The sequence below is a fragment of the Gymnoscopelus braueri genome (genome assembly GCF_963280865.1).
Source record: "Gymnoscopelus braueri genome assembly, chromosome: 21".
Taxonomy (NCBI): domain Eukaryota; kingdom Metazoa; phylum Chordata; class Actinopteri; order Myctophiformes; family Myctophidae; genus Gymnoscopelus; species Gymnoscopelus braueri.
In genome coordinates, this window is record NC_137623.1 from 891620 (window position 1) to 1022708 (window position 131089).

General features: G+C 42.0%; 2 protein-coding genes and 1 pseudogene across 3 annotated transcripts in view; 2 read left to right on the forward strand and 1 right to left on the reverse strand.

Annotated features, from left to right (window-relative positions):
- The window catches only part of LOC308077555 (IQCJ-SCHIP1 readthrough transcript protein-like), an 8951-nt pseudogene extending 504 nt beyond the window's left edge, over positions 1-8447 (reverse strand). The window contains exons 1-3 of the transcript XR_013935027.1: positions 8332-8447; positions 5697-6480; positions 4987-5059 (exon numbers count right to left, since the gene is read on the reverse strand). The product of XR_013935027.1 is annotated as an IQCJ-SCHIP1 readthrough transcript protein-like (transcript). The remainder of the gene's footprint in view (positions 1-4986; positions 5060-5696; positions 6481-8331) is intronic.
- A 44623-nt stretch (positions 8448-53070) lies between these two features.
- On the forward strand, positions 53071-85830 carry LOC308077556 (NLR family CARD domain-containing protein 3-like; the record flags this gene model as incomplete). Its single annotated transcript, XM_080418304.1, has 10 exons — positions 53071-53168; positions 56065-56129; positions 60215-60283; positions 67802-68081; positions 68451-68531; positions 71312-71398; positions 80938-81178; positions 81794-81858; positions 82866-84717; positions 85779-85830. Exons 3-10 carry the CDS (start codon positions 60242-60244, stop codon positions 85828-85830), a joined length of 2700 nt encoding a protein of 899 aa, XP_080274430.1. The 5' UTR covers positions 53071-53168; positions 56065-56129; positions 60215-60241.
- Positions 85831-86554: 724 nt separating this feature from the next.
- LOC308077352 (tripartite motif-containing protein 16-like) lies at positions 86555-115749 on the forward strand. The gene is made up of 4 exons (XM_080418003.1): positions 86555-86644; positions 89258-89419; positions 94464-94513; positions 114702-115749. Exons 2-4 carry the CDS (start codon positions 89271-89273, stop codon positions 115250-115252), a joined length of 750 nt encoding a protein of 249 aa, XP_080274129.1. The 5' UTR covers positions 86555-86644; positions 89258-89270; the 3' UTR covers positions 115253-115749.
- The last annotated feature ends 15340 nt before the right edge of the window (positions 115750-131089 follow it).

The window sequence follows — 131089 nt, forward strand, 5'->3', positions numbered from 1 at the left end:
CGTGATTTTCAGAGATCTTTCTCCCCCTAAAACATAATCATCAGGTATTATGGTTATACTAGGAGGAAGATTTTTTTCAAAAAAGTGTACAGAAAGTGTTAAAATTATGTTTTTATGTGGACACGCCTCCAGTTCATTAAGTATACCTGGTTCTCACCTTAGCACCTCCTCCACCACCTTAGCACCACCCACCTGTCCTAGTCCCTCCTCCTCCCCATGCCCACACCTGTTGTGTTATGATAATGAGGGGGAGGGTATAATTTTACTATGTCACTAAAGGGCTGTTTTTCTATTGGCACGTTTGACCCTCAAGGTTTCAGCCTCCAGGTAGAAACTCAAAATAGTCAGAGAAGACATAAAACACCATAAAAACACCACCAGGGGGCTTAATGAAGTTCTATCAACCTCATAGACACATGAAAAACAGAAAAAGTGCAAAACCATGGCACCACCTCTTTAAGATTAATAAGTTCGCTTTTGTCATTTCTGGCCGAGGGAAGCGCAGTGGTGCTTCGCGGCGAGACAGTCTCTTCAGACGGTCTCCCCAGACAGCAGGCAGTGGTGGCGATGGTAGTGACCTGCAGACAGCTATTCAGGTTATTTAGTAGCTTATTTATAAACGTTCTATACATTTTTGATCCATAAATAGGTCATGTAGTAATAAATATAGACTTATTTGTCATCTACAGCTGCTATTTTAGAGCTTAGATTTCAAAATGTGCTCCCGTTCAAACGGCCCGCTTTGTCACGCCCAAACAGGCACGCCATGCTGAGACTTGAGTGACAGGTGGCACTCATAACCTTGGACACGCCCAATTATTGATAAGAAGCTGCTTCTACTGCACTTCTAGCTTCGCTTTATTGTTTAGCTTCCTTTGGTGTGTACGAGGCTCACACTTTACAGTGTACTAGTGCTAAAGGGAAAGTCTTTGTTTAATCGTGCAGTGCCAGCATTTGGTACAGGTGGCTGGACAACTATGCAAACCTGTACCCAAATCGCTCACTGAAAATAGCAGATCTACAAGCTCACAACAGGTAGACAAAATATAAACCAGGCATAAAGGATACTGTATGTACAGATGCTGCCTTTAGAAGCTGTGACAAGTGTGTGCATTGTGTGTGTTATGTGCATATCTGCAGTATAGTTTATGCCATGTAAGCGTAGGTGGAGTGCTTCAGTGCTCAGGGTTGATAACATACATATTTTGCACTGTTGATATGCATACCTATATAACATGTACTTCACAGCTGTCATGAGGCATTAGTCAAGCTATGCACCAACATAAATAACAGTGTGAGTGAATGGAGTTTCAAGTGGGCCCGCTCGAGCTGACGTGAAAGTATTAGGAGTCTCCTATTAAAACATAAACTTAAACATGAACTCCTATATCTCCTTTCCTGTGTGTGTGTGTGTGTGTGTGTGTGTGTGTGTGTGTGTGTGTGTGTGTGTGTGTGTGTGTGTGTGTGTGTGTGTGTGCGTGTGCGTTTGTGTGCGTGTGCGAGCGTGTTGCTGCAGGTCCAGCATATCCATATTACCAAGAGCACTGAGCTTGCCCACAGGCTGTTTATAAATGGTGTGAGTATGGGTTTGGGGTGTGTGCACGGCGTGATAAAGAAAGAAAAAGAGCAGCCTGCAGCCATGGATTTATATTCAGAATATGCTGCACGGTAGATCAAGTAGAGGTAAATTACTGGACAGGGGTGGCAATACACTGGGGCCTCTCTGCCTGACTTCTACCTGGAGGCCATCGGAGAAGAATAATATTATTGTTTATCTTTTCGGGGTGCATAGAGCTGACAGAAGGGCTGGGAGGATTGTTTTACCCCTTGGTTTACCGGAGGCCCCTGGGGGACCCTCTTCGGCACGTGCCTCCACAGTTAATTAGATCCTAATGATGAAGAGGTCAACACGGACGTCATCCTCAGAAATCCTCGTCGGCCCACGCGTCCCCCTACACCCCCCCCCCCCCATTCCAGAGGAAACCAAACCCCCCCCCCCACTCTTCCATAACCAAACATCCCAACTAATGGACGTGGTTACAATATCACTGTTTCAACAATACCATGAAACCACATGCTGACCTGCTAACAGTGAACACCATTATTTGTTGACTTGGAGGTAAAAAGCTCTGCAGGTCCGGATGTGAGCACAGGTAATGTTTCACTTTTTCTGTCCGTTTGTGTGCGTGCGTGCGTGCGTGCGTGCGTGCGTGCGTGCGTGCGTGCGTGCGTGCGTGCGTGCGTGCGTGCGTGCGTGCGTGCGTGCGTGCGTGCGTGCGTGCGTGCGTGCGTGCGTGCGTGCGTGTGCACGGCTGTGCATGTGTACGCGCACGGCTGTCTTGCCACAGACATCTAATTCCATACATTCATCACCACCACTGATTCTCCTCAGCATGACAGGGCCAAAGAGGCCGTTACCATGGTGATGTGAACAAGAGGACAGCCAATGAGCAGGATGAAGTCTCACCATTTGTGTCACTTTGTGTGAGTGTGAGTGTGTGTGTGTGTGTGTGTGTGTGTGTGTGTGTGTGTGTGTGTGTGCACTGTGCATGCTTGCGTGCATGCGTGCGTGCTTGCGTGCGTGTGGGGAGGGGAGTCCTGTCTAGGTATGAGTCTGGCGTGAAGCAGTTTTAGCTTATCTGTATACATTGCAGAAGTTACAAGCAAGCAGCTTGCCTCAGTGTGCACCCTGTACCCGATGGTGGCTCGCTAGTCGCTAGCCATACATCTATTGTCACACCAGTTAGTAGACGGGGCAGTCTAGCAGTAGTTGAGCCATGCTGTCCCCGGTGATTCTGAAAGCACACAGAATGTTTGTGGGTCTACTGAACCGTAACACTATCTCTCTCAAGAGGACCCCAGACACATCCCACATAATAGAACCCCCTTCACACACACATACGCACGCATGCATGCATGTGTGTGCATGCGCGCACGCACGCACGCACGCACGCACGCACGCACGCACGCACGCACGCACGCACGCACGCACGCACGCACGCACGCACGCACACACACACACACACACACACACACACACACACACACACACACACACACACACACACACACACACACACACACACACACACACACACACACACACACACACACGCAGTAGTGGCTGGTGGCTCCTGTCTGAGAGGAGGTCTAAATATTTAACAGCATTTTTAAAAGGCTCTTTCTTCCTCTCTCCTGGCAACTGTGAGGTAACTGTGAGGGTAAGCCTCGCCCCGAAGGGGCGGGACGTCACATTCTAATACAAACCGAATAGTGGCACACCTCGCTAATCATTGGACTACCGATCCACAAGCTCTGGGAGTCTGGGATCGACTCCCGCTTGGGACAATGTTTTTTCAAAAACCGCAGACTATTTTTTCCGCCGATAAAGTATAGTTTTGGACCATGACGGAGGCGCGCCGACTCAGCAGACCTTGAGGCCGAGGAGTCGCGCCCAAGCGCCTCCAGGCGCGAGTGCCCGCGACGACCGGCCGATGGTCTGCTAGTCGACTAAGCGCCGTCCGAGTTATGTACCGATAGGGACAGAATAGTAAATAATATTGGTGGGGACTGTGTTTGCCCCAACTGCCACTCACTGCACTAACTTAGCCCGCCAGCCCCGTCCCCTTGTGCCTTCAACGGCATGGTAGAGAGGGTTCGCAGCATGTACGTCTACTGTACTCTGGAATTGTCCAAGGTATATTATGGGCTTTTTGTCAAAACCGTCATACCTCACGTCTTTCCTCGTTATCTCTCCGGCTCCCAGCTCGGCTAATTCCGGCTACGCGGCTAATTCCCGTTTCTTATCTGCACAGGGCCATCGGAATTCCGGGGCCTGGTTTTCCTTTCAGTGGGAAGGAAGGAGAGGGAGGTGGTGGCTGCTTATCACCATGCATGCACACTTGTTCTCTTCTCTTTCTGCTATACCAACCAGACCCAGTCTGCCTTCGTAGCACATGTATGTCTGACAAGTGACAACAGCAATGAACGGCAATGTGTCAGCGCTGAAGATAGTCAGATTGCGTCGCGCATAGTGAGCTTGTATATCGGCTATTTTCACTACTTTTGCTTGACACTCTTGTATGAAGTAGGGTATTAAATGATGAAAAAACATTAAAAGTTGACATTTCGAGATACAAGGTTTGTGGCCGACAGCAACGATGTGAATTGTGCGTGAGTGTGAGTGTGAGTGTGCGCGTGCGTGTGTGTGTGCGTGCGTGCGTGTGCGTGTGTGTGTGTGTGTGTGTGCGCGTGCGCGTGGTTGTGCATGTGTGCTGTAGGAAGATAGTGACTGTATAGGATGGAGGTTCTTTCTTACTTAAGAAACCTCCCTCCTAAGAGACGTTTCGGTGCCAGGCAAGTCTTATCACACACCACTGCCTGGGGGGGGGAGGGGGGGGGGGTAATAGGTAGCAAGATGGACTGAGAAAGAGGGAGAGAGAGAGAGAGAGAGAGAGAGAGAGAGAGAGAGAGAGAGAGAGAGAGAGAGAGAGAGAGAGAGAGAGAGAGAGAGAGAGAGAGAGAGAGAGAGAGAGAGAGAGAGAGAGAGAGAGAGAGAGAGAGAGAGAGAGAGAGAGAGAGAGAGAGAGAGAGAGAGATATAGGGGAAGAAAGAGAGAGAGAAAGAGAGAGCGAGAGAGAGCCAGACTTGGCTCATATTAAAGCAGACCAGGAGGTGACCTTCCTCATTCAGAGGGAGAGCAGGTAATGCATATTGACACAAGTCTGACCCACGTGTGTTCCTACAGATAGCATCTTTAAGCATTCTGCTGCCCCTCTCATCCGCTCTGACCCCTCCCTCCACATTCCAGACATGCTGCAGGGAGATAGAGGGGGCTCTCTCTCTCTCTCTCTCTCTCTCTCTCTCTCTAACCACTTCAATAGCTATGGTCTTTTTTACCCACAGTTTAACAATAGAGCATAAAGGCATTAACAAGGATAAATGCTAAGGCATGTGATGTCATGAGAAAACTAGTGAATTGCACACCTTTCACACCAGGGCTTTGGAGGGAGACAGTGAACCTGCCACTGTGGCCTGAGCAACCATACAACACTGCCCTCTACTGGTGGACATACCACATGACCACAACAACACAGATTCTCTGAATGGTTACATGACTAGTAAAGGCTACTACTACCGAAGGTTATAAACATCTCTGTCTGTGCCATGGTTAATGTGTGTACACCATCAGATGTTATCTTGTATTAGGATGAGGTATAACTTTGACCAAAACAATACAATCTATTCATCAGGGGAGGGGACATATGAAATAATGCAGTCTCTTGTGTTTTGTAGAGTCCTTGTAGACTAGTCAGACACTTCACCAGCATAACCACACACCCCCCCCAAAGCCTCTGTTTCCCAGCTGCGTAGACAGACATCCATGTTTTCTGTCCAGTGTTGTTGTCTGCATGCACATAGTTGGACCACATAACTTAGCGCTACATTAGCCTGTTAATCCTCAATTCCCTGCCCTATTCCAGCTTTCCAACTCTCATATTCCAGCAGCCATCTGACATGGATAACCAGTGGATTACAGCCTAACCCTAACCCCCAGCAGGTCATGGGAAATATGACTGAGATACTATGCAGGATGACCTCTGACACGTAATAACAGATGAGTGTGTGTGTGTGTGTATACGCAAGGCACTCAGATAAACACAACGACACGCAAACAAAAACACACATCCACTCACCGAGGTGTAGTTGGTCTTGCTGTGGTTGTGGTTCTGGTTGAGATTCTGGTTCTCCTGCTCCCGGCCAGATGTCTCTCCAGGGCCGCCCAGTCCATGGTGGGCAGAGGTTCCTCCTCTACGCTCTCCACCTCCCTGTAACCCCCCATCCTCCCCCCAGTCCCTCCACTGCCTCCTCCTCCTCCTCCTCCTCCTCCTCCTCCTCCTTCTCCTCCCCCGATGGCACGGCTCCCCTTGCCCTGGTTGACACTGCAGTGACTGGCCTTGGGGGTCCCCGTGCCGCCCTGTGGCGCGCCCGGGGAGTGGAGCCGGTGGCCTCTGGGCGTGATCAGGTTGCCGTTCCGTTTCAGCTCGTCTGGGACGGCCGCGGCCGAGGTGGCGGTGCGTCCGCCCGGCGCGGGGAGCGGCGGGGTGGTCTTCACATCCTGGAACTCCTCGGCCAGACTGCGGCTGTTCACCGACTTACGGGTGCCTCCGCTGGGGACCCCGGTCCCCCGCGCCCCAACTCCTCCGCCCTCCTCCTGGCCAGGAGGCTGCTGGGAGGTGAAGTCCTCTCCATATTCACTCTCCCACACTCCTCTATCACCTTCTTCTTGTACTCCTGGTAGTCCTCGTCCTCCTCGTAGTCATCCAAGGTGACCAGGTCCAGGGAGGGGGAGGACTTGTACTCGTCCAGATTGGCCAGGTCAAGAGATGGGGAGCAGGGCGTCACCTTGTTGGAGTTGGACTCTGAGCTGGAGCGACTGGACACGTCACTGCCCAAGTCCATGCCATCCTCCCGGTAATCCTGCAGGTAGAACATAGACAGAAAGAGGTGGAGAGAATGACAGGGAGAGAGGGATAGCGAAAGAGAGATGGAGCAAGAGAGTGGAGGCATGTAGAGAGAGAGAGAGAGAGAATGCAGCCACGGCAATGTGGCACAAAGAATGAGAGCAAGAGAGAGCAAGGGAGCGAGGAGATGGGGGGGAAGAGGAAAGAACGAGAATTTAGGGAAGTGTGCAGACAGAGATTACTCACACCACTATTGTGGTTTGAGACCCGCAACCACAAAACACTTCCTGGCTGGCACACAGGAACTTCCTTTTGGGGCAGATTTTCTTGCAGCATTGTTTTGGTCCCTCCGTGATGCACCTTGTTCTTTACGTAGTCAGCCACTCTGGTGTATCTCCTCTCTTCTATTGTTCTGCCAACCGCCACATGTTAACCATTTTTTAATCCGCACTATACGATCGATTCCTCACTTCTCCTGCCAAGCCCTATATTATACCACATCCGTTTCTTGTCATTTTATTCTCCTCACCCGGTGCATGCAAATGCACAATGCGTACGTGTACGTATTCAATTCAATGCCTTTATTGTCATTGAGGGTGCAACGAAATGACCACACTATTGTGTATTTGTGTGAGCACATTCAGAGCCTTTGTGCCATGGACGTGCCAGGCTGATTTCATGTGTAGCGAGTCACTGACACAGCATCGGGCCACATCGTGGCTGAAGGTGAGTGACACGATCATATTCATTTTTGTTATGATACTGTGACAAATAATATTGAATAATAACATGTCATAAATACACATATTGCAAGGCGTGTGAGGTATGACCGTTACTTCACACCTGTGCAAACACGGGGCATTGCTGACGTCAAAGTGCGGTGCAGAATCTATCTATACAGTGTAATTCATTGTGACTCAACTCCTTGGAGAAGGGACAACTTGCTGATGCCGTGCAGAGATACAGGGCCACTCTGTCCTGAGAGATCTGTATTTGTCCATGGAACAAAAACAGGCCAGAGAGACACTGGCGTAGGAGAATATAGGATAGGATATAGCATTGTTGCCAGTGACAATGATGTCACTGGCAACAATGCTGCCACATGCCGTAACAACAATATTCAATCACACCAGTGAAAATGTGCTGATAAAAGGGTTCAGTTACATAATGCATGTTGCTTGGTCATTGATGGGAGGCCATGTCGATGACGTCGGTAGAGGGGGCACGCCACAAAGATGTGTGTACCCACTACCATCCTTTTTATATGTCATTTATATAGGCTATAGCAGGGGTCTTCAACGTTTTTTCAGGCCAAGGACCCCTTAGCTGAGAGAGAGATGAAGCAAGGACCCCCGTGACTCATTGACTGTCATCAGTGTTGTGTAAATCAATGTTTTTAGACATTTAACTATACATTTAAATATGCACTTAAACCCTCAACACTTGGTAAACTTGACCTTTAGCTCCTTAACGTGAGGCGTTGTGAGCTTGTAGATCTGCTATTTTCAGCCAATGTTCCCCTCAGAATAGGGATGCTAGGGTTCAAGTGGTTAATGAAAAGCAAAGATCCTATCACACAAAAATGTGGCGTCCGCCGGCCCCCCTGTAGTAACTCTGAGGACCCCCTAGTCAGGGGTTCCGTGCCCCTGGGCTATAAGGCTACATGGCCTATATGTTCCTCCCCAAGATTGGAGGTCAGCATGTCATTTAGCCAGAACTGAGGTGATACACTAGAGTCCAGCTTTTTAGGTGCGACTGTGAGCAATATAATAAATAGGCCTGTGCTACTGCATGACATATTAGCAATGTTTCAATTTATCAACAAGGGATTGCTACTGTCAATTGCTCTGCCAAGTGCCAACCTTACCGATGTGTTCATCTAAGGGACAGCCTGCCACAATGAGCTGGTCACTAGTCCCAGCTATTTGCAAAATGGTGTGTCATCCTAGCTCCAATCTGGGAACCCATTCGGTAAAAAAAAAAGAGAGAAAACGTTTTTTTCCCCTTTTGTTTTGCCTCTGGGGGCACCACCTCCTTTTTTGAATAAATGTAATAAATGTATTTTATTATATATAATATAATAAATATAAAATATTATTATTATAATTATTATATTTAAAATAATTAAGGGAATTATTATATAAATATATTGATTTAATAAAAAAATTTCAATAAAGAAGTGTTTTAATGCCGTCTGTGGCCGATTCTGTCAGAAGTTCCCAATGGGCGGTAGTGACGGGTAGTGACGGGTAGTGACGGGGCGCATCCGGTGAAACCCGGAATTACACTAAATGTAAACAGGAAGTAAACGAGGGCGAAAAAATGGTGTTCGGCCAAAGACGGCATTAAAACACTTCTTTATTGAAAGATATGGATTATTACATTAAACTACTACCCCGTAGAGCCAGTTAACATTTGGGGCTTGGGGGTAAGCACCTTTATTTTCACATTTGTACATGTTTGGAGTGTCTACGGGGCATAGTGCAGAAAGTCCATGTCTCCATGGGGCGTGAACCCTACAACTCTCGTAGATAGAAGACAGAATCATAAATACGTCTACGAGGGTTGTATACTACAGCTAGCACGCATGAATGATCACAAGCCTTACGCTTATATTTCCAAAGATAAGCCCTACAACATCGATCATTTAGTAGGCTATGCGGAACGCCGTTCATTCTTAGCATACTCTCTAATGATGTCCCAGGAGAAACCTGATATCCTCCCCGGCAACAGAACAGTGGTGCCAGAACCGCCCAACATCACAGGGCGGATGACAGCCACATAACAACGGCTGTCACCCCCTGAAGAACATTATACACTAGTAGTCCATGAGCCAGAGCCCCAAAATTGAGCAATGATTATCGAAAGAGTGGGCAAAACCAAACCTATATTAAATTGTTCATAGGGTCAATACGAGTAAATAAATATATGATAACCTTTCCACAGGAGCAGCTTTTTCATGGTTATCACACATTTTGTTATTTTCCCCATACGTACATGACAGGTGAAAAAATGACAAAGTTTAAAAAATAGCTATCATGATGAAACTTCCCCAGTTGATTACTTACATGAAGACAATGATTTATCGTATTACAAGTTTTCTGAAATTGTATATTTAGTCCATGAGCCAGAGCCCAAAAATTTAGCCAGATATTGAATATTCCCTCGTTAAAAACCTTTGACTCCAACATCTTAACAAAATTAAATAAGAATGTTGACTCTGGCTTTGTCCAATGTTCCAATGTTGATTCTGGAAAGTTATGCAAATTCGGGCGTACTTTCCTAATGCCCAATTTGCATATTAAATATAAAATTTCAGAAAACTTGTAATACGATAAATGATTGTCTTCATGTAAGTAATCAACTCAGGAAGTTTCATTATGATAACTCTTTTTCAAATGTTGTAATTTTTTCACCTGTCATGTACGTATGGGGAAAATAACAAAATGTGTGATAACCATGAAAAAGCTGCTCCTGTGGAAAGGTTATCATATATTTATTTACTCGTATTGACCCTATGAACAATTTAATATAGGTACGGTTTTGCCCACTTTTTCGATAATGAAATCTTGTCTGGCTCATGGACTATAGGCTACACACTGTTCAAATGCAAAGTCACACACCTTATGAATCATAATCTGCCCCCCAAAAAAAGTAGCCAGCAACATCACCACCGTTCAGATGAGGTAATAATACTCACTGTCATGTTTTCTGTAGGTTCTCCGCTGTCTCAAGACATCGTGAACTAAATCCCAGCTCTAGACAACGGCGAATGTTTTTTTTAAACAGCTTTATAACAATAAGGTCAGGTGGTGGTGGTGGTGGTGGACGGTGGGCTAGAGGAGCCTATACGCTGGTCAGGTCGCCGCTATACCCGGATAAATCCCATCAGAGAGCCGGAAACAGGTGACAAAGATTAAGACGAGACCAGATCAAGTTGAGACCGCGTCTACTGTTGTCCTAGTAACAGCAGATGTTGTCCACGGTGAAAGAACACGTAGCTGTCCTCGTCAATGCCTGTTGTTTTTTGTTTTCATATCACAATGTCAAAACATACCGATCTGATTCTTGTTTGGATGAAGAAACGTCAGACAGACGAACACTCACGTTGCGTTGGGCGCTGGCTCTCCGTTGGTTTTGTTGTTGTTGAGAAACAGGAAGACTCTTTCCTGTGTCAGTCTCTCTAACAATAGATTTAAACGTTTTATAAATGCTACTATTCGCCATTGGAGTCATTGTGTGTAAGGTACAATATCTATTCAGCCCATTTAAAGCGTGGAAATAAACGCATCAATGAATACATAAATAAATAAATAATTGTTTATCCCCTCGGGGATTCGAACCACTCCCAATGTCAGCATAAATTCACCAGACAGGTGCTTACACCAGTGAGCCATTCTTCTCACAACAATTGCGTACCGTTAACAACTCATACAGTATACAACCAGCCATTAAAAAAACAAAACAGACATGGTCGCCAGATCAACTTGAGACCTCAAGTCACCACACTGATTTTATTTTACTGGTCTCTAACACACGGCTGTTTAGTACAGATTTGTTTCTCAAATATCTCACCATGATCATCTATTATTCATTATGGCTACTTAGAAATAGTAAATATGACGCATGATAGGTTAGATAAACTGTTCGTTTATGATCAATGGTAGGCCTAATGATCAATGGTTATTTATATTGACCAGATCTGTAGAGGGCGCAGGTGAGTAATTTAATACTCACCTGCAATACATATTTTATTTTCTGCACAAAAAGTGTATTATACAGAGAAGGTGGTGTGCTGAGATGTAACCCACCGTGGAGAATAGTTTTTCAGCAACACAAAACAGCCTTTGTTTCGATGAGTAGCAAAATCGTTTTCTTTAGTTTTACTACAGTTGGAGACCTCGCACGGTAGTGGAATTTGCAGTCAATGGGAGGAGCACCGCTCCTAACGGAGACCAGAGCTCTAAATGGACATGCCTTGAAATGCCATTTTCTGTGCAGCGACTGCAACTGTATCTTAAACATACTATTTCCAGGTGATTAGATTACATAAACATTAGCTTCAATAATTTGTAGGACATTTAAAATTGACTGGTCAATAATCACGTCACTGTAATGTGGGGTTTCAGACACTTTTGGCCATATTTTCTCTATAATTGGTCATGTTATAAACAGTTTATCTAACCTATATCATGCGTCATATTTACTATTTCTAAGTAGCCTATAACATTAATGAATAATAGATGATCATGGTGAGATATTTTAGAAACAAATCTGTAGTAAACAGCCGTGTTGGAGACCAGTAAAATAAAATCAGTGTGGTGACTGAGGTCTCAAGTTAATCTGTGACCATGTATGTTTTGTTTTTTAATGGCTGGTTGTATACTCTATGATTTGTTTATGGTACCTATTTGTTGTGAAAAGAATGGCGCACCGGAGTAAGCGCCTCTCTGGTGTATTTATGCTGACATTGGGAAGAGTTCGAATCCCAGGAGGGAATGAACATTTATTTATATATTTATTAATTCATTGATGCGTTTATTTGCACGCTTTGAATGGGCTGAATAGTGATTGTACCTTACACATGTTGACTCCGACTCCAATGGCAAATAGTTGCATTTATAAAACGTGTAAATCTATTGTTAGAGAGACTGACACAGGAAGTGGTTGTCTTCCTTTTCCTCAACAACAACAACAAAACCAACGGAGAGCCGTCCACAACGCAACGTGAGTGTTCGTCTGTCTGGCGTTTCTTCACCCAAACAAGAATCAGATCGGTATGTTTTGACATTGTGATATGAAAAAAAAACGGCATTGACGAGGACAGCTACGTGTTTTTTTCACCGGGGACAACATCTGCTGTTACTAGGACGACAGTAGACGCGGTCTCAACTTGATCTGGTCTCCTTACAATTTGAAACACCGGCCCGGTAGGTAGATGATTCAGAGCGCCGGACCCGGTCAGTACAGTCATCGCTGCGTGTAGGCTGGCCGTGCGCCGTGGAGTCAGAGCTACGGTATAGCCTACAGCCACACCGGAGTCTGACCCACTTCAGTCAAACAAATCAATAGAAAAACAGGAGACTTCAGAATCAGATCCCCGCTTCAGGTCACTGTCTGTCTGACACCCTCTTTCTTCAACGGCACTGGTCAGAGTAACGGCTCAGCCTCAGCGTGACTGTCTGCAACCGCGCTCCTATACTGTAGCCCTACGTCGACTGGAAACAGCCAGTGGTGGAAAAAGTACTCAAATTCTTTACTTAAGTAAAAGTACCAATACTGCAATATAAAAATACTCTGTTAGGGCGCGCTCCCACCAAGAGTTGGCTGGCCGCTGTTAAACGCAGGTTGTGCGCGGCCACAGTTTTTTGCAGCCAGCGGATTCTAAAAAACGGGAGTGTCGCGCCTGTCACTCACTTTCAGGAGCCTCCCCGTAGTAGCCCGCACCGCCTGCGCCAGCTTTGGGAATGTGCTGCGTTTGTGTAGGGCTGGTTAAGTCCCGGGAAAGACGCACTGTGATTGGCCAGTAGTCACTTTGAGTGGCAGTTGGGGCACACCGCCTGCTGCCTTGAGCACCATGTTGCTTCCTGAGTCTTGAGACGGTCCGCCTTCGACTCACCCGATTGGACAGAGGGAGAAAATCAGCGCCTGCCTCCAGCAGTTTTATGCTTAGTCGCGGAGAGCAGATAAACGCAAGGTCTGCGTGACTAGCGGAAAAATCTGCTCTTGCGTGAATCCACGCATTTACATTGACAATGCATTGGCAGATTCTGCAAACAGCGGCCAGCCAACTCTTGGTGGGAGCGCGCCCTTACAAGTAAAAGTCCAGAATTAAAAATTTACTTTAGTAAAAGTACAAAAGTATTGGCATCAAAATGTACTTAAAGTACCAAAAGTAAAAGTACTAAATATTTGAAAATAGCCGATCTACAAGCTCACAACGCGTCGCGATGCGACGCGTTGTGAGCTTGTAGATCTGCTATTTTCAAATAGCCTAGGTTTAAAATAGGTTTAAAGTGGTTAATGTATATATCATAATTTATATCTGAAAAGTAACTAGTAACTAAAGTTTTCAAGTAAATGTAGTGGAGTAAAAGTACAATATTTGCCTCTGAGATGTAGTGGAGTAGAAGTAAAAGTATTGGAAATTGGAAATACTCAAGTAAAGTACAAATACCTCAGAATTGTACTTAAGTACAGTACTTAAGTAAATGTACTTAGTTACTTTCCAGCACTGGAAACAGCGTAGCCTACGCTCCTCCGAGGAGCCCCGAGTCCCGTGTGGGCGACGTGCGAGGGCTTTAAGAAGCGCACACACCTCCCTTATAGCTCTGCTATTACACAGCCTTCATAACTGTGGCTCTAGCAGTCTACACACCCTCAACTCTGTGTCGCAACCTGGCTGCAGTTCACTTCTGAGTGAGGAGAAAAGTGACGACGACAAAACACTGGCTGGCCCAACCTTCTGCACCCACTGACCACCTTGCCCAGGATGGCAGCTGAGAGAGAGAGAGAGAGAGAGAGAGAGAGAGAGAGAGAGAGAGAGAGAGAGAGAGAGAGAGAGAGAGAGAGAGAGAGAGAGAGAGAGAGAGAGAGAGAGAGAGAGAGAGAGAGAGAGAGAGAGAGAGAGAGAGAGAGAGAGAGAGAGAGAGAGAGAGAGAGAGAGAGAGGCTATCTAGGTGAATTATTTAACATAGCTGTGGTGTTCTGAATATTTCCAATGCTATTTTCTGTCACAATGTGAATGCATATAGAGCTACATCAACCTTGGGGAATCTCAAGGACCCTTCTGTTGTCATAAAAGCCTAATTTATAGCTACTTTGTTGCAGGACCATGTCACTGGTCAAATATAATAGATTTTCAACAGTTGAAAATCAGGTTATTTTGGGAGAGTGAAAGGGTAGAAAGGGTTCTCAAGTCATTTGGCGCAGATGTCAAAAGGATTTTGTTGCACGCAGGCAGACAGGCCACACACACACACACACACACACACACACACACACACACACACACACACACACACACACACACACACACACACACACACACACACACACACACACACACACACACACACACACACCAAAGCACCATGCAGATGGCAGGTGAAGTGTCAAACCAGAGGAGGCTTAAAGAAAACCTGGCAGGATATCTTCATGTTTCATTTCACTCCCTTATGTAGCAGCTGGTAATTTACATATTCAGACGTGGTAATCAAGCTAATGTCATTGATAAACTGCTCCAGTACACACACATATACTCCATAATCCTCTTTGGACCATGAACTAGAAAGTCACACAGCAACATCTTGAACAGACATTTGCACACAAAACGACCAACCGTCTTTTCTCTCTCTCTCTCTCTCTCTCTCTCTCTCTCTCTCTCTCTCTCTCTCTCTCTCTCTCTCTCCTCGAGCAGAGTGATTTACTGGCTGCAGGCAAACTTACTTTAAGGTCAGAGTGCCTTCATGATTTCATAAAGTTAGTCTTTTTGGTCTAAAACTATTGTATAGATTCATTGTAGTGCCAACTGATAATAACTATGATGTCAATCGCCATCATCTCCTGGAGCAAACTCAGTGTAACATTTCCTCTGTTTCAGTATAACCTCCAATACAGTGTTAGACATAATGTTATCTAATATGCACAGTAGATAAGAGTTTAGGGAGTTAAGGGAGTTTAGGGCACCTGGACGATGCAGGAAAATCAAGGCCGAGAGTGAGACTGTGAGACAGCCCTTGCCTGCTCGATCCCCTACGATGGATCAACAGCGACTCCTGTTGGTGATTTTTAAATGTTTTATAATAATCTATAGCATGTATATGTAAGGGCTTGTCAAAAGAGATATGACTCCATTACAAACTTCTAGATCAGCTTGAGAGGGATGTATCTCGGAGCTCCGATGTAATATATATCTGGTGTAGTATCACTTTTGTATATGATAATTCATTCTGATTGTTTAATAGGCTCATAAATAATTGTAAACTTATAGCAGATCTACAAGCTCACAACGCGTCGCGATGCGACGCGTTGTGAGCTTGTAGATCTGCTATTTTCAAATAGCCATGGTATAAAATAGGGCTGAAGTGGTTAATGTATGTTTTATAATGTAATATAATTATATCTGTAAAGTCACTAGTAACTAAAGTTTTCAAATAATTGTAGTGGAGTAAAAGTACAATATTTGCCTCTGAGATGTAGTGAGTAGAAGTAAAAGTATAGACAATTGGAAATACTCCGGTAAAGTAAAAGTACCTCAATATTGTACTTAATTAAGTACAGTACTTGAGTAAATGTACTTAGTTACTTTACACCACTGCACTTTACATAGATCCACGCTGTGTTTCATTATTATAACCGTCGCTGTCGGCCAGAAACCTCTTATCTCCATATATTCTAACTCTTTTGTGTTTTTTCGTAAATTAATGCCCTACTTGATCATACTACAGTGTCACCCAAAGGCATAAAGTAGCAGATCTACAAGCTGCTGGGTTTTGAGCTTGTAGATCTTGTTGAATTTGAATCCTGAAAAGTAAAGGTTTAGGGATATATGAGGTTTCCACCCGACAGAGACGATAACCATCCGTGCTCAGTGGTGTGAAGTAACTAAGTACATTTACTCAAGTACTGTACTTAAGTACAATTTTGAGGTATTTTTTACTTTACTGGAGTATTTCCAATTTTCATTACTTTTACTTCTACTCCACTACATCTCAGAGGAAAATATTGTACTTTTACTCCACTACAATTATTTGAAAACTTTAGTTACTAGTTACTTTGCAGATATACATTATTATATTATAAAACATACATTTACCACTTTAGCCCTATTTTATATATTAGCTATTTGAAAATAGCAGATCTATAAGCTCACAACGCGTCGCGATGCGACGCGTTGTGAGCTTGTAGATCTGCAATTTTCAAACATTTAGTACTTTTACTTTTGGTACTTTAAGTATATTTTGATGCCAATACTAGTTACTTGTTACTCAAGTTACATTTTGAACTCAGGCCTTTTACTTGTAACAGAGTATTTCTACATTGCAGTATTGATACTTTTACTTAAGTAGAAAATTTGAGTACTTTTTCCACCACTGTTTGCTGTTGCAAGGTGTAGTCACGCAGGTGTAGCCTAATTGCTTATAAGGTACTAGGTAGGGTAAGTGATGATAATAAGTGTTAAATTGATCTATATTCTGATAATACACATTGCTACAGAGAATGTGTTCAGTAAAGGAGTCTCCTTGTTCTCTCCAGCTCTTAGATAGAGAACACATTTTCAGGCCACGATACCAATACCAAGAACTCACACAGGATAAACAAGTGAATTTGGAAGTGATGACACAAAGAAATGAGCAGCCAAAATTGGAACTGTAACACTATAAAAATGTAAGCTGATAAATGGGTACTCTCTCCCTGATTGGCTGAAGATTTGCAACCCACCTGAAAATGTATTTTATTTTTATTAACACTCGCATGGACTGCGCCATTCCCCAGAGCTGGAGAGACGGGAGACCCCTGTCACTGAACAAACACTCAACACAGCAATGATTACCATCATGTAGTGCTTAAATCTTTTAACAAAAACGTTCTGTTTTCACCCCAAAATAACACTTACTTAATAATTGTCCCCCATCCTGATGAAAACACATATAATATAATATTGCTTGTATTTGACTGCACATGCTTGCGTGACAAATGTTGTTTGGTTTCAATTCTAGTCCTAATTTTATAATTCTATGGGGTTGCAAAATCAGGATGGTGGTAGTCCACGTTTTCTTTTTCTTTACATTACTTTAATTTTAATTTGTAAAAATGTTATCATGTTTTCTGCAATCTTTCATATTTTGTTGGTACTTATGTTGTTTGTTTCAGGGTGGTATAGTTTAGAAATAAATCAACTTAGAGTTGGTAGTTAGTATATCATTCCACTTATGTCACCATCCGCTGTGTTGTGGCTGCCCCCTACTGGTGATTGTAGGGTTGTGCAGCGCCCTGCATAATCATCCACACACACACACATTACTGGCAACCAGTAAAACCACAGTCTTGTAGGCTACTGTTAGCCACTGAGTAGCTCCATTGTTCATGGCTACCAGATATTGGTAGTCGTAGGTTGCTTATTTGAGCTTGCTTCGTAACATTGTCTAAAAAGGAACGTTAGACAATCGAGTTTGGCTGAGCTCCATAGTCTGCCATGCTGCAGGATTCATCCACAACCTAACCCCACATTACCGGACTTCTCGCAGGCAACAGATTAAAGGGGGTGCTCCTTCCATTCCGACATCTCACCACTCCGACTAGTGGCTTCCGCGTGCGGTTATGGTTAGGGTTAGGGTTAGGTATAGGGTTCGTCAACGTCGGAAAGGCGACATGTCGGAAAGGAGAAATGCACCCAGATTAAAGGCATGGATTGAGATGCTTTGCCACTGTGCAGATATTGTAAAATACAGGCACATCATGCAGACCTCATTCATAGACAAACATAAGCCAGCAAGATCATTGGAGACAAACAAATGAGAACATACAACCGTTCCTTAACCAAAAAGGACATTCAGGTTTATAATGATTCTACACACCCTCTCTTCACTCATCATTTGAGCTATTACCATCAGGCAGGAGGCTTAGGGTCCCATTAACAAACAAACAAAAAAGGTACAAGAATTCATTTGTGCCATTTGCTGTGGACATTTTAAATAAGTTTGTATACTGCATGGCCGAGTGCCAAAGGTAGCTTTACATTTTATGTTCATTTTAATGGACAAAAAATGTGTCTTTATCTTAAAAAAGAAAAGCAGCAGCGTTAAACGTAACATTCCCATATTGTATGTGGAGAGGTAGGTGTCACAAACACCCTGGATGGATGGTGGCTGGTGACACGCGTCAAAACATGCTGTAACATAACACAAACACATCACAATAATAATAATAGTATTAATAATACTTTAAAACAAATACTTAAAATCAATAACATACAAGCCTGTCAGATGTTTTGATGACGTGAATGCAAATCCAAGGTCAGCGAACTCACCTTATATATTAGCCTACATTACGCTATATATTACTTTACATTAAAGTAAGAAGATTAGATGGCTATGTTCCATTCGTCATGTTGACCAGCAGGGAGAGCTCTATAATATGCAAACTAGCTTCTTTCAGCAGTCTTGATTTAGTACACTCATCGCCCCTGCCACTTATCATGAAACTGGAGGCAGTCAAGAGTAGTAGCATTGGCCAAGGTACAACACCTATTCTCATACATGTTCCACGAAAGTCACGTGATTTGACTGATAAAACTGTACACCTAGTGAGAAATGGACTGGCCCTAACACTCAACACGCAACATTATATTTCACAGTAAATGTGAGGGTGGTCTGGGTGTTCCCAATTTTGAATGGGCATACATATATTGCTACGGGCCGAGGCTCCATTTGTTGAATATGTTGAACAGTGATGACCAGTATGTGCTTGATCTTCTCTATTCTTGGACCTAAAAAGACGCAAGATCCCACCCTGGCGTGTGGTTCTGATCCTAGCTTCCTAGGCTTCAAGAGGCCAGACTTAAATGATCTGTGCTGCTGGGCTGAAGTTACCTTGGGGTGCAGACCATCTCACAGCTAGGCTACAGATGTGAACTTTTTTTTTAAATCTTTGGCAGCCTAGGGCACGAGCACAAGTTGGTTGTGAGGGGCTTACAAATGGCCGGCCTCTCCAAAAGGAGGGCCTAGCAGTTAGCATTAAGGTACTGCTCTGTATCAGCTAAAGCCGCTCAATTTGGAGGAGGCATTGTTTCCTTTATCCATGATTAATGTCTGCTGTGTCTGACAAGTATGTCAACTATATTGTATCTAACAATATTCTGCCGTCTAGGCACTTTGTAACTGGCTGTTTTCCTATTGTCTGACTGCACTGGCAGTGTTTAGGTCCTTTGTAGGCATGCTTGTACTACGTTTATGTGCATATAAATATTTTGTGTGTGTGTGTGTGTGTGTGTGTGTGTGTGTGTGTGTGTGTGTGTGTGTGTGTGTGTGTGTGTGTGTGTGTGTGTGTGTGTGTGTGTGTGCGTGTGTGTGCGCGTGTGTGTGTGCGTGTGTGTGTGTGTGTGTGGGTGGGTGGGTGTGTGTGTGTAGGGGTCAGGTCATACATAAGAGGAAACAATTATTGGTTAGTTTCCATGGTAATCAGACGCCTCGGATGTGAGTTATCGTCCTACTGGTGACTCGGCATCATTAGTGTTAGGCTGCTGTGAATCAGCAGTTCCTGTATACTGCTTGCTTTCTAAAGCTGATTCATGTCCTTGTCGTAGATTAGGTTCAATTAAAATTGTATTATAGTGCCGAATCACAAGTTGTCTCATGCAGAACCCTTTACATAATAGAGCAAAGATTGGAAGTTGTCCCACCTGTCCTGAGCAAACCTTTTGTTCGTTTTCTTTTTTTGCGAAGGTGGTTACTGGCAATGGTGGAAAAAGTACTCAAATTCTTTACTTAAAGGGATACTTCACTTTCACATAAAATAAACATTAATTTTTTTATTTATTTTTTTTAAATGAAAGAAGTTATGGCAAAATAAAGGCCCCCTCACATATTAGTAGGACACTCTAATGCGTGAGGGGGCCATGAATTTTCCATTACTTTTTTCATTTATTTTTAATATATTTTTTAAATGTTTATTTTATGTGAAAGTATCCCTTTAAGTAAAAGTACCAATACTGCAAAATAAAAATACTCTGTTACAAGTAAAAGTCCAGAATTAAAAATGTACTTGAGTAAAAGTACAAAAGTATTGGCATCAAAATGTACTTAAAGTACCAAAAGTAAAAGTACTAAAATGTTTGAAAATAGCAGATCTACAAGCAGATCTACAAGCAGATCTACAAGCAGATCTACAAGCGACGCGTTGTGAGCTTGTAGATCTGCTATTTTCAAATAGCCTGGGTATAAAATAGGGCTAAAGTGGTTAATGTGTGTTTCATAATATCATAATTTATATCTGAAAAGTAACTAGTAACTAAAGTTCTCAAATAATTGTAGTGGAGTAAAAGTACAATATTTGCCTCTGAGATGTAGTGGAGTAGAAGTAAAAGTATTGGAAATTGGAAATACTCAAGTAAAGTACAAATACCTCAAAATTGTACTTAAGTACAGTACTTCAGTAAATGTACTTAGTTACTTTCCATCACTGAATACAAGGACACGGTTTTGTTGTGCTCAAAGCCTCAAGCCTGAGTGACTCGACGCTCAAGTTGTACAATCCCATAGTTTAGAATGGATCCTAAAGTCCGAAGGGACAGTTGTGGGTTTTATTGGTTGTTGTTGGTTGTCAGGGGAATTTCACAACCAATCGATGGACGGGCTCTGCATGAGCACGTCTGTTGCAGGATGCGGTGACAGCGTCATGTCAATGTAATATGAAAACTAAATCAATTGACCTAAACCCAAATCCTAAATGTAGAAGTGTACTACACTCCTTATCATTATGTATGAAAATGTTTTGAAAATAGCAGATCTACAAGCTCACAAAGCACTGCTTAGCAACATGTTGTGAGCTTGTAGATCTGCTATTTTCAAATAGCCAGTGGTGGAAAAAGTACTAAAATGTTTTACTTAAGTAAAAGTATCAATACTGTAAGAGCCATTTGAGCCATTTTGTTTCTAAATTGATGATGTCACCACAGGGCTTGGTCAAGGCCAAGGTTGCCAGGGTTACAGGGTATTTAACCCTGTCTGTAATCAAGGGCAGGTGTTGCTGATAGGAGGCAAACAGTTTAGTGTGTTTAGGAGGGCTGTTGATTTAGCCACTGTGCGTTTAACTGTTTATGCTTCTGTATTTATTATTTGTATACTGGAGTGATTGGCACGAAAGCTACTAAGAATAAATGTTTTTGTTATGAACTTTACGGACGGTTTGGACTTCAGTTATTCTAGCACACGTCGAAACAACCCTAGCTGTCGGCAACCAGTAGTGCCTAAAAGTATAGGACTTTAGACACTACAAATACTGCAATCTAGAAATACTCTGTTACGAGTAAAAGTCTGGAATTCAAAATGTACTTGAGTAAAAGTACAAAAGTATTGGCATCAAATTTCAATCAATTTCAAGTTCTCAAATGTATAAAAATCTTTTGAAAATAGCAGATCTACAAGCTTGAAGATCAGCTATTTTCAAATGGCCCTATATAGGGCTGAAGTGTTTAATGTATGTTTTGTAATAATCAAAATATTCAAAGTAACTAGTAAATAAAGTTTTCAAATACTTGTAGTGGAGTAAAAGTATAATATTTGCCTCTGAGATGTAGTGGAGTAGAAGTAAAAGTATTGGAAATTGGAAATACTCAAGTGAAGTACAAATACCTCAAAATTTTACTAAGTACAGTAATTTAGTAAATGTACTTAGTTACTTTCCACCACTGCAAATAGCCGAAGTTTAAAAAGGGCTGAAGACTTGTGGTTAATGCATGTTTAGTAATAATATTAACTAGAAAAAGTGCTCCTCGGAGCACAGGTCTCCGCCAGGTCAGATAGGTTATTGTGGCCTCCTGGTGGCGCTATAATAAGCCAATGTGAAAAGGGTGCCATTTCTTCTTAGGCCTTTCAATCGGACACTGCATTCATGATTTGAGGCATTTTGTTCAAATTCTGTCAGTGTTGGGTCATTTTTGAGGTCAGGTAAATGTTGCAAGTATGATCTGATATTCAGCATGGCGATAGTTAGGGTGGAGTCATTTGGAGCAAGTGGGATCTGTTGGGATACTTGTAGTTGTGTCTTGCGTAGTCGAGTCATTTCTTCGAGTACAGCAGGGTGAGTTTTGATTTGTTTGTCATGAAAGCTGAGGAGGTACAGGCCTTGTAGTGATGTTACTCTGCTGAGTGCAACATAGACCTGACCCGGGTTGAAGATGCCCTTTTTCTCTACGGTGACTACGATCTTGTCCAATGTTCTTCCTTGGACTTTATGAATTGTGCATGCCCATGCCAGAGTAAGTGGGAATTGTACTCGTATTGCTTCTACAGTGTTTTTGTAACCAATTGTGTGTGCATGTCAGCACCTATGATAGTTTGTATACCTGCTGTCTCAAGGGTGGTTGCTACAGCAAAAACAGTTTCCATCTTTAGGTACATCAAAGATGGTCAGTTCACTGCACTTAACATAATCTGTTAATTTCTTGTACAAATGTTCTATATTGGGTATAGATGAAGTTGCAGAGGTGGTTTCATTCTTGTTTGGGTATGGTCGTCATGGCTTCCGGCAATTCACTGTTTTCTCCAAGTGTTGTTTTGCTTGATTGCAGTTGGGTCTTTGTCCAGGAGACTTACAATATCTATCGTTCCTGTATACTTTCCAGGTTTTAACTCTGCCACTGATTCTCTGTAGAGCATTCGTTCACAGGAGACACAGACATAATTGGGTCCACTTTCTGACATCTTCTTTAAGAATGCGGCAGCAGCTTTATCAACTTCTTGTGATCTGTACCGTCTCTTTTTACTGGTGTTATGTGCTTGTTGATGTTGTCTTTCATTACTTGAATACTTTGACCAGTTCCTTTTTTTCCTTTCGATGTTCTCTACAGACTCTTGTACTTTTTCTTCCAGAGATTGTAGCAATCTTTGCTGTGTCATGTTGTCAGCATTTATGGCTAGTCTTCGTTTTTTGTAATTTAGGGATTATTTCTCTCTGATTAATTTCATTCTTTCTCTCTGTTTCTTAGCTCTGTTTAATTTCATTCTTTCTCTCTGTTTCTTAGCTTTGGCCTTCTGCGCCTTTGCGTCTTCATCAGGTTTCAGATTCTCATTTGCTGCTTCTTTAGTTTGCATAATGGGAGTTAGTTTCATTGTGTGATCTCAGCCTCTCCTATCTAAGTTATTTATATATTTATATCACAAATTGTGATGTCACGTAAAACTGACAATGTTAGGTGTTCTCAGAGGAACACACACACGCACGGACGGGTGATTTGAACTGGAAGGTACTGTTCCAATCCTGTTGGAATTGATCCTGTCTTACCTCACTTCAAATAACATAAATGGCTTTTTGAAGTGACACACCTATTTATAGGGTTTTATTTCGTCATACGTCCCTCTAGCCAATCAAAGGCATTGGTGTCAACATATTGACACGTGTCACGTGGAGCTTGACCAATGTTAGCTTGGCTAGGGGCCATGCTAACACACGGCGGGACGAAGCGAAAACATACTCTCCACCTACGGCGGAGACAATCATTAAAATCTACAAAGTGACTAGTAACTAAAGTTTTCAAATAATCGTATTCGTGTTTATTTGTAATAATGTGATTGCATTTTATTTAAATGTTCTCAATCTTGTATTCTTAACTTTAATGAAAAAACTAAGTTTATACGTTTTTGAAATTATTTTTTTATTATTTTATTTAATTACAAAATATCGGTCAAAAACATCGGCAATCGGTGGTCCAGGACTCTCAAAATCGGTATCGGCATCGGACCCAGAAATCTGGCATTGGTCGGGCTCTAATTAGGTGGCATAATAAACCGTAAACGAGCGGTTTCCCCCCCTTCCAAGACTGACCATGTACCAAAGCCTACCGTCCTCATTGTGGGATCGCTAAAGCGATCACACTAATGTTATCTTCACCCCATTTTCCCCCCATTTTTTGGCCCCTAACTAGTCCTTCATACTTTTAGCTACAAACTCTGTTCCAACTCTTCAACGTTCGGCCTACTCAGGACATGTCGGCTACCATTTGAATTTTTGAAATAATTTGCACTTTTAGAGATATTTCACTTTTTACTGCTAAAAAAATCCCATTCATTTCAATGGAGAAATTCATACTTTTAGCTCGAAACTCCGTTCCAACTCTATAACGTTCAGCCTACTTAGGACATATTGGCTACCATTTGAACTTTTGAAATAATTTGTACTTTTAGAGATATTTCACTTTTTACTGCTAAAAAAATCCCATTAATTTCAATGGGGAAATCCTATTTAGCTACAGTGGAGCCTAGCAACTGCTTCTTAGACTCTAGCAACATCATATTAGACCATAGCAACCACCGATTAGACCTTAGCAACCACCGTTTTACCCTAGCAACCACCTGTTTTACCATAGTAACCGCATATTAGACCATATAGCATATTAGACCTTAGCAACCCCCTATTGGACCCTAGCAACCGCTTATTAGACCCTAGCAACCACCTGTTTTACCCTAGCAACCACCAATTAGACCCTAGCAACCACCTATTAGAACCTAGCAACCGGCTATCAGACCCTAGCAACCACAGTTTTACCCTAGAAAACTACATTTTACACTATTCAACACCGACAACCTTTAGAACCCTAGACCTTTAAAACCTTTAGAACCTTTCAAACCTTTCAAACCTTTCAAACCTTTCAAACCTTTTGAACCTTTAGCACCTTTCAAACCTTTCAGACCTTTCAAACCTTTCAAACCTTTCAAACCTTTAGAACCTTTCAAACCTTTAACACTACTAACACTATCAATACTCAATACCATCAACATTCTTAGCGATCCCACACTGTTTCTTCAGGAACAGTACTTTGTAGTTATAATTATAATCATTCAATAATTGGAATGATTTTACTTTTATTCTCATTATACCCCTTCTGCCAATGCCAGACGTAGGCTACAACGTCACATTATTAAGCATGATTCATCAGGATCGCTTTGCAGATCCACAAGCTCACACTGCAGCGCAGATTGAATATATTCGGGGCGCAACACCGTTGTCAGTGGTGTAAAGTAACTAAGTACATGTACTCAAGTACTGTACTTAAGTAAAATTCTTAGGTATTTTTTACTTTAGGCCTACTGGAGTATTGCCAATTTTCAGTACTATTGTATTGCTTCTACTCCACTACACCCCAACGGCAATTATTTGAAAACTTTAGTTACTAGTTACTTTGCAATTATCAATTATTATATTATAAAACATACATTAACCACTTTAGCCCTATTTTATAGGCCTACATAGGCTATTTGAAAATAGCCGATCTACAAGCTCACAATGCATCGCATCACAACACATTGTGAGCTTGTAGATCTGCTATTTTCAAACATTAGTACTTTCACTTTTGGTACTTTAAGTACATTTTGATACTAATACTTTTGTGCTTTTACTCAAGTAAATTTTGAATTCCGGACTTTTATTTGTAACAGAGTATTTCTATATTGCAGTATTGATACTTTCACTTAGGTAAAATATCTGAGTACTTTTCCCACCATGCACTGACCGTTGTATGTCGAAGCATAAATTGGTCGTTACTGGATGGATTGCAGCTGCTACTTATGGAGAGAGACAGACTGCTTGAGATCGCTAAACATTAATCTGCTAGTTAACAAGAGAAACTAGAAAGTACTGTTCCTGAAGAAACAGTGTGGGATCGCTAAGAATGTTGATGGTATTGAGTATTGATAGTGTTAGTAGAGTTAAAGGTTTGAAAGGTCTAAAGGTTTGAAATGTTTGAAAGGTTTGAAAGGTTTGAAAGGTTCTAAAGGTTCTAAAGGTTTGAAAGATGTGAAATGTTTTAAAGGTTCTAAATGTTTGAAAGGTTTGAAAGGTTCTAAAGGTTCTAAAGGTTTGAAAGGTTTGAAAGGTTTGAAAGGTTTGAAAGGTTCTAAAGTTTCTAAAGATGTGAAAGATGTGAAAGGTTCTAAAGGTTCTAAAGGTTCTAAAGGTTCTAAAGGTTCTAAAGGTTTGAAAGGTTTGAAAGGTTTGAAAGGTTTAAGAAGTACAAATTATTTCAGGCCAAACGTTGTAGAGTTGGAACAGAGTTTGTAGCTAAAATAATGAAGGACTAGTTTGCCGTCGAAAAACGGGTGGAACGGGTGGAAAATCCCATTCATTTCAATGGGGAAATTCAAAGTGAAATATCTCTAAAAATTGAATTCAGATCAAAAATTCAAATGGTAGCCGACAGCGACATGTCCTAAGTAGGCCGAACGTTGTAGAGTTGGAACGGAGTTTGTAGCTAAAAGTATGAAGGACTAGTTAGAGGTCAAAAATCACACCCAGTGTGAAGTGGGCGGTGTGGTCATCACAGTGATGTTTTTTTTTAAAGTTTATAGTCCTATTTATAGGTTATTAATGTCATCATGTGTCTCGCTAGCCAATCACAGTGCTGAATAGAGTCAGCCAATAGAGTCAGCCAATCACAGTACAGCTAGGGGTGTACTAATGAGCCAATCACAGTACAGCAAAAGTGTACTAATGAGGTGTCCCAACCCCACTTATAGGGGCGGCTACACCGCCCAAAAAACGAAAATAATTGATTTTTAGGCAATTAAAAGTGAAATATCTCTAAAAGTACAAATTATTTCAAAAATTCAAATGGTAGCCAACATTCTAGTTGTCTAGGAATCTAGGGGAAAAAAGATGTTTATTCTAGGACCTACGGTTCAAGAGTTATAGGCCAAAACGTAAAGTGGGCTGTTATAGCGCCACCATGAGGCCGACTGGTGTAATGTTTTTTTTAAAAATAATTTCGGACTAAATCATGAACCTCCCCACCAAATCTGGTAACTATAGCTCTTACGGTTTCAGAGCAAAAAATACTTGAATTTGAGTTTTTTCACTTTTCCATTAAAGTGGAAGGGGACATTTAATGCACTAATAAATCAATATCAATAAAACTATGCAACCAATCTCTTAGCAAAATACAAGCGCACGATTCCCGGTGAGGCCGGTCATTTTGACATATGGCCCTAAATTGGGAAAAATAAACTGTGGGAGGAGATGCGGTTTGAAATATTGTTTATCTATAAATAAAGAAAGAAGGAATAAAGTTTATCTATAACAATAGTCTGGTTGCCCATTCGGGCAACCACACTAATAAAGTGTGAAGATTACTATAGTCTGGTTGCAACCACACTAATAATAAATAGTGGCAATAACATTAGTGTGATCGCTTTAGCGATCCCACAATGACACTATCCAAAAGTATAAAGAGTATAAAAGATATGTATAAAAGATATGTGACAGTGCTGAAAACAGGGCATTTAAAGATGAATATGGGCACATTGGACAGCAATGTGCGTTCGGAAATTGCGCACCAAAGCGCACTCGCCTATTAGTTTGTATTGGCCAGTGCGCGCCGTTCAGTGCTGTATTTCCGAACGCACTTCATGAGTTTCTTATACCTGGTGTCATCAATGCAAAGCCGTTGTGTTTCATCGGCTACACAAGTTTTGGCTGTTTGCAAGCCAAGGAATATAATTTTAGACAGCAAGATGAAGCATGGAATGGTCCCAGGCAAGTTATAAAGTTTAATTAGCATCTTTCAGGTGGGATATATATATTCTCTATGGACATTGGACTATGGACACTCCAGGTGGAGTTCATTCATTTTGGGTTATTTTAGAGTGAAGAATATTAGTACGTTTCTCCTTACTCCAAGGTTTTATAAGGTCATGTTTACCTGAATGTATGGACACATCTGACCGCTGTTCTAAACCAATCAAACTCTCACCTGAGAATGTGTTTCCTTTTATGGTCAGGTCCTGTATCAAGTCCTGTGAGAGCTATGAAGACATCTAGAGCACTAGGAAACGTCTTCTTAGACTGAACCTCAACAACACAGGTAAGACTTATGGAATAAAATCATAACTGGATTCATAATTATATTCAACATGGGTTGTGTGAATGTGGGCTTGTTGAGACACACACACACACACACACACACACACACACACACACACACACACACACACACACACACACACACACACACACACACACACACACACACACACACACACACACACACACACACACACACACACACTCATTGTCTGCTTTATTTGGACAGTGAGTAGAGAGACAGGAAAGACAGGAAACAGAGAGGACGACCTGCAACATGGATCTTCAGGAGGGATTCTAACCACGACCAGCTGTGGTACGTTCTCTACCAGGTGAGCTACCGGGGCACAGCCCTCACATTGACCCTGATTCATCAATTTGAACGTAGAAACCAGCTTCAATTCGAGCATCCGACCTAATAGATTGTTTTTAATACCTCACTTTTGAATGCTTGTAATTATGTCACCTGTTAACCCCTTAATTACAACTACCTATTTATGTTAGGGATACTTACGTAGCTACTTAAGGTTACATCATTTGAAGTGAACATTGTCTGCTGCATAATGTTTAAATGTCTGTCAGAATGCCAGACAATGCTTCACCACATGTCTATGATAAACCTAAACCTACACCTGAGACCAGACGTGAGATTTGAGCTTATCGTACGCTCAAGTCAAAGTCACAATAGATTAATAAATAACGACAATTGTGGTGATCTCAGCGTACGTCTGTTTGAAGCTGAATCAGAATCAACTTTATCTTCACATCACATGTTTACAGATGTAAAAGGTTTGCTCTACATAAGAGTTGCATTGTGACACATTGTGAGCTTGTAGATCCGATATTTTCTGCTAAAGTTCTAACCAGAACTGAGAGGTTCAAGGGGTTCAACTTAATTATCTCCAAGTTGGACCTGAGTACAAGTTAAAATGTCAACACACACCTGTGTTCATATCCGCTCTGTTTGTACTGTTGAAATGTATGGGTCCATTTGGTTCCTTTATATTCACATGTTTTGTATTATGATCATTGAGGTAGATATAATTGTTCAGTTTGACAGTAGACATGATGTGTTGTGAGCTTGTAGATCTGTTATTACTGTTCAGTTTAACAGTAGACATGATGCGTTGTGAGCTTGTAGATCTGTTGTTTTTGTTCGGTTTCACAGTAGACATTATGAGTTGTGAGCTTGTAGATCTGTTGTTTTTGTACAGTTTAACAGTAGACATGAAGGGTTGTGAGCTTGTAGATCTGTTGTTATTGTTCAGTTTGACAGTAGACATGCGTTGTGAGCTTGTAGATCTGTTATTGTTCAGTTTGACAGTAGACATGATAAGGATAAGGATAATTCCTTTTAACAGGTCGTTCATGAAAGTCCTTGCGGTCTTGTTTCCAATGAGAACCTGTGAGCAATTGGGGTTAAGAGTCTTGCTCAGGGACAAATTTCATATCATCGGCACATATGCTGGGATAGCCTGGAATCGAACCTGGGGCAACCAGGGCCTCTGGTTCCCTAGGCGGGCTCACTAACCACTCAGCTATGGCCGCCCCTATGATGCGTTGTGAGCTTGCAGATCTGTTATTATTGTTCAGTTTGACAGTAGACATTATATGTTGTGAGCTTGTAGATCTGTTGACAGCAGGCAGGCAGGCAGGCAGGCAGGCAGGCAGGCAGACAGACAGACAGACAGACAGACAGACAGACAGACAGACAGTGTTGTTAAGGTACAGGTATTGTGGTGACAGAGGGGCATTAGGACCTGTTGGAACAAGACTCTACCTGGTTGAAGTTATGTGAGATAAAAACACAGGAGTGTAGATCAAGTGCACGCACGCACGCACGCACGCACGCACGCACGCACGCACGCACGCACGCACGCACGCACGCACGCACGCACGCACGCACGCACGCACGCACGCACGCACGCACGCACGCACGCACGCACGCACGCACGCACGCACGCACGCACGCACGCACGCGTGTGTGTGCGTGCGTGCGTGCGTGCGTTCCCGGGCTGGGCTGTTCCCGGGCGAAGCGATGGGCTGAATCCAGGCGGTCTTGCAGCTTCCTGGCATACTCCGGCCCTGCAGGGACCGCCGGGGCATCAGGTGGGCGACCGAAGATCAGCTCGGCCGGGGTGCGCAGCTCTCTTCCCAGCATGAGGAGAGCCGGTGTGCACTCTGTGGATTCCTGCACCGCAGAACGACACGCCATGAGCACCAGGGGCAGGTGTTTGTCCCAGTCTCGCTGGTGCCGGGAGGTGACGATGGCCAGCTGATCTCCCATGTTCCGGTGGAACCTCTCCACTAACCCGTCACTTTGAGGGTGCAACGGGGTAGTGCGGGTCTTGTGTATGCCCAGGCGTTCGCACACGGCAGCGAACAACCGGGATGAAATAGTCAATAGCGGAGAGGACGTAGCAGTTGCCCCCGTCAGAGCGTGGGTACGGCCCCGTAATGTCAATCTCCACCCTCTCCATGGGGCACCCCACAGGGAACTGTTGGAGTGGTGCTTGTGAGCGCCCAGTGGGGCCTTTGCGAGCAACACAGAGGTCACAGCGGCGACAGAAGTCTGCAAGCCACCACCTCCCATGGTGGACGCTGCTGGGCCTCCACCCACTGCAAGACAGGCTGTAGATCTGGATCGCTCTCTTGCTCGTGTCGCCATTCAGCGTTTGTCACTGTCTGCAGCTCCCTGCAGACGACCTCTTCGACCCGTCTGACGGCCGAGCACTCCTCCCCCTCCGCACGCCGTTCCAGCTCCCGCGCCTCTCTCCGCTCGCAGTAGCGGCATCCCTTCGCCGCACACGGCCGACGCGAGAGGGCGTCTGCGTTGGAGTGGCGAGCCCCAGGCCGGTGCTCAATCTTGAACTCGTACTCCTGTAGCTCCTCCAGCCACCTGGCGACCTGCCCCTCTGGCTCCCGGAAAGTCATTAACCACTGGAGGGCTGAGTGGTCAGTCCTTGTAACGAAGGGGAGGCCGCACAGGTAGTGCTTGAAGTGTCTGATAGAAAGTACTACTGCCAGGAGCTCCCGGCGGGTGACACAGTAGTTCCGTTCAGCTTTATTAAGCTTCTGGCTGAAGTATGCCACCACTCTCTCTCCCTCCGGCCACGGTTGTGAGAGAACACCCCCCACCCCCACACCACTAGCGTCAGTGTCCAGTATGAAGGGCAGTGCGGGGTCGGGCGGGGCGAGGACCGGAGCATTGCACAAGGCTTGCTTCAGGCCGAGAAATGCCTCCTGGCACGCCTCGGACCACACATAGTCTCTGTCTTTCTCTAACAGCCGGTATAGGGGCGACGCTATGGTGGCAAAACCTCGCACGTGTCTCCTGTAGTACGAGGCCAGGCCGATGAAACTCTTCAACTGACCCTGATCACGGGGGGTGGGCCACTCCTCCACAGCCCGCACCTTTTCGTCCATGGGGCCGATACCCTCCGCGCCCAACTCGTGCCCCAAGAAAGTCACCTTCTTCCTCATGAAGTGACACTTCTCCGGGTGCAATGTCAGACCTGCCTCCCTCACTCTCTCCAGAACTTGCCTCAGGGACCTCAGGGCTGCCTCGAAGGAGCGGCCATGCACCAGGATGTCGTCCAGGTATACCAGGCACTCCTGGCGAGGGATACCAGCCAGCACTTTGTCCATTAGCCGGGCGAAAGTGGCGGGGGGCGTTACAAAGCCTGAAGCTGAGGACCTTGAACTGCCACAGACCCCGGCCATTGCAGAAAGCCGATTTGGGGCGGGATTCAGGGGAGATGGCCACCTGGTAGTATCCGCTTTTAAGATCCAATGTGGTGAACCACGAGGACCCCGTGACTAAGTCCAAGGATTCGTCGATGCGAGGGAGGGGGTACGAGTCCTTCGTGGTCACGTCGTTCAGCCGTCTGTAGTCCACACAGAATCGCCAGTCTCCGTTCTTCTTTGCCACCATGACCACAGGCGATGCCCAGGGGCTGTCGGACGGCTCAATGAAGTCTGCCTGCAGCAGGTCATCTAAGGCATTGTCACATGCCTGCTGACGAGCGAGAGGGACGCGGCGTGGGTGGCCCTTGATGGGGCGCTCATTTCCAGTGTCTATCACATGCTCTGCCATGTGAGTCCTCCCCACCTCACTCTCGCTCATTGCAAAACTGTCCTGGAACTCCACCAGCAGCTGTCTCAGCTGTTCTTGCTGTTGCTTCTCCAGGTCCCCGTACTCCTCTCTCCACAACCCTCCCCCCCGGGGCAGCTCTCCTCCACCGCCCCCCCGTAACAGCAGGGAAGGGGCTGGAACTCGTATGCTGTCCAGACCGGTGGGGGGGGCAGGAGTGACAGGGGACAGGTGAGGGGACAGGAGCGTTGGGCTATCGGGCAGGGCTATAGCTGCTGACTGGCACCGGGGGTCCCCGGTGGCCATCGGCGTCTCCTCCCCTACCTGGAGACCACACCGGGCAAGGGGGGGAGCTGGGGGGCATGGGGGGCGGGTGTAGGGGCAAACACAGGGGCCAGGGGGGACAGCTGTAGGCGGGGGGCGTTGGGCGGGGCCACGGGTGCTGCCGGGGGCTGACCCACCCCAGCAGTAAACATCACAGTCTCCCCCCTTGCTGGGGGAGGGGGGGGCGGGGTAGGAGGGGTAACCTGGCCACATGAACGGGGGTGTAGGGACGGGGAAGGCAAGGGGAAGGTTCACCGGGGCAGCGAACCGTGGGATATGAGCAAAAGCACGGGGGTCGGGGTAGGGGAAGGAGCCGGGGAGGGCGGGGAGGGCGGGGACGACGAGGGGCGCCTTCAGTGTCCGGACAGACCGGGCAGGGGGCAGAGGGCCAGTAGCTAGAGGGCCCATGGCAACTGTAGGACCCCCCGGAAAGTTAAGTGTACACTTCCCCATGTCCAACAGGCACCCCGTGTCCTGGAGGAAGTCCAGCCCCAGGATGCAGCAGTCCTGCACGTCCGCCACCCACACCAGATGGCGAAAGCGTCTGCCCCCCACACATAACCACAGCAGCCCCTTCCCCACCATGGGAGCCAGCTGGCCCGTGACTGTGCGGAGCTGCACCGCTGTAGGCTGCAGTGGTGTGCCGCTGGGCAGAACGTCCGGTCTCACCAGCGTCACCGATGACCCGGTGTCTACCAGGCCCACAGTAGGCACCCCCTGGACGGAGACAGCGACGTGGCAGGAGCCCCCACCACCGGAGCTCCCACGGACCCACCCCACCACGACAGGTGGAGTACCGCTGTCATCTGCTTCTGGCTGATGAAGATGAGAAGGCGGCATGATGCTGTCATCTGCTTCTGGCTGATGAAGATGAGGAGAAGGCATGATGCTGTCATCTACTTCTGGGGGGAATGGAGTCTCCCCCTCCCGGCTGTGCTGTCGGGCTCCCCCCGCTGGATGACGGGCCTGGACTGGCGACGTTGGGGCGGCGGTGAGAAGAGGTGTCCGCATATCCCCGTTTATGCGGACCCCGAGGTGTTTCCCTGAACCTGGCGAGCAGCAGGGCAGTTCCTGCGTATGTGCCCGGGCTGGCCGCACCCCCAGCAGACCTGTGGCCCGTGTGGCTGTCCGCGTGGTCCCTGCAGAGTCACCGCCCTCAGTAGCTCGGTCATCTCTGTCGCCCACGCTGGCGCCTCCTCCCTGGCGGGGCATCCCGACGCCGACCTCACCGCATGGGGGCTCACCTCGTGTGCACCGCTGGCAGGCTCTCCCTCTCTGTAGCTGCCTCCAACGCCTCGAGCAGTGACTTCGGGTGCTGAAGCTGCACCTGCATGCGCAGGTCGGGGGGAGAGATGGCCCCGACGAACAGGTCAGTAGCCAGCTCATTCCGTGCCTCGGCAGGCATGTGACCGTATGCCCGCCGCACCTGGCTCTCAATGTCATTAGCCAGCCCTCGGAGCGACTCACCAGGCTTCCTGCACTTCCCCCTCAGCTCATTTTTCAGGAGCGCTGGCTGAGACCACGTTCCAAACCGCCTCTTGAGCGCCCCCACCAGGGCGTCGTAGCATCGTCGCTGCTCAGGGTCCAGCAACAGGAGGCATGAAAGAGCATCTCCCTCCAGACACAAAGCCAACTGCAGTGCTTTGTCCCTCACTGTCCACCTTCTAGCATCTGCTAACAGTTCGAATTGGGCATGGAATGCTTCCCAATCTGAGCTCCCAGTGTATTTGGGCGTCTTCACCGAGCCAGCAGACGGTGGCGCGTCGGCGTTGCCATGGTAACCGCTGGACGCGGTAAAATTGGCGGGAGACATGCTACCCCTCCCGGCCCCAGCAGCGTGTCCTCCCCGGTGGTTATGGTCAATCATCCACGCTGGGGGGGCTTCCTCTAGTCGCGGCATGTCCATCCCTCCCGGTATCCCGTACGCAGCCACGTCCTGTGGTTCCACTTGTATCTTCACCCCAACGGAGCTATCCATGCTAACCGGCTTGCCTAGCTAACTCACTGACTGAAGCTAACTAGCTAGCACCCGACAAAACAGCGTCCTCTTACCGACAAAGTCTCTTTTTATTTTGTAGTTTTACTTCAGACACCAGTGTAACGATCCCAGGAAGTGGAGGCTGAGACGTAATCCACCGTTTAGGTTCTTTCTTTATTATCTCTCTCATACAGTATATCCAGGCTCACATAGCCACACGTTCTATTCAAGGCAGAGATACACACACAACAACAAGGTCACGTCACTTCCTGTACTAGTCCCGGAAGGACCCTATCATTGGCTGACAACCCTTAAAGTGCCATACACACACACACAGAGTCCGCAGCGGGCCGCTACAATACTAACAAGTTGGATAACATTTTAATTCCATAAACTAATTAAACTTACCTGTTATTTAGTAGAGTAGAAGCATGGAAGCAACCTGTTTGTAAATAAATGTTCGCTCAGCAGACGGACGTTAGTTTCTCCGCCTCCTTGGTCTGTTCAAACTAATAAGCTCCGCCTTGAGCTGCGTGACGTAATGTCGCACTGTCGGTTTGGACAGTGGTTCTCAACCTGTGGGTCGGGACCCCCAGGGGGATCCCCACATGATTGGTGGGGGTGGGGGGGGGGTCCCCAGATGACAGTGAAGTGACAATTTAAGTAACCTTTTTAATACCTAAAAATAAATAAATAATAATAATAATAAAAAAAAAAAAAATTACTGCATCAAAAGTAATCAACAAACTGTACTAAAAAACTGGTCAAACGTTGGCCAAATTGTCAAATAATATAAGAAAGAGGCAAAAATAGCCCATCAAGGCGTTGTGAGCTTGTTGATCGGCTATTTTCAAAATATTGATCTGTGGAACAGAGTCAAACTAAATGCCTCAACTCCTACATTACAAGTGCATATCAGGGTTGGGGGTCCCCAGTTCAAATATGATTATTTTGGGGGGTCGTGGCCTGAAAAGGTTGAGAGCCACTGCTGTAAGTAACAGTATAGGTGGGCACTGCATGGGATATCTGCACACCTCAATGTAAAATTGGCTATTTTGTCCAAAATGGAAAAAAAATTAAAAATAATTGAAAAAGTTTTTAAGTAAAATAAAGTATACATGATTAGAACATTCTTAAACATTCGACAATTAAGGTCTAATATTTCTATAATTGCTACAAATTGCTACAAAACCTGTATAGCAGTCATTTTGGGGCATAAACAAGAAGTTGAAGGATAAAACTACTAATGATGATAATAACTGATAATGATGATGATGTTCACATCATGTAAAACATTTTAAATTGTTGTGCCTCTAGTAGAAGGCAGTGGAAAACAGAAAGGTCTTTAGTTGTGTTTTAAAATAAATAAGAGTGGCAGCAGACCTAATTAAACAATATTGTCTTTATATTATATCTTCCACAATCCACAAACCACAATCTACATTGAATGGAAATACGTACAATAATGAATACATTTTCTTATATAACTTTGGACTGATATGCACACATTACCTTGCAAATAAAAAAGGGAGATAGGTGTATGAGCTATATATATAGGCATTATGTATGACATATATGCAAAAAGTCAAATAGTATTAGCTATATATGTAGGCATATATGTAGGTATTTGTGACATATATGCAAATATATTAACCTGATTGTGGCATATATGTGGACATATATAAGTTATATAAGTTATATATGAGACATATATTCCCTATATATCAATATATATGCACATATATGAACCTGAATATGACATATAAGTGGCATATATTCTGCATATACGTGCCATATATTGGCATATATGTTCATATATTTCCCTTCCGTGTGGGAAGACTTAAGAACTTTGTTTCCTCTGGTGATCCAGCCTAGGACATAGATTACCCACGGACTGGTTGTTGGAGGGTTTCGAACAACTTGGGATGCCCAAAGACGAGGTAGAAAGGCTGGCAAAGTATTGTGTATTGCCCTATATGGCAGTCTCTGCTGCCATATAGGGCGGAGCCGCCGCTACTTCTGCCTATGGAGTACTGAGTGACATGCATGTTGTATCATGAGGACATATCCATGAGGTTGTGAATGTAACCTTTACTGCAACTCAAATATTTGGGTCCCTGTATGCTATCCCTGTGTGTGGACATAAATAAATTGTTAAACTGTGTGTGTGTGTGTGTGTGTGTGTGTGTGTGTGTGTGTGTGTGTGTGTGTGTGTGTGTGTGTGTGTGTGTGTGTGTGTGTGTGTGTGTGTGTGTGTGTGTGCGGGAGAGAGAGACAGAAAGAGAGTGACAGGTAGTGAGTGAGAGATCCTCCTATAATTTGACAAACCTGTAGTTCATGGTGTCATGGTGAGGCCAAATTTGTTCTGCCCGGTTCTCCTCAGTGGCTGGAGCAATTGATCTGAATTTGCACACAGCCATTGACCCTTACGATGTGCACCTAACAGCGAAGCCCGTTTTCTGATTACACAAAATCTCAGCTGTTTATTAGCGTTTTTGTGTTCGCTGGCTCCCGGGTTGCCAGATCATGTGCGCATATCCCCCCGGGTATGGTCTAGTTATATATGATTAAGAGGAGGGGAGGAGGGAACTGGTTCACCAACTTGCTTCCTGAGACAGACAGACAGACAGACAGACAGACAGACAGACAGACAGACAGACAGACAGACAGACAGACAGACAGACAGACAGGCAGTGGTTTGACTCAGTTTGTATCTTAAAAGGATCCCTGGCTAACAAGCCAAATAAGCCTTATTACGTTATAATCGTCCTCTATAACTAAAATGTCGAATTAAAAACAATAGGGGCAATGCCCGTCGCATGTTGATGATGTCATTTGCCCATGTGTGGTCTAGCGGCCCTATGGAATAAAAAATATTGATTTGATGCATTCCATAAATTCCATAAATTCCATAAATTCCATACATTCCATACATTCCATAGGATCATCAACTTGCGACGGCATTGTCCCTGTTGAGTGAAAGATGAACTGTTTCTAAAATAGATACATTATTTAAGGTGTTTTTAATGTTTTGATTTATTTTAGTTCTAGAGGACAATTATAATGTTTTAGAGCATATTTGGCTTATTAGCCAGGGATCCTTTTAAATGTACAACCTATAGTATGTCTGTCTGTCTGTCAGTGTGTCTGTAACTCTGAGAGTGTACACATGGAACCACATGGACCCTTACAGGTCTGTAACTCTGAGAGTGTACACATGGTACTTTGCTCAGAGTGGGTGAATCAGAGATCACAGATCTCCACCAGGCTGGGTTGGCTACCCAGGGCCCACAACTTTGAAAGTCAATCATAGCCAATTGGAATTTAATATGCAGGATCCGTCTTATACATCTTGATCACATGACTCCATATATAATGTGTAGTGATGTGTGAGAGTTTAGGACAAAATCTGTAGGAGTTGTAGAGAAAAGTATGTTTTGAAGAAAACACAAAATGGTGGAAAATCTAGTCAGGCGCAAATGGTCGGGACAATATGATTAGTTGCAGCATGATCCAAGGAATACAAGGAACAAGACAATATGATTTTAGAACCTATCGTTTGAGTTATAGGCCTTCCTGGGTAGGAAGATAGGGAGCCCCATATCAAGGGGTTTCTGTTTACCAGTGTTGCCATGTCTGCTTATAATAAGCGACTTTGGGCTTGATTCTTAAGTGTAGTTGTTTATTTTGGCTTGCTTCCTAATGTCTTTTAAACCAGTGGTTCCCACATTCTTTTCATGTCAAGGACCCTCAGATTAATATGTATTCGTCCGCGGACCCACATCTGAAAATATTTTGTGCCAGGGACTAGGGCTTTCACGACTAGTGATTTTTACAAGTCGACTAATTTGACCCACTCGTAGTGATGATGAATATACTATGGCAGTAAAAGTATATGGCCTCTATTATTGCATTGCAACTTTCCAGGAATAGAAAGCCTGCATTTTCTATTAGCTTGGATTCCCCAACGATGATGTCACTGGTAGACGGGACTCTGAACTGTCCACAGCCCTCCTCTGAGACAAAAAAAATTACCTTTTAATCATGAGCAATAGTGAGGACCAATTATATGAAGATACGTTGAAAATGGGTGAAGTCGTCCTTTAAGTCGTTTTTTATTTCTTATTAACACATTTCCCGCCAATCCCGAGATATCTCGGGATATCAAATCCACCCGCTAACCGCCGAACCCGAGATATCTTGGAATAGGGTCTTTTTGTGGTTTAATAAACGATCGCGCTGTTTTCTGTACCATCCTTGATTATTTTCTCTTCCCATTCGCTTTCCACTCATTCTAAGCAAAAATATCCGTAAATCGTTTCCTGTTTCCGGTTTTATCTTGAGTTAACTGTTTTTTCCCTGGTTTTGGCCAGACATCATAGTTTTCACACGGTATAAAAGACAAGTAAGTGTGTCGCCGTAGTATGATGAAGTAAGGCATTTATTTATGATGAAAACAAAAACCTAAAAAGTTTAAAAATTGACTTACAAGGTTTCTTGTATCCAGGTGGAGCACCACTCAACTGAGACACACACACACACACACACACACACACACACACACACACACACACACACACACACAGACACACAGACACACAGACACGCACACACACACACACACACACACACACACACACACACACACACACACACACACACACACACACACACACACACACACACACAATATCCAGTTAAAGTGCAAAACAGGTGTAACAAATGTATTTTAAAAATACATTTGTGTCTTTTATAAATATTTAAATAATTATGGTGATCTTATTCTGAAGGCAGCCGGAAACCTTATTGTTAATAGCTCAAAAACCAGAGGTTTTATTGTTGTCAGCGGAATGGAGCTGATGATCAGTACACGTTACAGGTTGCTGCTGATCCGGTCTGTCTATGGACCGGATACGGAAACGGTGCCTGCATGTATGTGTGAGTTAAAACAACCGGACATGAAGGGCGGGCTTTAAGACCGGAACACACTGGTCAGTTTGGAATGAAAACCTGTGGAAAGCCTTGGTTTGTGATCCTACAGCGACATCTACTGGCACAACAATGTAACAGAATATAATATATTAGATTAAATCCACGGATGAAATGGAAAGTAAACAGTTTTCATGGAAAAAAACAACTTTTGATCCACGAGGAGCAGCTCGAGACAACATGGCGGATCACTCTGTCTCTTTGTAACAGTTTGTCGTGTAAAAAGTCCTGGATACGTTTATTAGTTTATGATATTTATGTTGATGTGGAGCAGCTGTTACAACACTGTGACGTCAGGTAAAGTCAACTTAAACTACGTTACATCATCTTCTCTGTCTGTTATACATGTTATTATATTATGTATGTATGTCAGAAACCTATACTTTACAGGACATTGACTAAACAACCAGGCGCGTACGGTGGGTTCTAACGTGGACCGGGCCAGATTCTTAACGAACCCCCCCCCCCGGGCGGGTGGGGGGGGGGGGTTCGCGCAATGATGGCTGATAAGTGACAGTCTATTGAGAATTACCATCAGCGTTAATGCAAGAGAGAGAAACGTGAATAAAACACAATATGCAAGTATAATCAATGTATGTTTTTTTATTCTCAAAAGTGTATTTACAACAGCAAAGTTAACAAATCAAATACAGTGCACTGCAGTGCAAACATATAGCAGCCTAGTCTGTTACAGCTTAATACGACGGGGCTTGCACTTGAACATGTCAATAACCTCATCCGGGTCCAAACGGTTAGTTAAATCTCTCTCAAAGGACAGGAGACATAGACTGTTTAGGCGAGAGGCTGTCATTGAACTTCTGCATGCATTTTTGATTCTGCCTACACTGGAAAATAGGCGTTCAACGGTGCATGTGGTCATTGGCAGTGTTATCAATGCGTTTAAGAAACAGCGGACACTGGAGAAGGTGCTAGCTGGGCACGCATCCAAAACCTTAATTAGTGTGTCAAATTTTTCACCCTCGCTTTCTTTTCTTGCAAGGTGGGTCCAAAATGAATGAAGCTGCTGTTCTTTAACTGTTACACCAAAAACACTGCCAGAGACATTGAGAGTTTTTACCATTTCAGTTGCATCAGCACGGGGAGTTGTTAGGAACACACTAGCAGATGTCATGAAACCATAAGAGTCTTTTTGGAACCTGGCATTCAACTCACCGAGTTGACAGTCTACAATCTGGTTTAAAATGATGCGTAAATCATTGTCACACAATTAGATTTTGATCCCACTTATCAAGAGCATTATCCGTCATTATAGCATTTGTTGCGGACAGGATGGCCAGGTATCCGAGGCGGGATTCGTCCTTGGACCTTATATCAGACAGATGAGTTTTAAGATCCTCTATAAAACCTATACTTTCTTTCACAGTTATATCGACAGATTGCAGGCCAATGGTTGCAGTATCCGAAACAGTAAACAGGTTTGCAAAGAGGTTGAGAAGGAAAACTTGGAAGAAAAAATGGGCTTGGATACCTGGATTATGCTTGGCGACCAGTTTAAACAGCTCCTTAAAATTGCCTGTGTTCTTATCATCATCATCGGTCTCTCTGTGTCCACGTAATGCTATGCCTTGCTTTGCACAGACAAGGATGACGTCCAAAACAGCTTTGAGATGATCGCGGTTCTTCTCGAGTTTCTCAGCATAAATCCCATCAGTGTTTGTCAACTGATTTAGGACTGTGCCACGGCCACTTGCGGTTACTTCTTTGTATCCCAGGTATCTTTGTAGTCCTTCTTTATGTCCGTCGCTCTTCTCATGCGTCGTAAAAGCAAGGCCTGTGCGTTTCCAGGCTGAAAAGCCACCATGCGTAAATGCGTTCTCTGAATGCTCAGGCGCAAAATGCCGACAGGTCTTGCAAAACACAGCATCTCGACTAATGCTGTACTCGATGAATGAATATTTCTCATACCAGTTTTTTGAAAAGCACCTGGAGTGTCCGTTGATCGTTGTAGTTGGGAAGCGGCTTAGTTTGGGTTGAGTTGCTGGCTCGTCGATAGCAGAGAGGTCTGTAGGCGCAACTGCGCCGCTGGAATCCGGGGCGCACTGGTATGGTGCTGTTGGCCGCGGCGATGGTTGCTGGTGGTGGCGGGTCTGGCGTTGTGGTGGGCGCTGCTGGTTGTGGCCCCACTGGCCCCCCACCAGCAGCCGCTGGTGGGGCAGTCGTCACCGCTGGCACGGTGATGTGCGCTGGTGTCCTGGCACTGCGGCTGTCCTCCTTTGCTGGCGTCTTGCTGGAGCTGGCGGCGAAGTGTAGTAGCATGCTGCTCTGGACGAATCGTTTTTTGGTTGGTGGCTTGAGCTTCTTCATGTTGTAGAGTAGTAGACTAGTCACAAGTCACAACAATAATGAAATGTAGAGCTATCTCTGGACCCGCTTTATACTGTTTACCTGGCAAGAGAACCGGTTTGACAGGGAAACCGGTTTTTAATGGCCCTCATTAACAATTCGGCCGAATGCAAATAAGCCCGAATTGAAAACAAAGGCGAATTCCTGTGGTTGGCTACAAGAGAATAGGATGTGGGGGTGCCAATGTTGTTATGTTGATTTTTTTTGTTCTTTTTTCCCCTGGGGGGAGCAGAGTTTTCCAGACCGGGCCATGGCCTCATTGGCCTCTATGACGGTACGCCCTTGTAAACAACAATGGGTTCAATGTTATTATTTTAGTCACAATAATTGTTCTATCTCTGTGTGACTGTAGTGTTACATAGTAGTTTATTGGCATTAATTGACAGAATAAGTTAAAATGTGGAGGTTTCTGCCTAACAACCGAATAATACAACTTTACCACCGGCTTTGAATGCTATCAATGCATTGAATGGGAGATTATCACGTTTTATCAGACCTTTGAATAGCCACAGACAGGTTGGGAAAGTTTAGTAACTTTTTAAAGTTTTTATTTTTTATTTCTTCCTTTTTTGTTGTTGTTGTTGTTTTTTTCCTCTTATGTAGTAGATACAATTCATATACGGTTTCATATTATACATATTCTACTTAGTTAGTTAGCTACGGACAAGGGATTTCCCATACAACGGAGAAAAGTTGAGTCGGATGACAGTGACGCCACTGACGTATCCTTGGTATCTACCCAGCTTTGAGCATAATGTTGTTCTACGTCCGTGCCCTTCCCTATGGTCCGTGCCCCTTCAGTGTCGCATAAGAGGTACATCACTGACAGATCCTTGGTATCTTTATCCTAGCCTTTTCAACGTGTTGCTCAGCAGCGTTCATTATCAGCTGTATGTTAAACACTAAACAGGATTATTATTTCAAGTATTATTTCAAAAGTATTTAATAAATACAATTAAAAATAATTAAATCCATAAATAATAATACAAAAAGAGTTTAAGAAATAGTGAAATAGCAGATCCACAAGCTTGCAACGCGGTGCAAAGCTGTAAATGTGTCTTTGTGTTATTGTGGTTAGCCTAGCCGTTAGCTCACACTGCATTGACTGGATGGAGGGAAGCAGATCTACAAGCTCTGCAACGTGTTGTGAGCTTGTAGATCTGCTTGTAGATCAGAAGTATAAATCTGTGTTGACACTAACAGAGGGGGAGGAGTCAAGATATAGACTGACAGACCAGGCATCCAATCAGGTGCTCTGGGCTCATGGTTTGATTGGTGTGTAGTTGTGTTGATATTGTGTAGTCGTGTGGATGTTGTGTTGATGTTGTGTAGTTGTGTTGAGTTGTGTAGTTGTATTGATGTTGTGTAGTTGTGTTGATGTTGTGTAGTTGTGTTGAGTTGTGTAGTTGTATTGATGTGTTTATGTTGTGTAGTTGTATTGATGTGTTGATGTTGTGTAGTTGTGTTGATGTTGTGTAGCTGTTTTGATGTTGTGTAGTTGTGTTGAGGGTGTGTATTTGTGTTTATGGTGTGTAGTTGTATTGATGTGTTGATGTTGTGTTGTGTTGTGTAGTTGTGTTGAGGGTGTGTATTTGTGTTGATGTTGTGTAGTTGTATTGATGTGTTGATGTTGTGTAGTTGTGTTGATGTTGTGTTGATGTTGTGTAGTTGTATTGATGTGTTGATGTTGTGTAGTTGTGTTGATGTTGTGTAGCTGTTTTGATTTTGTGTAGTTGTGTAGTTGTGTAGTTGTGTTGAGGGTGTGTATTTGTGTTGATGGTGTGTAGTATTGATGTGTTGATGTTGTGTTGTGTAGTTGTATTGATGTGTTGATGTTGTGTTGTGTAGGTGTTGATGGGTTGAGGTTGTTTTGTGTTGTGTTGATGTTGTGTAGCCGTGTTGATGTTGTGTAGCTGTGTGGATGTTGTGTAGTTGTGTTGATGTGTTGTGTTGATGTTGTGTTGTGTTGATGTTGTGTAGCTGTTTTGATGTTGTGTAGTTGTGTTGAGGGTGTGTATTTGTGTTGATGGTGTGTAGTTGTATTGATGTGTTGATGTTGTGTTGTGTAGGTGTTGATGGGTTGAGGTTGTTTTGTGTTGTGTTGATGTTGTGTAGCCGTGTTGATGTTGTGTAGCTGTGTGGATGTTGTGTAGTTGTGTTGATGTGTTGTGTTGATGTTGTGTTGTGTTGATGTTGTGTAGTTACAGATCTACAAGGTCAGTGAGCTTGTAGATATGTAATATTCTAGACTCAACACATTGTATGAATATGTATATATATACACATGACGAGTTTTTTTCACTTAACTCTCTCGCTCACTCTGTCTCCTTGTCTCTGTGGTGTAGGGAAAGTACACACGTGTGTGTGTGTGTGTGTGTGTGTGTGTAAGAGAGAGGTGTAGCAACACTTCTGACTCCCCCTCCTCTCTGTGTCTCAGTGAAAAACTACAGCCTCCATTTTGTCTCAACAGCAGCTACAGGAAGAGACTGTGTGTTAGGGCTGTACCCAAACCCTGTTTTTAGGATTCGAGCTTCGGCGAGGAATTTCGAACGGACGTTCGAACCATCGTATTTAATTATTTAATTAATGAAAGGGTGGTTCGAACGTCGAACCATCGTTTTTAATCAATTAATTAACAAAACGATGGTTCGAAAGTCGAACCATCGTTTTATTAATTAATTAATTAATACAACGATGGTTCGAAAGTCGATCCATCGTTTTATTGATTAATTAATGAATACAACGATGGTTCGACTTTCGAACAATCGAAGGACGTTCGTTCGAACGATCGTGTTTATTTAATTAATTAAACGAACGTGCCTTTAACCAAGCTGCAATTCATTATAGAGCCGACATTGCATAGTCTATTGGTTTAAAAAAAAGTTGTTTCATAATGCCCATAATGAAAGGATTTAAGGATCAAACAAGACAAGATATTTCCTAAAGTTTAGGATTTATTGCTGAAGTCGTTCGTTACCAGACAGTACAAGCAATGCAGATCAATAGCCTCCCTTGAAAGCCTTCATTCATGTAACAGAAAAATAAAACAGGCGCATTAATTGACACAGTGTCTTTTTTTTTCTCTCCAGACAACTCGCTCTCTTTTTGGCCAATATATCTAACAATACGACAGACAATATTCTGCACAGGGCTGTTAGTTACATTAAACAACAACTATACAACATAAGTATGGCAGGGCGTGGCAGCTTGAAACAGTTAACAAACAACGACTTTTAAAATAAAATGTCTCACTCTCGTCACTCTCGTCTCGTGATGAACCAAAAAAAAAAGTCTTGCCGACCGAGTCGGCCCTCACCTCTGCTATACTCTCTTCATGTTGTGTGCCAAGAACACTAGTTTTAGCCACGGTTGCCGCAGTTAACCGCGGTTTGGGTGGATTCGGGTCAATCAAATATAATTATTAATTAATATCGGATAAACCGCGGGTGAAATATTGCGGTAAATAAATTAATGACATCTAATATATCTATCCATAAAATAGCTAAATCTCTGCGTGCTTGTGTCTGTGTGAGTGTGTAGAGCAGCCTCTGTGCGATGCGATCACAAAATTGATTTAGCCTATGGAATGTCGGTGCGTCTTTTTTATTTTTTTTAAACCGGTGCCGCTGGCAGCAGAGCAGTGCGCTCTGTATGTTGGATGCCGCTGCCGCATGTATGTTGGATGCCGCATGTATGTTGGATGCCTGTATGTTGGATGCCGCACAGAGTGTATGTTCAGCGCAGCACCGGTTTAAAAAAAAAGAAAAAAGACGCACCGACATTCCATAGGCTAAATCAATGCATTTTGTGATCGCATCGCACAACTAATAATAAAACTAACAGGGAATACCAGAAAATAATAATATTTTGACATACGGGAAAAACGGTTGGTGCGGATATTTAGATTGGATAATATAATTATTGCGGTTGGATAACGGGCGGATAATTAATTTGTACACGGATTCGGGTGACGTGAGAGGCCATCCGCGCATCTCTACTGTGCGTGCCTGCGTGCGTGACTTTCGTGACTTTCAAATTATTGTAAACACAACATAGTACTGTGATATTCTGATATATATCACATTCTGATATATATTTTAAGATTCTTTTTATTTTTATATATATTTTTTTTAAAAAGCGGAGGTTCGAACTCATTAATTAAGATTCGAATGCCGACATAACGAACAAAGGTCCGAACCTTCGAACGTTTGGGTACAGCCCTACTGTGTGTGTGTGTGTGTGTGTGTGTGTGTGTGTGTGTGTGTGTATGTGTGTGTGTGTGTGTGTGTGTGTGTGAGGTTCTGCCTTGGCCTACAGGGAGTGTGTGAGCCGTTTCACACTGATCGGTCCAACGGAGATTAACTGTTTACAGACGGACAGACAAACAGAGGCAAAAAAAACATAATCTCTGGGCTTCCGCTGTCCGGCCTGGCGGAGATAATTTATAACTAACTAATTTATATGTATATTAAACTCCAGGTGGAGTTCATTCATTTTGGGTTATTCTAGAGTGAAGAATATTAGTACCTTTCTCCTTACTCCAAGGTTTTCTAAGGTCATGTTTACCTGAATGTATGGACACATCTGACCGCTGTTCTAAACCAATCAAACTCTCACCTGAGAATGTGTTTCCTTTTATGGTCAGGTCCTGTATCAAGTCCTGTGAGAGCTATGAAGACATCTAGAGCACTAGAGACGTCTTCTTAGACTGAACCTCAACAACACAGGTAAGACTTATGGAATAAAATCATAACTGGATTCATAATTATATTCAACGTGGGTTGTGTGAATTTGGGGTTGTTAGTGACACACACACACACACACACAGACAGACACAGACACACACACACACAGACAGACAGACAGACAGACAGACAGACAGACAGACAGACAGACACACTCATTGTCTGCTTTATTTTGACAGTGAGTAGAGAGACAGTAAAGACAGCAGAAAGAGGACGACCTGCAACAAGGAGCTTCAAGTGGGATTCTAACCACGACCAGCTGTGGTACGTTCTCCACCAGGTGATCTACCGGGGCACAACCCTCACATTGACCCTGATTCATCAATTTAAACGTAGAAACCAGCTTCAATTCCAGCCCAGGAATCATCTTAAGACGATGCTCAGGTGTGATTTATCAAAGGGTCGTATCCTGCCAATCATAGCGTGAGAATGGACGCTGTGTTGATAAATCTGGCGGCTGCAACCGATGGTCATTTAAATAACTCACCCTGCGCTGGGCACAGGTTTGGAGCGTGGGGTTTCTATCGTTAACCCAGGTTGTACATAACTCCAGAGGACCTAGTAGCTACTGTATATACGTTTGGAGACCTCACTGTCCATGAAAAGATTACAGCGGCGCCAGTCCAGACTCCAGAAAATGCTCTGACATGTAAGAGCTCGTATAGCCTATACTAGGTCTGAGCCAGATCTGATCTGAATGACTGTACCCATTGATAGTCTTTTTCTAATGTAACCAAATGAACCAAATGGACCCATTGATAGTCTTTTTCTAATGTAACTAAATGGAACCAAATGGACCCATTGATAGTCTTTTTCTAATGTAACCAAATGAACCAAATGGACCCATTGATAGTCTTGTTCTAATGTAACTAAATGAACCAAATGGACCCATTGATAGTCTTGTTCTAATGTAACTAAATGAACCAAATGGACCCATTGATAGTCTTTTTCTAATGTAACTAAATGAACCAAATGGACCCATTGATAGTCTTTTTCTAATGTAACCAAATGAACCAAATGGACCCATTGATAGTCTTGTTCTAATGTAACCAAATGAACCAAATGGACCCATTGATAGTCTTGTTCTAATGTAACTAAATGAACCAAATGGACCCATTGATAGTCTTGTTCTAATGTAACCAAATGAACCAAATGGACTCATTGATAGTCTTGTTCTAATGTAACTAAATGAACCAAATGGACCCATTGATAGTCTTGTTCTAATGTAACTAAATGAACCAAATGGACCCATTGATAGTCTTTTTCTAATGTAACTAAATGAACCAAATGGACCCATTGATAGTCTTTTTCTAATGTAACCAAATGAACCAAATGGACCCATTGATAGTCTTGTTCTAATGTAACCAAATGAACCAAATGGACCCATTGATAGTCTTGTTCTAATGTAACTAAATGAACCAAATGGACCCATTGATAGTCTTGTTCTAATGTAACCAAATGAACCAAATGGACTCATTGATAGTCTTGTTCTAATGTAACTAAATGAACCAAATGGACCCATAGATAGTCTTGTTCTAATGTAACTAAATGAACCAAATGGACCCATTGATAGTCTTGTTCTAATGTAACTAAATGAACCAAATGGACCCATAGATAGTCTTGTTCTAATGTAACTAAATGGAACCAAATGGACCCATAGATAGTCTTGTTCTAATGTAACTAAATGGAACCAAATGGACCCATTGATAGTCTTGTTCTAATGTAACTAGAACACGTGGATTTTGTAAGTTTATTTTCGGTTTTAGGGTTAGGTTATTTAATTCTTATTTTTCCCTGATTTTACTGATATATTATCAAAAAATATATATTATTTTAACTTATTTTTATTATTTCAAATGACTTGGGGGGGGGGGGGGGCAATCTGTAGCTACGGTGGGACAAAACCCCCCGTCCCCCCCGGGATTTCCGTGCCTGCCCCCGGAGGCTTAGGGCAGCGGAAATGCAATTTCTTCCAACCTTGTAGATCTGCCAATTTCGGCTAAAAACTGCGATAGCAGCCGAACCGTCGCAGCGGGACGGCAGAGTTGTTTGTCTCTATGTTATCTGACACAGAAAATAATCTGTTTGAGACCAACTTCTGCTCAGTAAGAGTTCATTTATAGATGAAGTGAAATATATCATAATATGTGATATAACATAGTTGGGGTATAGGGATTATTATTATATGGTACAACAATTTACAATCATAGGCAATCATAATATTCATGATTTGACTGATACACATTGATCACATGACTCCACACATCATGTGTACAGATGTGTGTGAGTTTTAGACAAAAAGTGTGTTTTGAAGAAAACACAAAATACTGGAAAATCTGGTCTTTATGATTAGTTGCAGCATGATCCAAGGAATTAAAACATGTGATTATAACGTATGACCTACGGTTCAAGAGTTATGGGCCAGAATGTGAAGCAGCCGGCTATAGCGCCACCATGAGAATAATTTGAAACAAACAAGGGTGCAAACATCATCTCCGGCCTTGGGCTGTCTGGCCTGGCGGAGATATTAATTATGGGTTGTTTTATTTGTATTTACAGTATCTTTTTAGAGTTATTACTACACTTCTCTTCACTTCACCAACAAACCCCACTATGCCACGCCCCTTTCTCTTTACTCCAAGGTTTTCTAAGGTCATGTTTACCTGAATGTATGGACACATCTGACCGCTGTTCTAAACCAATCAAACTCTCACCTGAGAATGTGTTTCCTTTTATGGTCAGGTCCTGTATCAAGTCCTGTGAGAGCTATGAAGACATCTAGAGCACTAGAGACGTCTTCTTAGACTGAACCACAACAACACAGGTAAGACTTATGGAATAAAATCATAACTGGATTCATAATTATATTCAACGTGGGTTGTGTGAACACACACACGCACACACTCACACGCACACGCACTAACATTTTCTGCTTTATTTTGACAGTGAGTAGAGAGACAGGAAAGACAGCAGAAAGAGGATGACCTGCAACAAGGAGCTTCAGGAGGGATTCTAACTGTGGTACGTTCTCTACCAGGTGAGCTACCGGGGCACAACCCTCACATTGGCCCTGATTCATCAATTTAAACGTAGAAGCCAGCTAAAATCTGACAATCATAGCGTAGCTATGTAGCTACTGGCAGCATACATACAAGGTAGCTCTGTAGCTACTGGCAGCATACATACAAGGTAGCTCTGTAGCTACTGGCAGCATACATACAAGGTAGCTCTGTAGCTACTGGCAGCATACATACAAGGTAGCTTTGTAGCTACTGGCAGCATGCATACAAGGTATCTCTGTAGCTACTGGCAGCATACATACAAGGTATCTCTGTAGCTACTGGCAGCATACATACAAGGTAGCTTTGTAGCTACTGGCAGCATACATACAAGGTAGCTCTGTAGCTACTGGCAGCATACATACAAGGTAGCTTTGTAGCTACTGTCAGCATACATACAAGGTAGCTCTGTAGCTACTGGCAGCATACATACAAGGTAGCTTTGTAGCTACTGTCAGCATACATACAAGGTATCTCTGTAGCTACTGGCAGCATACATACAAGGTAGCTCTGTAGCTACTGGCAGCATACATACAAGGTAGCTCTGTAGCTACTGGCAGCATACTGAACCACAACAACACAGGTAAGACTCATGGAATAAAATCATAAATGTATTAATATTTATATTCAACGTGGGTTTTGTGAACACACACACACACACACACACACACACACACACACACACACACACACACACACACACACACACACACACACACACACACACACACACACACACACACACACACACAATCATTTTCTGCTTTATTTTGGAAAGACAGGAAAGACAGCAGACAGAGGACGACCTGCAACATGGATCTTCAGGAGGGATTCTAACCAGGACCAGCTGTGGTACGTTCTCTACCAGGTGAACTACCGGGGCACAACCCTCACATTGACCCTGATTCATCAATTTGATCGTAGAAACCAGCTTCAATTCCAGCCTAGTAATCATCTTAAGACGAGGCTCAGGTGTGATTTATCAAAGGGTCGTATCCTGTCAATCATAGCGTGAGAATGGACGCTGTGTTGATAAATCTGGCGGCTGCAACCGATGGTCATCCTCCTATAATTTCACAAACCTCTGTATGTAAGTGGTATCATGGTGAAGCTGCCCGGTTCTAATCAGTGGCTGGAGCAATTGCTCTGAATTTGCACACAGCCATTGACCATTACCATCTGAACGCAACTGCAAAGCCCGTTTCTCAATTTCATCAAATCTCAGCTGTTTATTAACGTTTTAAAAAACAACGGGAGATCAAACTGCGCATGCATCGTATCCAATCCAATCCTCCGTGGTGTGTGTGTGTGTGTGTGTGTGTGTGTGTGTGTGTGTGTGTGTGTGTGTGTGTGTGTGTGTGTGTGTGTGTGTGTGTGTGTGTGTGTGTGTGTGTGTGTGTGTGTGTGTGTGTGTGTGTGTGTGTGTGTGTATGGGAGGGGGGGGAGTTGATCGCACCACAACTCGCGTTCGCGGCTGTGTATGCGCGGACACGCACGTGCGCATGCACGTTGGGGAGGCGCGTGTCAGAATGTACATTATTTGTGTTCGCGCGACGGCCGTGTGTGTGTGTTCGCGACGGGGGACGGCTCTGGCCGCATGAGGATGGACCTGTGTGTGTGTGTGTGTGTGTGTGTGTGTGTGTGCACGCGCTCGCGACGCCTCAACTCAACTCAACTCAACTCAACTTTATTTATAAAGCACATTTCAAACAACCACAGCTGCCACAAAGTGCTGTACAGTGCATAGGTAATAAAAAAACACAGTATACAATGACAACACACAAAACAAGAAAAACTGAGGGGGGGGGCAGCACAGGGTCAGAGGTCTCATGCTATGTTAAAAGCCAAAGAATAAAAGTGCGTTTTAAGAGAGGTTTTAAAAATGGCCAGAGAAGGGGCTTGCCTAATCTGCAGGGGAAGGTCGTTCCAGAGCTTGGGGGCCGCAACCGAAAAAGCTCTGTCCCCTCTAAGCTTCCGCTTCGCCCTCGGAACCTCCAGCAGCATCTGGTCAGCTGACCTGAGGGAGCGGGCAGGAGAGTAGGGGTGGAGGAGCTCAGAGAGGTATGGGGGGGCGAGACCACTTAATGATTTAAAGGTCAGAAGCAGAACCTTGAACTGGATTCTAAAATGCACGGGCAGCCAGTGGAGAGAGGCGAGGATGGGAGTTATATGCTCTCTCTTGCGCGTGCCAGTTAGAAGACGGGCAGCAGCATTCTGTATTAACTGGAGGCGTGCGCGTGTGTGTGTTGGCGACGGGGGACGGCTACGGCTGTTAGATCTGTATATGCCCGGCTGTTTGTGTGTGTTCTGTGCCTCCACGACGCGGCAATGGGATGTGCGTGTGTTGTACACACTACAGAGTACAAACTCACTTTCCATCCCTGATAAACTGTCTGTTCACAGCGCATAGGCCAAACTGCACACTTTGGGTGCTCATATCCCCCTACGGGTATGGTCTAGTTTAAATAACTCACCCTGCGCTGGGCACAGGTTTCGAGCGTCCGGTTTCTATCCTTAACCCAGGTTGTGCTCCAGAGGATGTACAGTAGTAGCTACTGTATATACGTTTGGAGACCTCACTATCCATGAAAAGATTACAGCGGTCCAGACTCCAGAAAATGCTCTGACATGTAAGAGCTCGTATAGCCTAGGTCTGAGCCAGATCTGATCTGAATGACTGTTAAAGCTCTTGTTTAAATGGATGACTGATTAACTCATTCCCTGCCAGACTTATTTCTGGCTGTGTTTGCCCACTGCCAGCGATTTAGTGTTTTTTATAACTTTAAAACACAATTTTTTTTTCCCATTATGATCGCAAGTGCAATCGTTTCTAAACACACAGGCGAGTCGTGCTCGCCGCTCAAACAACAAACATTCCGATCGGGCGGAGTCTCTCTCCTCCAGCCCAGTGTAAAAACACCATGTATCGCTATGTAAACGGAAAACTCACTTACTTTTTCCACCTCGCCACAGATCTCGCTAAATCCCTTATGATCGCGTGTTCAACTGTTTGTAGACACACAGGGTATTTGTGTGAGTGGCCCAGAGAAGAAATTTTCAATCGGCGACATTCCATTTTGCAGTAGTAGCAGTTTCAAAACAGCGTCGCTAAACAGCATTCCACAGCGGAGAAATGCAAAGCCGAGAAAAGACTGTTTTAGGGCGGGACCTAAACAGGAAGCGGACGGAAACGAAAATGTTCCATTTGGCGTATATCCGTATCCGGGTGTGCTACAATGAAATGTGTCACTGCGAGAGATGAAGGAACGTGAGATCTTGTTTAAAAATAATATTTTTCAAAATTACGTTTTTTACGTCCTAGGCAGGGAATGACTTAAGCATCCGACCTAATAGATTGTTTTTAATTCCTCACTTTTGAATGCTTGTAATTATGTCACCTGTTAACCCCTTAATTACAACTACCTATTTATGTTAGGGATACTTACGTTGTACTAAAGATGCTGGGTTACATAATTTTAATGGAGGATCTTTGTTCTTCTCAGTCAGTGTTTTAACTGTAAAGTCATGGATGTATTTATTTATACATGTTGATGTGGAGCAGCTGTTACACTGAGACAGGTAGAGTTATATTTATATTTATATTTATATTTATATTTATATTTATATTTATATATATTTATAAATATACAAAGCGTCTGAACTATAAACTGTAACTTGTCAGGATCCACGCCCTGTTTTTCCTCCTAGAATGTATATAGGACTGAAGTGGTTAATGTATGTTTTGTAATAATAATCTAAATCTACAAAGTAACTAGTAACTAAAGTTTTCAAATAATTGTAGTGGAGTAAAAGTACAATATTTGCCTGAGATGTAGTGGAGTAGAAGTAAAAGTAAAAATACCTCAAAAGTGTACTTAAGTACAGTGATTGAGTAAATGTACTTAGTTACTTTACACCACGGCACGTAGTGAGCTTTTAAGTGCGTCACATGAAGTATGAATCGGGCCGCCCGTGTTCTCTGCTCTCCTGTGAAACACCTTTCTATGGGTCACAAAGCTTTCAGTAACGTAGGCTCGCTGGAATGTGTTTTTTTTCTGTTTTAAAAATGATTTAAAGTTGTTGAGCTACAGAAAACCTTAGAGGACACGTGACACAGACTTCAGCACAACTTCTATTCTATGTGCTTAAATGTGCAGTTTTGTTTCTCAGCTGTTCAATAAGCCTCGTTCATTATAGTCATGGTTCACATGATGCTGGTCATGGATGAACTTCAACCTGGTGTTTGCACTTTATCCATTTACAGTCCGTACATCTACATTAACGTTCATATTTCAAATATGAAGTGCTTACCTCATGGCCGAGGATGTTACAATTACGTACAGGTTCTCAAAAGTACCCGTATCGTCCGCTTTGTTTAATAAAAAGCATTTTAATCCGATTGTTGGCCATTTTATCATAGAGTTATAATGTAATCAGAGTGCAATACACCTCCCAACCGATAGGATCGCGTAGTTGAAAGCATATGAAGGAAATGGCCACCGATCGGATTAAAATGCTTTTTATTGAACAATACGGAAGATACAGGTATTTATGAGGACCCGTACGTAATTGTAACATCCGTGACAATGAGGTAAACACTTTATATTATGCACGCACACGTGTGTGCTTGCGTGCGTGTTTGCGCATTCAGGATGCAAAACCACTTACAGAGAAAGAGACACAGCTGAGATGAATAAACTGTGATTAGAGTCTAAAACAGTGGGTCGGGACCGATGTTGGGGTCGGGGACCAATTTGTATGGGTCGAGAGTAAATACCCCTCTTTGTATTTGTTTCTTACATTTAAAAAAACATCTATTATTTAAAAATATACATATTGTTTTTAATTAAAAGGAAAAAAATCACAACTTTTCATCAATTAAAAACTATTCCAATATCTTTAAATATATAAATATATAAATAATTAAAAAAAAAGTCCATAGATAAATAAAACATTGAAAACGTTTAAGAAGTAGTGAAAATAGCAGATCCACAAGCTCGCAAACCTGTGTGAAGCAAAGTGACACGTTGTGAGCTTGTAGATCTGCTATTTTCACTAGTTTGGGTCCCGGGCAAACGTCAAATTTTTCTTTTAGGTTTTGAGCTAAAAAGTATATATATATATATATATATATATATATATATATATATATATATAGACCAATTATTTGTTTACTAACATTGAGACTGGACGCACAGGTGATTGTTTCACGCAATCAATTCTCAACCTGTTGTTTTGGGGTGTGCTGGTTTCAGCACACCCCAACCCCCTCTAACCCCAACCCCCTCTAACCTCTAACCCCAACCCCCTCTTGTGTGTTGGCTGGTGAGGCGCGTCCTAGCGAGACCTGACAGAATGGGTTTCATTGTGCGCATGCATACTGGTTGCACGCATACTGGTTCTTATCAGTGTGGTGTCGTCTGTTAAGGGGTTTATATATATATATATATATATATATATATATATATATATATATATATATATATATTAATATTAGTATCTAGTCTACTGCAGCAGTGGTTCTCAGCCTTTTAGACTAGATCCCCAAAATAACCATGTTTGAACTGGGGACCCCCAAAATAATCATGTTAACCAGGAACCCTCCACTCTGATAATCAGTTGGAATTGTAGGAGTTGAGGCGTTACATTTAGTTTGACTCGATTCCATAGATAATTATTGTGAAAATAGCAGATCTTCAAGCTAAATGTTTGCCTCTTTCTTATATTATTTGTCCGATGTTTGTTTCATGTTGTGTTGTGTTGATGGAGCTGAAGCGTAAAGTGCGACTCATCAGGTTCAACATTAGTGAACCATGTGACCCGGCAGTGACCGGCACCGACCAATAGGACGATGCGTCCTGTGTTGACCCGTCTCATCTCGGCAGCCATTTTGTTTGTAGTTTTTCCTCCAGTGAGTCAACAGTCCAAACACAGGATGATGTAATAATACAAAACCAACAGGCAGACACATGAGCTCCTTTTCACTAAATGTAAAAACATCTTTATGTTTGATGAATGGACTGAATACTTTACACAGTTTACAGATAGGAACCCCCCCCATCTGAATAGTTTATGTGAGCATAATGAAGAATAGCACAATAATACATTAATATCACAAATAAATGACACGTTTTTATTAATTCTAGTTTCACATACAAACGTAAAACTAAACATCTCTGTGCTTTATTGTCATAAATGTCTCTTCTACCGTCATTCATAATTATTGATGTAATTCACACTTAAACCCTCTATTCTCACTTAAAAACAAACATGTTTCTTGGGATGTTTTTTTTCTGTCAACATAGATCTCTTTGGCAAAAATAGCTGATCTACAAGCTCAAAACGACGTGTTGTTCTGTGTTCTACAATCCATGCAACTCTGTTTTATAATTACATTTATAGAAGGTTCTCTCTCTCTCTCTCTCTCTCTCTCTCTCTCTCTCTCTCTCTCTCTCTCTCTCTCTCTCTCTTAAAGGTTGTCTCATGTGAGGAGATGTTTGCTGTCCATTGATGTAGAGTTTACACACAACATTTAGACTGGTGAGTTCTGTGTACAATCCATGCAACTCTGTTTTATACTTAATTTTATAATTTTTCTGTTAGAAAGTTGATACTAAAGTTATTATTCATATTAAAAAAGGGAATGATAAAAATGCTGCTATTAATTCACATTCAGCCTTTCTAAAGGTGAAGCTCAGAACTTGTCTTCTATTTTCACTATTTGAAACCGGGCTTAAGTTGTTAATTCATAAATACACGTTTTCCCTTTTCACTACTGGCTCATACTATACCTAACATGAAAACAATTACCCAAATGTGTCATGACTGTGCAAATTACACTGTGCAAAGATCTAAAGTGCTCAAACATCATCAATAAGGGTTACAATACATTTGCAAACATACAGTAAGTAACGGAGGACCTCTCTGTTACATTGGAATCATTGCTATAGAGTTTGTTCAGTAACAGGAGTCTCTCTGCTCTTTAGTAAACAAAATCTGAGCACCTGCAAAATTATAAATCAATACTGTAGTTCTATTATTTTATGTCCATCACTATTACACTGGAGTACCATTGCATTCCTGTGTAACCTGTTGTCTTGGAGGATACAGTTCTCAGTTTAAACATTAAGCTATAGATATACTATAGATATCTTCACTATTTCTTTATTATTCTCTCCCAAAAGTAGGCACCTAACTACTCCCACATGCTTTCATTTAGAAACTCCATTCAAACTTAAAAAAATCCAGCTTACTGTGGACATGTGTGCTTGTACTTTTCTTTTTGGAATAATTTGTAGTTTTTTAAATATTTAACTTTGAACACCCCAAAAAGTCTATGGGAAAGTCAATGGCCGCTTTTCCCAAAGAGATGCGCAGACCTCCTTCCTGAAATCAAATGCAAATGAGATTTCCGGAGGGAGGGGGGTTTACCAGGCTAGCTTAGAGATGCTGCGCAGGTCCTACGAAGGGTCTTACGTGCGTCCACACAGGCTGCGCAGTACCTTAGCAGGCACGTAAGAGCCGGGTTTTCCTAAAGCGATCTCAGGTCGTGCGGAGCCTACGCAGCTTGCGTAAGAGCCTCCTACACAGCTGGGACCTGGCGAAACCTCCGCTCTACCCTCATTAGTAGCAGCTGGTTGTGCCCTACGTGCTATCTAAACTGGCTTCAGGAAACACCATCGTCGTAGGTTCTCAAGTGCACGGTGTTACGTGTCTGCTAAAACTACATTCGGGAAACAGCATGCACGTATCCTACTCCTGGGAGAGGCTGTAGCCCTGAGTGCTGTCCTACGCAGCAGTTTGTTACACCCTTCGTAGCGAAATAGATCTATGAAAAGACCGACCACACACACACACACACACACACACACACACACACACACACACACACACACACACACACACATATAATTTATACATTATATTGTGTATATATATATATATATATATATATATATATAAATATTAATTACGTCCGGGCAGGTGCGTAACGTGCGATGCCTACCCAAGAAAACAGACATACAAGCTGTCAACGCACTGCGACATGCCGTGTCGATAGCTTGCAGATCTGTTATTTTGGGTAGGGCGAGCGGCTGCGCTGCTTCCTCCTCTATGCATGAACCCAAAGTTTACAAATTGTACTCTCACGGATGATCTCTGATCTGATCATCTGATCAAAATATTAAGCAAGTTAACTAAAGGTAGATAAATGATGCTGAGCTAAACATGAAATGGATGAAAGTCCCCAGTTCCTCTCACAAAGTGACGGCTGACGTCTGCAAGGAAGTGTCCCCATTATGCAAGTAAATTAAATATTAATTAAAGCACCAAAAGTAACAATGTTCATTATGGGCTGTCCACTGGCCTAGCGGTCTAGGCGCATATCACATAGACTGGGAATCTGGCATGAAAACTGTCGCGGGTTCGACTCCCGGTACGGATGTCCTTTACTGTATCTCTCTCCCCATTTCCTGTCAGCCTACTGTCTTGTCCAAATAAAGGCAAAAAAGCCCTTTAAAAAAAGGACACAGAATGTCCCATTTCCCAAGTTTAATATGTATAAACATCTTTTGAAAATAGCAGATCTACAAGCTCACAACGTGTTGCAAGCTTGTAGATCTGCTATTTAAAAAATATTTGTATACATAGTAGACTAGGGAAATGGGACATTCTGCACAATGAGTACTTTTACTTTTGGTAGTTTAAGTATATTTAATTTACTTGCATAATGGGGACACTTTAAAAACACTTTTTTCATAAATATATTATTCAAACGTTGTATTTGAAGTGGACTGCTTCAGGACATCTGACAGTTGGCTCTGTCACCTACAGTATTTTTATCAGATGATCGGATCGTCCGTGTGAGAGTAGGCTACAATTTGTAAACACTGGGTTCATGCATATGTAGTGGAACTCAGTGAGCTAGGATTGAACCCGAGGCTCCCACTCGCCAGCCCGACGCGTTACCAGTCATGCCAATAAGCCTGAGCCCGATAGCCAGGTCTGTTGGCCGACCCTTCTGGCTAATTTGACTGTGGGGGCTACACATAGAACCAGGGCAGCAGTTCCTCCTAACAGCCGCTCGCCCTACCCAAAAGAACAGATCTGCAAGCTATCAACATGGCATGTCTCAGTGTGTTGATAGCTTGTATGTCTGTTTTTTTGGATAGGCGTTGCACGTTACGCGCCGGCCCGGCCGTAATTTTATTTATATATATATATATATATATATATATATATATATATATATTGGGGGGACTGAAGAGGGGAAAGGTGAAGGACTCATTTAATTATTCTAGCTCACATTGTATATATATATATATATATATATAGGTGTGTGTGGTGTTTTTATGATCCATTTCACTGTATATATTCGCAAAGGATGTTTAAACTGCTGTGTAGCGTAGGACAGCACTATGTAGTTTACGTAGTCTTTACGTAGGCTTCGTCCAGGAGGTCTATACGTGCATGCTGTTTCCCGAATTTAGTTTAGCAGACACGTAACGCTGTGCACTTGAGAACCCACGACGATGGTGTTTCCTGAAGCCAGTTTAGATGGCACGTAGCGCACAACCAGCTGCTATTAATGAAGATAGTGCGTAGCGGGGTTGCTACTGCGCAGCTGCGTGGAGGCTCTTACGCAGCTTCTAGGCTACGCACGAGCTGAAATTCGTTTGGGAAACCCGGCCAATGTTATTTCAACTGAAATAACAACCCCCAGACACACACACCCCATACTCCACCGCCCCCCCACCACCCACACCACATGACATACCCCTCCCTCTGTCATACTTTGACTATTCGGAAAAAGCTGATCTACAATGTGATGCGTTGTGAGCTTGTAGATCTGCTATTTTGGAAAAAGCTTGACAGTCTTTTGAAAGTTTGAGTACAGGGGGTGGCAGTGGCTCAGGGGTAGAGTGGCCAACTCAAGGTTCCCAGTTCAATCCCGGCCTCCCCCAGAGTTAGTGTAGAAGTGTCCTTGAGCAAGACACTGAACCCCTAATTGCTCCTGATGAGCAGGTTGGTGTCTTGCATGGTTTCCTCCTCCATCAGTGTGTGAATGTGTGTGTAAAAGGGTGACATTTTGATGGCAATAATCTTGTAAATTTCAAGCTCTAATTCAACTCTAATGGTGTGTATTGGTCAACATAACTCCCCCCACCCCCACACCCCATACCCCCCTCTCTCTCTCTCTCTCTCACACACACACACACACACACATATCCCCTTACTACCATCAGCTATGCAAGCAGGTGTGTAACTGATGACAATTAGGAGAATGATAACGGTTGCTCCCAATCTGATCAACCGGAGGCAAGTCTACGCCCACAGACAACACAAAGACAGAGATACAGAGTCAAACTGAATTTGTACTTTTTATAACTACAGTTTTTTGGGCTTTAAAGCGCGAGCCCACATTGTTTCGTCAGGAACAATATTTCTAGTTCATAGAAAGTGTTTATGAAAGTGAAATATTGATTTGTAAAGCTTGTAAAGCCCCCCCTCCCCCCCGGGACCCCCAGGAAATAGATTTGTCCAGGGTGGGATGTCTGCTGTATGAACACAAGTACACAGTTAGTATAAATGTCACTTTTGTTGTTGTTGTCATCTGTCACCAGAAGAACCATTAGAAGAAGCAACAAGGAAAAATGGGGAACCTCCTATCCTGCAAAGATAGGACACATCAAAGGGTATGTTTATTTACACAAGAAACTAATTGAATACCAGAGTCTAGTGTTCAAATACATTGTAGACATTCACTGTAAGAACGAAGACATTAGTATTGTTTTTTAATTCAAAGTAACCAGTCCTTAAAGGACAACTTAGTTTTTTTACAACAAAGGTTTATGTTTTAGATTGTAATTAAAGTAAATAAAAGATGAGTGTTAACATTTTTAAATGTACTGCTTTCTATAGTTTTAACAATTCTCGCGATCTTTTTTACCGTGGGCGGAGGCATTCTGTCCGGTGGCTAAATATGTATTTTTTTACACAATAACCCGGCGTTTTCTTTATTATTATTTACAGTAGCTCTTCTAGCCCCCAATAACTCACATTTGGCCATCAAAGACCACAGGACCTTTTTTATTGTGTAAAAAATACATATGTAGCCACTGGACAGAATGCCCCCGCCCACTGTAAAAAATATCGCGGAAATTGCTAAAACTATAGAAAGCAGTAAATGAAAAAAAATAACACTCATATTTTATTTACTTTAATTACAAGCTAAAATATAAACCTAGTATTTTTTTTGTTTTAAAAAAAAAAGGTTAAAGTACTATATTCTGATAGTAATCATTGCTACAGAGCGTTTGTTCGGTCACATGGGTCTCTCCAGCTCTTTAGTAAAGAATATAGTACATTTTCAGGTAGGTGACAACATTTAAGCCAATCAGGAGAGAGCACTGAAAATGCATTTTCAGTTTAATAAAGAGCTGGAGAGACAATGGAGACTCCTTTTACTGAACAAACACTCTATAGCAATGAGTACTATCACGATATAGAGCTATATTAAAGGAGAGATCCGGACATTTTAAGTGTTATCTTTGATGTGTCGCTAATCACTCACCATCATTGAAATGGACGTTGAGTTATTCCAGAGAGTCCCCTGTCGTGCAGTCTGGCGACCCCCTCCGTGGCATAATGGGAGCCTGTGTAAGAGTGAAAATCGTCTATTATAACCGATGCAAAGTTAGTTTTTTCTCTACTACTGCTCATTGTGGAGTCTCATGATACTCAAACATGCACTGAAAGTCGCGCACGAGCTATCGTTCGTGCAGAACTAGACGACGCTGGTTGCTTGTTTCTTCCACAGACGCCAGGTTCTGTGAGAGAAACAAGCTTGTAGATCGGCTATTTTCAAAAGATTATTATACATTTTAGACATAATGATAACTTGTGAAACGGTACACTCTGCATAACAAGTACTTTTACGTTTGCTACTTTAAGTATATTTTGATGCTAATACTTTTGGCAGCTTTAGGCCAGCGGTAGGCCTATACATTGTTGTCACCTTAGCGCATATAAAGACAGTGAACTCATAGTCTTGTATGAGTTACAATATATATAATGATTTGTTTACATTTAATTTGATTACACAAGTAATGTTTTATTATATGACAGACTGATGAAGACATGACACTGCTTACCTTATGTAAATTGAACAATTAACATCGGGAGGTTTCCAGCGCCTGTAATGACGCACAGAACACATTAGTGGATTTCAAGTGCAAGCTGTAGTGTAGGCTAATATTACATACAATACAGAACATACTGTCCTTCATGTAGCCTGAATATTAATTGGGGTGCTATGGCCTAGGGTGTGTTGAAATAAAGCTCACCCAAGCACTGTCTATTGGGCTGCTTTCTGCGTGTGACAAATGCGCTCTGAAAAAGCTGGTGGTGGGAATGGTTCTGATATCTCCCCGAAATAATGCACGGACACTCATCTGTGGGGTTCGGTGAGTAAGAAGCTATGGGTATAGACCTACAGACTAACAGGACTAACGGGAGGTCGAACCACTGCCATGTTACCGTTATCATAATGTCTAAAATGTATACAAATCTTTTGAAAATAGCAGATCTACAAGGTCACAATGAGTCACATTGAGCATTGTGTGCTTGTAAATCTGCTATTTTCAAATAGCCAACGTTTAAATAGGGCTGAAGTGGTTGGGGATGTAATAATATAAATCTAAATATACATCGTAACTAACGTTTTTCAAATAATTGTCGTGGATTAAAAGTACAATATGTGCCTCTGAGATGTAGTGGAGTAGAAGTAAACTTCTACTGTCTGAGCAACAGTAATATATTAATATTACATTATTTTTGGGACACAGAGATGGCAGTTGGGCGGGCATTTAAATTATAAGATGGGATGAATAAATAAATCCCCTGTGAGCGTCAGTCATTGGCCGAACGCTGTTGGTCCCACCCAGCCCAGTAAATACAAAATGTGATTGGAATGGACTTCAAACGGCCCCGCCTCTGGTCCCGCGTCCGCTCCCCCCCGCCTCCCTGCGAGGTTTCGAGTAGAATGTTTCACAGTTTCGGCACATGCAAGGCTCTGAGGCTCTGCCTCTGCTGCTGCTGCATGAGTGTGCGCGCGTGTGTGTGTGTGTGTGTTCAGAGATTTGAGGAGAGTGTGCTGCTGTGTGTGACGCTGAATCACAGCTTCAAAATAAAGTTTAACCATTGAAAACAAAAATCAGCCTTTCAACAATAAAGTTGCTAGTTTCAAAAACGATCCCCATTTACAAGGTTTCAAACACATTCAGAAAATGTGTTGACGAAACACTGTAAAATGTGTTTGCAGAGATTTGAGAAACACTTTCATCAACACTTTTCAAAAGATTCAAAAGGAGTTTTCAGTCTTACAAATAATGTTCAAACCTTTTGAGCCCTTTATTTTAAGTCAGGAGTTTACAAGGTTTCAAACATGTAAAACAAAATAATACCCAGGGAGAACAGTGCCAAAATGCATATTCTGAAAGTGTGTTTGTGACCAATTTGAAACTCTGAAAATGTGTTGGCGAAACACTGTAAAATATGTTTTCAGAGATTAGATTTTTTTTCCCGGCCTATCAACACTTTTTTCAGAGATTCAACAATTTTTTCAGAGATTCAAATACTTTTTCAGAGATTCGAAACAAGTTTTCAGTCTTGCAAAAAAGGTTTTCAAGGTTCTGAAACCTTTATTTGAAGTTAGGATCTGATTCCATATGATGACATTGTGATCTGTAATGAGAGCAGTGAGCAGGTAGAGGAACATCTAGAGAGGTGGAGATACAGTATGCTCTGGAAAGGAGAGGAACGGAGGTTAGCCAGACACAATACATGTGTGTGAATGAGAGGAACCCAAGTGGAAACGTGAGGTTACAGGGGGTAGAGGTAAAGAAGGTGGAGGATTTTAAGTACTTAGGGTCAACATTCCAGAGCCATGGAGAGTGTGGAAAATAGGTGAAGAAATGAATGCAAGCAGGTTGGAACAGGTGGAGAAAAGTGTGAGGTGTGATGTGTGATAGGAAAGTATCAGCAAGAATGAAAGGGAAGGTGTACAAGACAGTGGTGAGACCAGCTATGTTGTATGGTTTACAGACAGACAGACATCTATGTTGTATGGTTTACAGACAGACAGACATCTATGTTGTATAGAGACAGACAGACTGTGTAAAAGACAGGAAGCAGAGACAAAAACATTGAGGTTCTTTCTGGGAGTAACACAGATGGATAGGATCAGGAACCAGTACATCAGAGGGACAGATGGATACGGTACAGTACGGGTAAAAAGTAATCAAACTCAGTAAAGTAAATAGATTGAGTAAAAGTACTTAAAATTAGTAAAAATTAGGGCTGGGACTTAATTTTAATCTAATCTAATTAATTAGAGGCTTTGTAATTAATTAATCGCATTTTAATCGCATATCAATATTTGACCTGAGAACAGCGAAAAGCAATTTTTTTTAATGGATTTTGGCATACGTCTTTAAGTACCTGTACTCAAGAACTGTACTTAAGTACAATTTTGAGGTATTTGCACTTGACTCTCGAGTATTTCCAATTTCTAATACTTTTACTTCTACTCCAGTAACTCCACTATATCTCAGAGGCAAATATTTTACTTTTACTCTAAAATTATTTGAAAACTTTAGTTACAAGTTACTTTGTAGATTTCGATTATTATAATAAAACATACAGTAACCATGTGAAAACAGCAGATCTACAAGCGCAAGGCATTGTGAGCTTGTAGATCTGCTATTTTCCACCACTGGAGGCTGGTTGAGTGTGTTGTTGCTACTGTTGTTTTATAGTCGTTTAATTAATTATTAATAAAAAGCGCGCGCGGTTGGTGCGCTGGTATGATCGGTCCGTCTGAAACTCGTCCAGTGGTGGAATGAACTCCCCACTGATGTCAGGACAGCAGAGTCACTGCCCATCTTTCGCCGCAGGCTGAAAACCCACCTCTTCAGGAAACACTACCCTGACCCTTCCTCTTAGCCTGGCCTACTTGTTGTCAATTATTTGTACGATCTCTTGTTTTATTGGATCTTGTTTACTTGATACACGTATTTGTTTTAGCTCTTGCTCATTTGTTTTTCCTATATATCCTATGTATACCTACCTTAGCGCTAGGTATACTCTTAGTTGCTTGTTTTAGAAGAGAATGCACAGAAGACTTCTGGTGATTAGTAGTTTTATTGCCTACTTATGTTGAATGCACTTATTGTAAGTCGCTTTGGATAAAAGCGTCTGCTAAATGACTGTAATGTAATGTAATGTAATGTAATGTAATGTAATGTAATGTAATGTAAATGGCCAATAGGGACAGGCTATAATTGCTTAAGCCCCGCCCCCTCTGTGTTCCTATTTGCTGGGCTTTAAACAGCCATAACTCCAGTTCCCAGCATGCTAAACTTCCCAAACTTGCTAAGTGCTCTTAGACGGCCAATAGGGACAGGCTGTAATTGCTTAAGCCCCGCCCCCCTCTGTGTTCCTGTTGGCTGGGCTTTAAACAGCCATAACTCCAGTTCCCAGCATGCTAAACTCCCCAAATTTAGTAGGTGCTCTTAGACGGCCAATAGGGAAAGGCTGTAATTGTTTAAGCCGCCCCCTCTGTGTTCCTGTTGAGCCTTGAAATTAATGGACAGGGATTTAACATTGTTCCTCTACTTCATATAGATAAATGAATTAACTCATCAAAGGCACTACTCACTTCACACTGGGTGTGATTTTTTTCTCTTTTTCTTGTGCATTATTGTGAATTATTTTGTGCTTTGTTTTTAATGTTCGATATTAATAATAATAATAACAATAATAATAATAATAATAATAATAATAATAATAATAATAGTCTTTATTTGTATAGCACCTTTCATGACATGAAATGCAGCTCAAAGTGCTTTACAGAGCAACAATACAATTACAGTTACAACTAAATTAACAATAAAGCAACAAAGAAAAGCAAAAGCATAAAACAACATTAAAATAATAGCAAAAAGGCAGTGAATCAGGCAATACAGTGAGGACGTGTATAACAACACAGAGATTTAAAAAAAAGAAAAGCTAAAAGCAAGAGTAAACTAGAAAAAGTGCTCCTCGGAGCACAGGTCTCCGCCAGGTCAGGTTAGTTATTGTGGCCTCCTGGTGGCGCTATAATAGGCCAATGTGAAAAGGGTGGCATTTCTTCCTCGGGCTAGTGGGAATGTGCATGCAAATTTTCACGGAAATCGCACGCCACGTTCATGATTTCAGACATTTTGTTCAAAACGGACCAATCCTGCAAACTTTCGAATTCAACCTTAGCCAATCAGGATGGAATATGAAATATCGGACAGATGCGTCTTGATCACATGACTATAGAGATACTGTGTACCGATTTGCGTGATGTTTGGATAAAATCTGAAGGATTAATATCCAAAAATGTATTTGACATAAGTCGGCCTCCTGGTGGCGCTGTAAAAAGCAGATGTGAAAAATGCAGTGCAGATGTTTTTCCTTGGCCTCTAGAGAGTAGGCGTGCAAAGTTTCACGCAGATCGGTGCAGTTATAGTTAAAAATGCAAATCGGCCTGTTATAGCGCCACCATGAGGCTGATGTGAAAAGTTTTAAGTGCCATTTCTTCCTCGGCCTAGTGGGAATGTGCGTGTGCAATTTTATGGAAATGGCAAGCTGCGTTCATGATTTGAGGCAGTTTGTTGAAAACGGACCAATCCTGCAAACTTTGGATGGTAACCTTAGCCAATGAGGATGGAATATGGGAAAGCGGACAGATCAGGGTTGATCACATGACTATAGAGATACTGTGTACCGATTTGCATGAGGTTTGGTTAAAAACTGTAGGAGTAATGGGAAAAAATGGGTTTTGCACAAATCGGCCTCCTGGTGGCGCTATAACAGGCCCATGTGAAAAATGTGAGGCAGAGGTTCTGAATTGGCATCCAGGGAGTGTGTGTGCACAGTTTCGCAACGACCGGGCCAACGGTGCCGGAGATTTGGTGGTAACACACAGACAGGACGGAAGGACGGACACACGGACACACGGACACACGGACGGACGGACGGACAGGGGCGAAAACATACTCTCTCGCCATGCCTTTCGGCCTGGCGGAGACAATAAGTAGGTCTTGAGCTGTGCTTTAAAGCTATCAACAGAGGCTGCCTGTCTTAGGTGTAATGGTGCTTTAAAGCTATCCACAGAGGCTATCTATCTTAGGTGTAATGGGGCTTTAAAGCTAACGACAGAGGCTGCCTGTCTTAGGTGTAATGGGAGTTTATTCCACGCTGTCGGTCCGTAGAAGCAGAATGCTGCTTCACCGTTTTTTGTTTTTTTTTAAGTCATTGTAGGCACCTCGAGCAGGTCAGCACTTGAAGCCCTGAGGGGCCGGTTTGGAACATATCTAGGCAGGCAGTCATAGAGGTAGGAAGGTGCCAGACCATTTAGAGCTTTATAATCTAGTAAAATAATTTTAAAATCAATCCTAAAAACAACCGGGAGCCAGTGTAGTGAAGCTAGAACTGGAGTAATATGTTCTCTCATCTTAGTTTTAGTTAAAACTCTGGCTGCCACATTTTGAACAAGTTGCAATCTGTCAGCTGTTTTCTTTGGCAGGCCAGAGTAAAGTGCATTACAGTAATCAAGCCGAGAGAAAACAAAAGCGTGGATCAACGTTTTTGCATCGTCCAACGACTCTAATTCGCGCAATATTTCAAAGATGAAAGAAAGCAATCTTGGTAACATGATTAATGTGTGTATTAAAATTAAATTCAGAATGAATAATAACCCCCAGCCAGGTTCTTTACTGTATTGTTACTTTCTACAGTCAGGTTACCGAGTCTACTTATTATTGATTCTCTCTGCTCACTAGAACTGTTTTATCCTCATTTAGCTTAAGAAAGTTCTCACTCATCCAGCATTTTATACTGGACAGACAGGTCAACACAAATAGCTTCACTGAAACAATGTAAACATGGACTTTCTTCATTCTCTGTGGACAAGGCCCCTAAGACAGCTTTCACTGACCTACATGTGCCTATATGTAAATACATGTAATAAATCCTATTATGTTTTAGAAACATTGCATGTATCATTGTACATTAATGTGTATTCACTAATGTATATAAAGTATGGTTAGGCTTGTGTCAGTCTCTTCATAACCAACACATGAAGAGAATGAAGCTGAGATGTTATCATCCTCTGTTTGTACCAGGACTCAACCATTGAGCCACTTGAGAAACACATCTTGAAAACTCTGGATAAGCTGGAAGACTTGGAGTTCGAGACGTTTAAGTTACATTTGCGACACCCTGGTGTCCTTGAAGGCCAAGATCCAATCCAAAAGAGACCCCTGAAGAAGGCGGGCAAGAGGACCACCGCTCATCTCATCGTGCAGAGCTACTCCAGTAACACAGCTCAGAAGATCGTGGTGAATGTTCTGAAGAACATCCACAGGAATGATCTAGTGGAGAGGTTTCCAGACATATCCCAAGGTAGGTGAAGAGAGGCTGCATACAGTAGGTTTACAAGATAAACCTATGAAACACTCCTATTGGATACAAAAATCAGGTGCAATCCATTCATACACACATGTCATACACACACACACACACACACACACACACACACACACACACACACACACACACACACACACACACACACACACACACACACACACACACACACACACACACACACACACTCATTTGAGCACCTGGTTGTCTTTCCTGCTGCAAATTAACTGTCTGTAGACAACAGTCAACTACATTATAAAACACAAACATAATCAATGTAATGTAATTACTGCCAGGTAACAGCAGGTTTCTTATACAAGTCTGTTGTCTTTTCTGACACAATAGTTGTAACATCAGACCAGCATGAAGCTACAGACGCTGACCCACCAACAACTTCTACACCGAGGGGAGTCTCTACAACTGAAGGTGAATAGATGTGTTCAATAAACTGATTCAACTCTCTGGTCTGTTTACACTATTTACCTGTAGTCTGTAGACACACACAGCCAGTGTTGGGCAATAACAGATTACAGTACTTAGTAATATATTACCATTTACTATTATTACTTTACCCAGTAACAAGTAGTGTAACATATTACAGCAGCCAAAACAGTAATATTATTACACATCACTGATCCAAGTAACGCTGCATTAATCATTAAAATGAATGTGATTTGTTTTGGTTTCTGACCGTGATAAAAGCGTTCTCTCTTCTCTGTATCATTGTCTATGAGATAAAAGCGTTCTCTCTTCTCTGTATCATTGTCTATGAGCCGGTGCTGCGGTGTGTCTGTCTGTGTCCAGCAGTCAGCTGCAGATCTGTGGAGCAGAGCATTTAAACACCAGAGTAGAAGGTTGTCACAAAGAGAAAAAAATAGAAAGAAACAGATTTTCAAGCTATCAACACTGTGCGATGGTACAGGATATTAGCTTGTAGATCTGTTCTTTTTAAGCATGCACCATCACGCAAAGTTATGATTCATACAGTATGTGCAGGCAGTCTTGGAATCTGAAGGTTTCAGTTCGATTCCTGGCTCCTCCTGGTGTGTGTGTGTGTGTGTGTGTGTGTGTGTGTGTGTGTGTGTGTGTGTGTGTGTGTGTGTGTGTGTGTGTGTGTGTGTGTGAATAAGTGAATGTGAAGTACATTGTAATGTAAAGCACTTTGGAGAAAAGCACTTCATAAATGCAGTCCATTTATCATTATTGCTTTTTTAGAAGGACTGATAAGTAATAAGTCACATATTACTTATCTAATAGAGTAATATTGCCCAACACTACACATGGAACTACTTTAATGCCAATACACCTTATATCATGAGATGTTGGTCCTCCACTCACATTTAACTCTCTCAGTGCCACAAAACAAGTTATCCCGAGTTTTTTCTGAATGCCCTTAGTGCCAAGAACGAAAAATCCTGAGTTTAAAAAGTTTTTTTTTGGAAAAGAATGTTCAGAACCCAAGATATCGTGATCCGAAGATTTGCCGCTCCATTCACTTCTTCTTTAACTTATTACTGAAAAAGGCTATATCTCGGCTCTGAGACCTTTTTTTTACTTTAAAAAATTTTATAAAAAATTGCTGGCACAGTACGAACATATATTTTTATTTCATTGGCACTGAGAGAGTTAATGAAATGAAAGACTGTTAACTGCTTTTTATAATCTGAAACGTCTAATATTTTGATGTACCTTGTTGGGTATAACATTATTATCATAGTTTGATAATTAATTAGACAGAAGTGATACATTCATATTTCTCTTATGGCTTCTTGAACTTGCTTTGACATGAGGGGGAGGCGGGGCCTTGCTTTGACATGAGGGGGAGGCGGGGCCTTGCTTTGACATGAGGGGGAGGCGGGGCCTTGCTTTGACATGAGGGGGAGGCGGGGCCTTGCTTTGACATGAGGGGGAGGCGGGGCCTTGCTTTGACATGAGGGGGAGGTGGGTCTTGCTTTGACATGAGGGGGAGGCGCGGCCTTGCTTTGACATGAGGGGGAGGCGGGGCCTTGCTTTGACATGAGGGGGAAGCGGGGCCTTGCTTTGACATGAGGGGGAGGAGGGGCCTTGCTTTGACATGAGGGGGAGGCGGGGCCTTGCTTTGACATGAGGGGGAGGCGGGGTCTTGCTTTGACATGGTGGGGAGGCGGGGCCTTGCTTTGACATGAGGGGGAGGCGGGGCCTTGCTTTGACATGAGGGGGAGGCGGGGCCTTGCTTTGACATGAGGGGGAGGCGGGGCCTTGCTTTGACATGAGGGGGAGGCGGGGCCTTGCTTTGACATGAGGGGGAGGCGGGGCCTTGCTTTGACATGAGGGGGAGGCGGGGTCTTGCTTTGACATGGTGGGGAGGCGGGGCCTTGCTTTGACATGGTGGGGAGGCGGGGCCTTGCTTTGACATGAGGGGGAGGCGGGGCCTTGCTTTGACATGAGGGGGAGGCGGGACCTTGCTTAGACATGAGGGGGAGGCGGGGTCTTGCTTTGACATGGTGGGGAGGCGGGGCCTTGCTTTGACATGGTGGGGAGGCGGGGCCTTGCTTTGACATGAGGGGGAGGCGGGGCCTTGCTTTGACATGAGGGGGAGGCGGGGCCTTGCTTTGACATGAGGGGGAGGCGGGGCCTTGCTTTGACATGGTGGGGAGGCGGGGCCTTGCTTTGACATGAGGGGGAGGCGGGGTCTTGCTTTGACATGAGGGGGAGGCGGGGTCTTGCTTTGACATGAGGGGGAGGCGGGGTCTTTGCATTATTTGCAGAGCCCTCTGTAACTAATGTAGTGAGCTTAGGAGTCAGATCTTCTGGCTCACAGACGCAACCATTTTTTCTAACAGTGAATAATAGTGGTTATTGTGGCGATTTACAAACATAAGTCAGTTTCATTTCATTCATGGTCCTTTTCAGTCACTGGAAGGGACATTGAGGGCAAAATGTGAAAGCTAAATAAAAATGTGTAGTACATGCATCTGAGGTGACGGAACACCTTCCAGATTTCCTGGAGCTCAGCAGGCAGGTTCTGGAGTCAAGCTCCGGCACAAATGAGCACCCAGACGTTATTGTAGTTTGTCTCAGACGTTTTACTCATTTGAGTGCCTGGCTATCTTTCCTGCTACTGTAAATTGCTAAAACTCAAATGAAATCAATCTAACGTCAGGATAATTACTGCCAGGTAATATCAGGTTTCTTATACAAGTCTGTTGTCTTTTCTGACACAAAAGTTGTAACATCAGACCAGCATGAAGCTACAGACGCTGACCCACCAAGTTCAAGTTCAACATCAAGTACAAAAGTCTCTACAGCTGAAGGTGAGATGACACTATGAATAGATGTATTCAATAAACCACTTTGTTTGTTTGTTTATTTGGATCCCCATTAGCTACTACCTTAGCAGCAGCTATTCTTCCTGGGGTCCACACAGAAATAAATTACATTACATTACATTACATTACATTACATTACATTACATTACATTACATTACATGAAAACATTTTACATCACAGTATCAAAAAATAATGTACACTTAAAATACAACCAAAATGGAAAATATGAATCAATCTTGATTATACAACAGGTAGTTCCGACCAAGCAATCTGATTGGCTGAAATAGCTATCTAGCCGTGCTTCAAACCAGCATCATAGCACGGGCCTAATCACATTAATAAATCACTCCGCACTGCAGTCCGCACCTGATTAGACCATATATGGCACAGCTGTGCTGTGACGTCACGCTGTCCCACGGTAGGAAAACAAACAGACAGTAGCCTGACCCACCGCCGCCACCGGAGAACAAACAGCTATGCAAAATGGACTATGTTGTTAATTTTTACTTATTTGGTGGACTTACGGTTGATCAATGGTTAGAATGTTATAAATATCCTCCTGTGTTAAAGTAAAATTACTCCCATTTCGTTAACAGTCCAGTGTATGTTATAATTTATCGTACAAAGGTATTGCACGGCGAAAATAGCCGATCTACAAGTTTTGTCAGCTTGTAGATCAGTTATTTTGGCCACGTGACACGGTCGTACGACGGAGCATATAGCCTACTGGAATTCATTCCACTGCGCAAGAGATGGGCGAAAATACATTGAAAAGTATTTTGATACAAAATACAAATACTGGGTCAAACAATTGATCAAAATACAAAATATAAATACAGGTCAGAGAAATGTATTTGAGATACTTTGTATTTTGAAAATACAAAATACGTATTTTGAAAATACACAAAATACATTTAATAAAAAAATATGAAATGATGGTTATTTAATATATTGATTGCCAAACATTACATCAATTGCCTGTCAGAATTTCTAAGAATAAATTGACCATACAAGCAGAGTGTTTTTGATGTTGTTTGGCTTTGGAGCATGCAGCCTAAATGTTTACCACTGTGTGTGAAAGCGCATGCCAGAGTTACCGTTATCATCAAAAACTAGACAATAACTATGGCATGAGACTGAATGCACAGCTGCCTCTACATCTGTACTTCAAAGCCTGCAAAACCGCTCTGCCAGCCTAATAATAATAATAATGATTAGGAGAAATTCTAAGCAAATCAAAGTGCTATAACTGTATCAAACATTCACCACCACCAAATTACATTGAAAAAAGTGGCAATTATCTTTGAACTGCATGCTGTATATACATAGCATCACACATAATATTAGGCTTGTCTGACCATTTATGTGTTATGCAGTAATTTACAAAAGTAAACTATCTTTAATGCATAAGGAAACCAAACCTTGTGGCTGTGTTTGTCATATCCATGGACATGGTGAATAAACAAAGCTGCACTGCACAGATGCCACAACTTGAACTTTATTTAGTAGATTATTTAGTAATCAATTCACATCAAGTAAAAAACTGAAACTGACTCCACTATGCTGGCTTCAGTGCCTTGTGGGGGTCATGTTTGTCAAAAATAAATACAAAATTGGCATGGACATATATTCCAGAAACACATAGGGCCTAGCCCTAAATGTGTACCCTACTAGCGGACAAACATATGTATTTCCGTACTCATTAAATCAGTGTCCTACCTATTCTGAAAAAAAAAAAAAACCTGGACACTGGAATTTCAATTACTGGTAGTGTGTGTGCTCATGCTCATGTCATGATGAGTCAGATATATCCATATTTGGAGATCGCTGATGTCATCAGTTCAAGGTTCAAAGTTGTGCTTTATTGGTGTTCTTTCTCTCTCTCTCTCTCTCTCTCTCTCTCTCTCTCTCTCTCTCTCTCTCTCTCTCTCTCTCTCTGATTGTGTAACATTTAATAAGTTCAGCTTATTAAACTGATGATTTTATTGTGCAGATTCTTCAGAGCCCCGTGGTTCAGTCCATGCCATTAATGAAGCACATGATGGAGGCATAGTGGTGGCTCCTGTCATCTCTGGAGCTAACATCGGTGGTTCAGTCAACATCACTGTCAACACTACACACCAAGGTACACATTGTAACAAAAATCACTGTCACCACTACACACCAAGGTACACATTGTAACAAAAATCACTGTCACCACTACACACCAAGGTACACAATGTATACACTACTGTATTGTTTACCAGGCTGATGTTTCAGTTCTACTGGCAAAATATATCGTCTCCAAACTTGGTTTGTGGACATAGACCACCAATAAGGGCCGGCCTCAATTGATTAAGCCCCGCCCCCTCTGTCACAGCCATAACTCCAGTTTGCAGCATGCTACCGTTTCCAAACTTGGTTTGTGGACTTAATAATAATAATAATAATAATAATAATAATAATAATAATAAGGGTAATAATAATAATAATAATAATAACGAGGAATCCAACGGTATAGATTGGAACTCAATCCCACCACCGGAAGTGGGTCAAATTCCAATTTTGCCCCCACTATAATCATTTATTTGACCCTACCTCCCGAACACAAGGTCGCACATACTTATTTCGTTTTTGAGCGGTGTAGCCGCTCCTATAAGTGGGTTTGGGACCTATCCGTGGCGAAAGTTTTTCTCTCCGTTGCGAAAATGTGTCTTTCGCTGTACTGTGATTGGCTGATTGGCTGTGACGTACTGTGATTGGCTAGCGAGACGCATGATGAAATTAATAACTCATAAATAGCACCACTCACTTCAAAAAGAAAAAAAAACTTCGCTCATAAATAGCACCGCTCATTTCACACTGGGTGTGATTTTTTAGTTAGCATCCTACTTACCATAGGGAGCCGCCCCACCCATCCCCATATAAGGGCATGACTGCATGGCCCTGTCTGCAGTCACACCTGTGTCTGATTTCTGTACACAGAAATCACAGGAAATCACACACAGAAATAAAGTTGAGAGAATGAAGTCAAGAATGCCTAAACTGTATAAAGATGGTGGAATACCAGACTCCAAACATGAAAAAACACGGGTGGGTATGGGGGGGGGGGCTTTCAGGATGGAAGTTGTTGCCTTTTATGTGCGTTTATGAGCCACACGCTCAACTCTGACCAATCACTGTCTCACATCTCAGCTTTGACAGGAGAAGACGAGGCAAGACGAGACAAAGCCTCCAAACTGAAAGGTAAGGTGTGTGTGTGTGTGTGTGTGTGTGTGTGTGTGTGTGTGTGTGTGTGTGTGTGTGTGTGTGTGTGTGTGTGTGTGTGTGTGTGTGTGTGTGTGTGTGTGTGTGTGTGTGTGTGTGTGTGTGTGTGTTGCTTGTTTTTCTCCTACAGTTTAAACCTGTGTAAATGTTTAAAACGTGTCAATTTGTGGGAAAGAAAAGTATTTTATGTATTTCAAATACAGAAAATACTACATTTGAAAGTATTTCATTTTTTCCATCCCAGCCAAATACAAATTACAAAATACAAAAAAGTATTTCAAATACGTATTTCAAATACATGTATTTCAAATACTGCCCATAAAATAAAAAAAGTATTTTATGTATTTCAAATACAGAAAATACTATTTGAAAAGTATTTGAAAGTATTTTGATACAAATTACATTTCATTTTTTCCATCCCAGCCAAATACAAATTACAAAATACAAAAAAGTATTTCAAATACGTATTTCAAATACATGTATTTCAAATACTGCCCATCTCTTTGATAGCAGCTGTGTTGATGAGACGGTGCCTCAAACTCAAAGCGCTGCTACAGGGACTATTTAATGTCTCAGTGAAAAACTCTTCTCTTTACAGGGAAACGGATAATAGCGAAACATTTTTATTATTAATTTCCCCACAATATGAATACATTTGGATGTGTTTTGTTGGTAACTGTTGTATAATCGCAATATTACACTCGAGGGTGTGCTTTACCTTACATTATTGGCACTTCTGTGATGCTCGCGGAACTCTTCGCCTCGTTCCTGACCGCATCACTGGCGAGCCAATAATGACGGTAAAGCACACCCTCTCGTGTAATATTGCTTAATTATATGGTGTCGTAGCCTTAATTATAAATGTAACATCTTAATGATACCTCAAAAACCAAATTCAAACACATTCAGGTTACAAATACAGTTACACTTTGTAAAAACAGTGTTGTTGTTAGCCGTTATCCAAAAGCAGATTCCATAAGATATTTCTTTAATTATTTTTAAAATCAGATTTACTTGTTGCCTGTGTGAGTTGTGATGGAAGACTTTGCAGCTCTTTCATTGCTCTTTAACCCCAGCATCCATATTCTGGGGGGAACATTAGCCAAAAATAGCAGATCTAGAAGCTCACAACGTGTTGCAACATGTTGCATTGTGAGCTTGTATATCGGCTATTTTTGACAGAGAGATTTGGTGTACACAAAAAAATCTGTCCAAATAAACGAACTGAGGTCCAGTTTAATAAGAATAGAAGGTTTAACACATGCGCGTCAGAGCGGTCAACCCGGCCCATTTTGAGATTTTTAAGTCAATTATCTTTGCTCAGGAAGCTCTCAGATTAATTCAATTAAAATGACTAGAGGTTCGAGCCGCTACGTGACCCTCACATCTAGACTTCAGGTCACTACGTGGCCCTCATATCTAGACTTCAGGTCACTACGTGGCCCTCACATCTAGAGTTCAGGTCACTACGTGGCCCTCACATCTAGAGTTCAGGTCACTACGTGGCCCTCACATCTAGAGTTCAGGTCTCTACGTGGCCCTCACATCTAGACTTCAGGCCGCTACGTGGCCCTCACATCTAGAGTTCAGTTCACTACGTGGCCCTCACATCTAGAGTTCAGGTCACTACGTGGCCCTCACATCTAGAGTTCAGGTCTCTACGTGGCCCTCATATCTACGTGGCCCTCACATCTAGAGTTCAGGTCACTACGTGGCCCTCACATCTAGAGTTCAGGTCACTACGTGGCCCTCACATCTAGAGTTCAGTTCACTACGTGGCCCTCACATCTAGAGTTCAGGTCACTACGTGGCCCTCACATCTAGAGTTCAGGTCTCTACGTGGCCCTCATATCTACGTGGCCCTCATATCTAGAGTTCAGGTCACTACGTGGCCCTCATATCTAGAGTTCAGGTCACTACGTGGCCCTCACATCTAGACTTCAGGTCACTACGTGGCCCTCACATCTATAGTTCAGTTCACTACGTGGCCCTCACATCTAGTGTTCAGGTCAATACGTGGCCCTCACATCTAGAGTTCAGGTCTCTACGTGGCCCTCACATCTAGACTTCAGGTCACTACGTGGCCCTCACATCTATAGTTCAGTTCACTACGTGGCCCTCACATCTAGTGTTCAGGTCAATATGTGGCCCTCACATCTAGAGTTCAGGTCACTACGTGGCCCTCACATCTAGAGTTCAGGTCTCTACGTGGCCCTCACATCTAGACTTCAGGCCGCTACGTGGCCCTCACATCTAGAGTTCAGTTCACTACGTGGCCCTCACATCTAGAGTTCAGGTCACTACGTGGCCCTCACATCTAGAGTTCAGGTCACTACGTGGCCCTCACATCTAGAGTTCAGTTCACTACGTGGCCCTCACATCTAGAGTTCAGGTCACTACGTGGCCCTCACATCTAGAGTTCAGGTCTCTACGTGGCCCTCATATCTACGTGGCCCTCATATCTAGAGTTCAGGTCACTACGTGGCCCTCATATCTAGAGTTCAGGTCACTACGTGGCCCTCACATCTAGACTTCAGGTCACTACGTGGCCCTCACATCTATAGTTCAGTTCACTACGTGGCCCTCACATCTAGTGTTCAGGTCAATACGTGGCCCTCACATCTAGAGTTCAGGTCTCTACGTGGCCCTCACATCTAGACTTCAGGTCACTACGTGGCCCTCACATCTATAGTTCAGTTCACTACGTGGCCCTCACATCTAGTGTTCAGGTCAATATGTGGCCCTCACATCTAGAGTTCAGGTCACTACGTGGCCCTCACATCTATAGTTCAGTTCACTACGTGGCCCTCACATCTAGTGTTCAGGTCAATACGTGGCCCGCACATCTAGAGTTCAGTTCAATACGTGGCCCTCACATCTAGAGTTCAGTTCAATACGTGGCCCTCACACATCTAGAGTTCAGTTCAATACGTGGCCCTCACATCTAAAGTTCAGTTCACTAAGTGGCCCTCACATCTAGTGTTCAGGTCAATACGTGGCCCTCACATCTAGAGTTCAGGTCACTACGTGACCCTCCAATCTAGAGTTCAGGTCAATATACGTGAGGTGAGAGAACACCTTTAGATTTCCCAGAGTGCAGCAGGCAGGTTCTGGAGTCGAGCTCCAGCACAAATGAAGCCCTGAGCATCCAAAAGATATTATAGTTTGTTTCCCAGCATGGTAAATTTCCGAAACTTACTAGGTGCACTTAAATTGGTAAATGGTGCATGTATATAGCGCTTTTATCCAAAGCGCTTTACATAGATAGTCCATTGCATTCACCCATTCCCACACACATTCATACACCGATGGCGGAGGAAACCATGCAAGGCAACAACCTGCTCATCGGGAGCAATTAGGCGTTCAGTCTCTTGCTCAAGGACACTTCCACACTAAAACCTTGCGGTTCCCATCCGGCCGCTCTGCCGACGACTCTACCCCTGAGCCACTTCCCCTTAGACGTCCACTTAGATGACCAATAGGGACAGGCTGTAATTGCTTAAGCCCCTCCCCCTCTGTGTTACTATTGGTTGGCCATTAAACAGCCATAACTCCATAACTATAAAGCGGGCTTGTTTTATACCCTGGAGTATTGTACATCTTAGGCTAGTCCAGTTTATAGGTTTGTCCAGTTTATACCCCAGGGTATAAAACAGGCTAGTCCACTTTAACCCTGGGTATAGTTTGACCGGTGTATATTTTTGTCTGTTAACCCGGACAACTAAGTATAAAGGGTTTAAGTGGTTAAAACATAGTGTTCAGAAGCATGTTTAACCCTGTAAGACCCGGATATATTTCTACTTGCAAAAAAAAAAAAAAAACCTTTCAGATGGTCTTGTAGGAGTACTTAGGAGAGGAAAATATAATGTTTTTTTATTTTGTATGTTTTGGTAAGTTTTTATGCAAATGTTTCCATATGGAAACGTTGGGTCCATCAGGTAGCAAAATTTCCTATAGGCCATTTTTAAGGATAACATGGCAAATGTGTAATTACTTCACTAAAACAACTTAAGGATTCATTTATATGGTTTATTATTTGGCCTCAGATCAATTATTAATAATATTTGGCCTCAGAACAGTATACATTATGAATAATAACACCAATAAGCCATATTTTTAAATCAATTTTATTAAAAGAACAACAAAATAAAAATCTGTACAATATAGTAAAGAAACCTAATAACCTAAACCATTGTCAGTGATCACACAATACTGTCTGGCCAACTCACTGATTTGCATTGATAAAAGGATGCAAACTGATCCCCCGACAAGCCAAGTTCAGATTTGGCTCGTACGCCATCGATGCTCCCTTGGTAAACGTCAAAGTCACAGATGACGCCACTGATCCCTGTTCTGACCCACACTTTGAAGCCCCAGGGGTGTGGCTTGCCTCTCATGTACTGCTTGATGGAACTGAATCTTCCCTTGAATGGAATCATCATCTCATCCACAGAGTTGTGCTCTTCTGGAACCACCTGTAGGCACTTCTCTCTGAACACATCCAGCCATGGTCGGAGTTTCCAGAGTTTGTCCTTCTTGTCCTTCTCTGGCACGGTCAAGTTGTCAACCAGATGTAGCGAGGTCAACAAAGACTGAAATCGGTTGCGTGGCATCACATCAGCTACAGCCGTGTTTCGTGTGTCTGCTTCCCAGTACATCCGGCATCCATTCATTGGAGAAAGGCCCATTCTCAGATACATCCCCAACATTTGCTCAATTTCTTTTGGACTTGTGTTGACTGATGTTCCTTTTGTTTGAAGGCTGTAAATGTTTGTGTTCGTTGTGAGAGAGTCAATCATGTCTTTGGACACAAACTGGCGGAAGTACTGCAGTGGTGTTTGGAGAGAACTCATATCTTCAGAGGTCAGAGGTGGGCCAGAAAAGTCTGTATTAGGGCTGATGAAGTCCTTTTTCAGCCACTGATATCTTGAATCACGGCGCTGAGCGGGTTTGGTCAGTTGGGGCGGCTGAATGTCTGCTGGGCGGTCAGTGGGTTCACTGGGTGGTTCACTGGGTGGTTGGTTTTCTTTGGACCCCATGCCACAGTCCTCTTCATCTGACTCTTCATCAGTCTCATTGATGTCTATGTCAACATCACTCTCTCCGTTCATCACGATATCCAGAACATCCCTTGCTGAGAAGCGAGGCCCTTTCTGTTGTTGTGGCATTCTGAAATGAAATAAAGACCATTAGTACATTTAGTAGTGCTTACAAACAACATTTCACAAGTCATACAATACTGTCTGGCAAACCTATTGTGTGATGATGATTGCCGCTAAGTGGGCATCATTCCATTGCCCCTAAGTACCCACCACACCTTGAATGAATAATGAACAACCCCCACAACCCCCAACAAGTACCAAAGTGGTCCCACTGTCCTTGTAGTATCGAAAGCAAATTAAACATACTGAGAAATAACAAGGGAATATATTGGTTAAACTATGGTTGAATATGTATTGTTTAGGGGGAGAGAGAAAGTTTGGGTGGACATTTTCTGAGGCTTACTGCTCAAAGCAAACAATTCAGTTTTTGTGAACAAAGGAACCAGCTTGTATGGTTCTGACTGTTAAAACAATGGTTACAAATATCATTGGAAATTAGAAATTAAAGTAAAAATGCACATATAGCCTACTCTCTCTCACTGTTTCTCTCTCTCATATATATATATATATATATATATATATATATATATATATATAGTAATGCAAAGTGGGGGAAATACACATATAACTGTTTAAATCTATTGTGAAAACTATATATAAGGCTGAACAGTAGCAGGTGAACATTAGGCCTGCCCTTGTATTTTTTGCAACCAAGAGGGCCCAACGATTCCAAAAAGACACAAGTATGAATCATGCTTTAATTTCTAATTTGGGACATATATTTCACAATAATAACATATGTACATGTTCTAGACATTGTAATGTTCAACAAAAAAAATATTACAGGCATATTACTTACGTTTTTGTGAGGAATATCTTCCAGAGAAAAAAGAGATCTGTTCCAACAGAGATTTTTCAAGTTGTGATGATTCCTGGCTCTGTGGGGGGTATTTATATGCAAATATCCTGGCCAATGGCATTGTAAGACTAAACAATAGGACCCAATGAGCATTTAGAGGTGAAAAAATAACAGAAAAAAAAAAGATTTAAACATCTTTCTTTATAAAATATAATTGTTTCCAAAAGGGATCACTGGGTCTTAGAGGGTTAAACAAGTCTCACCCACAGAGTTGAAGTTTCACCAACAACTACATTTTCCTTCAACTTATCTTCAGGGAGTCACTTTGTCGACCAACACCGTTCTGACCTGATACAGAGAGTGAACATGGTCGACCCCATCCTGGATCTGCTCCTTCAAGAGAAGGTCATCACCCAAGAGGGTTATGATGATGTGAGGTCTGAACGCACCACTATGGAGAAGATGAGGAAACTCTATAAACTCCTCAATGCACAAGAAGCCAAAGTCGTTTTCTACAAAGGCCTTGAGAAACACGAGAAGCTTCTTCTAGATAATCTGTAAGTCATTTGAATTAATGTTCTGTAAAGGTCTTGAAAAAAATTAGCAAATCCATTCCAAAGCAATTCTCATTTAAGCGATGTTTTTATTACTTGATTTAGTACAAGAAAATTTACCTTTTCAGGCCATGATGTATCAGAATTTATTTCCAATGTATTCCTAATTCTTACACATACAAAGTTGTTATTTTTATATTTCATTACATTATCAGTTTCATTACATAACCCAGTAAGGGTTGCAGTTTTCTATGTTTTCTATTATGATGTGAGGTTCAAGTGACAAAAATGTCTTCTGGAGATGTTGTCTTCTCTAATATATTTCCATTTATATTTCCACTTCAAAATGCTTTAATATGGCCCGGACGGTTGGCGTAACCGTCTGGGCACCTAGGCTGGTCATCTCGATCCTGACGACCTTTGCTTAATGTCACCCCCCCCCCATCTCGCTCCCCCATTTCCTGTCAGCCTACTGTCCTATCAAATAAAGACATATAAGCCCCCAGAACAAATCTTTAAAAGAAAAATGCTTGAATGTTTGGTCCTATAGAGCCTATAGCATGTATATAGGATTAGTAGATTTTAAACAGTTAAAAAGGGTTTTGCATCTCACAACAGGTGCCCTCAGGCTTCTCCATCACTCAGTGCAACACAACCCAAAGGAGCAGCTGCAGCTGTCTTAGGTCAGTGCTGTTTAAAGTTGATTGTCTCTAAATGGAGACATTTAATTTAGTCATAGATCTACTAGCATTACTTCCTATTATTTTATTGTTTTTCATTGCTGTACAACTTTCCAATAACGATAAAGTCAACTTGGATAACATGGATCATCAGGTTCTTCACAAACCAGTGGAGTCGATACCGCCTGTTCATTCAAACTTTTAAGCTGATAAAAGAAATCATGTGGATCTTTGGATCACATGGGATCAGTGTGGCTCCAAGTGGATCTCAGGCTTCATGTGACCAACCTGTGACGTCAGTCATCTATAGCATTTACCATTTTAATAAAATCTTATCTTCTATATTAACATTGCCTAGAGGGTCAACCGACGGAGGGTGGGCGGAGGGTGGGTGGACGGTGGGTGGACGCTCAAACGTAACATGTGGACCTGCGAGGCGCACCATTGTTCCGATTTACACCAAACTTGCCACCAACACTGATCAGGGGTCTGCCATGACAATACCATCACCATTGCTCCGCCCCCTCTGTGTTCCTATTGGCTGGGGTTTAAACAGACATATCTTCAGTTCCCAGTATGCTAAAGGTTCAAAATTAGTAGGTGGTCTCACGGAACAGGCTGTAATTGCTGAAGCCCCGACCCCTCTGCTTTCGTATTGGCTGGGGTTTAAACAGCTAAAACTCCAGTTCCCAGCAGTTTGAAGGCTGTGTAGCGGTCTGAAAATCTATATTAAAAGTGGCTTTTGGGTGGATGGTGTGTGGCCATCACAAAAGTAACATCCATATTTGATTGGCTAAATCTGGTCACAAACGTAATATCCAAATTCGATTAGCAAAGCTTTGCGTGATGTAATGCTCCAATTTATTTTTAATTGTATTATTTTAAATTTTCCAAAAAACATTCCAAATAAACAATAAATGAAAAAAATACATTGAAAAAACACAGCCGGTATCTGGTAGATATTCTTCTCTGTCGGCAAAATTGTTAAATAATGCCTTTGTTAATTACAGAGTCATTGGTGAAAACACGTTATTCCATTACTGAATATGAAGATAAACTTCAAGGCAAGATCTACCTGACATATCATCCTGTAAAGTTGGACAATGAGCCAAAGATGAAGTTTGAAGACGTCTATGTCCCTATCTACAATGTAAACATCAGTTTCACAGAAATCCACAAACATCATGAGGTCAGACAGATGGAGATGAATAAGGCTGGAGAGGACAACCCAATCCAACTCAATGAAATCTTCAAAGACCCTTCTTCCGGAATAAACATAAAAACTGTGCTCACCGTTGGTGTCGCAGGAATTGGCAAAACCTTCCTTGTACACAAGTTTGCCTTTGACTGGGCCAAGAAATGTTTTCCCCAAGATCCACACCTTTTGTTCCCATTCAAGTTCCGGGAGTTAAATCTGCTCAAGGGAAGAAACTTTAGTTTGGCAGAGTTAATTCATGAATGCATCGAAGAAACCAAATTTATTGAGGATGAAGATCTGAATGTCATCTTCAACACATTGCAGAAGTCGAACGACTACAACAGCAGTCCCTTCAAAGCTATGTTTGTCTTCGATGGATTAGATGAAAACCAGCTTCAATTACATTTCAACGAAAAAATTGACCTGGACCCGAGTCGATCCTATCCAGTGGAAGTTCTGCTGGTAAACCTCATCAAGGGGAAACTGCTTCCCTCTGCTCACATCTGGATAACCTCACGACCTGCAGCAGCCGTTAAGATCCCAGAGAACTTTGTTGACAGAATGACAGAAGTACGAGGGTTCACTGATAAACGGAAGGAGGAGTACTTCAAGAAGAGGTTCAAGAAAAAGTTCAGAGATGAGAACGAGGCCAACTCAATGGCCAGCTTAATCATCTCACACATCAACAAATCAAAGACCATGTCCACCATGTGTGAAATTCCAGTCTTCTGTTGGATCACTGCTAAGGTTGGGCAACACATAGGGACGACAGGCAAGCTGCCCGAGACCCTGGCTGAGATGTACTGTCAATTCCTGACGGTTCAGACAAAGAGGAAGAAGGAGAAATATGATGCATCAGAAGAGAAAAACAAACAGAAGCTCATAGAGGCTGAAGGAGAAGCTCTTCTGAAACTGGGTAAGCTGGCATTTGACCAACTGCTCAAAGGTAACATCATGTTCTACGAGAAAGACCTGAAAGCGTCTGGTCTTGACGTGAACAAAGACTTGATGAACTCGGGCATGTGCACAGCGTTCTTCAAAGTCGACGGTGCTTGCTTCCAAGAAACGGTCTACTGCTTTGTTCACCTGAGTATCCAGGAGTTTCTGGCTGCAGTCTACCTGTACCACTGTTTCACACAGAGGAACATGGAGGTACTGGGGACATTCCTGGAAGATGATGAATACAACCTTGACAGTTCCCTCTCCGACTTCCTGCAGGCTGCTATGGAAATAGCTCTGATGAGTGAAAATGGCCACCTGGACCTCTTTGCCCGCTTCCTCCATGGTCTCTCATTGGAGTCCAACCAGAGTCTGTTAGGAGGCCTGCTGGGTCAGACAGAGAACAGTCCAGAGGAGATCCAGAGAGCCATCAGCAACCTGAAGGAGATGAAAGATGAAAGATACATCTCTCCTGACAGATGTATCAACATCTTCCACTGTCTGATGGAGATGAAGGACCCCTCAGTAAGTCAGGGGATCCAACAGTACCTGGAGTCAGAGAGCAGATCAGGGAAGCAACTCTCTGAGATCCAGTGTTCAGCTCTGGCCTCCATGCTGCAGATGTCGGAGAAGGTTCTGGATGAGTTGGACCTGAACAAATACAACACATCAAAGGAGGGGCGATGGAGACTGGTCCCAGCTGTGAGGAACTGCACAACAGCCAGGTTAGTAGTCATGTGAATGTCAACATGTTAGAGCAGCTTTCACTCATATACTACATTCATTCAGAGAGAGAGAGAGAGAGAGAGAGAGAGAGAGAGAGAGAGAGAGAGAGAGAGAGAGAGAGAGAGAGAGAGAGAGAGAGAGAGAGAGAGAGAGAGAGAGAGATTTTGTAGATCGTCTATTTTCAATCTACAAGCTCACAGTGTGATCTAGATTGTGTGTGTGTGTTGTGTTTAGGGAAATGTCTCCCAGGGACCCAAACTAGTGAAAAGATCTACACAAAGTTGTGAGCTTGTAGAGCGGCTATTATCACTACTCAGGCAATAAGAGCCAGGTGGACCAGCTTATAAATAACCACGACTGAGACCTTAATAAAACACTCGGTTCAGGAAAATAAAATAAGACATAAAACCACACATTGTTTTCTGCTTTGTTGCTTTCTGCTGTGTAAAGTTTATAGAGGCATCTTTGTTGTCCCATGGCCAACAGTGACTGTGTGTGTGGAGTCTTTCAAGCTCTGTGTGTGTGTGTGTGTGTGTGTGTGTGTGTGTGTGTGTGTGTGTGTGTGTGTGTGTGTGTGGACGAGTTGAACAAAACCTTTTCAGAACAGTGTTAAATGTTCTCCCATTCTTTTTGATGACATCACTGTAGACCAAATCCTGAACAAAATAGTTGAACTGTGATTTCAGAAACATGACATATTTATTGAATGTCATATGAGTCGACATTTTGACAGAAGAACTTAGTAAATACGTTTGGAGGATAAGAATAAGTGTGCACTTATGGCAGAAACCTTGTATCTCTGTATTCAAAATAAATGAATAGTAAGAAAGTAATGCTATTGGTCATTCTTTAACCACTAGTGAAAATAGCCGATCTACAAGCTCACAACACGTCATATCAGCTACAGTATTTCAAACTGTATAATGACATGCTTAAAGTAGGTGAAGTTGAAAGTGTTTTACATGGTTGTGTGGGCTGTATAAATATGTGACCAATGCAAAGTATTAAGAGCCATAGGTCCAGAGAAAACATGTGTCATCCTCTTCTTCCATGTGTTCAGTGGTTGTGACATTGTGTCAGCCTTCCATAGCAAATCAATGAAGCCTGTCTAGACATCCTGGGATGTGTGTGACGAATGTCTCAATAATATTACAGCTCTATCCATTGGAGGATAGTAACCTACTGTACGACAGGTCCAGTGATGTCACTACTGTAAACAATATGACTTGATCCCACCTACTCAAGCTGCTCTAGAGCTTGACAAACGTGCTTCTTATGTGGCCCGATACATGTGTTGACAGGCATTAAAGGGGCACACTAGGTCCCGTTTAGACTGGCAGCCAAATCCAGCCTAAATCAGGTTTTATTCCATATCCAGATTGGAATCAGATTCATTTGATGTAGTCTGAATATGAAGGAGTCACATGGAATCTGATTTTTTTTTCAGAGGTGGTTTCAGATGAGATTCAAACCAGATTTCTTAAGACGTGTCTAAGTCTGAACGCTGTAACACTCAAGTTGCATGTCTAACTGTCCAAAACATCACTTGAAACACGACCCAAGTGCTATTAACGTCATTAGAGAGCATGATAATTGATTTTTATCTACGAGTGCGAGGGGTAATCGTAATGAAAACAAAACAATATCGGTATTATTTTACGGGAGAAATAGTGAGATGAGATTATGTACATTTTCCACCGTTTTGTTGTACTTGTCTTTGTTTTTGTGTCTTCTGTTGTTGTCACTTGTCTGTTATATTGCGCTTCTTGGATGTAAGCAAGCAACTAGCTCCTACGTCATGACGCCGATACGTCGTTACCAACATTTGAGAGAACTGGACCTGAGCGGAAACGTCTTGGAGGTTTCTGGACTAGAGCTCATCTGTGCTGGCCTGAAGAGTCCACATTGTTGTCTGGACATTCTCAGGTCAGATTAATTTACAATTTGTATTATATATAATGTAGTTATGATGGTGGTACTTTATTTGAAGAGTGTGGTTAAGGTTGATATCATGGTAATCCACACTGACCATAATATTGATAAGATACAGTGTCTAATATATGTAGTCTTTATGCTGAGATACCACATTTAAAACCTAAACACCTCTGGTTACACTATGAGTGGTTGAATGTGTTTTGTCAGACTGTCATCCCCTAGTTTTGAATGGTATTTATATTAATGTTAATTCTTAAGTCATTCACTCATATAACTCACATTTTTGGGTGTTTGACTTATGTAGTTACCTTGCCATGATTAGAAATTGATAATTAAAAAAATGATCCTCATTGACTTACATTGTACGGTGGGAACAGTTCTCAAAGTCATTCTTTTAGCACATAAACGAACACAAACAAAACTGATTCAGACAATATCGCCAAATCCAGTACTGTTTTTTTTTTGTATATAGAAAATGTTAAGTTCCTGTTGATTTTACTATTTGAAGATCCGGATCTGGATCCACAGATCCAGTCTGGGTCCTAATAAAAATGGCAAAATCAGCAGAAAGTTAAAATTTTATATAATATATATATATATATATATAAAATATATAATAAAATATATTTAAAAAAAACAGTACTGGGTTTTGTGATGTTCTATCCTATTGTCCGAATCAACTTTGCGTTAGTTTGTGCTAAAAGAGTGACTTTGAGAGCTGTTTCAGTGTACAATGTAAGTTCAACTAATGTATCATGTAATGAACCATAGTTATTCATCTTAAAGCAGTTCATTGTAATGGACACTAGAGGGAGTATCTCACCTCAGAATAGAAAGGGGTGGGAGGGTGTTAGGAAGTGATTTAATGGGTGACAGAACATGTGTGTGAACTTTAAAAGTTTGGAACTAAAGAGCAGGGACTCCATACTGTGTCTGTTCATCTCATTCTAAAGAGCAGAGACTCCATACTGTGTCTGTTCATCTCATTCTAAAGAGCATAGACTCCATACTGTGTCTGTTCATCTCATTCTAAAGAGCAGGGACTCCATACTGTGTCTGTTCATCTCATTCTAAAGAGCATAGACTCCATACTGTGTCTGTTCATCTCATTCTAAAGAGCATAGACTCCATACTGTGTCTGTTCATCTCATTCTAAAGAGCAGAGACTCCATACTGTGTCTGTTCATCTCATTCTAAAGAGCATAGACTCCATACTGTGTCTGTTCATCTCATTCTAAAGAGCAGGGACTCCATACTGTGTCTGTTCATCTCATTCTAAAGAGCAGGGACTCCACACTGTGTCTGTTCATCTCATTCTAAAGAGCATAGACTCCATACTGTGTCTGTTCATCTCATTCTAAAGAGCATAGACTCCATACTGTGTCTGTTCATCTCATTCTAAAGAGCAGGGACTCCATACTGTGTCTGTTCATCTCATTCTAAAGAGCAGAGACTCCATACTGTGTCTGTTCATCTCATTCTAAAGAGCAGGGACTCCATACTGTGTCTGTTCATCTCATTCTAAAGAGCAGGGACTCCATACTGTGTCTGTTCATCTAATTTCTTTGACTTACACGTCATAATTCTGCCAAACAATATCTTCAAACTCTGGAGGTCTTGTGTGTTCTGAAGCTGCATCTCTGAACCATTACAAGAAACGTTTTGAAGTAAAATACAATAGCAATATACTGAGGGAGTGTAAGAGTACCAATTAATACAATAACAGTTTACTGAGGGACTGTAAGAGTACCAATTAATACACTAACAGTTTACTGAGGGACTGTAAGAGTACCAATTAATACACTAACAGTTTACTGAGGGACTGTAAGAGTACCAATTAATACAGTAACAGTTTACTGAGGAAGTGTAAGAGTACCAATTAATACAGTAACAGTTTACTGAGGGACTGTAAGAGTACCAATTAATACACTAACAGTTTACTGAGGGACTGTAAGAGTACCAATTAATACAATAACAGTTTACTGAGGGAGTGTAAGAGTACCAATTAATACACTAACAGTTTACTGAGGGGCTGTAAGAGTACCAATTAATACAATAACAGTTTACTGAGGGAGTGTAAGAGTACCAATTAATACACTAACAGTTTACTGAGGGAGTGTAAGAGTACCAATTAATACAGTAACAGTTTACTGAGGGACTGTAAGAGTACCAATTAATACAATAACAGTTTACTGAGGGACTGTAAGAGTACCAATTAATACAATAATAGTTTACTGAGGGACTGTAAGAGTACCAATTAATACAATAACAGTTTACTGAGGGAGTGTAAGAGTACCAATTAATACAATAATAGTTTACTGAGGGACTGTAAGAGTACCAATTAATACAATAACAGTTTACTGAGGGACTGTAAGAGTACCAATTAATATAACAGTTTACTGAGTATACTGTGTAAAAGTACCACTTAATATAAAATGCACAACTCAACTGCCTTGTGTGTTCACACTATGCATGTCAGGATAAACAGCATTATTTAATCCAAAACTACTATATTACGTGCTCTCTCTCTCTCTCTCTCTCTCTCTCTCTCTCTCTCTCTCTCTCTCTCTCTCTCTCTCTCTCTCTCTCTCTCTCTTCATTTAGACTGAATAACTGCATGTTGTCAGAGAGATGCTGTGAAGTTCTGGCCTCAGCTCTAACTTCTAATCCCTCCCTACATCTGAGAGAATTGGACCTGACTCTAAACATGGTGACTGAGTCAGGAATGAAGACGCTGCTCTCTCTCGCTGGGCTGAAGAATCTCAAGTAAGTAGACTTGGGGCACTGTTTTCCGGGAAAACCCGTTACCCGCTATTTGTGGGTAATGTTTGCATGTAGACAATTGGCACTGGGTGTAAAAAATAGGGTTACAAAATCGTGGGATAAAAAAAAAAAAAAAAAAAGTAACACTACAGTAAATAACCTGGGGGTTATTATTATTGAATTTTGATACACACATTAATCATGTTCATCTTAGAAATATTGCGCGAGTCAGAGCCTATCTGTCGTTGGACGATGCAAAAACGTTGATCCACGCTTTTGTTTTCTCTCGGCTTGATTACTGTAATGCACTTTACTCTGGCCTGCCAAAGAAAACAACTGACAGATTACAATTCGTTCAAAATGCGGCAGCCAGAGTTTTAACAAAAACTAAGATGGGAGAACATATTACTCCAGTTCTAGCTTCACTACACTGGCTCCCGGTTGTTTTTAGGATTGATTTGAACATTATTTTACTAGTTTATAAAGCTCTAAATGGTCTGGCACCCTCCTACCTCTATGACTGCCTAGAGAGATATGTTCCAAACCGGCCCCTCAAGTCTTCAAGTGCTGACCTACTAGAGGTGCCTACAATGACATATAAAAACACGGTGAAGCAGCATTCTGCTTCTACGGACCGACAGCGTGGAATAAACTCCCATTACACCTAAGACAGGCAGCCTCTGTGGATAGCTTTAAAGCACCATTACACCTAAGACAGACACCCTCTGTGGATATTGTGGTATCTAAAAACCACAGACTTAAAGGTTTCTATTGCTTTCGTAGTTGCCAACAACGCCATATTGCAGATAAGTTTGTTGTCCCAGAGATGAGAATGAATGGTTGTAGAATGAAGGAGTCATCACTAGTTAGTGAGGTTTCGTTGCTTCCGATTTATTGCATAAGTACAAACAGCTTCCTATGGGGACCCTGAGGTCCCCACCACACCACACAACAGCCTGCCGGCTGCTGAGTCACACACACACTACAAGCTTACATGTCATATTCTTTATAGCAGTGGTCACATTTTGAATAAGAGGAGGTAACATGTATGGGTGTGTCAGCCTTCAAAGGTGAGCCCCCCACCTCCCGGCCCCCACATTTGCAACTGTAAAGGGCAGGAAGGGGGAAATGGGGGGGACATGCCCTCTGTCTCCTGCAGGTAAGACAAAGAAAATGCTAAGAGCACCCACACCCCGCTCAGACAACCCGGCACCTCTCTCTGACTCAATCCACTTCTTCTCTCTGTAGCCTACTTGTACTGTAGACTTGTGAAGTTAAATAACGCTAATAAATATGTATGTTATGTTATCAAATATACTACATTCCCCCCATGAGAGACATTAAACGTCTCTCACAAACACGTATATTTCAAAAGAACCACAAAGAATCCGCCCCCCATGAAAAGCGACCGGAACACCAACCAGGAAAAAAAGTAAACATTCAGGAAAACTAAAACAGCAAACAACATCACACAGAACAATGTACATACAAAAACCAAGATTACATAGTACAGCGACACGGTGAATTACATCAAATAGACACCCCCAAAACTAATTAGCGTGCAGGATCCCTCTGTTAGCCTTTTAAACTCCAGGATAAAACATTACACAGCCACCCAGTGGAAGCTGACAGCATACAGTCGAATCACGCCCACCAAGCGATAGCACCACCCCCCAAGATCAATGTCCCCGCCGCCCAGTCACCAAAATATACCCAAAGATAGCCTAATTCTTATCCCTAAGTTTTACACCGTACCATCAAGCATATATGACAACTACCACGAAAGTGCCCACACGGAAAAAAGAAGGCAGCGTACCCCCCAATGAAACAATAACCCACAAAGTAAACTCACATTAAACACAGGAGACCAGAAAGTAAAAAAAATACCCTCGCATCACTTCCCATGGCAGCCATAGCCCCATAGTTTAACCCACCCTTATCACAAAAACATAACCCCAGGTCCCATATGCGCAGTGTCCCGCTCGATAATGTCTCTCTTGCAGTCTCCCTCAACGTCATCTTCTCACCCAGCCGTGCTCCAGCGCCGTACCCAGATTGTCAACAGATAGCTGCATTTTAACAACAGAGCGCTCCACTTGCGATCGCTGAAGATGTGTTACCACACTCTCCACGAAGAACCCCATCATCGCAAGTCCTCCACTCTGCCGGCACCCGCTGTCCTCTCCCCACAACATACCCGCCACGAAGAAATTCGACACACCAATTTCTCCGCTCTGCCGTCCGCACCGCAGCGCGCCCTTCTAGCGATCGCAGAAGATATGTTGAGCAGCCAGATGAGTCGTACAGCCGTCCTAGACCTGGTCATGAAGTCCTCTCCTTGTAGATTCTCGAAAAGTTGTCGTCACGTCGTCCCGATGTCCCGCCGCACGTTCTTTCGACGCCTGGCTCAGTATCCCTGGAGACTTGCGCCTCCAAAAAAACAAACCAACACGACTGCCGACTCCGACGCCATAATGTGGTATCTAAAAACCACAGACTTAAAGGTTTCTATTGCTTTCGTAGTTGCCAACAACGCCATATTGCAGATAAGTTTGTTGTCCCAGAGATGAGAATGAATGGTTGTAGAATGAAGGAGTCATCACTAGTTAGTGAGGTTTCGTTGCTTCCGATTTATTGCATAAGTACAAACAGCTTCCTATGGGGACCCTGAGGTCCCCACCACACCACACAACAGCCTGCCGGCTGCTGAGTCACACACACACTACAAGCTTACATGTCATATTCTTTATAGCAGTGGTCACATTTTGAATAAGAGGAGGTAACATGTATGGGTGTGTCAGCCTTCAAAGGTGAGCCCCCCACCTCCCGGCCCCCACATTTGCAACTGTAAAGGGCAGGAAGGGGGAAATGGGGGGGACATGCCCTCTGTCTCCTGCAGGTAAGACAAAGAAAATGCTAAGAGCACCCACACCCCGCTCAGACAACCCGGCACCTCTCTCTGACTCAATCCACTTCTTCTCTCTGTAGCCTACTTGTACTGTAGACTTGTGAAGTTAAATAACGCTAATAAATATGTATGTTATGTTATCAAATATACTACAATGTCTTTAAAGCACAGCTCAAGACCTACTTCTTCACTCTTGCTTTTAGCTGATTTTTTGGTTGATTTTTAAATCTCTGTGTTGTTGTACATGTCCTCACTGTATTGCCTGATTCACTGCCCTTTGCTATTATTTTAATGTATTTTATGCTTCTGCTTTTCTTATTTTTCTTAAATTATTTGTAACTGTAATTGTATTCTTGCTCTGTAAAGCACTTTGAGCTGCATGTCATGTCATGAAAAGGTGCTATATAAATAATGTTTATTATTATTATTATTAAAGAGAGCACAGAAACATCACATTGAAAGGAGAGATATCCAACACAGTGCATAGCTGTCACAATCACTGTATCCTCTGTCTAATCATGTCTCATGTTCAACATCTCTCTGTGATGTACACAAATAAATGCCCCCCCCCCCCTTCTCTCTATGTCTCTGCACAGAAAGGTCCTAGGTTTACATTCCAAGCTGTAGCATTTGATTGCCTTGAAATATATCAAATTTCATAGAAAGAACACAGAATTAAAACCCACATTCTGCCGATTACATAACTTTAAATTACAGCAATTGGTTCAGAATTGCGTCTGGTGTGGATTATTGAAACTGAATTCACCACACACCAGCGATGGAAGAAGTTCTAGTATTTTAATTTAATTTAATTTTATATAAATATAGTCTGGTATTCAAAATTCTATTGAGTAAAAGTACAAAGGTATTGGCATCAAAATATACTTAAAGTAAAGTACTTATATCGCCGACGCCGAATGTGCCATTTCAGAAGTTTTCAAAATGTATAAAAGTATTTTGAAAATAGGTGATCTACAAGCTCACAATGTGTCCTATTGCGACGTGTTGTGAGATTGTAGATCGGCTATTTTCAAATAGCTTGAGTATATATAGGTCTGAAGTGGTTAATGTATGTTTTGTAATGATACTCAAAACCTAGAAAGTAACAAGTTACTAAAGTTTTCAAATAATTGTAGTGGAGTAAAAGTACTTTATTTTCTTCTGAGGTGTAGTGAAGTAGAAGTAAAAGTATTGCAAATTGAAAATACTCCAGTCAAGTGAAAAACTCAAAAGAAAAATTATACTGAATTACAGTACTTGAGTACATTACGTTAGATTACATTACAGTCATTTAGCAGACGCTTTTATCCAAAGCGACTTACAATAAGTGCATTCAACATAGGTAGGGAACGAAACTACTAATCACCAGAAATCTTAAGTGCATTTTCTGCTAAAACAAGCAACCAAGAGTATACCTAGCGCTAAGGTAAAAGTGCAATATATCAGCTACCTACTTTCTTAAACAGATGAGACAAATAGCAAAATCAAATGAGCAAGAGCTAAAACAAATAAGTGTATCGACTAAACAAGATCCAATAAAACAAGAGTTCGTACAACTAGTTAACAACAAGTAGGCAAGGCGAAGAGGAAGGGTAGTGTTTCCTGAAGAGGTGGGTTTTCAGCCTGCGGTGAAAGATGGGCAGTGACTCTACTGTCCTGACATCAGTGACTCTGCTGTCCTGACATCAGTGGGGAGTTCATTCCACCACTGTGTGGGGCCAGAACAGAAAATAGTTGTGACCGTGTAGTACATAACGGGAGGTCCTCAGTTATGAGCTACAAAGACATAACGAGAGGTCCTCAGTTATGAGCTACAAAGACATAACGAGAGGTCCTCAGTTATGAGCTACAAAGACATAACGAGAGGTCCTCAGTTATGAGCTACAAGGACATAGCCTATCGGGAGGTCCTCCAGGGGGCGGCAGTGAGTTTGTCAGGATGAGCTGCCTGGTCAGGATAATGTTAGGAGAAACACTGTAGTGTACATAATAATAATAATAATAATAATAATAATAATAATAATAATAATAATAATAAGGGTAATAATAATAATAATAATAATAATAATAATAATAGTGTCAGGTAGTGGAGACGTTGTGTTAGACAGACATTGATGCATTGTTGTTCTACTTCCTACAGAGTGACACATGGTGGAGAAGATCGGTTCAATCCTCATCTCATTAAAGGATGTGAGTATCTGTCCATTTTGACATTTTATACATGGATTTTTAGGGCAGATTCACACCTACTGTATAGTTTGGTAGACTCTGTGTGATTCAGAGGTGTAGTTGGACATCAAGAAACTCACCGTCATTGTCTTGTCTTCCATGGGACAGTAACTATGCAGCTGGATTTAGGGGTTAATGAGGTAACTTCAGCTGAAACCCTGTTTCAGGGTTACAAGTTAGTCGTTCACTTCTTATCGGGTACATCACCATGGTAACATGCTGCATGCAACAGATCAACACATACTACCGTCTACTGACCAATCAATTCTCTTTGGATTACTGTGGAGCTCGGTGCGCAGTACAGTTAACAGCCACTAGAGGGAGTTATCTCTGTCAGCTTGCTGAGCTGTGGATCAAAGACATTTCATTGTGCTTTTGTACCCATGTCCTCCTACAAGCAGAGATTGACTGAAGGCTATTTGTTACTATGAAAAAAATAATACAGGTTATAATTTTCTTCTTTCTCACGAAAACTTCACTGCTCATCATTACATGTACAACACTTAATAATTCATCTAATTGAGTTTAATAACAGGATTACATTTTGTACAAGGCAGTGGTGTTTAACTGGTTTCGGGGAGAGGGCTGCAACCAGTTGTGCGGTCGTGCATGTGGGCGTTTACTTACACAGCTGTCATTTGGCTTAGTTTATTAGCCTGTTGTCTCAGTCACTGCTATAACTTTACAACATTTGTATATTATTAAGAAGAATAGATACTTTAATTATTGACTTTCATTATTGGTTAATAGGCAACAGGAAATATCATATGAGAGGTGATACATACAATATAATTTGTACAAACCTTTTTTACGTAGGCCTACTTTCAGCAATCAAACTCAGTTAGGCCTAACTCAGTTTGTTGTCTGTTTTATTGAAGTGACACACTATGCGTTCACAGTCACAACGCCTGATTTGATGTTGGGTGCGTGTGTGTTCAAAAAAGGTGGTCATACACCGTAACGACACCCCTGGCTGAGAGCTTAAAGGAGCATTTCACCCCTGGAAGAAGTTTTCGGTCTTTTAATGAAGTTTAGGAGTCAAGAAACAAGATCCTGGGGTTTTTTTTGTGAATAATCTGTGTTTTTAGATATCTAGTAATCTTCGCATTTTTCGTGACGTTATTTGCGTCATGAGAGATATGTCTCATTCCTTTCCGCACTACATGTTGTCTTGACGCGTCTCAGTCAGACCAGCTCCAAACGACAGCCCCCGTAACACTTTGTTCAACCTTCTTTCGCCACTCGGCCACTCCCATTAGCTGCGGCCAGCGGGCAATCCCCCTTGCAGAGTGAGGCATTACTTTACCTGAGTTATCTTCTGATAGTTGTACTTGAATGTTGACATGAAATAATAATCCTGTGTAGTGTTTCATAAGCGCAAGCGTAAAAAAAAAATACAGCGTGGAGTGGCAGCGCTGGTAAACAAACACCGTCGCAAAGGCTAGGATCATAATACCAAGGATTCGACAGTGATGTCAATACTATGCGACACGGAAGTAGAACAGCAGAAAGATACCAAGGATGTGCAGTGATATGACATCACTAACGAATCCTTGGACATATATGTAACTAGATGAACGTGTGCGAGTACAGCCAGTGTTGCCAGATAAATAAGCAGCCAGGTCTATGAAAACAAGCCCAAAAGAAGATAACTAGGCCAAGAGCACTTTACCTAGACATGGGATATTATATATTTGAAAATTGCCGATCTACAAGCTCACAACGCTTCGCGACCCATTGTGAGCTTGTAGATCTGCTATTTACAAAAAAATCTTGAGGGGGAAAAAGTGCAAAATGTGGATTATTTTTCATTTACTTTTTATTGGATTTTTCAGAACATGAAAACAAACATACACAAAAAAAGAAAAGACTAGCACATTACTAACAAACAAACCGAACATACAAAACATACAAATACAAACATATAAGGGGAAAATGTGGAATATTTTTGACACATATTTGTTAGGGGCTCCCTGGCACAAATTATAATTTCAGATGGGGGTCTGTGGAAAAATACATGAACATGTTTGAGAACCACTGGTTTAAACAACAATCAAAACATTTGGAAACAAGCCCAAATATCAACTACATTTTAGAAAGAAGCCGCTTATAATAAGCAGACATGGCGACACTGGCATGCTGTTTGGATGTTATTGTTGGAGATCACACCCACATGGAACCTCCCCTGCCACAAGGCACCAAAGCATTATGGTCATTGTAGTAATGCAGCAGTCCAGTCAAACCCTAGTCAAACACACAGATTTCATTATTTTTCTGGCCATAGGGTGCAAATTTTAAATTGTGCTACTGTTATCTACTACAAATACTATTACCATTGAGTGATTGCAGTTTCTTCCAGGGGTGAAATGCTCCTTTAAGTCAGTCAATAGAATTATGTGGGAGTTTGGAATGACAGAAACCCACTCATTCACTTGTTCGCACATTGTGAGCTTGTAGATCGTCTATTTCAAAATAGTAAAAAATAGCCAATCTACAAGCTCACAATGTGTTGCATAGTGACGAGTTGTGAGCTTGTAAATTGCCTATATTTCAAACATAGCAACTTTAGCCGATCTACAAGCTCAAAACCCCTTACATCATGACCCCTGAGCTTGTATGTCAGCTATACTTCATAAAATAGTCTGTATATTTACGGGTGATTTGGACCCCAGGCGTTTAAAAGAACCAGGCGGGTATTTGCAACAGGCTTTTATTTACTTATTTATTTATACCATTATTTGGTCACAGTTCCTGTCCAGCATGTTGTTTTAGTGAAACATTACTGTATAAGGCATACCGTTAATGTAAACATAATACAAGTATATAACTAAACAACAAGATATACTGTACGGTACTTTAAACAAGAGGTACGGTAGCCAAGGCATCAACATGCCAGTAGTTACAAGATACTGTCTGTAAACAAGAGGTCAAAAGATCAACATGTAGTGAAAATATTGTCTACAGTAATACTGTAATAAAACATAAACATTAAAAAAACAATAAATCAAAGCTACGATACATTTTAAATAAAATAAAATGATGGTACCAAGTACTGTATCAAACTGTTTACAGTATATACAGTATAGTGTATAAAACAACAACCCCACCACCATCACAACAACACAGCAGCTACAATAATACTGAAGCTCAATGCCACTCATCATCATCCTCTTCCTCTTCCTCATCATCATCATCATCATCATCATCATCATCATCCTCTTCCTCTTCCTCTTCCTCTTCCTCTCCCTCATCATCATCATCTTCACACACACACACACACACACACACACACACACACACACACACACACACACACACACACACACACACACACACACACACACACACCCCTACCTTAAATGAGTTGATCAGAGTGTCCTGATCCAGGACGTCCCAGGTTCTCAGGACCCAGTGGACCAGGAGGCGTGAGAAGAGGCTCTCAGGTTCTCTGACTTGGCGGAGGACTTATCCTGCCATCCAGTTACCGTAGGCGTCATGGAGGTGAGCTTTGAAGGGGCCGTTCCTCACCTCGTCAGGGGGCTGAAGGTACTTGGTTCAACCTCCAGGTATTACAGCCATTGTAACGTTGTACTCCTTCTTCAACTCTGCCTTCGTGGCCACGCAGATATGGCAGCGGTACGAGTCCCATGTGAGCAGCCTTGGTTTGAAGTGGATTTTCCCTGAAGTGGAATTACCACCTTCTGGAGCCATTCCTTCTTCAGGTTGTCGTTGAACCATCCATTCTTTGAGGAAGTTATCACGGCCCTTTAACTCGCGGACGGCCGCCTTAAACACGATGAAAGGCTTCAGCTTTGTCCCGTCCGCTTTGGCTGCCAGAGCCACCGTGATGCACGCTTTCTCGTGACCGCTGGTCTTGAGTGAGACGGTGTGTTGACTGTACTGACATCCACCATGTCAAACCAGACAGCTGTTTGTCCATGGTGATGATATTCTTCACATTGATCTTCTTGCTCTCTATCTGGTGACCAGAGAAGATGATGAAGTTTACAATCTTCTCAATGGGAGCGTCTTTCTGAGCAACAGTTGTTCTCCTCCTGAGGGTAAAATTGTAACGTCGGAGCTTTCTAATAAGCCACCCGGTAGTCGCCCCAAACACCTCCTTCTCTCTATCTCTCCTGTCACTCACCGTGGAGTACAACTCCTTCACCTTCCCTCCAATCATTGTCCAGGAGACTCTGAGGTTCTGTCCATGCGTGTGTTATATCCACTGACACAAGTTACTTTCCAGCTCCTCACTCACTTTCTTCCTCCTCCACCTGAAAAGTCATTTAACTTTTTAGTTTCTTCCATTCTCTAACGCTTCAGATCCACGTTAAACTGTCTGGCAGCTGCTTCTCCAGAGTGCTGCTCTGCATAATTCACCACTGCTAATTCGAACTTCCTTTTTTTCTTCCTTCTTAAGTTGACGTTTCATCTCTCTCCTGTCTCTCCTCATTCTCCTTTCATCTCTCTCCTGTCTAGTATTCTCCTCATTCTCCTTTCATCTCTCTCCTGTCTAGTATTCTCCTCATTCTCCTTTCATCTCTCTCCTGTCTAGTATTCTCCTCATTCTCCTCCATGTTGCCTTCAAAATCCACTTGTCCTTCTCTGACGTCCACCATGCTCTGTATTACTACTACTCGTTCTGTTTTGGAGTTACTCACGTACCTTGAGGCCCGATTTAAGGTACTGTATATTTAGTTGCACGACAGTGTTGTGAGCCAAAAATAGCAGACCTACAAGCTCACAACGTGTCGAGGCTCGCTGCGTTGTGAGCTTGTAGATCTCCTATATTTTGAACAACATAAATAGCCAATCTACAAGCTCACAATGCGTATCATTTTGATGGGTTGTGAGCTAGTAGTTCAGCAATATTTCAAAAATAAATGGTCTACAAGATCACAACATAACATCGTGATTTTGAAAATCGACTATATTCAAACACAACAATAGCCGATCTACAAGCTCACAACGTGTTGCTTCATGACACATTAGCTCACAACGCCTGCATTGTGAGCTTGTAGATCGCCTATATGAAAAAAAAGATCTGCTCTACAAACGCTATGAAAAAAAGAAAGAAACTGATCTTTCAACATGTATTGTGACGGTTGTGAGTTTGTAGATCAGCAATAATTTGTAAATAGCCGATCTACAAGCTCACAGTGCTTTGCATCACGACACATTGTGAGCTTGTAGATTGGCTATATTTCAAACCTAAAAATAGCCGATCTACAAACTCACAATACATTGCATCAAGAAGAGTGGTGAGCTTTTATATAAAAATTGTCGAGAGGGTGGGCAGGCAGACAGACCACAGACCACTGACCACTGACCACTGACCACTGACCACTGACTACTGACCACAGACCACAGACCGTGGTCACAAACATAACATCTGGACCTGTGAGGCACCGTTGATCCAATCCACACAGTTGACACTGTCAAAATCTGTCAGGTTGTGAGCTTGAAGTTGGGCTATTTTTTCAAAAAATAGCTGATCTGCAAGCTCACAACGCCTGACATCGTGACACATTCTGAGTTGGTAGATTGGCTCGTAGATTGTCTAAACTTTAAACAAAATGCAAAAATAGTAGATCTACAAGCTCATGACACCTCGCATTGTGACACATTGTGAGCTTGGAGATGGCCATATTTCAAAAATAGCTGATCTACAAAGACAAGGCTTAGGATTGAGTTTGTATTTTTGCTATATTTCAAAAATAGCAGATATGCAATCACGATGCAAGGCTGTGTGAGCTTGTAGATCGGCTCGTACATTATCTATATTTAAAAATGTATAAGAAATAGCAAAAATAGGAGATCTACAAGCTCACAACGTCTCACATTGTGACACATTGTAAGCTTGAAGATTGGCTGTATTAAAAAAACAATATAACTGATCATTTTTTAAAGAGATGATGTTAGAGCATTCCACACTTTGGTGGCAGAGTAGTAGAATGATAATGTTCTATATGTGGGTTTTACCAGATCGTTGTCGCTTCCTCGAGTGTTGTGGCTTTGGGTGTCACTCACTTTGTACCACCAGTCCTCTCTGGTAGTTGTTATGTCTGAATGGTACCTCACAGTCTCCTCTGGTAGTTGTTATGTCTGAATGGTACCTCACAGTCTCCTCTGGTAGTTGTTATGTCTGAATGGTACCTCACAGTCCTCTCTGGTAGTTGTTATGTCTGAATGGTACCTCACAGTCCTCTCTGGTAGTTGTTATGTCTGAATGGTACCTCACAGTCTCCTCTGGTAGTTGTTATGTCTGAATGGTACCTCACAGTCCTCTCTGGTAGTTGTTATGTCTGAATGGTACCTCACAGTCCCCTCTGGTAGTTGTTATGTCTGAATGGTACCTCACAGTCTCCTCTGGTAGTTGTTATGTCTGAATGGTACCTCACAGTCCTCTCTGGTAGTTGTTATGTCTGAATGGTACCACACAGTCTCCTCTGGTAGTTGTTATGTCTGAATGGTACCTCACAGTCTCCTCTGGTAGTTGTTGTGTCTGAATGGTACCTCACAGTCTCCTCTGGTAGTTGTTATGTCTGAATGGTACCTCACAGTCCTCTCTGGTAGTTGTTATGTCTGAATGGTACCTCACAGTCCTCTCTGGTAGTTGTTATGTCTGAATGGTACCTCACAGTCCTCTCTGGTAGTTGTTATGTCTGAATGGTACCTCACAGTCTCCTCTGGTAGTTGTTATGTCTGAATGGTACCTCACAGTCTCCTCTGGTAGTTGTTATGTCTGAATGGTACCTCACAGTCTCCTCTGGTAGTTGTTATGTCTGAATGGTACCTCACAGTCCTCTCTGGTAGTTGTTATGTCTGAATGGTACCTCACAGTCCTCTCTGGTAGTTGTTATGTCTGAATGGTACCTCACAGTCCTCTCTGGTAGTTGTCATGTCTGAATGGTACCTCACAGTCCTCTCTGGTAGTTGTTATGTCTGAATGGTACCTCACAGTCCCCTCTGGTAGTTGTTATGTCTGAATGGTACCTCACAGTCCTCTCTGGTAGTTGTTATGTCTGAATGGTACCTCACAGTCCTCTCTGGTAGTTGTTATGTCTGAATGGTACCTCACAGTCTCCTCTGGTAGTTGTTATGTCTGAATGGTACCTCACCTCATTCAGGTAACTCTCCTCTGGTATTTGCCCTTGTTGTTCTGCCACCACTTTCTCTTCGCTCTATGAACTGTTTTAGTGGTGGAGGTGCAAGCCCATTTAAAATCTTAAAAATGAGACAAGCATCTGCAAAATCTTTAAAGCTATCAAAATTAAATAAATTATACTTTTGAACTATACGGCAATGGTGGTAACGTTTGGGTTTTTGATCAAGTGTTTTTAATGTCTGTTTGTAAAGTGATTCTATGGGTTTGAGAGTTGTCAGATTTGTCTGTGACCAGGTTGTGAAGCAGTATGTGATGTGTGAGAAAATCATAGCATGCATGAAGAGTTTGTATGCGTCTGTTGTTAGATATGGTCTTACGTGCCTGAAATTAGACAGATTGAATTTGATTGTGTTGGCTACATTTTTAATATGTTTTTTGAATGTCAAGTTTGAGTCTAGTGTGATTCCAAGATATTTAAATTCAGATACTACCTTAATAATGTTTCCTTTGACGATAATGTCAGGATAAACATCGTCTGTGGAGTTGCGTGAAAAAAACATACAAACAGTTTTGTTTGTATTCAGGTGTAAACATGAGTTCCTCAACCAATCAGATACATGGACCATGGCTGCAGTTAGTTTATCTGCTGCTAGTTGTTTGTTTTCAGCATGTATATAAAGAACTGTGTCATCAGCATACATTTGTATGGAGACAGATGGACAGACAGAAGGCAGATCATTAATATACAAACTGAACAAGATAGGGCCCAGTATTGATCCCTGAGGAACTCCAATGTTACTGTTAAGATATGTTGACTGTTTGTTACCAATACGAACCCTTTGCTTCCTATTTGTTAAATATGAATCAAACCATTTGACTGCCTCAGTAGAAAAGTTAAAGAAAGAGAGTTTTGACAAGAGTACCGGATGGTCTACAGTGTCAAAAGCCTGTTTAAGATCCAGGAATACTGCACCCACTGTACCACCTTTATCCAAACCTGACTTGACACTTTCCAAAAAATAGCAGTTAGCGGTTTCTGTAGAGTGGTTGGCGCGAAAACCGAACTGCAGTGGGCACAAAGGAGTGTGGCCTGTATTCAAATGAGCGGTCAGTTGTTGAGCAACCCATTTCTCGGCCACCTTGGACACTACAGGTAGAATACTACCTGTAATTTGCCACATTTGTCTGGTCACTAGCCTTAAAAATTGGTGTTACAATCGCTGATTTCCAAGTGCTTGGGAAAGTGCATTGCCTAATTGATACATTTATCAAATGAACTATGGGACAAACTAGTGCATCCTTGTGTGTTTTTAGAAATGTTGTGTCCATGTCATAACATTTTAAAAAGGCACACCACAATGTCTCATCTTTAAGATACCTAGGAATAGAGAAAGTGCATCTTCCGAGACGAGGGGGAGATATAGACAATCTCCTACTGAGGAGGGAAGTATGGTGGATCCATTATCTTAAAACCATGGCACCAACAGGACTCAATGAGGACTTTGATATTAGGCCATATTTGTAAACAAGCCAAAGAAGGGAGTTGTACATGTGTAGGTTGTAAAACGTTAACTTTTCTTTTCCTTTTGTTGTTTTTGTTTGTAACTTGTTGTACACAGTGGCTATGATCTGGACCGGGTCAAAAGATATATAGTTTTTAAGGAGTATATCTTGAGAAATGCATTTCATGAAATGTATATTTTTTTGGAGAAATATTTCTTGGAAAATATTTGTCAGCAGATAATAAGCTTAGTCCTTATTACCTGTCTGTTGAATCAAATGAATTGAGTTTTCTACTGTTTTTAATTTTTACTAAAGTCTTTTTTCTAAAAAATAGTTGTAAAAATCAAGTAAATGTTAATATTCTGTAAAATGTAAAAGATGAAATGTTGTCTTTTGATAAGTTGTCTCTTGACAAAATGTTGATTAAGTCTTGGTACCGCCCCTGATCACCAGGTGGGGCTGGTAACCAAAATCATTTGTTCCTGTATAAAAAGAGGTCATTTCCTGTTCTTGTTTATACTTGAAAAAGACCGAAAGGGTCGAAACGTCGTATCAGCTGTATTGTGAAATAAAACCTGGAGCATCAAAGTGAGTTGCGAGCCATACCTTTGTTTCATGTCATAAGCATCCCTTGCTTTTGAGTCTCTTAAGGAGCTCATGATCTTAACCACTGCAGATTCGGTAATTTCTCCTACCCTAAAAATGGGCTTGTCATCATTAATAGGAGCACATGTCAGGATTCTAGTGGGGAAACTTTGGGCCAGTTCCCCAACTGAGTTTATAAAATAACTATTAAAAGTATTGGCTATCACCTCCCGATCTAGAGTTAAAGTTCCACTCACTTTAAGTTCATATTCCTTTGTTTTCTGATCCTTATTTCTCTTCTAGGTTTACACAGAACCTTCTTTATGAAGGGTGACACTACTCTGTTTGTAGTTTCCACAAAAATACTGCTGCTACTCTCTACATCTTGACTACACAGTAGATTAGACCAATCAGTTTGTTTTAGAGCCCTATCAAGATGTTTGGAATAATCTGGTGAAAGGATTTAGGTTTTGTGGTCAAACCGTTTACTGGTGAGTTTCCTCACCAGTAATGTGATGTTATGGTCCGACATACCAGTTATCAAATTATATGATGTTGTTATTCTCTCTGGCCTATTTGCAAACATTAAATACATTTGTGTCTGTGAGGAATTTGTTATTCGTGTTGGACCTTTCACCAGTTGAGTGAGATTGAACTAGTCTGTTATCTCCTTAAGTTTTTTCCTATCAGATTTGTTAGTCCAATTAAAATTCAGATCACCAAAAAGTAAAAGTTTCTTTTTACTATCACATTATTTAAGCATAGTATGTAGGTGGTTATAAAACAGACTGTTGGTTGAAGGTGCTCTATATAAACAAATAACAATAAAAGACATTTCTGGAGACAGTGTAATATTCAGCCCAATACATTCAAAATCTATTTCATGATGTGACCATTCAATAAGACTACACTTAATTGTATTTTTAACATATATTAACATGCCCCCCCCACACTTTCCCCCCTTTTCTATCTCTCCTAAACATGTTATACCCAGGAAAATTAATAGCTGCCACTGAAGAAGTTTGGTTTAGCCATGTTTCTGAAAGACATAGAAAGTCCAGGTTAGAGTCAGACAGCAGGTGTTCCAGTTCAGTGTTCTTTGCACGGACGCTACGGATATTTAAATGTCCGCCCAATAGTCCCTTTGGTTTGGACTTTGGGTCCCAGATAATTTTTGCATGATTAAGAGTTGTGAAAATGTTCGTCTTGCGGTATTTCTTGATCGCTGCATTTAGTCCCTTTAGTTTTTGTTTCTTGGGGCGCAGTGAAGATGTCACGGTGGGTCTGTCTGTCTGTCTGTCTGTCTGTCTGTCTGTCTGTCCGTCTCAAAGAACCTTCTTTGAACCATTAACCACTTAAACCCCTGCATCCCATGTTGACATGTCTTAATACGTGAACATTCATCTAAAATAGCAGATCTACAAGCTCACAACGCATCACGTTGTGACATGGCTGTGAGCTAGTAGCAGTGGTGGAAAAAGTTTGTTAACTTAAGTAAAAGTATCAATACTGCAATGTAGAAATACTCTGTTACAAGTTAAAGTCTGGCATTAAAAATGTACTTGAGTAAAAGTACAAAAGTATTGGAATAAAATTATACTTAAAGTATCAAAAGTAAAAGTACTCATTATGCAGAATGTCTGAAATGCAAATGGCTGAAATGTATATAGGACTGAAGTGGTTAGTGTATGTTTTGTAATGATAATCAAAATCCACAAAGTAACTAGTAACTTAAGTTTTCAAATACTTGAAGTAGTGGAGTAAAAGTACAATATTTGCCTTGTAGTGGAGTAGAAGTAAAAGTACAGAAAATTGGAAGTACTCCTGTACAGTAAAAGTACCTAAACATTGGAAGTACAGTACTTGAGTAAATGTACTTAGTTACTTTTCACCACTGGCTAGTAGTTTGGCTATTTTCAGTGGTGTAAAGTAACTAAGTACATGTACGTTCTCAAGTACAATGTAAAGGTATTTTTACTTAACTGGAGTATTTCCAGTTTTCAGTACTTTTACTTCTACTCCACTACATCTCAGAGGCAAATTTCCCTGTAGACAGACGACCCCCCCTCCCCTTTTTTTGGTACATATTTTCTATTTTTCATGCTTTTTTTTTTTTTTTTTTTTTTACGTAGTGGTATTTTTTCTCTGTATTTTCATGTTGATTTGAACTGTTTAGTTGCTACTATATATGTCTACGAACCCCAACGGAAACAAGTCCGCAAGGACTTTTTTGGTCGGACCTTTTAGACAAAAGTATTATAAATGTAACTGTGTTGTTTTACATTCTTTTGCCTAATAAAAATCTCAATCAATCAATCAATCAATCATACTTTTACTCCACTACAATTACATGAAAACTTTAGTTACTAGTTACTTTGTAGATTTTGATTATTATTACAAAACATACATTAACTCATTAAGTGCCGTTGACGTCGCAGACGTCACGTTTTTCATAAGCCCAGAGTGCCAATGACGTCTGAGACGTCATGAAAAAAAAGAAAAAACTTTTTTTTTTTTTTTTGTGTTTCCACTAGTTGGCGCTCTTCCCAAGCCTGTGACAAAATTTGGGGCTTCTATCATAAAAGAAAACATGAAATCATGCCATCATAAGGTCAGGGTGACCTATAATCAAAAACATCTTATTTAGAGTTAGTGACCATGATCAGAACAGCTTCTGTGACAGTCATACATAAACATTCTGTGATCACAGCCGCCGTCTACCACGTGATCAAAACAACTTGTGGGAACACACACACACACACGCACACACACACACACACACACACACACACACACACACACACACACACACACACACACACACACACACACACACACACACACACACACACACACACACACAGCGGCTTCTCTGATCTACCACGTGAGCAAAACAACACACGCGCTCGCGCGCGCGCGCGCGCACACACACACACACACACACACACAGAGCGTGGGACCCCAGGCCAGCTGGGGGCAGCTTCTTTGATCTAAGCGACCACGTGAGCAAACAACATGTTGGAGCCTCTGTAAACAAACGAACCCCGAAATCGGGCCATCACTGACTGATCATAACAACCTGTGTGAACCTCAAACATCAAAGCACCGCGACCCACCATGTGATCAAAACAGAAGTTGATAAAAGTTACTGGGACATGATGGCCATTGTGGAGAAGCCGTCGGAGTGCTGGAGAGAGAGAGAGAGAGAGAGCGCAAGCAATCGATCGATCAATCAATCAAAAAAAGAGAGAAAATGCCTGGCCGTAAAAAGTCAGATAATGGGAAGCGCCCCGCCAAGCGCAAACGCGCTGTTGTGTCACGTCGACCCGTCGGTGATCCGGTCCCCGGGCCCAGCAGAATGGATTCCGCCGGACAGCATCGCCAGCGACAGCAAACGCTGTATGACATGCAGATGTTCCGTCGTGTCGAGGTGCCCGTGGCCGAGACAGACTCAGACAGTGACCACTGCCCGCGTCTACCTCGCAGTGGCAGGGCGAAGAGGCGTCGGTTTTTGGAAACCTCATCCGAACTCTCTGGTGAGGGCGAAGATGAACACGCTTCACCGATCGATAGGAGGGCAGCCCCGCGTCGTGAGCTTTTGGAAACAGAGTCCGAGTCTGCTGCGGAGGAAGAGAGACCCGTTTTACCGATCGATGTGAGGGTAGCCCCGCCTTGTGAGGTTTTGGAAACCGAGTCCGAACTGTCTGCTGTGGAGGAAGAGGAACACGTTTCACCGATCGACTTGGGGCCAGCTCCACGTCGCAGTGGTAGGGTTACAACCAGTCGTCGTGAGATCATAGAAAGTCCATTCAACTCCCAAACTGATCCGTCTGAGACGGATCAGGAGTCAGATGGTGACGAATGGGTTCCCTACTTGAGAGAGGACGACGCCGGGACAAGACCACGTTCTTCAGATACCAGTTCTTCAGGTAAGAAGTACATTTTTATCGTGTTTTAGATGATAGGAAATGAATGTTTTTAGTATATGGGGTCCATTTGGTTACATAAGACTTAGGCTACACTCAGAGTTGCACAATGCACATCTGTAGGGGTCCATCTGGTTCCATTAGTACACTCTCAGAGTTACAGACCTGTAAGGGTCCATTTGGTTCTATTGTATACACTTTACATACCTGTAAGGGTCCATTTGGTTCTATTGTATACACTTTACATACCTGTAAGGGTCCATTTGGTTCTATTGTATACACCTTACATACCTGTAAGGGTCCATTTGGTTCCATTAGTACACTCTCAGAGTTACAGACCTGTAAGGGTCCATTTGGTTCTATTGTATACACTTTACAGTCCATTTGGTTCTATTGTATACAATTTACAGACCTGTAAGGGTCCATTTGGTTCCATTAGTACACTCTCAGAGTTACAGACCTGTAAGGGTCCATTTGGTTCTATTGTATACACTTTACATACCTGTAAGGGTCCATTTGGTTCTATTGTATACACCTTACATACCTGTAAGGGTCCATTTGGTTCCATTAGTACACTCTCAGAGTTACAGACCTGTAAGGGTCCATTTGGTTCTATTGTATACACTTTACAGTCCATTTGGTTCTATTGTATACAATTTACAGACCTGTAAGGGTCCATTTGGTTCCATTAGTACACTCTCAGAGTTACAGACCTGTAAGGGTCCATTTGGTTCTATTGTATACACCTTACATACCTGTAAGGGTCCATTTGGTTCCATTAGTACACTCTCAGAGTTACAGACCTGTAAGGGTCCATTTGGTTCTATTGTATACACTTTACAGACCTGTAAGGGTCCATTTGGTTCCATTAGTACACTCTCAGAGTTACAGACCTGTAAGGGTCCATTTGGTTCCATTAGTACACTCTCAGTGTTACAGACCTGTAAGGGTCCATTTGGTTCCATTTGTACACTCTCAGAGTTACAGACCTGTAAGGGTCCATTTGGTTCTATTGTATACAATTTACAGACCTGTAAGGGTCCATTTGGTTCCATTAGTACACTCTCAGTGTTACAGACCTGTAAGGGTCCATTTGGTTCTATTGTATACAATTTACAGACCTGTAAGGGTCCATTTGGTTCCATTAGTACACTCTCAGAGTTACAGACCTGTAAGGGTCCATTTGGTTCTATTGTATACACTTTACATACCTGTAAGGGTCCATTTGGTTCTATTGTATACACCTTACATACCTGTAAGGGTCCATTTGGTTCCATTAGTACACTCTCAGAGTAACAGACCTGTAAGGGTCCATTTGTTTCTATTGTATACACTTTACAGACCTGTAAGGGTCCATTTGGTTCCATTAGTACACTCTCAGAGTTAGACCTGTAAGGGTCCATTTAGTTCTATTGTATACAATTTACATACCTGTAAGGGTCCATTTGGTTCCATTAGTACACTCTCAGAGTTACAGACCTGTAAGGGTCCATTTGGTTCCATTAGTACACTCTCAGTGTTACAGACCTGTAAGGGTCCATTTGGTTCTATTGTATACAATTTACAGACCTGTAAGGGTCCATTTGGTTCCATTAGTACACTCTCAGAGTTACAGACCTGTAAGGGTCCATTTGGTTCCATGTGTACACTCTCAGTGTTACAGACCTGTAAGGGTCCATTTGGTTCTATTTGTATACACCCTAGAGTTACAGACCTGTAAGGGTCCATTTGGTTCTATTTGTATACACCCTAGAGTTACAGACCTGTAAGGGTCCATTTGGTTCTATTTGTATACACCCTAGAGTTACAGACCTGTAAGGGTCCATTTGAAACCCCCCCCAAGGAACCCTGAGGGTCCCTGCATAACTAACTAAGAGCATATGTTAGTACATTTAGGAGTAAGTCTGTCTGTCTGTCTTTTTAGGGGAATAAAGATTATGTTCACTATTTATACTGTAATTCGTTCTGGATAAGAGCGTCTGTTAGTTAGATGCCTAAATTGATTTGTGATTGTGTGTACATCATATTTACAAACCAACATTTTACTCTGTTAGACTCTGAGGAGGAGGAGGAGGAGGGTCTACAGCCAGCTGATGAAGAAGAGTTGGGTGTTGGCAGTGGAGCTAGAGGTAAGATATTTATTTTTCTTACAGATACATTTTCACAACAGAAGCCAGCTTGCATTGTAGCATACAATAAGTCAATGAATGGAGTTGATATTGATATGGACCCAAACGTCGTGTACTACCTGGGAAGTCAAAGTGGACAAATACATTTGTATCCTATCTGTTTGAGATCTGTTTGTTCAATACTTTTATCTATCAAAGCTAAAAACCCACATGACAACTGTAAAAGTATTTTCTCATTCATTACAAGTGTCACCAGAGACATGCTGGGAGTGTAAATAATAGATTTGATTTTGTGCACATCTTTACCATAACTAAATTATATTTTACTATGATTTCAGATGCTGAGTCAAGGGAGGATCAGCCCAGATCCAGTTCTACACCACGTGTTGGCAGTACAACTCGAGGTAAACAAAAAGTTAATTTTCATGTTTGAGATGAAATGGAGAAATGAATGTATTTAGTATGGGATCCATTTGGTTGCATTTGTACACTCTCAGAGTTACAGACCTGTAAGGACCCATTTGGTCCTGTGGAGGAACATGCTGGGAGTGTAAATAATTGATTTGATTTTGTGCACATCTTTACCATAACTAAATTATATTTTACTATGATTTCAGATACTGAGTCAAGGGAGGATCAGCCCAGATCCAGTTCTACACCACGCGTTGGCAGTGCAACTCGAGGTAAACAAAAAGTTATTTTTTCATGTTTGAGATGAAATTAGTATGGGATCCATTTGGTTGCATTTGTACTCTCTCAGAGTTACAGACCTGTAAGGACCCATTTGGTCCTGTGGAGGAAATCTGATTATGTTATCATGATTGGTTATATGCACCCTTGTTGTCAGTACATTATGTGTTCATATTTGTGCCCTATGATACATTATATTTTACATGACATAAGAGCCCAGATGTCTCTCCTAGGCCTGATGCCTATTGTTTATGGTACAGCTGGTAAAGAGCACTTAGCAAAGCTAAGTGCTCTCTTACTCAAAGCGCTATACAATGTTTCACCATGCCACGCTATGAGCTTGTAGATCTGCTATTTTTGAAAAATCTTTGAAAAATGTGTGCAAATCTTTACCAGCTGTACCATAAACAATAGGCATCAGGCCTAGGAGAGACATCTGGGCTCTTATGTCATGTAAAATATAATGTATCATAGGGCACAAATATGAACACATAATTTATGTGTTCATATTTGTGCCCTATGATACCATATAACCATATAGCGCTTTGAGTAAGAGAGCACTTAGCAAATCACTATACAAATGCAATTCATTATTATTATTTATAATGTACTGACAATAAGGTTACATTTGGTTCCATTTGTACAGTCTCAAAGTTTGACCTGAAAGGGTCCATTTGGTTCCATTTGTACACTCTCAGAGTTACAGATCTGTAAGGATCCATTTGGAACCCCACCACACAAATACAAAAAAATGTATTGTAATGTATATGTATTTTATGGTAAATATGTATTTCTGTAATTTACAGGTCGACCACAGCGTGGCAAGGGGCGTCCACAACGTGCGCGTGGTGGCCAACCCTTTCCTCTGCCGTGGTATGACCAGGGTAAGATGGAGTGGGAGCCAGAGGCCTTTCCATTTACTGCAGAGCCCGGACCTCTCAACGGAGCTGCTCATCTGGATTCAGATCAACCAGCAGACTTTTTGGAGCTCTTTCTGACCGATGAGGTCCTCCAACTCATCGTTGATCAGACAAATGTCTACGCAGAACAGTCAATTGCGAGAGTCACGAACAAGCCATCTTCCAGAGTCCATCAATGGAAACCACTCAAAGTTGAGGAACTGAAAACCTTCCTAGGGCTCCTCTTCCTGACTGGTATAGTTACAAAGCCTAACCTGAAAATGTACTGGTCCACGGATGAGGTGTATGCAACCTACTATTTCGGCAAGGTCATGGCCCGTAATAGGTTTCAACTGATCCTGAGGTTTCTGCACTTTACTGACAACAGTGTCGCTGACGAGGAGAGAAGAGAGAAAGACAAAATGTACAAGGTACGTCCTGTTTTGGACTATCTAGTGACCAAATTCAGTGACTTGTATCAACCAGATGCATCTATTTCAATAGATGAAGGCACGCTACTATGGCGCGGCCGTCTAAGCTTCCGGGTTTATAACCCCCAAAAGCCTGTAAGGTATGGAATAAAATCCTACATTTTGTGTGACTCAGCTACAGGGTATTGTCATAATTTGAAACCATACTGTGGAAAACATGAAACCCTAGAGGACACAGTAGTCTCTCTCATTGGTGATCTAAAAGGTCAAGGTTATAAATTGTTTATGGATAATTTCTATAACTCTGTCAAATTATGTCATAAACTCCTTGATATGAAGATCCATGTCTGTGGTACACTCAGAAAGAACAGGGGTGAACCAGAAGCCATTTACTCAGCCTCCACTTCCTCCTTGGGTGTTGGGGAGAGAATTGTTCTTCACAATACAAGGGTGATGGTAACGGCATGGCGGGACACCAATGTAGTGAGGATGGTCACAACGTGCCATCAGGACGAAATGGAGAGTGTAATGGTGTGGCGGAGACACCATATCCATCGCGTGCCAAAAGAAAGACCTGCCTGTGTGGTCGAGTACAACCACTCCATGAATGGAGTGGACAAACTCGATCAGAACATCTCTTATTATTCGTTTGCCAGAAAGACCATGAAGTGGACGAACAAATTTATCATGTACATGCTTCAGATTTGCCTCTTCAATGCCTTCATATTGTACAAGGCCAAAAATCAGCAGGGCAGGTATAAAAACATGATGTCCTTCATGGACGGCATCATCAAAACATGGACCAGCCCGAGAAAGCCTGACCAGGATGCTAGGGCACCAGCTAGGGCACCACGCATTGACCCCCAGAGCAGGCTGTCTGCCATGGGCATGGCAGACCATGTCCTTGTTCGCCTTAGGCCCACCGCCAAAAAAGAGAACCCAGGTAAGCGATGCAGGGTCTGTTATAGGAAAGGTCAGCGGTGTGAGACAAAGGCCCAGTGTGGTTCCTGTCATGTCCCTTTATGCACGACGGGGGATTGTTTCGTAGACTACCACACAGGTTTGGTCACACAGGATTGAGCAATGTGAACTGTTTGTTTGTTTTTGTTTTTTGATCGCTTGGTCCATTTGGTACACTCAGAGTTACAGACCTGTCCATTTGGTTCTATTGTACACACCTTACAGACCTGTAAGGGTCCATTTGGTTACACTCAGAGTTACAGACATGTAAGGGTCCATTTGGTTACACTCAGAGTTACAGACATGTAAGGGTTGTACGTTTTTTTTTATTTGTTATGTTATTACTCATTTATAACTTACAATAGGAAGTACATTTTTGTTTTTTATTCAATCTTATTTTTTGTCATTTGTTTGAAAATGACTGTGTATATATGTCTGATGCATCACAGGAGCCAAAATAAAATGCTCAAGATTGATTTCTGCCTGAGTTGTCACTTTTACTCATGTTTCTATTCTCAGAGGGTTGTTTTTGAAGAAAAATAGTTTTATTCAACTGCCTATAAATAAAGAGCGGAACATGCTAGCGACTCTCTTTTTTTTCCTGGGCAAAGAAGAGTCTCTCATCTTTCTTTTGAGATATGGTACATCATTTTAGTCATAGCACAAAAGATTCTGTAGGCCTTGAAAGAGTAGATTTCTGCCTGAGAGCTGTGTCCTTGACAAAAAGCCCTTTTACTCATGTTTCTATTTTCAGAGGGCCGTTTTTTGATGAAAAATAGTTTTATTCAACTGGCTATAAATAAAGAACGGAATATGCTAGCAACTCACTTTCTTTTCCTGGGCAAAGAAGAGAGTCTCATCTTTCTTTTGAGATATGGTACATCATTTTAGTCATAGCTCAAAATATTCTGTAGGTCTTTTAGTAAGTAGTAAAAATGCCTATAAATGTTGGCACTGGGAGCACACTGCCAGAAAACACTGTGGCACTTAATGAGTTAACCACTTCAGCCCTATATACATTTAAGCCATTTGAAAATAGCAGATCTACAAGCTCACAATCATTGTGAGCTTGTAGATCTGCTATTTTTATAAGATTTTAATACATTTTATACATTTGAAATCTTGTGAAATGGGATATTCTGCATAATGAGTACTTTTACTTTTGTGCTTTGTACTCAAGTATATCTTGAATTCCGGACTTTTACTTGTAACAGAGTATTTTTATATTGCAGTATTGATACCTTTACTTAAGTTCCCTGGACCCGGGTCCTTGGGGGGGTTCCAGGGGGTCCCCAGCAAAATGTTTAATACAGCATCACAATCATTTTAACTCCTTTATCCATATTTTATATGTTGGCTGTTTAAAAATAGTAGATCTACAAGTTATCTGCTATTTTAGAAAGTTTTGAAAAATATTGAATAAATATTTTGATACATAAATCTTCTCTTCTGGGGGTCCCTGGCACAAAATATTTTCAGATGGGGGTCCACGGCCAAATATATAAAAACCTGGGGGTCCTTGACACTAAAAACTTTGAGAACTACTGCTTTATAGAAGCATTTAAATAGTTAAATATGTGTTCTTTAAAGAACTGTGTGTGTGTGTGTGTGTGTGTGTGTGTGTGTGTGTGTGTGTGTGTGTGTGTGTGTGTGTGTGTGTGTGTGTGTGTGTGTGTGTGTGTGTGTGTGTGTGTGTGTGTGCGTGTGTGTGTGTGTGTGTTCAAGGGCGGGGGTCCTGACCCAGAGGTTGAGAACCACTGGTATAGAGCCCTGTGAGACACCAGTTGATGAAGGGTTAAAGTGGTTAAGGTGTGTGTGTGTGTGTGTGTGTGTGTGTGTGTGTGTGTGTGTGTGTGTGTGTGTGTCACTCAGTGAATGATGTGTTTAATGTTTACTGTGTTGTTTTTCTCATCAGATTATCATCCTCTCACACTGGACACAAACACAGCACACAGAGACCTCTCTCTGTCTGAGAACAACAGGAAGGTGACAAGTGATCTACAGTATCATCATTATCCTCCTCATCCTGACAGGTTTGATGGACAGACACAGGTTCTGTGTTCAGAGGGTCTGACTGGACGCTGTTACTGGGAGGTAGAGTGCGGGGGGGAAGGGGTTTATATAGCAGTGACTGACAGAGGAATCAGCAGGAAAGGAAAGGGTGAAGACTGTCTGCTTGGAAACAATGACATGTCCTGGAGTCTGATCTGTGGAGGAGAACAGAACAGTTACAGTGTCAGACACAATAGTAAGGTGACTGACCTCCCTGTCAGTGCCTCTAGAGGCTCTAACAGAGTAGCAGTGTATCTAGACTGTTCTGCTGGAACTCTGTCATTCTATAAAATATCAGAGGACATTCTGATACACCTGTTCACCTTCAGGGACACATTCCCTGAACCTCTCTATGCTGGGTTCTGGTTAGACTACTCCTCCCCCTCCTCAGTGTATCTGTGTGAGCAGAGATAGAGTCTCTATGTGAGGGTGACATCAGGTCGTCATGGTTACTCAACATGTCTGAGTGAGTCCACGTTGTCATGGTTACCACAAGTACTTCAATCTGTAGATCAGTGTTTCTCAAACATTTTCATTCAAGGACCCCCATATGAACATATTCTGTTCCAGGGACCCCCATAAGACGAGATATATATATGTTTAAAAGTCACATTTTAATAATAAGAAAAACAGCAGATCTACAAGCTCACAACACATCACAGCTTGTAGATCTGCAACTGCATCAACTGATTCAATCATTTAGCTGGGGACCCCCTGGAACCCCTGGGGGTCCCCTGACCACACTTTGTGAACCACTGATCTAGACACTGTTTCTCAACATCAGGTCCGGGGCCCACTAGGGGTCCATATGGACTCTTACAGCAGTGGTTCTCAAACCTTTTCAAGTCAAGGACCCCCAGATTCATATGGATTTGGGCTGAGGACCCCCATCTGAAAATGTGTTGTTCCAGGGACCCACAGAAGAGAAGATTTATGTTTACCAAAAAAAAATCGAAATTATTCTAAATGTTCCAAACTTTTCTTTTTTTGCGGCTTCTTTGTGCCGCGCTGTGAGCTTGTAGATCTGCTGTTTTTGTGTAGCCAAGGTTAAAATGATTGTGATGCTATGTTAACTACTTTAGCTGGGGACCCCCTGGAACCTTCATAATGTTTCATTTCATGTGTTATGAATTTCTCTATCTCATTTCTCTCTCTCTTCTCAGAGAGAGAGATTGTTTTAAGGTCATTTGTAGAATAAACTGTAATTGTTTAATAAATGTTTTGAAAGTCTGTCGTTGTTCCTGTGTATTAATATTATTAGGACATTATTTATGTTGCATGCAGTGGTGGAAAGTAACTAAGTACATTTACTCAAGTACTGTATATATTTTTGACTTTACTGGAGTATTTCCAGTACATTTTTTACAGTTTTACTTCTTCTCCACTACATCAAAGGCAGATATTTTTACTCCACTACAATTATTTGAACACTTAAGTTACTAGTTACTTTGTAGATTTTGATTATTATAACAAAACCACTTCAGATCTATATATATACTTTGGCAATTTGAATATAGCAGATTTACAAGCTCACAACTTTGCGACCCGTTGTGAGCTTGTAGATCTGCTATTTTCAAAGGATTTTATACATTTGAAAACTTGTGAAACGGGACCTTCAGCATAATGAGGATTTTTACTTTCGGTACTTGAAGTGCATTTTGATGCCAATACTTTAGTACTTTTACTCAAGTACATTTTGAATACCAAACTTTTACTTGTAACAGAGTATTTCTACTTTTACTTAAGTAAAACATGTGAGTACTTCTTCCATCACTGGGCAAATATTGTACTTTTACTTTAAACCCTCTGACTCTGTACTTGGTCTGATCTTTTTTTACCTTCTAAACCGTTGGCAAAAATATCTGATCTACCAGCTCACAACACACTGTGACACATTGTGAGCTTGTAGATCTGCTATTTTCTGCAAATGTTCAACCCAGAATATGGATGCTAGGGTAATAGGGTTCAAGTGGTTCATGTAAAATAAAATCACACATAGATTTGGCGGACCCCCTGTAGTAACTCTGAGGACCCCCTATAGTAACTCTGAGGACCCCCTAGGGGTCATGGACCCCCTGTAGTAACTCTGAGGACCCCCTAGGGGTCTCGGACCCCCTGTAGTAACTCTGAGGACCCCCTAGGGGTCATGGACCCCCTGTAGTAACTCTGAGGACCCCCTAGGGGTCATGGACCCCCTGTAGTAACTCTGAGGACCCCCTAGGGGTCATGGACCCCCTATAGTAACTCTGAGGACCCCTTGTTGAAGACCCATGCTATAGTGTGTATTAGTTAGTCTGTGTTAAATAAACATAGAATTCAAACAGAAGTCTTTCTCTATAGTTATGTATTCATCTAAAGTGAGCTTGATTAAAGGGATAGTTCACCCCCAAAATGACTTATTTTCTATAGATTATTCACACCATGGAGACTTGAATTCATGGATATTTATTAGTTTTTGTCTCATTCCTAAGACAACTTGATGACCGACAGCGGTTCCGGTAGGAGACACAAAGAGTCTCCTTTGTGTCTCCTACCGGAACTACTGCCTACCGGTCCACTGGTCAAATTATTGTCTTAGGAATGAGACAAAAACTAATAAATATCCATGAATTCAAGTCTCCATGGTGAGACTAAAACATAGGAAAAAAGTATTTGTTTGTGTGAACTATCCCTTTAATCCCTTAGGGGAAACATCGTAAAGGTCGATATAGTTTTAAATAAAAGGTAAAACAGTGAATTGAGACGATGAATAATTTGTTATTGTCAGACGGTCCCTAGAACACTGTCTGCTTCTCAAACCTTTACATGTCAAGGACCCCCACAATGATATGTGTTTGGCTGTGGACCCCCATCTCAAAATATGTTTTTCCAGGGACCCCCAGAACAGCAGATCTACAAGCTCATAGCACGCACTTCGTGCCGCGCGATGAGCTTGTAGATCTGCTATTTTCGAAAAATCATGAAGATTTGTGGGACTTTATCGCGTTAATTTCGATCAATTAATTTAAAAAAAATTATCGCGTTAAAAAAATGAACGTGTCTAACGCTCTACTTGTAAAGTGTCTTGTTGTTCAGGATGGATTGTGGGGTCTCTGCTCTACATGTAAAGTGTCATGTTGTTCAGGATGGACTGTGGGGTCTCTGCTCTACATGTAAAGTGTCTTGTTGTTCAGGATGGACTGTGGGGTCTCTGCTCTACATGTAAAGTGTCATGTTGTTCAGGATGGACTGTGGGGTCTCTGCTCTACATGTAAAGTGTCTTGTTGCTCAGGATGGACTGTGGGGTCTCTGCTCTACATGTAAAGTGTCTTGTTGTTCAGGGTGGGACTGTGGGGTCTCTGCTCTACATGTAAAGTGTCTTGTTGTTCAGGATGGACTGTGGGGTCTCTGCTCTACATGTAAAGTGTCTTGTTGTTCAGGATGGACTGTGGGGTCTCTGTTCTACATGTAAAGTGTCTTGTTGTTCAGGGTGGACTGTGGGGTCTCTGCTCTACATGTAAAGTGTCTTGATGCTCAGGGTAGGACAGTGGGGTCTCTGCTCTACATGTAAAGTGTCTTGTTGTTCAGGATGGACTGTGGGGTCTCTGCTCTACATGTAAAGTGTCATGTTGTTCAGGATGGACTGTGGGGTCTCTGCTCTACATGTAAAGTGTCTTGTTGCTCAGGATGGACTGTGGGGTCTCTGCTCTACATGTAAAGTGTCTTGTTGTTCAGGGTGGGACTGTGGGGTCTCTGCTCTACATGTAAAGTGTCTTGTTGTTCAGGATGGACTGTGGGGTCTCTGCTCTACATGTAAAGTGTCTTGTTGTTCAGGATGGACTGTGGGGTCTCTGTTCTACATGTAAAGTGTCTTGTTGTTCAGGGTGGACTGTGGGGTCTCTGCTCTACATGTAAAGTGTCTTGATGCTCAGGGTAGGACAGTGGGGTCTCTGCTCTACATGTAAAGTGTCTTGTTGTTCAGGATGGACTGTGGGGTCTCTGCTCTACATGTAAAGTGTCTTGTTGTTCAGGATGGACTGTGGGGTCTCTGCTCTACATGTAAAGTGTCTTGATGTTCAGGATGGACTGTGGGGTCTCTGCTCTACATGTAAAGTGTCTTGATGCTCAGGATGGACTGTGGGGTCTCTGCTCTACATGTAAAGTGTCTTGTTGTTCAGGATGGACTGTGGGGTCTCTGCTCTACATGTAAAGTGTCTTGATGTTCAGGATGGACTGTGGGGTCTCTGCTCTACATGTAAAGTGTCTTGTTGTTCAGGATGGACTGTGGGGTCTCTGCTCTACATGTAAAGTGTCTTGATGTTCAGGATGGACTGTGGGGTCTCTGCTCTACATGTAAAGTGTCTTGTTGTTCAGGATGGACTGTGGGGTCTCTGCTCTACATGTAAAGTGTCTTGTTGTTCAGGATGGACTGTGGGGTCTCTGCTCTACATGTAAAGTGTCTTGTTGTTCAGGATGGACTGTGGGGTCTCTGCTCTACATGTAAAGTGTCTTGTTGTTCAGGGTGGGACTGTGGGGTCTCTGCTCTACATGTAAAGTGTCATGAGACAACTTGTTGTTATTTGACACTTTAATACAATTTAATTTAATTTAATTACTTCAGTAATCTTTTTTTATGTCCAATGCATTTGGACATAAAAGTAGAAAGTAGACAGTGAGTGAATACAAGTTATTGATTGACACTCCCTATGCAGGCTGGAGGCGGGCTCTATAAAATCCTCTGGTAACCCCGCCCCCTCCCCCCCCACACACCTGTTCCAAACAGACACACAGGTGTTTGATACAAACTCCTTCATGTCTGGAAGTAAAACAGTAGAATAACAACTTATAACATAACTTTCCCCTCATGGAGGTAGAGGAGAGTTGTCAAACTGCTGAGTCACATGAGTGACAGATGGAAGAGAAGCGTTTTGTTTCCAACTGATGGATTCTCCATACGGGTGAGTTAGCATACCTGCAGCTAGCCGCTTAGCATTAACCCCTTCAGCCCCAGCATCCATATTCTGAGGGGAACATTAGACAGAAATAGACACACAGACACACCTGATGAAGTCAGTTTGACCCTGGTATCACTGACACACTGATGAAGTCAGTTTAACCCTGGTATCACTGACACACTGATGAAGTCAGTTTGACCCTGGTATCACTGACACACTGATGAAGTCAGTTTGACCCTGGTATCACTGACACACTGATGAAGTCAGTTTAACCCTGGTATCACTGACACACTGATGAAGTCAGTTTGACCCTGGTATCACTGACACACTGATGAAGTCAGTTTGACCCTGGTATCACTGACACACTGATGAAGTCAGTTTAACCCTGGTATCACTGACACACTGATGAAGTCAGTTTAACCCTGGTATCACTGACACACTGATGAAGTCAGTTTAACCCTGGTATCACTGACACACTGATGAAGTCAGTTTGACCCTGGTATCACTGACACACTGATGAAGTCAGTTTGACCCTGGTATCACTGACACACTGATGAAGTGAAGTAGAAGACGGACGGCTCAAGGTAGGAACCTTTTGTCTTTGTTGCTGCTTGTGTGTGTGTGTGTGTGTGTGTGTGTGTGTGTGTGTGTGTGTGTGTGTGTACACTAATGTGTTGCATTGTTGTCATGTTGTGACTCAATGACTGGGTGGCAATGAAACATGTTCACTGACTGTTTGTGGCTCTCGAACTGAATCTACACTACAGTATGTGTGTTGTGTTGTGTTGTGCTGCGCTGCGCTGCGCTGTCTTGTCTTGTGTTGTCTTGTGCTGTGCTGTGCTGTGTTGTTTCTGCTGTTGAGTGTTCAGTGTTCAAAAATAGCAGATCTAAAAGCTCACAACACGTCACAGGCGCGTTTTGAACTTGTAGTTCTGCTATTTTGAGGTTTGGTGTAGAGGGGAAAAAAGAGCAGAACAAGTAACGAGTCAAAGGCCAAAGTATTGAGGGTTTAAGTTGTTAAATATCTGAAAACACACATTTAACATGAATCCAATATGTAGTGGGGGTCCCTGCTTCATCTCTCTGTCAGCTAAGGGGTCCCTGCTTCATCTCTCTGTCAGCTAAGGGGTCCCTGCTTCATCTCTCTCTCAGCTAGGGGGTCCCTGCTTCATCTCTCTGTCAGCTAAGGGGTCCCTGCTTCATCTCTCTCTCAGCTAGGGGGTCCCTGCTTCATCTCTCTCTCAGCTAAGGGGTCCCTGCTTCATCTCTCTCTCAGCTAAGGGGTCCCTGCTTCATCTCTCTCTCAGCTAAGGGGGTCCCTGCTTCATCTCTCTCTCAGCTAAGGGGTCCCTGCTTCATCTCTCTCTCAGCTAAGGGGTCCCTGCTTCATCTCTCTCAGCTAAGGGGTCCCTGCTTCATCTCTCTCTCAGCTAAGGGGCCCCTGCTTCACCGTCACCGGTCCTTAGGCTGAAAGACGTTGAAGACCCCTGGTCTTACTGTAGGTTAAGGGTCATAACATGTAAACCTTTGGATCTGAGCTCATTACTAAAGCCTGTGTAATGCACCGGTTAAACCAGAGGAGGGCGCCAGAGCCTAAGAGGACTGAGGGTAGAGGGCAGGCAACAACATTCCTGCCTACATCACGTGTTCCATATCGTCGTCTTGCAAAACTAATGGCCTAAGTCATTTTTAGTAAAGTTTTTTTTTCAGGAAAAATAAAAATAAAAAAAACAATCCAAAACAAAACTATACATTTCACCCAAAATGTTTATAACAAATTATGACTATTTAAATAGAAATAACACTGTCTGTCAGTTATGTAACATAAGAGATTTAAATAGGTTTAAATAGGATTAAATCTGACTTTGGCCAACAAAAAAAAAATACAAAATGGCCTAAATCAGTAAATAATTCACAAAACCATGTGACTTGGGCCCAAAAAAAAGTCTATTTTGGCTTAAGTCACACTAGGGAGTTAGGGCATTATACTAAAAGGGGAGTGAACAGCATGATCCTTTTCAATTAGGAGATGGGCCATTTTACCAGAGGTGGCCAGTGTCATGAGGAGCTGACTTAGGCAAACATATCATTTTCCTCAAAAAATTACTTTAGTAATTAGTTTAGCAAGGTGACGATATAATAATAATAATAATATTGTCAATGATATTGTGTCAATGTGTTAGTGCAGGGTGATGCAACTTTGATGATGGAGAGGGACACTATATATTTCCACACTCACTCCAGAGGAACACATTACATTTACTGTCTCTCGTATTTTAACTTTTTTCGCCGGAGGCACTGCCCCGATAACCTATTTACACACACACACACACACACACACACACACACACACACACACACACACACACACACACACACACACACACACACACACACACACACACACACACACACACACGCACGCGCGCATATTGAAGACTTTCAAGATGCAAGAGCCAGTGAGACATGAAGATGCAAAGATACATCAGATGTGTGTAGCTGCTACAAAGCTACACACAAGTTGAGCTGCTCTCAACTTCAGATACAAAGATACAAACATGCTTTGTATCTTTGTATCTCTATATCTCTGTTATCTCTGTAATCTGTCAGTGTGAAGGCAGCATCAGGGCAGTGTGACATGTGACTCTGGTAATAATGTTGTGTTATTGTTTCGCTGAATCTCACCATTTCACATAAACTCTTTCTCACGCTCTAACACTGACACAGATATTGTGGTCGTTCTGTGTCAAACTGACTCTATAGATGCCTCATCACCAGTGGTGTAAAAAGTAACTAAGTACATTTACTTAATTACTGCACTTAAGTACAATTCTGAGGTATTTGTACTTTACAGGAGTATTTCCAATTTTCAATACTTTCACTTCTACTCCACTACATCTCAGAGGCAAATATTGTACTTTTACTCCACTACAATTATTTGAAAACTTTAGTTACTAGTTACTTTGTAGATTTAGATTGTTATTACAAAACATACATTAACCACTTCAGCCTTATATGCATTTAGGCCATTTGAAAATAGCAGATCTACAAGCTCACAATGCGCCGCATCGCAACACGTTGTCAGCTTGTAGATCTGCTATTTTCAAAAGATTTGTATACATTGTACACATTCGAACACTTGTGAATTGGGACATTCTGCATAATGAGTACTTTATACTTTTGTACTTTACGTATATTTTGATACAAATACCTTTTACTGAAGTAAAGGTAGGCTCATGCCTCCTTCAATGTATGAGAGCTAACAAGCCTTCTTATCACCTGACAGGGGGAGGCGGTATAGCGACCAGGATTACTGCATGTTTTTGTGAGGGTATTAACTACCCTAGGAGACACGGGGAGAACATGCAAACTCCACACAGAAAGGCCCTTTCACCAACCCCACCTAGGGTATGGGCGCTGATGACGCGGAGGAGAGGACACGCCCCCAGCGGCCACAGCGTCCACGGCGGGAATCGAACCCAGGACCTTCTAGCTGTGAGTTGACAGCGCTACTGTGCATCTATATATATATTATTTTTTTCTGAACAAAAAGTGCATTTTTGACGTGACGGGGGGACTCCGAGTGTTCCCACTAAGAAAAGTAGGCTTTCAACATATTAAAACCATCCTTGTTTTGGTGAGTAGCGAAAGTATATATTTATAGTTTTACTACAGACGAGAGGCTGCGCTACCGGGCGTGTGCAGGCAATGCCCGAAAAGTCACATAGCGTTAAGGAGAACTCCTTCTAACGCTATGGACCAGAGCTAAAGTCACATAGCGTTGAGGAGAACTCCTTCTAACGCTATGGACCAGAGCTAAAGTCACATAGCGTTGAGGAGAACTCCTTCTAACGCTATGGACCAGAGCTAAAGTCACATAGCGTTGAGGAGAACTCCTTCTAACGCTATGGACCAGAGCTAAAGTCACATAGCGTTAAGGAGAACTCCTTCTAACGCTATGGACCAGAGCTAAAGTCACATAGCGTTAAGGAGAACTCCTTCTAACGCTATGGACCAGAGCTAAAGTCACATAGCGTTGAGGAGAACTCCTTCTAACGCTATGGACCAGAGCTAAAGTCACATAGCGTTAAGGAGAACTCCTTCTAACGCTATGGACCAGAGCAAACAACACGAGACAGACAAACAGGGGAGAGAAAAGAAGAAAGAAACTCCTCCTATTTCACATTTCCATCAACATTTCATCAGTAGTTTGTTCAGTATAATATGACAGAGCCAACCATACAATCCATGACACAATACTTTAAAATGTAAAGTTTAAAAGTTTAATATAACTCTGAGAGTGTGAAGAAACAAGACTAATCCACCTTAAGTTTTATTTTCTCTAAATGTAGAGTAGCGAAGTTTTTTTCATCACTTTTTCTCCCCAATTTAGTCGTTATGCCAATTAATTCCTCCCCACATACATTACATCTCTGTGCTGTCACTGCTATTGTATCCTATCGACTCCCCTACCAGTGAGGAGCCTCCACCAGGAGGACGTAGAGCCTTCGTCCTACTCCTCCCACCCAACACTCCCTGCTGATAAGCTCCACATTTACTCCACTACAATTATTTGAAAACTTTAGTTACTTTGCAGATATAAATGATTTAAAAAAAAAACTTCAGCACCATGAACACAGTGATACCTTTCTCCTCTCTCCTCTCGTCCTCTCTCTTCTCGTCCTCCCTTTTGGTTGTGTGGGTTTGTGTCCCATTGGTACAATCGTGATTAACCCTGTACGGATTCAGGTTCTAGTAAGGCCTGCCACTAATTCTACACCCGGGGACCCTTTCCCCGGAGTTTCTTTTATCTCCTACAACGCAGGTCCATGGACTGTCACTACGGACCCCCAGCTGCGGCTCAAGACTGTGACTTCGGACCGGGCCTCTCCATGGAGCACGACCGTGGATTTCTACTACACTACACTACTACACTATACTGTATATGATCTTAACATTCTTATATTATACCATTATGTACTCCATACACATTATTGCTGTACTATATTATATTATATTATATTATCATACTATCTAGTGGCAGCGGTGGCCTAGTGGTTAGAGGGGCGGCCTTGATACCGGAAGGTCCCTAGTTCGATTCCCCAATTCATCACATCAATCATGAATCACCGCTGAATAGCCCTTGAGCAAGGCTTCCATGCAGGGCCTGGCTGTAAATAAGTGTTAACTTAGTCCAACACCCTGGGTAAACAACAAACTTTGCTTTGCTTTGCTTGACACTATTATATTTGCTACTATTGTTATTGTTTCTACTTGTACTGTATCTCTTTCTGTCCCTCCTCTGTCTCTGTCTCTGTCTCTCTCTCTCTTCTTTCCCCCGACACGGTCGAGGCAGAAGGCCCCCACCCTAGAGCCTAGGGTCTGCCTGATGTTTCTTCCAGTTAAGAGGGAGTTTTTCGTTGCCACTGTCGCAAAATTGCTTGCTCAGGGTGGGATGTCGGGTCTCTGCTCTACATGTAAAGTGTCTTGAGACAAGTTGTTGTGATGATGAACTTAAAATAAAATTGAATTGAATTGAATACTGTTATAAACCCTTCAGCACCATGAACACAGTGATGCTGTTAATGGATTAATGCAAGGGTCTTCAACGTGTTTACTTGGTCTGCTCTTTTTTCCCTCTACACCTATACCTCTTTGCCAAAAATAGCCGCAGCGCGAGGCGTTGTGAGCTTGTAGATCTGCTATTTTTGGCAAATATATATGTTCCTCTCTCTCCTAAACCAGACCCAGTGGGTTCATATATGTTCCTCTCTCTCCTAAACCAGACCCAGTGGGTTCATATATGTTCCTCTCTCTCCTAAACCAGGCCCAGTGGGTTCATATATGTTCCTCTCTCTCCTAAACCAGGCCCAGTGGGTTCATATATGTTCCTCTCTCTCCTAAACCAGACCCAGTGGGTTCATATATGTTCCTCTCTCTCCTAAGTCAGGCCCAGTGGGTTCATATATGTTCCTCTCTCTCCTAAACCAGGCCCAGTGGGTTCATATATGTTCCTCTCTCTCCTAAGCCAGGCCCAGTGGGTTCATATATGTTCCTCTGTCTCCTAAACCAGGCCCAGTGGGTTCATATATGTTCCTCTCTCTCTTAAGCCAGGCCCAGTGGGTTCATATATGTTCCTCTCTCTCCTAAACCAGACCCAGTGGGTTCATATATGTTCCTCTCTCTCCTAAACCAGACCCAGTGGGTTCATATATGTTCCTCTGTCTCTTAAGCCAGGCCCAGTGGGTTCATATATGTTCCTCTCTCTCCTAAACCAGACCCAGTGGGTTCATATATGTTCCTCTCTCTCTTAAGCCAGACCCAGTGGGTTCATATATGTTCCTCTCTCTCCTAAACCAGACCCAGTGGGTTCATATATGTTCCTCTCTCTCTTAAGTCAGACCCAGTGGGTTCATATATGTTCCTCTCTCTCTTAAGTCAGACCCAGTGGGTTCATATATGTTCCTCTGTCTCCTAAACCAGGCCCAGTGGGTTCATATATGTTCCTCTCTCTCTTAAGCCAGACCCAGTGGGTTCATATATGTTCCTCTCTCTCTTAAGTCAGACCCAGTGGGTTCATATATGTTCCTCTCTCTCTTAAGTCAGACCCAGTGGGTTCATATATGTTCCTCTCTCTCTTAAGTCAGACCCAGTGGGTTCATATATGTTCCTCTCTCTCTTAAGTCAGACCCAGTGGGTTCATATATGTTCCTCTGTCTCCTAAACCAGGCCCAGTGGGTTCATATATGTTCCTCTGTCTCCTAAACCAGACCCAGTGGGTTCATATATGTTCCTCTCTCTCCTAAACCAGACCCAGTGGGTTCATATATGTTCCTCTCTCTCCTAAACCAGACCCAGTGGGTTCATATATGTTCCTCTCTCTCCTAAACCAGACCCAGTGGGTTCATATATGTTCCTCTCTCTCCTAAACCAGACCCAGTGGGTTCATATATGTTCCTCTCTCTCCTAAACCAGGCCCAGTGGGTTCATTTATGTTCCTCTCTCTCCTAAACCAGACCCAGTGGGTTCATATATGTTCCTCTCTCTCCTAAACCAGACCCAGTGGGTTCATATATGTTCCTCTCTCTCCTAAACCAGACCCAGTGGGTTCATATATGTTCCTCTCTCTCCTAAACCAGACCCAGTGGGTTCATATATGTTCCTCTGTCTCCTAAACCAGACCCAGTGGGTTCATATATGTTCCTCTCTCTCCTAAACCAGACCCAGTGGGTTCATATATGTTCCTCTCTCTCCTAAACCAGACCCAGTGGGTTCATATATGTTCCTCTGTCTCCTAAACCAGACCCAGTGGGTTCATATATGTTCCTCTCTCTCCTAAACCAGACCCAGTGGGTTCATATATGTTCCTCTCTCTCCTAAACCAGACCCAGTGGGTTCATATATGTTCCTCTCTCTCCTAAACCAGACCCAGTGGGTTCATATATGTTCCTCTGTCTCCTAAACCAGGCCCAGTGGGTTCATATATGTTCCTCTCTCTCCTAAACCAGGCCCAGTGGGTTCATATATGTTCCTCTGTCTCCTAAACCAGACCCAGTGGGTTCATATATGTTCCTCTCTCTCCTAAACCAGACCCAGTGGGTTCATATATGTTCCTCTCTCTCCTAAACCAGACCCAGTGGGTTCATATATGTTCCTCTCTCTCCTAAACCAGGCCCAGTGGGTTCATATATGTTCCTCTCTCTCCTAAACCAGGCCCAGTGGTGTTGGGCGGGAGGAGTAGGACGGAGGCCCTACTACTACATCCTCCTGGTGGGGGCTCCTCACTGGTAGGTCAGCCAAGCGTGTGACAACACACAGAGAGGTGTGTGTGTGTGTGTGTGTGTGTGTGTGTGTGTGTGTGTGTGTGTGTGTGTGTGTGTGTGTGTGTGTGTGTGTGTGTGTGTGTGTGTGTGTGTGTGTGTGTGTGTGTGTGTGTGTGTGTGAATATCACTCCTACAGTCCTACTACATACAGACACAGATATAGTAAAGCACATGCAGGGAAATAGATACTTAGTGTATCATAACTCATAACCACAAAGTGCCATAGTGACTAATTTGGGAAGAAAAAAAGGTAGAAAAAATAAAGTTTGGAAATTTAATTACCATTACGAACGTACAGCACTTACTGTATACATGATTAACACATGATTAACACTTACTGTATACATGATTAACACATGATCAACACTTACTATATACATGATTAACACATGATTAACACTTACTGTATACATGATTAACACATGATTAACACTTACTGTATACATGATTAACACATGATTAACACTTACTGTATACATGATTAACACATGATTAACACTTACTGTATACATGATTAACACATGATTAACACTTACTGTTTACATGATTAACACATGATCAACACTTACTATATACATGATTAACACATGATTAACACTTACTGTATACATGATTAACACATGATTAACACTTACTGTATACATGATTAACACATGATTAACACTTACTGTATACATGATTAACACATGATTAACACTTACTGTATACATGATTAACACATGATTAACACTTACTGTATACATGATTAACACATGATTAACACTTACTGTATACATGATTAACACATGATTAACACTTACTGTATACATGATTAACACATGATTAACACATGATTAACACATGATTAACACTTACTGTATACATGATTAACACATGATTAACACATGATTAACACATGATTAACACTTACTGTATACATGATTAACACATGATTAACACTTACTGTATACATGATTAACACATGATTAACACTTACTGTATACATGATTAACACATGATTAACACTTACTGTATACATGATTAACACATGATTAACACTTACTGTATACATGATTAACACATGATTAACACTTACTGTTTACATGATTAACACATGATCAACACTTACTATATACATGATTAACACATGATTAACACTTACTGTATACATGATTAACACATGATTAACACTTACTGTATACATGATTAACACATGATTAACACTTACTGTATACATGATTAACACATGATTAACACTTACTGTATACATGATTAACACATGATCAACACTTACTATATACATGATTAACACATGATTAACACTTACTGTATACATGATTAACACATGATTAACACTTACTGTATACATGATTAACACATGATCAACACTTACTATATACATGATTAACACATGATTAACACTTACTGTATACATGATTAACACATGATTAACACTTACTGTATACATGATTAACACATGATCAACACTTACTGTATACATGATTAACACATGATTAACACTTACTGTATACATGATTAACACATGATTAACACTTACTGTATACATGATTAACACATGATCAACACTTACTGTATACATGATTAACACATGATTAACACTTACTGTATACATGATTAACACATGATCAACACTTACTGTATACATGATTAACACATGATTAACACTTACTGTATACATGATTAACACATGATTAACACTTACTGTTTACATGATTAACACATGATTAACACTTACTGTATACATGATTAACACATGATTAACACTTACTGTATACATGATTAACACATGATTAACACTTACTGTATACATGATTAACACATGATTAACACTTACTGTAGACATGATTAACACATGATTAACACTTACTGTATACATGATTAACACATGATTAACACTTACTGTATACATGATTAACACATGATTAACACTTACTGTATACATGATTAACACATGATTAACACTTACTGTATACATGATTAACACATGATTAACACTTACTGTATACATGATTAACACATGATTAACACTTACTGTTTACATGATTAACACATGATCAACACTTACTATATACATGATTAACACATGATTAACACTTACTGTATACATGATTAACACATGATTAACACTTACTGTATACATGATTAACACATGATTAACACTTACTGTATACATGATTAACACATGATTAACACTTACTGTATACATGATTAACACATGATCAACACTTACTATATACATGATTAACACATGATTAACACTTACTGTATACATGATTAACACATGATTAACACTTACTGTATACATGATTAACACATGATCAACACTTACTATATACATGATTAACACATGATTAACACTTACTGTATACATGATTAACACATGATTAACACTTACTGTATACATGATTAACACATGATTAACACTTACTGTATACATGATTAACACATGATTAACACTTACTGTATACATGATTAACACATGATTAACACTTACTGTATACATGATTAACACATGATCAACACTTACTGTATACATGATTAACACATGATTAACACTTACTGTATACATGATTAACACATGATCAACACTTACTGTATACATGATTAACACATGATTAACACTTACTGTATACATGATTAACACATGATTAACACTTACTGTTTACATGATTAACACATGATTAACACTTACTGTATACATGATTAACACATGATTAACACTTACTGTATACATGATTAACACATGATTAACACTTACTGTATACATGATTAACACATGATTAACACTTACTGTAGACATGATTAACACATGATTAACACTTACTGTATACATGATTAACACATGATTAACACTTACTGTATACATGATTAACACATGATTAACACTTACTGTATACATGATTAACACATGATTAACACTTACTGTATACATGATTAACACATGATTAACACTTACTGTATACATGATTAACACATGATCAACACTTACTGTATACATGATTAACACATGATTAACACTTACTGTATACATGATTAACACATGATCAACACTTACTATATACATGATTAACACATGATTAACACTTACTGTATACATGATTAACACATGATCAACACTTACTATATACATGATTAACACATGATTAACACTTACTGTATACATGATTAACACATGATTAACACTTACTGTATACATGATTAACACATGATTAACACTTACTATATACATGATTAACACATGATTAACACTTACTGTATACATGATTAACACATGATTAACACTTACTGTATACATGATTAACACATGATTAACACTTACTGTTTACATGATTAACACATGATTAACACTTACTGTATACACTGTATGTGAGTAAAACAGTCTAAATGCTTCACTGCCTGCAGGTAAATAGACAAATAGAAGAGTAATACGTGTCAGAGGTTTGAGGCGGTGCAGACAGAGGTCTAATTGGAGTTAATTGATCAGATACAGTACA

Bases quoted from the DNA above. Each gene is read 5' to 3' on its own strand.
- LOC308077352 (XM_080418003.1), top strand. From the start codon at position 89,271: ATGTTGTCAGAGAGATGCTGTGAAGTTCTGGCCTCAGCTCTAACTTCT. The intron at 89,420-94,463 runs GTAAGTAGACTT...TACTTCCTACAG, and splicing joins GCTGGGCTGAAGAATCTCAA to AGTGACACATGGTGGAGAAG. The intron at 94,514-114,701 runs GTGAGTATCTGT...TTTTCTCATCAG, and splicing joins TCCTCATCTCATTAAAGGAT to ATTATCATCCTCTCACACTG.